The sequence below is a fragment of the Brassica napus genome, chromosome C4 (genome assembly GCF_020379485.1).
Source record: "Brassica napus cultivar Da-Ae chromosome C4, Da-Ae, whole genome shotgun sequence".
NCBI lineage: Eukaryota > Viridiplantae > Streptophyta > Magnoliopsida > Brassicales > Brassicaceae > Brassica > Brassica napus.
Genome location: NC_063447.1, coordinates 58,513,644 through 58,628,206, shown reverse-complemented (window position 1 = coordinate 58,628,206; position 114,563 = coordinate 58,513,644). Strand labels below are relative to the sequence as shown.

Below are 114,563 nucleotides of genomic sequence, written 5' to 3'. Positions count from 1 at the left end.
TAATCATACTATGTTAATCTTATTTAATCGTATTTTCAGGAAAAAATTGATGCAATAGGTTGAGTTGAAACAAGTCTCTATCTCTCCGCTTTAGGTAAGACGATGATTGTTTAAATGGTTTTTAGTTTTTGGTTTGGGATTTTGGTTTTTGGATTTTAGATATTGGCTTTTTAGTTTATGGTTTTTTATTTGCAGTAGATTTTAATTTTTTGAAAAACATGAATGGTTGTTTTAGATTTTGGTTTTTGTTTTTTTTATTGCTTTTAAAATTAATAGAATGAAAAATATTATTAACAGAACAAAACATTATTGTAGGTACTTATTATTAAAAAAAACTAAACAAATGCTTGGGAGAGTTGTAAATATATTTTAAATGTAAATATATTTTAACACTATGGTAAGTGTTTGAATTTACGTAATGTATATATTAATAGCTAAAATTTAAAATAAAAAGTAATATATAGTAAAATAAATATATATTACTTACAGATCTATAAAAAATTAAATTTTCTACAATTAAAGTCTATGGTAAACATTAGTTAAAAGCATTATTAACAAATGTGTTAATATTTTTTTATATTCAACAAGCTATTTTATTGTGTGTGGACAATTTTTTGTAGTGCATCTTTGTGATTAGGTTGACTGTGAACAAATGTTTGTTTTTATGTTTGTCTTGTTGCCTTTGGTTTGGTGGTAGATGGTAGTTAGTTTCAAATGGAGTCTCTTTGAGCTAATGTATTGGTTTAGTTTGTTAGGGCTGTGTGTTTTCTTTCCTGTATACTTTGCTTAAGCTTTGTACTTCAAAGATTATACCAAAAAGGGAAGTGAAGAAAACCAAAGGTGAAATGAGACGCTTTGCAATGAACGAGCTAAGCTGAGGATACTGGCGGTTGAAAATGAGTTACTAAACTTGAAAATCAAAGAAGCAGAAAAGAAGTAAACTTGGAAACAGCTTGAACCAAAGAGAGCCTGAGGTTACTGACGAACTCAAGAAGCTAGAATATGATCTGATGGAGCTGATACAGATGAAACTGATGATGATTTGTCTTCTTCACCAAAGAAGAAGAAGAAGAATGTGAGCATGCTAAAGAAGTTTGGTGTGTTACTCAAGAAAAGTCAAGAGTGATAACTGAAGCAAGACCAAACTGCTTTTGCTTCATTTCAGTAGACTAATCTGAAACTCTGATCAACATTTATGAAAGCTGAACTTTGTTGTTTCCGGTTCAAAAACATACTTAGAGAACAACAACATAATATAATTATAATAAAGCTATGTTTATGAACCAGAGACAGAAAGTGCAAATCAAAGCTATACACATGACACTGCACTTGTCGATCTGGTCTTTAACCTAATAGCCAGCCTTAGATGATAATATAATAAGGTTGCAGGTGACTTGGCTTTCATCACTGTGCTAGATTATCTTCCACCGCATCGCGGTTGAGTCGTTCCTCTGCACTGACCTTTGAATAGGTTTTGCTGGTAACCTTTGGTGAAGACGCAGAAGCTGACACAATCAGCCTGGAACTCCTTGAAACAGGCCTGGCCTTTGCTTTAGAATTTGTGGATTCTTGTACAAGACGAGACTTGGTCCTACTAGAAGCTGTTGGTTCATTCAGACTACGAGCTCCATGTTTTGCTGAGCCACCAGTACAGGATCCTGTGGGTGTTCTTGCTACGCTGCTCCTCCCCTGTTAGCAGCATCAATAAACAAAACAAGTTAAGGAGCCGAGTTCTTATGCAAAAGATATGCTTTGCAAATTTTGGGAACCTTACTCCATCAAAGTAGCCTAGTTTTGGTGATGGCACACGGAGTCCTGTTGGTTTCGTCATGGAACCATGTTGATCCGGCATAGGGTCATGTTGGACAGCAGATACAGTTTTCTTCTTACCTTTAGCCATTTTATTAGGTGTAGGAGCTCTCGGCGAGTTAAAAGACCAGTCGACAGAAGCACTAAGAAAAGCTGCATTATTAGAGGAAAGCCTGGACTTGAATGTGCTAGTAGCTGAGAGGGGTGAAACTCTAGACGCAGCTCTGGATGTGGATCCGTTCGCCATAGAATGGAAAGCTGTTCTTGAACTCTGAGATTTCTTCTGGTTTGCCGACTCTAGCGGAGATTTTTTACAGGCGCTTGAGGAAGCACTGATACAGCTCTCAAGTGAAGAGCAGGAAGATGTCAATTCATTCTTGGAGGACCTAAAAGCAGATTTGGAAGGCGGTCCAGGTTTCGATACAGTGGGTCGAATCCTCCTTGAAATTGCAACTCTGGGAGCCACAGACGATTCACCTTGTTTGGTTTTGTTGACATCTACCGAAGCTCTTACACTTCTGCTGAGTCCAGTGGATGGCCTAGAAATGGATGATGTATTGTGCTCTGTTGCCTGTAGAAAATGTATCATAAACCAACAAAATAGGCAATCTTTATAATGTGAAGTGATCATAGAAGACAAGACATTCAGTTTGTGCTTTAACATAATAGAGAGAGTCGTCAGTATACCTGCTTTGTCACCTTCCCTAGTCCTTGTGCCCTAATACTTGGCCTTTTACGAATACCATTGGGTTTCACCTGAGAAACAACATATGATGTTTCATGAGGGAGGGAGTGAAAGATCAAATCACAGCCTAAAGTTGTTATTGGGACACATACCTTTTCGTTAGAGTCACGGTCGTCTAGTGTACTTGGAGCTGCAAATTTCAAATGAGAAATGTATAAGTTGGTTAGAGTTTCACAGATGATAAAAAAAAAAGTATTAGTAGCCACAAAGACTAGAAATAAACATCTTTGTACACCAAAACAAGAGAAAATAACGATACCAATGTTGTAACCTTATATGTCTACTTCAAAATGCAAAGCTAGTTCATGTTAACTCAACCAATAGTAAATTAAAAAAAACCTTACTTGGGCTATGTACTGCATCATCATCTCTTTCTCCCAGTTCCTCACTCGTCTCCAAAGTGCAGTCACTCTTCAACGTGGATGTAGACTCCGTTGATCTCTTCACATCCTCTTGAATAGTCGCCAAAGCTTTCTTCTCACCCACATGATTGCTTTCAATCATATGACACAGTTCATCAGGCTCCAGAACACCTAAATTTCAACAACATCTCTCATCAAATCCACACAAGTAAAAAAAAAAAAAAAACTTGCCTGCATTGGTGAAAAAGGCTTTGTCCCAAGCAAGACTCTTCCTCAGGTTATACTTCATCACCTCACTCAATTCATCTTCCCCAAACCAATCAAGACCTTCCTTATCAGTACCTAAACACATCATCATCATCATCAATTCTACAAACCCACATCGAGAAATCACGACCCAGATCAAAAAGTTCCAAACTTTTGCAGATAATGGGTAAAAAAAAAAGAGAAGATGGAATCTCAAATTACCTGAGGTGGGATCGGGGAAGAGGAGGAGGAGGCTATCGTCCTCGTCCATCAGACTAAGCCCGGAGATGTCGAGGCCGTTTCTCCAGTCATCATCGTTGTTGATCTCTCCCATAATCGCTCTTGAGAGAGATTCTCACAACGAAGAAATGAGACGAAATTTGAAACGAAGCAAACCGGCGGTTTCTTATTTAATTAATTAACTTTTCTGTAATTAGTTTTAAAAACGGAAAGTAATAATAGTGGCGCGTTTGGTTTGTCTCGAGTTTTTAGAGAGCACGTTTGGTTTAAGGGTTAACCGAAGTGGGACTCTGAGATAACCGTAGTCCGTTGATTATTGGCCGTTAGATCATACATCGTGTAGTGGTGGAAATGTGTGAAGACAACGCAACAACTGTAACTGAAATAACAATAATCATCCTTTTTGGGATGTTTCCAAATAACAAAGCAATTTTAGAAAATTACGGTTTTTACTACTTTAAGCTTCAAACAGATTATTGAATTTTTCTACTTCCTTCTTTGATTTTCTTCGTAATTATTTATGGAAATTATGTCTCCTGTAAACTTTTACAGTATTAATATTTACTTTGTAGCGCACCTTGCTTGCTTTTACAATTTAGCAGTGTTTTTAAAACCGGACCGAGAGCCCAACCGGAAATTTTTTGGGTCACGGTCGAATCAAATCTGATTCAGTAATCTGGTTTAATATATTTTTAATATATAAATTTAAAAGTAATGTTAATAAATATGATACATAACTAAAATATAAATAACTTTTAAACATAAAACATTATAAATATAAACTAGTTTTATGTCTATATGGATGATTTATATATTTTTGATAGTTTTAGTAGTTTAATAACTTTAAGATCCAATCCGGCTACATGATTGGTTCATGGTTGAACCAATTATAAGTTCCAACCCGGTTATATATTCGGTTCATGGTTGAACCGGATCCAACTATCGGGTCGGTCCGGTTTAAAAAATACTGCAATTTAGTATTCACCACATTTGAGTAACAAGAAGAAAAAAAATTATCATATGAATATTTTTGAGTAGAAGGTTTTTTTTTTTACCAACTTAAAGAACAAAATCTATAATTAATTCATATAGAAAAATTATGATGTTAATAGATTTTTTAATATAATTTATGGCGTCAAACAGAAACTATAAGTTGCATCAATATTAAGGCTTGCATGATATAATCCACAAAACCAATAAACCAAATACAAATACGAATCTCTTGACTTCTTAAGAACAAATCAAAAGGAAAAAGAAAACATAATAATTTAGATGATTATTGTCACAGTTACCCTCATCCTTACAGCACAAAATAGTATACAGACACGGCCGGCCCTTTTGGAACACCATCGTACTATTCTGTGCCCGGCATTGGAACCATCATATGCTGAGCCTACATATATAAACAAAAGGCATACAGAAAATTAGCAAAACTGATGCTTTACGATTCTGTATTAGCCCTAATCACAACACATCACATAAGGGTCAAAGATGATATAATCAATCTTTAACTTTGAAGTCACTTGGCTGATGATATGATTTGTGTTGTTAAGTGTGTAGCTGAGACATATTCGCTATGCGTATGAAAGAGAAGGAGAGGAAAGGTTACTTGAGAGTTTCCATAAGGACCTTGTGGGTAAGAGCCTTGGTGAGCAAGCTGCGAGAACTGCCAGATGGTAAAAGAAAAACTCTGAGATGTCAGACTAAACCAAATCTAGCTAAAAGCGAAAGAGATTTGGAGACATGTGTACCTGGCCGTTTTGGCTTGATTGGCCATCTCTCTTTGCATTCGCGATATCGCCGCCTCTTGCTGATCCCTTTGAATCACCCTATCGGTTATCAAAAAACACGATGAGCACACAGAAACAATAATTGTCTAAAACCATAAACATCTTTACAAGTATATTATTAATAAATAAGAAAAAACAGAAGAGAGGAAGCACTAACCTCCATCTGTGTAATTATCCAAGTCCATGTAGTAGTAGACAAGGAGAAAACACAGAGTTAAAGTAAGTGAATACAAGCTGTCTGAATATTAAGAAAGAAAAACAGAACATACCTCTCTATATCTAGTAAGATACAACTTGAGTGGTTCGATGTATTCTTCAAATCCTAAAGTGGCCATAGCCCAAAGCAAATCATCTCCATTAATCGTCTTCCGTTTCTCTCTTTGGCACTTATCACTCGCTCTGCTCACCAACAAAATCAACGCATCAAACCAGACATTTCTCAATAAAAAATTAAAAACTACTCACCCGTTTCCCAAAAAAGATTTTCTAGACAATTAAACATATTATTTATTTTACTATACATTTTTCAATATATATCAACCAATAGTATTTAACCAATTTAAATATTTTCAATTAATGTTTTTTAAAAGTATACAATTTTTTAACATTAACTATTAAAGTACTTTAAATTTTTTTAGAAAATTTATCATTTTGAAACAAAAAAATAAATCTAGAAAATCGTAGTTTCAGAAAGAAAGTAGATCATAAACACAAAACAGAATCCAAACAAAGAAGAGGAAACAAGCAGAGTAAGGACCAAAAGGAGCTTTACTTTCAATCAAATCAACCAACCAAAATCTCAAAACAACTACACAAGTTGACTTAAACGACCATAAAGTTTAAGGCTTTAAAACATAAACTGAATCCTAACATGAAAGAAACAAGCAAGTGTAAGAACTAAAAAGGAGCTTAATTTTCAATCAAGTAAACAACACAAGTGAGCTTTAATTAAATGAGCATAAAGTTTTAAAGGCTTTACTCGCTGGTGACGAAGCTGATGAACTCGGAGACACACTCCTGGAGAATCTCCTTGGCGTCTTTAGCGATCTTACCATTAGCAGGGAGCCCTCTTTTCATTATACGGCTTATGTTCGCTATCGGGAGAAACCTGTCTTGCTCGCGCACGTGCGACGACGACCTCGGGCTCTGGTCTCCGCCGCTCACGTGGTCTCCGGGACTCTTGGTCTGCGACTCGGCCATGTGAACCCTAACAATAACACATGACAATTAGATTAAAAGAGAATAACGAAGAGAGATGAAATCAAAATTCGAAAAAGAGAGATGATTGGTTACAGAGGAAATTGAAAAAGGGCGGGACGGGAGTGAAGGTTGATGATTGGAGGATGAAGAGAGAGAGATCGGGAGAAGATCGGACGCTGGAGAAAGAAGATTAGATGAGAGCCTCTGCGATTTGAGAGAGCTCTGACTTTTTATCACCACCGTTCGTTTTTTTTCTTCTCTTAAAAAAAAAAAATAATTAATTCTCTCTTTATTATTCTCTCTTTCCTCTCATGTTTAATATTCTACCAAATCCAGTCACGCCACGTGTGTTTCTTATCTTTACCATTAGGGAAAATCATTATTTAATTTCTGTATTACTTACTTTGACTGATTTTGTTACTTTTTTAAAGATATTGTGTTAGTACCATGTAAGAATGTGATAACAAGAAAAATAACTAAGAAATTATTTTCATAATTTGTTTAGTTGTCTTAAAAATAGCATTGGATATTGTTCCGAACTAACCCATACGACTAACCAAAAATTAATAGTAATACAATTGGGCTAGTGGTTACAAACCCCCGAAAAAAGAAATAGCCCATGAATTTAAAAGCGAGTTCTAACTGAACTAAGCCCAATAGACCAATAAACCACAACTTTTTGCAAGCATGGCCATATAAATATTCACAAGGTTGCAACTCGCAAATATCATAGATTTCGTAGATGCTCAAAAGTAGCTATCATAGATTTCGTAGATGCTCAAAAGTCAAAAGCGTGACAGTTTGTGAAGCGGAGTAACACACCAAAACGAAGAAGACCTATGAACTATATGTTTTTAGTTCATTCCATTTGCAGTATTTGGAGTAGTAGTGTTTTATTTGTTTGAATCCTATAGTTATGAAATCATTTTTCTGGTCATATATATACAAGCCGTGTTGTGGATATAAGCTCTGGAGATAAATAGGAAAAGCTATCTCACCTTCTTTTTTTTTTTGCTTGAAAAAACCTATCTCACTTGTCAAATTGCTTTATCAATGAGATAATTTTTTCTTGTGTATGGCCCTGGTTGTGGTAGTTTTTTGTGCTGTTTTTGATAATCAGATTCCTCTGTAATTTGAGGCTTATGTCAGACCCAATATGTTGGTTTTGGTGTATCTTTAAAATCAGTTGAAAGAAAAATATAATGTCTTCTAAATTTATATTAAGTTAATTTGTTTGTTCTCATAAGTTATACGTACATATCATATCCCGTATATAAAAGATTAAAAGTTATGCATACGTTCTAACGTTACATTTTATCCACAACAATAATTAACAAATAAATATATCTAGGTGCCAGTGCTAATTTGATTAGAGACATGTCCTAATCTTAAATACTTATGACTAAAACACAAGGTCAGGCTTCTAATCAGTAATCTCACATTCTTAGGTCTCAAAGTTTCTGGACGATCTCATTTTGTGTCATCTGAAAAGCTGATTCAGAAAAATCTTAAATCATTTTGCTTCTTTTAGAAGATTCTCGACAAAACAAACACCGCTACTAAATTACCACACGTTGATGTAAATTTATCATGTCCAATGATTGAATCCATCTTCTTTATAAACTTCCTTAGGGTTTGATTGGTAATTGTAGAGTAAACTAGAGTAAATGAAAAAGATGAAAATGAATGGAATTAAATGGGTGGAAAACAAGAAAAATAAAAAGAGACACTTTTACTCTAACAAAATATGGAGTAAACATGGGTCTATGTTTAATATGTATCCCACTTGATTGGTAAATTTTGAGTGGGATTGGGAATAAAACCATTTTTAGAGTAAAAGTTTACTCTCAAAATAATTTTAAAAAAAAAAAAAAGTTTACTCTCAAAATACAATCCAATCACACCTTAATGAGTAATATACATTTATATATTATTTATGTATAATATAATGACCTAATTCGATTACGTGCATTGATTAGGTTTGTGTGTTTGATGTTGTGCGTCTGATTTGGACAGCAAGAGCAAAGGGTTTGTTGAACATGTAAAGTAGGACCCATTAGAGAGAAGAGAGGGTTTGGTGAGACGAGTGGTGTACGATGGATCCTCGCTACTGTGGTTGTTGCCCCCTTTTCTCCATTTCTCATTGTTTGTTTGGTGGCCTAATCTTATTCATTCCCTTTTATATCATTTCTCAAAGTTAAATGATGACACATCCATTACATCTAAAAGAAATCAGTAAAATAATATTATAACTCACCAAATAATTAGCTTAGCAACTTTTTAATTATATATATGGTTCACTAAAGATTTCGTTCCTCGATGATAATCTTTCAAATATTCTTTTTTTTTTGTTGTTTTCCATAGTTCCATCCTTAGATACCAATCAAACTTTCATTCGTTGAATGTTATAATATTCTTGTTAACAATGATAATAACCCGTTTTCATGGCAAAAACCATTAAAATAGCAATACCATTCGAAGGACAATCAAATAAATCAGGAATGAGATAAATAATTAATGTAATGCACTGACTTTTGCGTGGTTGGTGTCTCGATGAAATCCTTTCTGATTTGAGACTGCTTATAAACAGAAAAGTATTTAATTATAGAGGCCCGTCATGTTCTATAATAAATGTTTTTCTTATACACTTGCCACATTATTAAATGTTTAGACGTTAGTACTATAATGAAACCTATATAGCAAGCAATCTGATCAGTTAAAGACTCCAGCTTAATTCATTCAAGGTTTCAAACTTAGCATAAGATTAAAAAAAAAAACAAATCAATGTGAAAAGCTTGTGATAAAAGAACTAACGATTGGATTTATGTATAGGTGGTGAAGATTGTAAGTTTGTGATATTTCACTATTAGGTTAATTTAATTAGGATTTTTTTTCTTTTAACTAACTCTCAAGAAAATTGAAATAGTATGCGAGAGTTTTAGGAAGTGTGAGTCAGTGACTTTTTTTTTTTTAGGAAGTGTGAGTCAGTGACTTAAGTTTGTGAATCAATGTTAAACAAACAAACAAAATGGTTTCGGAATCCAAATTAATCGAATGATATTGGAAATCGATCCAACGTCCATGTGAACAAACTCAGTAGGTAAGTCAAAGAGTGCAAGCAGTCGATCATAAAGTAAATTGCCTTCCTGTGGCATTTTCTCAAAAATGTCTAAAAACACTAGGTGAGTTGTGATGGCAACAGCTCTCATCAAGTATTCAAGTGCATCCACGCTTTGTTATCCCTCCTACCCATCACTTTTGTTTTTACGCAAGGACGAGAGAACAAATTAACACGACTTTCATGCATCCAATTGCAAAGCAAACAGTAGTAATTAGATTGTCTTGGGATCTCCATATTTAGCTAAAAAATGACACCCTGCTTTAGGAAGTGATTTTTGAACTATATATATATATGCTAGATTCTCCAATCAAATTTTGGCAATATGCGAGGAAATGTATATATATTGAGTGGTAAAGCAACTACCAAATGAAGAGATGTAACTCCTGTAATATGCATATTTTTGATGTAGTACTAGAAGTGAGGAAAAAAACAAACCAAATTAATTGTAAGGTAGTATTTACACTATCCGTAGACATATTAATACACAACTATACCATTTTATCAATGTTAAACAACTACACCATTTTATCTACGGCTTTTTGAAATAGCCTTTTTGTCATTATAACGTACGTCTTACGTGGCAAATAATATCTTATTTTACAAATCTGAACAGTGTTGACCAAACTAAACCTATCGACCTAAACAAGATGCAATGCAGCTAAATCTTTAAAACGGTAGTACTTTTACAATGTATGTTTATTTAACAATAAAATAAAGTGTTTTTAGGTCTCATTTGAATATTCGGAATGAAGATTCATTTTTGGACCACACAATTCTTTTATGGATAGTTTGGATTTTTTCATGGGCTTGAGATCTGAATTTCGAGATTATGGAAATAATAAAGAGTAAAAACGATAAATTGACTAAACCAAAATCGAATATTGACCTAAGCTTGCTTTCACATTGACCGAAATCCACCTGAATTTCTCATGCTTAAATTTACATAATACAATATTTTTTTTCTGTCAGCATAATACAATAATTTATTCTGTCTATTTTCCCTGTCATCGTTTGGACCTTATCCTAATAAGTCAAAGGTGAGAAAAATATATACTACCAACATAATTAGTTTTTTTTTTGAAAAATAAAAGATAAATATTCAAATTGTCGCAGAAACCTATATTTTAAACAATGTCAAATTCAAATTGCACTCCCCAGTTATTTCTGGATGGTGAAACTAACAAAGTAAAATCTATAAACAAAACTAATCGTTGACAAAAAATAAGAAACTTAGTCAATTAATTTTGTAAAAAAAACAAGTCAATTAACCGAAAAAGTAAAGATAACTGAGGATTAATTAAATGAAGACTTTCGCATGCCACGCTCGAAGCAAAAATGCATGCACATGCATATGTTCCAATGAAGGCGCCTTGCCTGCCTTACCAATCCATTCTTCTTCCACGGTTTACCATTGGTACGTCTGCATGTACCATTTATTTAATTTGATTTATCGTTTTTAATTTGTTTTCTGTCTTCTATATACAATGTTCATTACTATTGCATTTTTAGCTTTCGCTTAATAGCGCGTAATTCAGATACAAATAAAAATGAGCTAGATGTTGAATTTATATTTTACTAGCAAATGGTAGTATTCAAGATGAGCTCTATCGACAGGTATTATTTACTCACAATGTATTTTTTGATTTGGCGAAAGTGCAATATAACCACGTGTATTAACGTGGATTGATAAGGTCATAAATATAATAATGATATTTAAAATTATGATCATCAGAAAAATTCTCATGATGATGTTACCACAAATTTTAATCGTTTCTAAACTAACATTTTTAATGTTTTGTAAGGATATACAATAAGTGAGGTTGTATTTACATAATGCCATTGCCTTTGTCATGCAAACGACGTGTTGCGGTGTCACTCGGCTCCTATAGGAAATCATATTCTCGCGTGAAGATTGTTGCAATATATATGTCCACATAGGAATTATCTTCTACACAAATTTAATACCTAATTGTAAAATCAATGAAATGTGTACATTTGTATCTCTTATTATTTGTGATTTTCATCTGTCAAATAGTAATGCATATATTTTATGTTCAAAATAGTTATTTTTTACAGTTCATATTTCAGTTTTTACCTAATGTTTGGTGTTGTATATGCATTTTAAACAAATATTTGTAAGTTTCATTTTTTGGTATGGAAAAATTAAAGTTGTAAGTTTCATTTTCTCGAGTTTTCTCGTTATTTTATTGTAAGTGCCTATGAACTGTTACTCAAAATAAACTAAACTAGGTTGAAAAGTCGCAGAACATTTTGGTGATTGGAAGCCCTTTATCAAAAAAACAAACATTTTGGTGATTGGTTTGTTGAAGTTTTAGTTATGATCGATGAAACAAAATACACATCTTTATAGTGAAACAAAACATTAAAAAAAACCATAAAAGACAACTGGATAACTGAAATGAAAAAAAAAAACCTTTGAAATGTCAGAGAAAACTGAATTGATATCAAAAATGACAAAATAACATAGAAAATACAAAATGAAATGAAAGAGTGTTGTGGTGGGGACGTAAATTGACTCAATTACGTTCATACATTACACACCTACTCCCATCACAATGAAACGCTTTACTCCAAAAACAAAAACAAAAACAAAAACAAAAAAAAAAACCACTCTTCAAACCAAAAATCTCAAAGTCTCACCAACCGCGAAATGCCAACTATCGTCAGCCACCAGCCACGACCACTTTTACCACTGTGATGCTGACGAGAACATAGATAAAAAATCACCAACGCGTTTAAAAACAACTCCTTTTGCGACTAAAACCAATCCACGAATTATAATCTCCACCACTAGAATCCCTCACACTCCATCCAACGGTCATAATTAATTCTCAACCAACTCCTTCTTTCTCACTAATGTCAATTTTGTCTTTTAAAATTATATCATTATAGAAAATGAAAAAAAAATAAAAATAAAATTAAAAACTAGCTCTCTTGTGCTTACCTACCATCAAACTCTACCACCTTATTTAAACCACCCTTCATTCATCTCTTCTCCCTCAGGAACAACTCAAATTCCTTAAAACAACAAAAATAATATAAAAGATCTCTCTAGCTATAATCTTCTCCTTTTAATTTTTAATTCATAATCCCGATATTGTAATGGAGGTTAACGGATTATCACACGGAGGAGAAGTCGACGCTATGTTATGCGGCGGAGAGATCAAGAAGAATGCCACGGTGGTTGGGGCTGATCCTCTCAACTGGGGAGCTGCAGCGGAGCAAATGAAAGGGAGCCATTTGGATGAGGTGAAGAGAATGGTGAAGGAGTTTAGGAGGCCAGTGGTGAATCTCGGAGGCGAGACTCTCACGATCGGACAAGTGGCAGCAATCTCGACCCTTGGAAACGGTGTGAAGGTGGAGTTGTCGGAGACGGCGAGAGCCGGTGTGAAAGCGAGTAGTGATTGGGTGATGGAGAGTATGGGCAAAGGAACCGATAGTTATGGTGTTACTACTGGTTTTGGTGCTACTTCTCACCGGAGAACCAAGAACGGTGTCGCTCTTCAGAAAGAGCTTATAAGGTAATTATATAATTATATTTATATTTACTCATATTTCTAAAATTACAAAGATATTAATACGTGGCAGCTTATATTTGGGCGTGGTATTACATCTATATTAAAAATATATATTAAATATATTAAAATAAACGGGAGACAAATTTCTATAAAGTTTAATAATGAATTTTAAAACAACGGGAGACAATTTCTATAAAGCCTTAAGGTTATGACATTGCATGGGAAATAAGCGGGTTGGGTCGGGTTAGGTTCTGTCTATATATGCATTTTATTTTCAATATTTAAATACATTGTTTGGGTAATTATTTGTTTTTTTTGGAACTTTTGTTTGGGTAATTTTTTTTTATTAAAATTTTAAAGAACTTAATTAATAACTAACTAACACAAAATTCGTTTGCAGATTTCTGAACGCCGGAATATTCGGCAGCACGAAGGAAACATCCCACACATTACCACACTCCGCCACAAGAGCCGCCATGCTCGTACGTATCAACACTCTCCTCCAAGGATACTCCGGCATACGTTTCGAGATCCTCGAGGCCATAACAAGTTTCCTCAACAACAACATCACTCCTTCCCTCCCTCTCCGCGGCACCATCACCGCCTCCGGAGACCTCGTCCCCCTCTCCTACATCGCCGGACTCTTAACCGGACGTCCCAACTCCAAAGCTACCGGTCCCAACGGCGAAGCCCTAAACGCAGAGGAAGCCTTCAAAATGGCTGGAGTCACCTCAGGCTTCTTTGACCTCCAGCCTAAGGAAGGCCTCGCCCTAGTCAACGGCACGGCCGTTGGCTCCGGCATGGCGTCGATGGTTCTCTTCGAAGCCAACGTCCTCTCGGTCCTGGCCGAGGTTTTATCAGCCGTCTTCGCCGAGGTGATGAGCGGGAAGCCGGAGTTCACCGATCATTTGACTCACCGGCTGAAGCACCACCCCGGGCAGATAGAAGCCGCGGCTATAATGGAACACATTCTCGACGGGAGCTCGTACATGAAGCTAGCTCAGAAGCTTCACGAGATGAATCCGTTACAAAAACCCAAACAAGACCGTTACGCTCTACGTACCTCTCCCCAATGGCTAGGTCCTCAGATAGAAGTGATCCGTTACGCGACCAAGTCCATCGAGCGTGAGATAAACTCCGTCAACGACAACCCTTTGATCGATGTCTCGAGAAACAAAGCCATTCACGGTGGTAACTTCCAGGGAACACCCATCGGTGTGTCTATGGACAACACACGTTTAGCTATCGCGGCCATAGGGAAGCTCATGTTCGCTCAGTTCTCCGAGCTGGTCAACGATTATTACAACAACGGTCTTCCTTCGAACCTAACCGCTTCGAGGAACCCTAGTTTGGACTACGGTTTCAAAGGAGCGGAGATCGCGATGGCTTCGTACTGTTCAGAGCTTCAGTACTTGGCCAACCCAGTGACTAGCCATGTTCAATCAGCTGAGCAACACAACCAAGACGTGAACTCTTTAGGACTAATCTCGTCTCGCAAGACATCAGAAGCTGTAGACATACTCAAACTCATGTCTACAACGTTCCTTGTCGGAATCTGCCAAGCCATCGATCTAAGACACTTGGAGGAGAATCTAAAACAAACGGTCAAGAACACAGTCTCTCAAGTCGCCAAGAAAGTTCTCACCACTGGAGTCAACGGTGAGCTTCACCCATCACGCTTCTGCGAGAAAGACTTACTCAAAGTCGTCGACCGTGAGCAAGTCTACACGTACGCGGACGACCCATGCAGCGCCACGTACCCGTTGATCCAGAAGCTGAGGCAAGTCATCGTTGACCATGCTTTGGTCAACGGTGAGAGCGAGAAGAATGCAATGACTTCGATCTTCCATAAGATTGGAGCCTTCGAGGAGGAGCTCAAGGCGGTGCTTCCGAAAGAAGTGGAGGCAGCTAGAGCGGCGTATGATAACGGAACAGCTGCGATACCGAACAGGATCAAGGAGTGTAGGTCGTATCCTTTGTATAGGTTTGTGAGGGAGGAGCTTGGAACAGAGCTTTTGACCGGAGAGAAAGCGACGTCGCCCGGAGAAGAGTTTGATAAGGTTTTCACGGCGATCTGTGAAGGGAAGATTATTGATCCGTTGATGGAGTGTCTCGATGAGTGGAACGGAGCTCCCATTCCTATATGTTAAGAGTGATTAAAGGTTCTGTTTTTTTTACTATTAAGTTTTTTTTTTTAAATGTCTGAATAATTTTACCAAATGATTGCCTGTGAAGTGGTTTCTGTCTTTGTCTAGTTTATAATTGTCTGTAAAACTCATTGTAAGTTCTCAAATGAACATTATTTTTCTTGTTACAAGTGTGAAATGATACATTTTGTCAAATTTCGGTATATGGAAGTCTCCATAACAAAGTGGACAACTATTAAGAAGATACAGATTATTCACTTCTAATGGAATCATCTTAACCAGTCTCAATCTAACGGAATCATTTAAAGATAATAAAAGTCTTACTAAGTCACACATTATATTGTTATAAACTTCCCAATGAAACATCGATACTAGAACTATTTTTATAATTGAAAATAAGTATCAACCGAAACTTTAAAAACTTTAATTTGTTAAAGTGTAATGATCAATATTCCGTTTTAAAGGTTACACACAGAATTTGCATTTCATTTTTATAAGACTGGAAAATATTCCACTAATAAGACTCCACTCTCAGAAGACTGTGGCTAATATGGAAGAATCAGTCCAGTAAGTGAGCTATTCCATCTGACTACTACAAACTAACTGATACGAAACGGAAGCAAACTCAAAAATTAAAAGAAATCCATACCATTTTAGGTCTGATCATCTGACATTGCATCAGAATAAGGTAAAACATAACTGAAACTTTTTGTTTGAATGTTAGGTCTAATGGTCCACCAATAGCAGTCTCTTGCAACTTTTTACAACCAAATTAAAGATAGTGCTGATCCATCATAGTTGACTTTTCTAGTAAGTTGAATAGAGTGAGTTTGTCTCCCATTTCACTTTTAATTTCTGGTACAAGTTTACGTTGAACAATAAGGTTGTTATTTGGAACTTGGAAGACAATCAATTACATTTTGATGATTAGTCCTCCAAGCTTTTCCAACAAAAAAATATGCATGGAGATGAAATATTAGGAGTGATTCGACATCAAACTTCTCAGTTGCTAAGGCCCAATTAAAAGCCCATATGGCCCATCAGAGTTGATTAGACATCGATACATTCAGACAAAAGTAGAATTAATCTGTCCGAAGACAAGGACTTTGAGAGTTTCAGGCCCTTTGTGAGGTTAAAGCTGATGCCTTTCGCTGTTATGCCACCGTGGAGTATTCGAGGGAGATTGTGAAGGAAGGTTTGGTACGTGGTGTCTCTTCTGTTGCATCAGGCTGTGCAGCTTAATAAGTGTCTAGAGGCGATTCTTTGTTCAGATGGGTTCTGATTCGAGTTGTGGGGGGAGAAGTTTTGCTACTGTGATCCAGTCTGCTTTGGAAGTTTACTTCATGGCGGCTTGGTTAGTGTTTTACTTAGCAGCTAGGTGTAAAGATGCGCAGGTAGAAGGTTTGGGAGAAGAGAAATGTAGAATTTGATCAATGGGTTGAGATGACAATGACTAGGTTCCTTTGGTTTTAGAGTCACAGTTGATTGATATGAATGCCACCCATTTGATGTATGCAAGCACATAGGATTACTTGTGAAGGAAGTACGATACAACTACTCATTTGAACAAGAATGTCCGTTGTGTATATCTTGCTTCTATCAAAACCATGAAGGTGGTCATTTTGGGAATGGTTAATAGATCCTAACCCTTTGGATGTAACGCTTGGGTTTAAGTGTACCTATCATCTAGTAGCCATTTTGATCTTCTTTTTGTCAATACTAACATGTTAATGCATTCTTTGGATTGGTGCAATGTGGAACATTGGTTGCTATGATTTGGATTTCATGGCCAATGCTAGAGTCTCCTTGTTCTATTCATTAGTCTAGCTTCGTATGAAAGACTAAACTCTTGGTCATAATATCTAATTTTGGTCTTGAGATGTGTGAGAAGCAAACTATTATGTTCTCTCTTTCTCTGCCCTCACCACAGATAACATTTGTTAAAGAGCTGTATATATGGTTTCAGTTACTTGGTTTGTATGTTTCTCTAGTAATTTTCATGGATTAATGCCTTCTATTCTTGCGTTAATGGCTTCATGTATATTTATGGAGCTGGAGAAGTAATGATACATAATTTTAATCGTGTTTACAGCTTGCCTAGCTGATAACATATCAATTCAAAAAGTTTTGCATTATTAGTGTACTGCAATAGCTTAGCATTAACCAACACTCTTTGGAAACATGGCCCCCTCTGGATAAATAAAAGAATGCCTTGAGTTCCTTGAAGAACCTTCCTAGATACACATACAACTGTTCTGATACTGTGGAGAACCAGCACAACGGACAACATCGAGGAAGGTGCTCACATCGCATGGAATCCATAGTCTGGCGTCTGCACTGAAACCATAAGCATCCTGTGCTTGATCCAGCAGTGCCTTGAAGAGTGGGTGTGCAAGTAAGCTGATCTTAATCACAAACCTCACGGACTCCTCACCTACATAGACAACCAAGTGTCCCTTAGGGACATCTTTTGGTATCACCTCAGCTTCCCTCTTGAACGCCAAGCAAATTCTTTCGCAAAACTTACAAGGTGTTGAGACTGTCATCTTCTTTAGTTTCTTTTCGCAGGACTTGATGAACTTGGTCTTCATTTTAGTAGGAGGAGATGATTGATGAACAAGATATAGATTTGATGGATGTAATGTTGTGATGAGAAAATGTGTATTGGGATGAGAGTACAAGGTGGAGAACGGGTTTATATATACATATATACATGCCGAAGTAGAAGTATATCAAAGCTCCTCATTAAATGTTTGAACATGTCAGTCGACTTTTAAATGGTACAGTACTTTATTCAATCATGCGGTTCTGTTATTTTTGATCATAAATGGTTCATCTTCAAATTTTAAAAGTATTACAAAAATGGTGTCAGAGTTCTTGAAGTTCATGGGAGACCCCACAAGACAATAAGTGCAGAAATATAGAGGAGATATGAAGGATAGGGTTCAGGAATGGGTCTAAATCTTCTTGGAGAAAGGGTGATCCTGGTCAATGATTCATGCATTGGATATTCTATAATATAGTTTCAGTATGATGTGCAGAAATGCTTGTATCCAGAATCAGATCGCTTGAGTTTTCCTAGAGATGTGTTGGATCTAAGCAGCTCAAGGCTCTACTAGCTTAAGTGACTTCTTGACTTGTCAACACATGGACGGCTAATATAGAACCATGCAATGGTGCTGCATAATTCTGATAATACTTAGAGCATTTGATGTACGTGGGACGTTTATGGTTCACAAGATAGAGAGTAGGGATGGTGAAAGGGGTATTGTCTCTTGAGAGGTTACATGGATGGAGAAATGTCAATGTTTGAGGGTCCGTAATAAGAGAGAAATAGAGTAACGGTGGTTAGAGTCCAACCCCCTAATAACTCACAAACATGTTTCCTTTCTATTGCGTAAGAGTTTCTAATTGTTACACTATTTCTCTTCCAAAACGTCTCTCTCGGATCTATCTATCTATGTGTAATGTTCGTGTTGTGTGCGTGTTTTGTGAAGTTAGTTTTGAGTCTGTCAAATTGAGTAACAGTGACTGCCGAACGAAGCAGGATTCTTCTGCCTTTAATTTTTGCGAGCTTGTGCGTACGAAACATATCTATCTGTAATGTATGTGTTGTGTGCGTGTTTAGAATTTAGATTTATTTATTTATTTTATTTTTTTTGAACAAAGAATTTAGATTTATAATTTTAGGAAAAGCATACCTATCTGTAATTTTATATCAACAAAACATATCCTTTTTCGACCAAACAGAAGAAGAAAAAACATATCCTTTTAAAAACATTTAAGTTAGACAATTTTCGTAATCCTCCCGTCATTTTATTAGAATGAGATTATATATAAAACATCATAAGAGATATATAATTTTAATCTATTAAATTTATTAGTTTATATTTAAGGATAACAAATTTGATTAAATGATGGGTTAGTAATACTGAACTCAAAACCATGAAAGTGTCACGTGTAAGATACGTTAATCTTTTTTTCTTTTCTAATTTTGAAGAAAAATTATGCTTTTGTATTTATTTGAATGTCAGAAAATGTTGTTATTATCTATATTTCATTTTATTATTTTCTTACAATAGTTAAAATGTTTGGGTTTGCGAAAATTTGAAAATGATGAAGACAAGAATGTAAATAAACATGTGATAATTTACATCTACTAGTTTTATTTTGGCCTTTCAAATAAAAATGGACAAGAAGTTACATTCATATGAACTGGATGCATAATCGGGGTTAAGAAAAACATTTTTTTTTAATTATACAAGGATATCATGGCCACAAAAAAAAATGGTACAGACTAGTTACGTGTTACCATGATATCTAAATGTTAATTTTTCAGTTGCCGGAATTCGAACCCTGGTGGTTTCACCGTGTTGGACTTTTGTCATCAAGTTAATCACCGTATTAACATTTTAACAACTATAATTCTTAAAAACACTATAAAATGAAGCTCAGATAATTATAACATTACACTTTTTTTTTTAGATGAATGGCTACTTTGTCAATGTATCTACATGTTTATGGTTGAATCCGAAACTATTATTTTATTGAAAATGATCACAAGTCTCAGAACTCTTCATGCATGGTAGTTTTGAGCACACGTGCAATGCCGGTGGTCTTTGGTTTGAACATGCAAACAGCAGACACTGTTATTGTATTCGATAGCGACTGGACTTCACACAAATGGACCAGCATGCCCCATCGAATTGGGATGAACAAGGAAGTGAGAGTGTTTTAATATTATGACCAGTGTTAAAAGCGCGTTTGATTTGTGAATGGTATGTACATAGGTTCATGTAAAGCCGTGTTTACTAATTTAGTTGTATTTATCTACCATCTCCATCACCTAAGGTTGTGCTTTTGCGCTTTTCATCGTCAATTTAAGAACAATTAGTTAATAAAATTATTTAATTTGATAAAATTTAACTTTTCATTATCAAAGGGATCCTTCAAAATAAATTTCACTTTAAATTTTTAAAAAGAGAATTCACAACTTCAAGACATCTCCACTTTTTTTGGATAAAACTAAAAAAAAAAAAGTAAAAGTTGAACAAGAATTGAAGGTTCCAGTAGTTCATTATGTAAATGTTTTGTATTTAGGTTTCTAAAAACTACTGTATATAAATAGTACTTTACGTTAAGGATGCTTATTCAATTAATGATGTACAGTATTCTTCTGCCAAATAATGAAATTCTTTTTGTAGCTTAACATTCTAGCTTAACATTTTACCAAAAAATAATGATAATTCTTTTTGTAGGGCGGGGACAGCAAATACAAAAACACAAATAAAAATTCCAAACTAAATCGAACATAATTAAATTCTACCACATATCCAGATTTAAAATATAATTTTAAAATTGGAGCACAAATATTTTTCATTCTGGTGGGCCTATATTATACCCAATAAGAGGCCCAACATGATTTTGAGAAGAGAAGAAAAATCTGGCCTAGGTGGGTCAGGAACCACACTTCCATGGCAGCGCGAGAGCTGATTGCCTTATCTGCTCGTCATTGAGTAGCCTCATGTTATGATTCGTCGTTCGTTAGCTATTCACAAAAGCACAGGACCTTCTGATTTTCTTGAACTCATTAAGATTAAGAAATCACGTGACAAAACCATCTAGCGACTTTCTAGCGACGTAAGATCTCATTAATCTTGATACTTATTATGACCTGTCGTTGCGTAGCATCAAGGAAAGACAGAGAGGGTGAGAGAGGGAAGGTTCCATTGATCATGTGCGTCTTTGAACCCGGACCCCTTCAAGTATATTTATATAGATGGGTGAAATTAATCAACTCCAATGCATATCGAAAACAAAAGATAATGGTGTCTACACTCTATAGTCTTTACTTTTCTTGCTCTTATTCTCATCCTTTGTCTCTTCAGTCTAGGCGTTTAAGTGTTCCTCTTTCCATGAAAAGTCCATGTGTTCCTCTTTACTTCAAAAATACCCACAGATTTATCAAAAGCGCAATATCTGATCAGTACCATGAAAAAGATGAGAGGAACGAGATAAGGTAGTGTGCTTCTCTGTTACTTATAGTTTTTACGTGAAATTTCTTAATCCTTTTGGTAACTGAATTGTTTCTCTCAGGCAAACATCAATTACCTAATTTCAGAACCTACAAACTAACAGTAGTTTGATCTGTTCAATTCAAAAGAAAAAAACAGTAAATGCCACCAATTTAACAACACTATTAGCCTATATATGGTCATTTTATTTATTCGATGTATTTAGATTTTTCAACATATTTGCGTTTTCATATTGCCTGCTAACTCTATAATCAATATGGACACATTTTACACATAACTGTATAATCTATATGCTAGGTCTCATTGACCGATACGTGATAACTATATTAGACCATCCTTAGAAGAAAAATCTACGAATTGTGATGGGTCTAATTTAACGTGCAATCTTTCATGACCCCGCAACGGCATAGGTATACACACTCATGTATATATATAATATTTTGTTTGGTTAATTGTATGCCAAGAGAAAAAGGCATTGCTCAAGTGATTAATTCTAACTTTCTACTAGATGATACATGAAAGTTTCAAGCTTATTTGTTCTTATTGATTTGTAGTGGTACACTTGGAGAGAAAGAGAACCAAGGGACAATGCCAAAACATGTGGCAATCATATTGGATGGAAATAGACGTTGGGCGAAGCAAAACGGACTCACGATATCGGAAGGTCAAGAAGCTGGATGCAGAAGAGCCTTGGATATGACTGAGGACTTTTTCATTGAGGGGATAAACACTGTTTCACTCTTTGCTTTCTCTACTGAAAATTGGAGAAGACCCCAGGTGTGATTCCAAAAAATATGAAAGACTGATCATTTCTAGAAAATTTCAAGATATATTTTATATCCGTTTCGATTCAGTGATTTTTTTTTCTTTCATCAGGATGAAGTTGACTACTGGATGGTCATTTTTGAATTTTTTGCCAAGATGATGATACCTCAAGCCCACAGGTATCCCAACATGTTATTGTTGATCCTTTTTTTTATTTTTATTTTTAAATTTATCCATATCAAAAGATCACTTTTGTACAATGGATGTAAACGTTTATTTTTTATCCTTTTATGAAGCGTTATACAATGTTAATATTTCCTTTCTTCTTAATTTAGACAAAAAATCAAGGTTACGGTTATCGGAAAGCGGGAAAACATCCCCGCGTCGCTTCGAGATGCGATACTAGAGGTAGAAGAAGCTACAAAGAGCTACGAAGGGAAGCACCTCATCATGGCGCTAGACTACAGCGGAAGGTTAGATATCTTACAAGCATGTAAAAGTCTTGCTGAAAAGGCGAAAAACGGCTTGATCCAAGTGGAGGACATCGACGAAAAGTTGATGGAAAACGAACTGATGACAAAGTGTAGTGAGTTCCCTATCCCTGATCTGTTGATCAGAACCGGTGGAGAACAAAGGATCAGTAACTTTTTCCTATGGCAATCAGCTTACACCGAGCTCTACTTTCCTACTGTTCTGTGGCCTGAGTTCGGCAAGGCTGAGTATCTCGAGGCCTTGACTTGGTACCAGCAGAGGGAGAGGCGATTTGGTCTAAGAGTTTAAACTTTGAATTTCATATCTCACGAATAAATTGTTCAACTAACGAACATGTGTATTTGTTTTTACGTTTACTAGTTTAAAATGTTACTTTTAATTTTTATTGCTTTTTCTGAATTTCTAGTTTGCAATTGTTAATTATTGTTTTAAGCAATCACAATAATTTTAGTAACATATTAAACCTTGAAACTAACTTAGACCTTGATTCACACATTTGTAAAAGCATCATCAAGAAAAACACCATGTCAGAACTTATCGAGTTTTGTTCTACTGCCACAGTAATGGAACCAAACAAAGCTTTTGTATAATCCAACAGAGAAATTCAGACAGAGAATCTAGGGTTAAAGTGGTCACCACTCTTACTTTCTGACGTTGACCACTTCCCTCTGGAATTGGAAATAATTAACATTTAAATATTTGGGCTTTTTCATTATAGTGGGCCTATTCTAAACCCAGTAACGGGCCCAATATGATTTTTAAGTAGAGAAGAAAAAAATCTGGCCTAGGTGGGTCTGAGACCACACTTCCATGGCAGCGCTGAGGATATCGCGAGCTGATTGCCTTATCTGCTCGTCATGAGTAGCCTCCGTCTTCCTTAGCCATTCACAAAAAAAAAAAAAAAGCAGTACTTGTGATTTTTCTTGCAATGGAAGCTACGACGAAGAACTTGGTTTCTTCATCTCCTTCGTTTCCGACAAAGACACATCTCAAGAACGGCTTCTCTTCTCCTTCCTCTGGTTCTTTCTCTTACCTGTGCTTTTGCTTCTTCGCATTCTTCTTCTTCTTCTTCTTTGGAACTCTGATATTATTCAGACAAGACATAACTACTGTTCACAATGTTTCTGTGTTTTCCTTCCGACAAGAGTTTCTTTTGTGTTATAGTCTGTTCTGATTTGTTTTTTTTTTTTAATTTTAAAAATTGTTATATTCTCTTCTTTTTTTTGTTGTTGTTGCAGTGGTGATGCTTCATGAGCAAACAACAACACCTGTTATAAACTCACGTCATCTCGCTTCTCTATCTCGACATTTCCCTGCGTCTGTTCTCTCACAGGAGCCACGGGAAGAGTCTAGACCTCCTCCTCTCTCACACTCCTTAAGAGAAGACAGGACATCTCAGCAGGTTCGATATCATTTATTGTCATCTCTAGTGATAAAAAAAAAACTCATCTTTGGCTCCTTTTGCTCTTTTAAGTTGACTCTGGAGAGAAGACAGTTTGATGGGTTAGTCTCATCTCGAGAAGATGAGAAATTCGAACAGCAACTGCTTCAATCTGCTGGTTTATGGAACTTGTAATCTCTCTCTTCCTTTCATTCAATCTTTTGAGCTTGAGTTGTGAGTTTGCTTAATGATGTTACCTCTCCTGTTTGCAGGTTGATATCTCCTGTAACAGCTGAGAAGCATTTGCCAACAGTTGTATCTCCCTTACCAGATGCGGAGCTTTGTGATGTGGTTGCACTAGCTCACAAGGCTTTATCAGCTTCTAAACAAGCTGCATTGTTAGCTGAAGACTCTGAAACAGCAGCTCCACCCACTAGGTTTGCTTCTTTACCCTTGTTTTTGTCTATCTCATCAAATCATGTCAATAACATTTAATGTTTTCTTTTGTTGTAGCTCTTCCATGTCCTTAGAAGAGGGAACAATCGTTAGATCGAAGAAGCTACTAGAGAGACGAGGGAGAAACAGAAGAGCTCCGAAACCAAACGGTTTAGACAATGAGAGTAGTTACATTCCTCAGAAAGTCAATGCCAAGAAGAAGATGAGACAAGGGTTTGATAACGATGATGCGCTCCAGCTCTTCTTGTGGGGACCTGAGACGAAACAGCTACTTACTGCTAAAGAGGAAGCTGAGCTCATAACACATATACAGGTGTGCTTCTTTGAGCTTCCCCTTGGAGACTTACTTTCCCTGATGCTAACTAACTTCTTGATGATAATCAGAATTTGATTAAGTTGGAGAAGGTGAAGACTAAGCTTGAATCTCAAAATGGATGTGAACCAACAATAGCTGAATGGGCTGAAGCTTTGGGGATAAGTGGACCTGTCTTGAAATCTGAAATCCACCGCGGTAGAAGCAGCAGGGAGAAGCTGATTACTGCAAACTTGCGTCTGGTGGTCCATATTGCTAAACAGTATCAGAACCGTGGACTCAACTTTCAGGACTTATTGCAGGTTAGCTTTCAAACTAACACATTGTTTTGAACTCTAACTATGTCTTATCTAGTAGGCATATGTGGGTTCGGATAGTTCGGTTCAACATAAATCTTACTGAATTTATCTGAAATAAAGTTCGGTTCGGTATTCGATTAGTTCGGTTTTTGAAAATCCTACGGAAGTTTTTGATTTCGGTTATATTTTGGTTGAATTTGTTAAAATTTTGGATAAGTTCGGTTTGAAATTTAGTTAGTTCGTTTTGCAATTTGGTTCGGGTTTTGGGTATGGTTTAGTTATAATTTTTCTTTTTTAAAGAAAACCGAAGTAACCGGTTGCGAAACTGAACCAAAAAACCTACCGAACCGAACTTACCAAAATTTTGTTTCGGTTTAGTTCAAAATCATAGCCCTAGTCTGATCAGTATGCAACAGAGTGATGTAACTTGAAGTCTATTTTCTTATGGTGGTTCTTAGGAAGGAAGCATGGGGCTAATGAAGAGTGTAGAGAAGTTCAAACCCCAGTCAGGTTGCAGATTCGCTACCTACGCATACTGGTGGATTCGTCAATCCATAAGAAAGTCTATATTTCAAAACTCTAGGACAATACGTTTGCCGGTAACATTTATCTAAACTCGCTAATGAGATCTCCAACATTATCTACTAGAAAGAAACTTACTCATGTTGTTACAGGAGAACGTGTACATGCTACTGGGAAAAGTATCCGAAGCAAGAAAGACGTGCGTGCAAGAAGGGAACTACCTGCCAAGCAAAGAAGAACTCGCAGGACACGTTGGTGTTTCAACAGAGAAGCTTGATAAGCTTCTTTACAATACTAGAACACCTCTTTCAATGCAACAGCCCATTTGGTCTGATCAAGACATCACCTTTCAGGTAACCCCTTTACATGAAGTAACACTAGACAGTGGGATTGTACCGGTTTAAATTCTAGTTCGGTTCAGGTTCGGTTCGGTTTGTTGGGTCTAAGAAAATTTTAACTAAAGTCAAACGAACCAAACCGAACTCTTTGGATTGATAAAATCTTTAACAGAATGGTTGACATATATTTTGGTTTGGTTTGGGTCGGTTTGGGTTTGGCTAGTTCGGTTTGTTTTTTTCTTCCCACCCCTAGCAAAACATGGTAATAACCTTTAATAATCCATCTACAGGAAGTGACACCAGACAGTGGGATTGAGACACCGGACATGAGCGTAGGGAAGCAGATGATGAGGAACCATGTAAGGAATCTACTCAATGTACTGAGTCCCAAGGAGAGGAAGATCATCAAGCTGAGGTTTGGGATTGATGGTGGGAAACAGAGATCGTTGTCTGAGATTGGAGAGATTTATGGACTGTCCAAGGAGAGGGTAAGGCAGCTAGAGAGCAGAGCGCTGTATAGGCTTAAGCAGAACATGAACAGTCATGGACTCAATGCTTATGCTGATTTGCTTGTCTAGCTCATATGGTGATACTGGCTTTCTTCTATTGTGTATACAAAAATATACTTTTGTTATAAAAGGGGTTTGTTGATATTATGAGGAATAGTGTTTTCAATTTTGTTTCTGGTGCCTTCGTATAAGAATTCCAACTGTCCCATAAGATCAGATCGATGGTTACATTCTGATAATGTTTTATTAATGTTATGTAAACCAAACAGAACGAGTATATTTTCTTGTAGACCGTTATAAAACATCGTTAAAGGTGTATCGTATTTTAGGATATTTCTCAATACATTATACATGTTCCTGTATTATATGACTAACACTATCTATTTATTGATTGGCAGTTTGATTCATAGTTTATTTTTATATATATATATTCAACCATTTGAGATAAGTATGCCAATATATGTTTATATTTTTTTTTTTTTTTCCGTCAATGTTTTTAATATTGATGAAGAAGGGCGAAGCCCAAATACAAGGCCGAAGCCCAAAAACTACTAATCCGAAAGTGAACAATAAAAGCCTACAGGCCAACCAAGAACAAATAATGGGCCTGCGACCCAAACCCGAACCAGGAGAAAACCCGACGACTTCGGCCGGTACACTCGTCGAGGAGACCGGATACGTGTAGAGATCAGAGCCGTCAGAGCGACACGTATCGCTTCCGTCTCAACTCGACCGTCACCGCTTGGATACATCGCCGGGTCCGCCTCGCCGCAAAACTCGTAACGACGGAGCTCAGAAGACAACAGAGCCTCCGTCAAAACCATCACCTTTCTTCAACGCTAAATCTTAAATCCGGAGAGATGCATCGATCCCATCGAGATCTCGTCCGATTAAAGAAAGCAGACAACCACTTGAACCGCACAAGCCACCAGAGAGCATCAATCGTCCTCCGACGAGAGCTCCTCCATCAGAACAAACCCCGACAACACACAAACAAAAATAAAACCCTAAATCGAACCTAGGATACCAAGAGCCAGCGAAAGCCGACAGCACTGGAGCTGTATTAGCCTCCACGCTCCGGGAACTTGAACGGCGCCACAGAGCTAAAGAAGCCTCCACAACCCGTGAACTTTATCGGCGATGTAAGAGCTGTGTAAGCCTCTACAACCCGGAACAAAAACCGCTGAAATGACGATCTGACTGTCTTCTCTCCTCGCCGCGAATCCAGAGGAAGAAGAGTTGCAGAGAACCGAAGACTTCCGGAAGCAAAACCCTAACCCAGATCCGCGCGCATGTCGGAGGGAATCGTCAGATCGGACTACACTCTCGAAGACTTGGACGGAACAACAAAGAAGAGGGCCATCGGCGCCGGTACGCGCTCGGACGCGCCACCGGACGCCATGGCGGACTTCAACTCTTACTCGCTCTCTTTTTCTCGCTCTCTTTTTCTCTCTCTAGATCTCTCTGCCAATATATGTTTATATTCTGTAGCAAGTTCTTTGAGTGATTTTATATTTACAAAAAAACTTTGGAGTGAAGAACATTTGAGTTGTTTTGTAGCACGTTTTCACATGTTCATCCTATAGTAGTATATATATACACTTGGCGCAGGTTCCATACTAGCAACTGTTCAACATAACATCCGCCGCTTTCATTCTAATACAAACAAATAGAGATGAGTGGATTTAAATTTGATACGTAGCTTTTTTTCAGATAAGCGTGTAAATTAAAGGTAAATATATAGTACGAACCCAATAAATTGCAAAGAATACGACAGTTCTTACGTACAGGGATGGTAGGGCGCGGCTTACACGGACGACCACTCAGGTTCAGGTGCATGCCAATGCGGTACTGCCTCAACCACTACGTAGCTCATATATTGATCTTACATTAGAGTTCGACCAAAATAGAAAATAAATTTTTAATTTTGATTTCACTGTGCAACACTCTGTTTTGTTTCTTTCCTAGCGACATAACATAACAGTGTAACTCTTTTTCTTCAACAGTGTCAGTGTTTTGTTTTGTTTTGTTTTTCTTCATAGTCCTACATGGTTTACTTTGCATAGTAAATCTATTTCATGAGTTTTTTTTTGTGCAACACTTCATGAGTATTTAAAGAGATATCTCAATGGGTTATTATGGTAAAAATGTTTTTAAGAAAATTTGTAAAAAACAAAAAATTAAAATATTGTTTAGTTAACGCTCACATCAAAACTTAAAATTCTCCAATATTTTGGTGTCAGAGAGGCCTTTGTTTTAAATATATAAATTCAAATAGTTTTTTAATATTATGCAAACACAAACAAAGTAAATATTCACGGCGTATGGTCGGCTTGGACAATTACTAGGATATTTTTTGCGTCTTTTATAATGCTTGTCTCCTCCACTTGAGGACTATATTAACTAAACCCCATCTTTGCCTCTCTTCTACAAATTCAAAGCCTATAAGCAAACTCTTCCATTTCTTGCACTTTTTCTTGGTTTGTACACAGTATCGGACTCACTAAGAGAGGAAACCAATCAATGGAACCAGAGGAGAATAGCACGTGCCAGACTTGCAAAACTTTTGGGCAAAAGTGCAGCCATGTCGTGAAGAAACAAAGAACCAAGTTTTATATCATTCGCCGTTGTATCGCTATGTTAATCTGCTGGCGCGACAACAACAGCGACCGCAACGCCTCTTGATTGCTCTAAACGTATAGTTATTATGTTACCATCTTAATTCCAAGTCGCATAATGCATGGTAAACTGTTTTTTTATTTGTTATCCTGTATTCTCATCTTGATATTTTTAAAATAATATATATGCATATCAATGTGCTACATAAAATGCAAAGGTTAAAATTGTGTGTTTGTTTTATTGATTTCAGTGTGTAGCTTTTGAATATTGGTTGTAAATTTTTGTTTGGTTGCTTTGAATTCGTGATTACAAGTGTAACTTCAGTTTACGTTCTATTAATCTGAGATGAATTAAATAAATATGGCTAACACATCTAGTTTTAAGCAGTTGTATATGATGATCAGATCTGAGTTACGTTTAAGCAAGACACTCTATCTTATAGAGAAAACAATACTTTTTTTTGAAAGCTGAGAAAACAATACTTGCAAGGTATAAACTGGAACTGTTGTACTTGTATGTATTGGTAACGGTTGATCTTGAATCGGGAATTTCCAAAACAAATCTTTAGTCACGTATTGCAAGGATAACCTTTGAATCATGAAAACATACAATCCTACTCTCCATGTCTTAACATTTGTTACAAAGTAACTCTGCATATGTAGAAATATATGATACCGTAATAGAAAGCGAAGTTTGTTTTGAGTATAATTTTTTCAAAAATATAATGTTATGAGAAGGCAAAATAGAATCCATGAATACACATTAGATCATGAAATAAATCACCAAATGCCCCAATTCATAAATTTAAATTCCAAACAAAAAATCACATTAAAATGATTAGTAAAAATTCTCTTCTAGTATTTTACATCCTTACCACCATCACTGCAGTTGTCACCAACAACCATTGTCATAGCCTTTGTATAGTCGTCGCGGTGATTGTGGCCATCATAACATAATATGGTTGCAGATTACCACAACCACCATGATCGTACAATGCCTAATATTTGATGTGGTTGCAGTGCTTTTTCTATATAATATTTCGGTTAACAATTATAATGTGTTGCAATATTTTAATAAAGTGAGGGTTGTTTTGCATTACTCTCGTAAATCAAGATTCTTTTTAACCACATGATGGTTGTATACTTGCAGACGAAATTTAGATTGCTAAGCAATGTAGGATTTGAAAGCTCCTTAATACACTTTATTGTGTGACTATGCAGATATAGCTCAGATTGTTTACAGACATTTGAAAATCCGAAAAAATGGTCAGTGGAATGTATTTTTATTTGAAAATTAATGCAAACTCTTTCATACAACCAGGATACTCCAGATTAATTAAAAATGTAGTCTTGGAAAATTGAATAATTGGTCAACAAAACCCAAGGGAAACCAATGCTATTTTCTTCTAAAATAACATACCTGCCTGAAGCCCTGAAATACTTGAAATAGATGAAACGTGGAAAATTTCTGGCCTTTTGTATTTTAAAAAACTAATTTCGTTGTTTTAAAGTTGAGGATTTATATTATATAAATGTTTCTATGTTAAATATATCACTGAATGAAAACAAAAATAGACACTGTCTTGTATCCTAAAGATAGATATTTCTCTGCTTCATAATGTAACACATCATCAAATTTGGAGTCGCAGACTGCGTCTCTTCTGCTAGGTGATGTAACACATCTTTTTTTTTAACTAGGTGATATTCTTTGACTATATTCTTGTCCTTTTCTTTATGAAAACTTGTACAGAACTTCCTTTACCCAGTAGCTAGATATGAATTTTCCTTCTATAAATAGTTTTAAATGAAAACAATGTATAGACTCGTAGATGTTCTTTTGCTTAAATTTCTTCTTACTGATTTAGTAAACCGTTATTGTCACTTGTCGATAAAATACTTGTCAGTAATACACTAAATCGGGTTGATACTGACTACCCATTTGGATTATGACATGTGAAAAGTATCAAATTTTACCTTGGATTTTTAATAATCAGAATATCACATGAAGGTTTGAATTTGGATTATGCACAACAATATTACTATAACCCACTAGACTAATCATCTTGAACTTAAAGCATAAATATATATAATAAAATACATGAAAGAAATCCAAAAGTCATATGAACATGCACTCATAAGAGCAGACCCATAGCTGAGAAACTCAATTACAGTTTCTCAAATGTAATGTATTATTATTAGACTTATATGAAATAATTAAAGTTTAATTGAAAAAAAAATACTCAAAATGAGAAATGTGGCTAAAGGAAGTTCTGGATAAGTTTTCATAGTTTCTCACTGAGATACTTGTTTTTTTTTTTCTTTCTTTCTTCTACTTTATATTTTGATTATTGGTTTTTTTTTTTTGTTAGATACTGGGTAAAACCACACTAATGAGCATATTTTAAGGGTTGAAAATATGCAATTTTGTTCATATATCTGCATCTACAACATCCATGCATATACATATTAATGACTTCAATAACAATACGATATACCTTGAATCTGATCTGATAGCATCAACTATGTTTATTTGGCCTAAGACCTCAAGTCCATTAATGATATGGTTTTATAACGTACAATACTCTTATATATATTGTGATTTTTTAATTATCTGATATCACTTGCAATAATATTTTTTGGTCTGTGGATATAGCCTTCAGTGAACCATATTAATTTTCTGTATCGTTTTTATCAAGCGGATCACCACATTTCGAGATTAATTGAGGTTAAGAAGTTATTCTCAATCACTGTTTTTTTACACGCATTCACCTTATATAAAAGTCAGTCTTAAGTGATGTCGACCAAAAAGCAAAGTAAGTGATAACATCACTCTATTAATCGAGGTTAGGATTAAGGAAATCAAATCACACTCAATGACTGTTTTTTATAAGACAACCGAAGTGATGCTGACATGGATAAAAGCAGCTAAGCGATAATATTACTCTCTGCTAATGGACGTTAAGAAAGTACTCTGCAGAACTGTTTTTATCACACGCTTACACATCATTTAGTGCGGCTGCAAGTTCAGAGTATACTGAAATTTTCCAGCCATAGAAAAGGAAATGATAGTGGAGTAACATAGACTGACGCAGCGTAGGAAGTTCAGTACGACCTATAAAAGCCCGACCCACGTGATCTTAGTCAAGATCAGTCTAAGATTTTTGACTAGTAGGTGAAAGAGAGATGTAGACATTCGTTGTTTTGATTGCATTACGATGCCTGTTTGAAAAAATATATATTTTCAAATGTACTTATGATTTAGGGGTAATCATGCATGGTTATCTCATATCTCTATGAGATTATTTACTTTTGTAGATATGTTTCTTTTCTTTGCCAGATCTTGTAGACCTTTAGCACTAAAAGGAAGATTTTTGATTTTTCACTTAATATCTAGAATCACTAATGGTCTTATCTTATGAAGCAAGTTCTCCAGGATTCAGAAAGTCAACATAACTCGATTTCTGATTACAAGAATAGATGAAAACTTGACCTAAGAAAATGAACTAGTGTCCTAGTAGCAACTAAAAGATTTTGAACATGAAGTAACACGAGAACTCATTTGCTTATTACTAATACAAAAGTGGATGTGTGTAAACGGTTTTTGTTTCCGGTTCATTTTTCTCATTGTCTGTAATAACACTAAACCATCAATGTCCAAACGTTTTTGGGTTTCTATTTTCATGTTAGTTTGCTCTTCCATTACTTCTATTTACAAAGGAAACATAAGAAATGAAAACGGCATAACCAACTAATCATGTCATGTAAATAACACATAGAAACATGTATCAACACAGAATTGAATGTGTGGGAAAAGAAAAGAGTTGAAAGTTTACATCAGATTTTTGTATTAGTTATGATTAAGTTTCTTGTATTTAAAGGCAAGAGACACTTTCTTTCTCAATTATCAACATTTTGACCCCATGTTTTTTCTACTTTGGCTCCATTTCAGACCATGTTAGACGTATCCTTCTTGCTGTCAAACCCAAAAAGCGAACAGTTTCGAAACGCATCAAGGCTCGTCGCTATCAGACGCCTCAAACCATCGAGGCTCTTATTGAGGTTTAAATCTTCAGTATGCTTTGAAGATCTAATGTCTAGATCCATTGGTCCTAATGAGTCCAGCTGCAAAGAGTAGAACAACCGTCTTTGAATATATATATATATATTCTTTTTCATTTTGATACAATAAGAAGCTGAGTCATATAGATATTTACCCAATTTTATACATCTGCAAACCCACAAAGGGTCTTTCCATTGGATCTCTCTGTTGATCAGGAAGGTTACAAGGCCCCTAATCGCCAGATGTAGCCTAATAAGAGAAAGTTACAAAAGTATTGACTCATAAACCACTGTAAAATCATCATATAAGTACTTTGTGATTAACATAGTTTACCTCCACTAAATGAGAAGGCTCTTGATGGAGAGAGATATTTGGATATATCCAAATATCTTAATTATCTAGATTATTATTTATTCTGGTGTTTATCTTAATTAGTTATAATTATCTTAAGTATTTTTAATAGTTTTAAAGTTATTTGGTTTTCATATAAATAGGCGTCTATGCCTAGAGTTGTATGCAGATTAATTGATATTGATATTTTATAAAAGAGAGGTTTGAAACCCTTTATTTCCTTGTTACGGCTAGAACTCGAAAGTTCTCAACGAATCAAGAAGACTTTGATCCTAGGTATTCTCAGACTAAATAGGATTCATTGTGTTATCGTAGCTTCCGCTACATCAGTTGGTATCAGAGCCGCTGTTTTGGTTTCTTAATCAAAACTCGATTCTGGAATCATGGAAAATTTGTTCGTGGAAAGTGAAGAAATCAGTTACATAGTTATTGTTGGTGATCCAGTTTATGATATCTACAAGGAAGATAAAATAAACTTCATCAATGATCAATTGTCAAGGGACGTGATCGTGGATCAGAGTCAAAACGTGATATTAAGACACGACGTCCAAGTGTGCAGCCAATTCAACCAAATTAAAGGAGAGTTCGTGAGAAGCATGGAGATAGTGGAGGTTTTGTCTTCTTATACTAATGAGCACGTGAAGACAAAATTTCAATTTCTTGTGATGTGTCATACTACGGTTGATTTGAAGATTAAGATGATGGTGGCAATAAATTATGTTCTTTTATTTGAAGCATATTATGTGTGGAAGAGTCGCAAAAGAATAGGATTTTATGTGAAGTTCTTAAGCCTTGAAGATTTTGGAGTTGAAGACCACGGTTAAGATTCGAGGACGAATCTTTCCAACCCGGAGAGAATGATGGAGAGAGATATTTGGATATATCCAAATATCTTAATTATCTAGATTATTATTTATTCTGGTGTTTATCTTAATTAGTTATAATTATCTTAAGTATTTTTAATAGTTTTAAAGTTATTTGGTTTTCATATAAATAGGCGTCTATGCCTAGAGTTGTATGCAGATTAATTGATATTGATATTTTATAAAAGAGAGGTTTGAAACCCTTTATTTCCTTGTTACGGCTAGAACTCGAAAGTTCTCAACGAATCAAGAAGACTTTGATCCTAGGTATTCTCAGACTAAATAGGATTCATTGTGTTATCGTAGCTTCCGCTACATCAGCTCTCCACCTCCTGGAGAAGCAACATTAGCCAACTTGGAGGAGCCTGCAAGACGATTCTTTTGGAAGGAGAAGGCATCACGTGTATCTTCATCATCCCCAAATAGATGAAGAGCCAGAGGGAACCTGTAGCAGAACACTTGGCGGCTTGTTCTGGTGTCTTAGTATATGAGCAGCAATTGCAGCATCAAAAGAGTCAGAGGCAAACGAGACATCTCGAAGGAGGCAATGTGAACCCTCAGTGGCGGGTGGATCCACACATTCACTATCTATAACACCTAAGCTATCACCATGTTTGGTAGATGATCTTCCCGGCCCTAGCTTTTTAACATTTTGGCTGTCGCAAAGAATCATTTTCAACGGGCGGTTATCCAACCCTCTTTCCCTGCTATGACTTGAGATGTTTTCAAGGGAGACGGAAGAGAAAGTTTCTCCATGGCAAGCTCGTTTACTTATGCTCTTTCTACTGTCTTTCAGCAATTGGTGTTCCTTAACGCAAAAGGGTCTGTCAGAAAAGAAAGTTTGAACACATAGGATTTGACTTAAGCAAAGTTTTCATTTGCCAACTAACCAAGGCCTCTAAGAATAGCTTGAATCTCCGGGGTTTGAGATGAAGTTTTGAAGCTTTGCAGCTATGCTTTTCCAGTAACGACCACCTGCAAGGCACATGATGAAGCATGTCTACTTTAGACAGAAGAGCCTAATGATAAATTTAAGATCAAGACACATGATAATGCATTCTCATACTACACAAGATTTTTTAAGGCAAAGAGAACCCTTAAACGACTGTGACCTTACCTACTTAAGTACTCATAGCTTGATACAGCTTGTTATATGTAGATAAACTTCACAGAGAGTAATGTTCATCATTTATTAATGATAATCCATAGAAGAAAAGAAATGTACCATCGTAGCATTGCAGCATTAGTGTCCTTTGGGTTCAAGACTCAGTTCCGGACCCAAAAGCTTGTTCATACGCCTGACTAGACGATAATAGTAATGCCTAACCTGCAAATCACAAGAAGTAATCTTCTGAAAGCAAACACTAGTGCAAAGGAAACAAACCCCCAAAGTTGTATCAACCAACCTGGTCCTTGTTTTTGCTTAGGACACGAGAAGTAATCTTAAGAAAATTCTGCAAAATTCAACACAAAGAGAATGTAACTCACACAAAACCAAAAAAGAAAGAGGCTAAAACTCATTCAACATCAAAGAGGTGATACCTTTCCAACATGACGAAGCGCAGTGAAGAAACATTCCTCCTCTTGATGCGTCCAAGCAGCCCATTTCCTTGTTGGCTTCTTGGCTGCATAAACACAACCACAAAACAGGGCAGTTTCCAAATAAGAAAATCGACTCAGACAAAACAAAGCTTCTAAATAAACATACCAGGGAACTGAGCAACGCTGATAGAAGCAGAACCTTGAGCGTTCAACAACACCTCCTTCTCTGCTTGCATTGCCACTATAACGTGATATCCACCAAGTGAATGCATGTTCATGGCGATCAAAAGAATGTTTGTTTTTTTTTGGAAAATTAAGTATGTTTTTTTCCTTTTCAAAAGAATTTGTGAATTCATGAAAAATAAAGGAAAAAACTTAAATGTAAAAGCATTATAATTGATTTAGTCTGTTTTTAATCATACAAAATTTACTGCAGTTGACTTCATTACTTTAAGTTTTTTACTTAAATGGATAGATTATGAAAATTAATATAATGGTGGTATTTTCACCAATTCAATGAATTGAAAGAAAAAAAATAGAATAATTATTTTTGTGATTCTGTAACCATTTCTTATCTGATAATAAAAGAGGGAAAATAAATTGGTTGAATCGCACGTGGCTTTATATGCATGGGTAGATGGACTCTTGGATAGTCTCACAGTAACTAGTCCATTTTTGATATTATTGTGAAAACCTAACATAGGCAAATACAGATGGTACATATTTCTAAATTATAAGAAACTTGATAAACATTTGGCCCCTTGGATATGCGGTTTTATTAGAGTTTGCAAAGCACATATAGCAATTAGTTAAAGATCTTCATTATTCTCATGGACATGTTATTGCCATTGGTAACTTATTTCATATTTTGAGTCAGTATAATAACATCGAATATGATATATTATTATATTAGGAGATTAACGATATGGAATCGACATGTCTAATGTAAGTACGATAATTTCTGATAGGTTGTATTTTGGGTATACAGATTTTATCTCCTGAGTAAACCATTTTACAAAATAGCATTGATGGATTGACTTGTAGTCTTTTTTTGGTTAAACCTGAGTTATCGTTTTGAAACAAAAGCTGAGTTCAACGAATTGAGAAAGTCGGAAGGCATGAGTTACCATGCGATACAGCACATGATTTTGGGCTTTTCATGCTCAAATTGTTTGACAAGTTCAATCACGGGCGGACGGACGCCTACGGTAACGGGTCACGTGCCCTCTACTATTTTTTATTTTCCTTTGAATGTTTTATGTTAATTTGATTAAAATGCTTTTAGTTTAGTGAATAAACAACAAAAGTGCTCCGAATTCAGTTTTGTCTATGTTTTTTTTAGTATTGTGCCATCAACTGAGTTCAATATGTTACACCTAGCGTAGAGATTTGACCCCAAAAATATTGCTTGTTACTAATACACATGTAGAAATATGTTTTTCTTTCTAGTTTTGTATAATGGTTTACTCACAGATATGGAAATCTAAATATGAAATTTTGTATTTACATAAAATCTGTAATTGTATGAAATTTGAACTTTTATATAACGGTTTACTAACGGGCAGCGGCTATAAAAAACTAAACATAAAATTGTGTATTTTAGATGACCATGTAATTTCCTGTAAGAATAACAGAATATGCAAGTAAATAAATATGCGGATCCGAGTCAAATCGGTTCAAACTAAAGTGCGTGTGTCTCTCCTTATTGGCCAGTAGGCATGATGACCAAATATTATGAATAAAACTATTTTGTTTAGTAATGCTTTAGACTTTCAAAACGTCAGGATCGGCCTGTCCCCAACAACGATGATTGACGAAAGATGAATCATCTCTCACGCAGACGTATAAGTCAAAACCACGAGATTCCAAATCCAAACCCTTTTCAAATTCGGGACATAAACCCAACTTTCCGCGGACGCCATTTAACATATATCATACGTGTTACCGTACGTACATATTGTCTAGTATTATTGTAGTTTTTTCTAAAAACTTGAATAGTTTTATAACCAAGAAAAAGGATACAACATACTTATAAGAGTTCATCCTCTGCTGATATTTATATAACTGACAAGCGTTATACATATTATCAACAACCATTTGGCAAAACATGATATTTACAGCCTATGGATTGTAGATATTTCAAATAATTTTACTAAATAACAAAAACAAAAGTGTATTCCCTCATACCATTGTCATAATTTAAAATCATATGAATTAAGTCTAACTGTACTTGTTTTTATGTAATATTGTTTCATTTGATACATACCTTCCCTTATTTTTAACAAGTGAGAGTTATAGACTCGTGGTACATCGTCTACGTGGCAATATCGTAATGCAACCACGATAAAACAGAGAGATAGAAAAAAGAAAAAAAAAACAGAGAGATAGATAGATATCCACTAGTTTGCAACCACAAAATAGATATCCACTAAAAAAAAATTGCATTTATTTAATTGCCGAGTTTCTTGTATTTTTCTGCTGCCAGATCCACTTCCATGAAGGAGACATGGATGGGTGGCCTTTGATTGGATTTTGCAATGCAACCGGTCACCTAATTCATATTATCACCATTATTATTAGTTATTAATCTAATATTTGTCGATTTATATTCGTAGTGAGCAATGACATACCATCTTAGTTGGATTCCCATTTTGATTAAGTAGACTAATTGATCATTCAAATGTATGACACTACTTTAAATTGATATATATATATATATATATATATATATATATATATATATAATACCCTTTCTCTAATATTAATTAGACTCAGAAAATTCCAAATACATTTCTAGGTAAAGAAAAACCTTTTTGAAAATTGAGGCTAAAACAAAGTTTTATAATCCAAATAACCAAAGGAAAAACGTTTTATAATCCAACTATCCAAGAGGTCGAAGATATTTGAATGATTGGTCACCAATGGCCTTTGGTAGACTTAACTCGTAAAATTTTGGATTGGTTTTCAAGTGACGTTTTCCTTTGTATTGCTACTCAGGATTTTAAGGGAAAACAATTTTTACGTGGTCTAATAGAGCTTTTATTATTTATTTGACTATAGTATTTATGAGCTTATGGCATAGTCATGAAAAATGATGGGTGATCTATGTTCTAGTAAAGGTCAGTTAAGCAAAATTTATTATCTTATATGAGTAAGTAAATACTGGTTATCAAACCATGCATGATAGATCATAGAATACAATTTACGTAAATGAAGTATATATATATATTTTCCTTGGTAGCTATAGAAATCAATAAATACAATTTTATGACCTTATATGGTAAATACTGGTTATCAAACCATGCATGGTAGATCTTTCAACTTTTTTCAACTAGAGAACTGACACGATATACGTACTGTATCCACGGTTATAGGATTTTAATTCTTTAATCCGTAAGCCAAAACAAACGATAAGAGATGAAAAAAGACGTTTGGCTTATTCCATATTCTGAAGCCCCAGACGAAAAACTTCTTTACTTTATTTGTATTGTCACTTTCTCATTATATCTCCACTAGCTTACATCGTTACGTCAGACCACATATTTGGGTCTTATGAAAAAAAAAGTTGACGGGAGCATTTTATAATTCTCTCTATTGCGACAAGAAGTGATCAATTTGGCAACACGTACATGTACACATGCAATTATTTGCCTTGGAGGAGAGTTCCACGCTATCCGCAACGTATGATCTTATTATATCTTTGTGAATAAAGTATTTATGTACATGATAAAATCCGATATGTTTCTAAAGACAAAAGTTTGTAATAAGTGGATTATAGGGTCTAGAGGAGATATATTATATTATATATTTCCATAAATAAACCTAAAAATAGGGTGTGCCTGTTTGGTTTATTCACAGCACCCAATGATTGGTTTATTTATTTCATGGTATTGAGAGATAATAAACATAAAATACTCTTACAGAATTTGGTACAGGTGTGTTTACAATTACATAGGTACAATACAAAGAAGAGAATATTAGAGAGACGAAATAAGCAAGTGACGGAATCATTATCAACATGACTTTGTTTAATCGGTTTGTCTTTGTGCAGCACTCTAGAAGAAATATACGTAAAGATTAAGTCACTATTTGTTTTCCTTGTCGAGATTAAGTCACCATTAACCATGCTAGATCATGTACTTATTATATAAATAATGTCTATACATAACAATAATGCACATATACACGTAGAGAATGGAAACAAATGCTATGTGTCAAAAACTCTTGCGTAACCGATCAGCAACTAAGCAAATTCATTACCGCATCCGCATATATATGTCTTTACAATTTATATATAACAATGACAATGCAAGAAGAATCAAAGATGGCCACTCTCTGTTTTATTTTCTTGGTAAACTCATGTACTCTCTGTTTAAAGCTAATAAAGAAGTTAACATATGTAATTCCGTCTTATATATATAAGTTAATTTAACTAAAGAGGTTTTTGATACGCATCAGTAGGAAACAAGGGTTGGGGTCTTGGTATATCATGATTCATGTGTGTTGTCCGTCTCTACGTTTTCAGTTGGTATATAGAGTACGTCTAGCTCAAGAACATGTTCAAATCTTACATAAGGAGATTTAGACTTTTGAGAACTGCTTACAGTCTAGAAATTACTTGAACTGAACACGACCAGCTATGAATACTAACATGATGATGACAATCAATGTAGACAGACCCCTATAAAGTTTGATGAGATGCGTATCAACTCAATTATTCATATTTAGTTTCATGCAAATTACTATATATACTCAACAATGTGGTTCAAATAATGAAATGATTCGGTCTCACCAGAAAAGGTGCTTTCACGATATCTATTAATGGATTTCTCAAGTCAAAATATTCGAATTACATCACTTCAGTTATCTTTTCAACTATAGATTGATAGTCATCTTATACAATTAGAAAATTTAGATGCATACAACATCTACCATTATCTTCTTCCTTTTTTTTTTAACTTGAACGTTATTCGTATTTCTTCCTCAAAAGAGACATCATTTTTTTTACCAAAGGTTAAAAGAGGGATCATTTTGAGTTTACAATTCGAGCATACAGATGATAAGATGACAAAAGTGATGCAGATATATAGTAGAAGGATCTTCTATCATCTAGATTTTAATCCGGTTTGCTAAATACGACAACTGGTTTGTTATCATACTTGTATTTTTTTTAAGATATTATCAAAAGTGTGTGTAAATTTATATACAGGCTTGTTTAGTTACTAACTGAACTATACAATTCTGTAATTCACAGAATTCATTAGTGAATAATTGCAGGGAAGACTAATGATTCATTCAATGCCATAAAGATAACACTTTATTTATATAAAGGATAACAATAATTACCATGGAGATAATAATATCATGGTTGATCGAAAAATAGCTTTAATTAGCTTTCCAGCAAAATATCATCCATTGTTGTTCTTTTTTTTTCAAGATTTCGTACAAATATAATCATTTGAATATGAATCATTTTTCTACATAAGTCAATCAACCAAAATGATTTCCTAATGGAAAACAAAAAGATTCGTAATCAAACGAGAAGAACAATGATAAATCTACCAAAATAATCCATTATTGAAAGTTTATCTATGTTAATTTTCATCATTTTACATTTTTTTGTTTATTGTTTGCTGACACTACAATTAAAGTAAGTGAAACATCTAATTATTTAAATATTTGAAAGAAACTAAACTAACAAAGGAACAATACCGGCTACACGTAAGAACCTGTTGGCTCCATATCAGTTTCTAAACTTTATCCAAAGTTACCATTTCTGAATGTTTCACATTTTAATTTCCGACCCTTAAAGTTTTATATATTTACAATTTAATCCCATGGTTACATGACGGAGCAACCGTTGGGGTTCTCGTCGCTGAACATTCCAGGAGCCGCGTTCATGTTTGGATGCGAGTAAGGCACGTAGCTTCCGCTTGCGTAGTTATATCCTGAACCTGGATAACTCTGACCCCCTATCGGATAAGTCTGACCCTCTGTCGAATAACTCTGACCGTACACGTGTCCTTCTTGCCAATACATTGGAACCGTAGGATACGAGTATCCATAATAATCCATCTTATTCACCGTAGCCACCGGCGCACCTCCTCCGCCGCCGGCACCTTCCTTCTTCTCGCCGTCTCCGGCCTCTTTTTTCTTCTCTCCGCCGTCTCCACCTTCTTTCTTTTTCTCTCCGGCTTCACTTCCTTCTTTCTTTGCCTCAGTAACACCACCAGCCGGATCTTCTTTCTTTGCGGCGGGAGGAGCGGCTTCCGACTTATTTTTCTCGGCGGCTCCGTCGTCTTTTTTTGCCGGAAGAATAGGCTCGACGGTTCTTTTGAGTTTTTTAGTGAGGAGAGGCACTAGTTCTTTAACGTCCATCGTTCCCTTCACTGTTACCATGTCTTTGGCTGCATCTATAGCCACTGTCTCGACCCCTATTTCATATTAATAAACATTAACTAATTAGCATAATTAAAATGGCTTTTGGGTTTTAACCTTAGGGAAAGAAAAAGTTAATTTCTAACTTCGTTTGTTTTTTTAACCTCCATACCTTTGATTTTCAATATTATTTTCTTGATTTTCTGAATACATCCCTCACAATGTAGTCTGATCTTTAAAGCCACTGAGCTCTGAACAAAAACAATTTAAAGCCAAATCAGTTATTCATACTCCTACTTTGTTAGACAACTAAACCTGGCTATAATTTTTTTTTTTGCTGCCTAATCTTATTTTTTGTAATAGCTACTGTAATTAAATAACCATTTTAAGTTAGCAAAACCATATAGTTTTTTTTTATTTTTAACTTATAGTTTTTTTATTTGGTAAAATACAAAAGCATAGTTGTCTCTTGTCCTTATTGAATTTAAGTCTATACCTCTTTGGGAGCGGCCGGAGTAGGAGGACTAGGAGCCGCCGCCTTATCAACACCGTCGGATTTCTTCTCTCCAGCGGCGGCGGGGGCTGCAGGTGCGTCTACTTTGGACGGTAGTGGTGGTGGGTTAGTGAGTACCACCTTTCTCTTCATTCTCTCTTCTAACTTCTCCCGGAGTTTCACCGGATCGATCTTCCCGACCACCGTGAGCTTGTTCCCACCCATATCCGCCGTCACATCTTTGACTCCCTCAAAGTGCTTCACCATTCGCTTGATTTTCTTGGCGCAGCCTTCGCAGTGCATATCCACTTTGTAAACAAAGGGGGAGGGAGCCGCTGCAACCGGGGCTGCAGCTGAATCTCCTCCGCCGCCACTCTTTGGCTTGTTGTCGGTCGTCTCAGTAGAGGCTACTACGGCGGCTGCCTTCTTCTCTTGTTCAACTTTGGCACCTTCTTGTTTCTCTCCCATTCTTGGTTGAAGATAATAAGGATAATTTTTATTTTTTATAATATTGTAATTCAAGGCTGAAGAAATGTTTGAACGAGAGGAAGTAGAAGCAAATATGTGTATTTATAGAGAAGAGAGGAGTCGGTTTGGGCGTGGAGGTTATTGTTATTATATTTGATACATAATTTTATTGAATATTGTATGGTTTGATGTTACATGATTATTCATGTGCTCACGCATATATGATATATACTATGGTGTATTTGTTATGGGTTGAGGTCAGGGACAGTGGGCGTTTGACGCCGGCTTGACACAAGTGATGGTACGAGACACGAAGGCACCTAGTTTCTGAATAAAACATATTTTTACAGATAACATTTAATTAATTCATCATGTACTATGTTGCTTTTGAAAACAAAAGGATGTCATTTCTCAGCTTTGACTACTTGATGACTAGTCTAGATTAGCCGAATCTTATTCAGTTTAAGGTAAAAAAAAAGAGCCATTAACTGCTGATGCGATAATGATTGAGAGATTCGAAATTAACCAGATGGTTAGACAAGAAAGCACGTAAATGAAGAGAAATGATTTAACCAAATATAATATAAAACTATACACTAGATCGTTACACAATTCACACACTAACTAATAACTAAAATAATAGACGTTGATGCAGCAATTTGAATTCGTCTTATTTTTTCGTAATTCGCGTATATAAAACATGGTATGAAAGTATGTATTAACTAATTTATTTAAAACAAAAAAAACATAGAAGTAAAATTGAACTTACAACTCTTTCCTTTTCAAATAAATGTGAACTTTATGTTTGGGACATCTTTCACACGAAAATTTAAAGGGTTGAGGCAATAAATCTCAAACTCTTTCGGTAAACTGAAACCTTTCAGCGATATTTCATGAAGCCCACAATTAAAAACTCGAATTTGTTGAATTGTGCCATGATAATACTGTCAACTATGATCTATCTCTAGACGTATTGATTGAACCAAACTTTTTGATCACATCATTTTTGAGTATTCTATTTTCGGTAGAAGTTCTAAAGAAAATAAAGAGAAAGATGGTCTATTATATTATGATAAATGGTATTGGATAAAGTTATTGATTCTTCACATTGCATTGTCTTGTCTTATTCTACCTGAAGCCACCACTGAAGCTGATGGATCATCCTCTGCTCTTCTCTTTTATGTTTTCTATTATTTAGAAATTTTAAACAGCCATATATTATTTTTGAGGTATTTTAATATTGTCAAACGAACCAAATTTTCCAAAAATATTTTTAGAGTTGTTTAAGAATAAACTATATGGTTTTAGGGATATATATTTCTTGAGATTCATATCTTTATAAACTCTGTAAAAAAATAAATAGTTTTATATAAATTATATGGGGTATTCAGTGTAAATTTGTTCACTATCTTTAAATTATATGCCTGGTATTTTGGATGCTAGTTCATTTTAATAACAAGACGATCAGATCTATATTTCAAAGTACAAGAAATATAGCTTTTCTTGTACTTTCTCCAGAGAGAGAATTGTCAGCATTTCTCCACAACGACACCCTGTGGAGTCATATCTTTCTACATGGTTTGACAGATTCCAAGCTTGAGATGGCTTAATTAAGTTCTGCTTCACATAAGTTACAATTTATTTAAAATCTTTCTGATCTTCCTGTCTATTTAGTAAGCTTTGTGGTAAACTCTCACCCTTTTGGGTTTTATTTAGAAATGATATCTACTTTTGGAGGAAAAAAAAAAAAAAAAAAAAAAAAGTACAAGAAGAAACAATCGCACATGGTTGTAAACCTGTAATTTGTCAAGTAGTTTGATCTATTTATATATTTGGTACTATAGTACATAAAATAATTTTAGATGTGTGTGTAACGTGGTGCCATATATTAGTAAATTACCCAAAAGAATGTGCATAATCTATTTATGTGCATAATAATTGTAGATGTGTGTGTAACGTGGTGCCATATATTAGTAATTACCCAAAAGAATGTGCATAATCAATTTATATGTTAAGTTCAAAAAAAAATCTATTTATGTGCACATTTCAAAGAAAATGTATATATTTTCCATTAAGAATGTAATCTCCATGTTCTATTTTATTATACTATTCGTTTCACCTAACAAATGCGTATATATTACTTCACTCAATTCGTACAGCACTAATATAACATATATAGTTCATGTTTCAATTTCTACATATTTTTTTAGGAAAACAAAATAAGTTTGGTTCTTCGCAGAGCAATTATTGATTTAGATTAAACCATTTGGATTTGTAACTCACCTCCATGGAATGATGGAAGTAACTGCCTATCTAATAAAAAACATGGGCTGCGTGATAGAGGCAGAAACATGCGGAAGTGTCACATTGATTTATTCAGTTCCGTGAGTAAAAGTAAGTTAATATGGTTTTCTTTCAACTGAATAACAGTAAAAGACTTTTTTTTTCAATTGAATCAACAGTAAAAAGATAAGAACGGGAAAAATGTCTCAAAGAGTTGCGTAATTGCGATCCGTTCCTCCGTTACCGGTCCATTTTGTCAACATCATGTTTTACTATTTTGTTGATTTTTTTCATGTGATACCATAAATGACGTAATGTCTGAGGTGGACACATATTATTTTAACATGAGATATAAAATTTGATTTGTAACATTCTTCTCTAGTATCTAAACTTGTCTACTTCATAATTTTTTACAAATTTTTTTTCACAAAGTTAACTATTAACAATACAACAAAAGTCAGACTGAATTAATTTGTGTTTGTATTCTGTAATTTGGAGTTCAAGGTTAAAAATATATAAATGTGATGACATACTAGTCGTAGTTTAAAAAAAATATTATTTATATCTTGATACGATTCCAGCAATTTTAATTTTTTTTTGATTTGGTCATTAATAGATTAGTAATTATTCCTTTTTCTTGCATAATACATTTTATAGTATCGGGATTGGTAGTAAGAGACTCAGCAGACAGCAGGTACTCGTATTATAGTGCCAGGATTGGCAAAGCTAAAAATCGTATCTCTCATTTTCAGGCAGAAGCAAACTGATCAGTCTTTTTTTTATAGCTACAGTTGATTTGGGCTAAAGGCGCGACGCGTTAAAAAGAAAATAATATGTGTTGTAACATGCGATGAGGCCAAGTTGATAAAGGATGGGCCTATGTAAGCCCTTGCTTTTAAGATGGGCCTCGCTTCAGTCATCGAAACCGCCAAAGTAGGTTAATTATACTGAGTGAGTTATCTTTAAAGTTTCTCTTCCTCTTTGTCGTCGTTGTCTTTTTTTTTTTTTTTTTTTCTTTGAAAATCAAGTTTGTCGTCGTTGTCTCTACCTCCTCCTCTTCCTCCTAATCGTGGTGAGGATACATTTGTGTTTTATGTATCTCTCCCAAGCCATTCCCATTGTGTTTTGTTCTTCCAATATTTTGGGAGGGAATCAAAGTGTTGCTATGGAGGCCATAGAGAGAATAGTGCTTTGTGAATTCTAGTAGAGCTGATCTTGAAGCTTTGGCGAAACAACGGGTCTAAAATTTTGCAACGATCATACAAAATTGATTCTTATCCGTTATTATATCCAAAATGCACATGCATAATATTATACTAAGTTATGTTGAACAAGATTGTGGGTATAGCACTGGCACATGTCTAAAATTATTATGGCCTTCTTTGAATTTCTTAATGAATGAATGACATATGCCCAAAAGAGCTACGTGCTTCTTACCCTCCACTATAATTGCCAAGTTTGTTCGTAAACAAAAATTTATTGCATTCAACAAAAAAAAAGAAGTCATCATGGCGTGTGTTCCATATGCACACGCGTGTGCTCTACAAAGAAACGAAATTAAGAATTGTTTCATAAAATGTTCATATAGACACAAAACAAAAATGTTGTATTTTTCTTTTCTTTTTGTTCTTTGCTCTGTGTCTCTCATCATTTCATATCTAATGCCCTTTTTGGACCTATCTTATTTTCTCATTTTCTGTTTTCTCATCTTCATGATTCTGTTTCCCACGTATGTTCGTGTGCCTATACATTAAAACACATCTCTTTTTGATAATGTTATCAAAATTCTTATAGTTATTATTTATATTGTTAATCATGATCTGATACCATATGAGTAAAATAAATTCATTCTCATTCATTAACTTTCAATGTACAAGTGTTGGTACTATGTACAGACTCTCGTATCAACTGCTATAAAAGGACTCTTTCTATGCAAATGAATCATAAGACTAGTATAGATAATATCTACTTCAAAAACCATGATTTAGATAGTGTCGTAGACCCACAACACTCAAAACCCATATAACCAATACAATTAGGTCGCATTTCATCATACAACGGGTCCGACCGGTGACCTTTCTGGAAACAAGAAGAACGAATATGAGATGAACGTAGAAAAATAAAATGGTAGGAATGATTGTTTCAACGAAAGGAATTGTTGTTCTATCCCATAAATGAACTTTTTTGCGTGTCTTGAACGGATTTCACTATTATAAAGTTAGGCTTATCCTGAAATCTAGAACAACCAAACGAATATGTATATTGTAAAACTTAAAGAGGTATACAATTTAACATGATTATCAAAAAAGAAAAGAATATGTATATTTATTTATAGTAGTGAGTGCACTCAGTGACATTAATGATCTCAATAAAGGTATACTAAAGCAAACTTGAAATATCTACCACCTTTTTCGTAAGAGCTATGCATTGGCGAAATTATCTCCATCTTCACTTCACTAGAAAAGCTTGTTATTTGATAAGAGGTAAATGGATATTAAAAAGGTGAAAATTAGATTCATCATAATAATACTATACCATCAAATCTGAAATGTTGTTCCAAAAATAGGTAAACCCCAAAATTACTTATTACAAAGAAAAAATGAGCACGTGGAGTTTTCTTTCAGAACATAGCCTAGTGTTTGTTGTCTTTTTTACTCTCTTCTTTCTTCTTCTATACGACCATAGTATTAAGCATCACCTTCCTTAACCCTAGAACTCGCCCCTGACGTCATACCAATGACCTGACCATGCGTAAACCTCTGCAACTGAATCATCCTCGCGTAGATTCCATCAGGATAGTTCTTAAGCAGCTGAGAATGCGACCCTTGCTCCGCTACTTTCCCATCATCAATCACCGCGATCGTGTGAGCATTCCTTATCGTAGACAACCTATGAGCCACAACGATCGACGTTCTACCAGAACAAGCCTGGTCCAACGCCTCTTGCACCGACCTCTCTGACTCCGCATCAAGAGCACTAGTAGCCTCATCAAGCAGCATGATCTCTGCCTTCCTCACCAAGGCACGCGCGATAGCAATCCTCTGCTTCTGCCCTCCCGAGAGCTGAACGCCTCTCTCGCCTACATACGTCTTGTATCCATCGGGCAACGCGGATATGAACTTGTGCGCGCTGGCTAACGTTGCGGCTTGTATGATCTCTGCCTCCGTGGCGCATTCGTGTCCGTACGCTATGTTTTCTTGAATGGTTGTTCCGAATAGGCACGGCTCTTGAGGGACTATGGCTATGTGTTTCCTTAGGGCTTTGAGATTGTACTTTCTTATGTCTTTGCCGTCGATCATGACCCGCCCTGAGGACGGCTCGTAGAATCTTTGTACAAGGGAGATCACTGAGCTTTTACCGCACCCGCTAGGGCCGACAAGAGCTAGAGTCTTGCCGGCTCTAGCACGGAGGGTTAGGTCACGGAAGACTTGAATGTCTGGTCTCGAAGGGTAAGAGAAGTCAATGTGTTTGAGCTCCACCTCGCCGCGTAACCGGTCTGGAACCGGGGTGGTATCGGGATCATCCGGTTCGATTTCGGTTTTTCGGTCAAGAAGCTCGAAAACCGACCGCATAGCCTGACCACCTTTGATGAAATCAGGAGCTAAAGTGAGTGTCTCTGCTGCACCGTTGGCTGAGACCATAAGGACCATGAAGACTCTAATGGTTTTGGAGAAGTCGGAGATGCCGTGTTTCACAAGCCACGACGCGTACCATAGCCCTAGAGCGTAAGATGCGTAGAGACAGAACTGTGCAATACCGTAGCCAATTCCAGCGATCTGTCCTTTCCAGAAGCAGCGTTTCAAAGGTGGCTCGAGGTTTGCGGTGTAGAGACGAACAATCTTTGCCTCTGAGTTGAAGGCAGCGACTGTCCTGACGTTAGCTATGGCTTCACCAGCGAGCTGTGTCCCCTTGGCATGCGCTGCTTCTAGGTCTCCAGAGAAGCCAGTCATGAACATTTTCTATTCAAAAGACAAAACAAATGTTAATTTTTAATATTAAAACTAATATTTATTTAAAATTTTAATAAATTGTTCCTTCTAAAAATAATATTATAAATATTTTTTTACAAAATTAATGTTGAAAATAAAAACATATTTATATTAAATATTTTTAGATGGCTGCCAAAAAAAATATTTTTAGATCCTTTTTATTAATTTCTTTGTACAAAAAATACATATATTTAAAAGGAAAATTGGGTCATTAACTATTAGGAAATGGGGACACGGGATTAGACCCGGGACGGTCGCAGCATTTATCTCCAGGCATGGTTAATATCTCTAAGAAGAACAATAAGAGTTGCAAGAACACAAACCTGTAAGACAGTTGCAGCAACAACAACAGGGAAGACAGCGACCAAGACCAATGCGAGTCTCCATTGCAGAACAAAACCAGCAGTACAAGCAACAAGCATCAAAGCTGTGTTTTGCACAATCACCGAGATTCTATCTCCTATAGCTGACCTCACGTTATTAGCATCAAGAGCCAACCTCGCTGAGATTCTTGCACTCTCATTCTCCTCTTGATCAAACCAAGCCATCTCGTTCTTAAGCACCGCCGTAAACATCTTCTCACGGACCCTCTTGGTCAGGTTCTCACCGACAATGTCCCAGAAAGAATGCTGGAGCGTGTTGAAGATAAGCGCTGTTGAGGATAGACCGATCAAGAGGTAACAGTACTTACCAATCTGCTTGATCATGTACTCGTGGTTCGGGTTGTAGTAGATGCTAAGGACCGCGCTTAGGACGTATGCGAAAAACGCGCTGAGCGAGCCGCAGACGACAGAGCCTATAGAGCCTAGGAGAGCGTATTTCCACTCTGGTGAGTTCATTTTAGCTAGGCGCAAGAAGGAGTTGGCTTGGTCCTTGAAGGGTAGCTTATCGTGTCGATAGTTAGGGTATGAAGAGGCGTCAATGGAGAGGGTGAAGTCAGTAGTTGAGAAGTCTGAGAGTCTCCGCGAGTACGGTGATCTTCCATATGAAGAGTTCCGGGTCATTATTGGTGAGCTCACAGAGTTTCTTGCACTCGACTGTCTGCAACATGTAGAATAAACATTACTAACCACTAGGCTTGTCATTAATACCCGAACCGAATCAATATTTAATATTTTCAGTTCAGATTCGGTTATTAGTTCGGTTCAGTTCGGCAAACTTTTTAAAAAGTTTCAGTTATCGGTTTGGTAGTCAGATAGCTCGGGTTTTTCAAAATTTTAACCAAATCCCGAACTAAACTAACCGGATTGACCAAAAGACAAACCGACCTAACAAAAATAAACGAAAATAACCAAGGTTTAAAAAAAAATTTAAACTGAAATCTAGCCGAAGCTATAAATATTGGTTTAATTTGGCAGAATTTTCAAAACCAAACCAACCGAGAATCGAAACAGCAAGATTTTGAACAAACCGAATTAACCAAAAACCAAATTAATGAACCGATATAACCGAATTAACCGAAACCGCATGCCTAACCACAAAGAAAGAAAGCATCACCATTCAACAATCAATATCAAAGCAAGAAAAATGGAGTCTGAATATACCTTGCACTACTCTTTCTTGCATTGTTCATAGCGGTCTCGTGAGCTGCCTCTTGCATTTTGATAAGCTTAGAGTAGACACCATTCTCCCCCTTGGCAAAAAGCTCGTCGTGCGTTCCAATCTCAGAGACACTTCCTTGCTGAAGGACAGCAACAAGGTCGGCTTTGCGTATGGTGGAAAGACGATGAGCAATGATGAGAGTCGTTCTCCCGATCATGAAACGATCCAAAGCTTCTTGCACAAGCTTCTCTGACTCAGAATCTAACGCACTCGTCGCCTCATCTAGTAGAAGTATCGCAGGGTTCTTTAACATGGCTCTTGCTATGGCTATTCTTTGTTTCTGCCCACCTGATAGCTGTAGTCCTCTCTCCCCTACCTGACACATTATTTTAAATTACCAAATAAAATGTTAGGATAAACGGACAATATCGTACTAATAAAAGAGTTGGACATCTACTTTATGACGGACATCTGGTTCTAGTTGAGCGCCTGGTCCTAGTCCGGCATAACACAAAACATTTACACACATGTTAAAGAACATACAGACCTGTGTGTCGAAGCCATCAGGTAGTTTGATGATAAAGGAATGAGCGTTGGCGACACGAGCTGCCTCCTCTATCTCCACTTGATCAGCGTCAGGACGCCCTAAGAGTATGTTCTCTCTGATAGAAGTGGCAAACAGTGCTGGCTCTTGGCTCACAAGCCCTATCTGTTGCCTTAACCATTTAAGTTTAAGCGTCTTTAAGTCATGCCCATCTAGTAAAACTTGCCCTGCAAGGAAGATAAAAACAGTGTTAACACAAACAATCCTCCAGCAAAACAGAACACAAGGCCTTGGACGTTCTGTTTTCACCTGATGCCGGGTCGTAAAACCTCTCGATAAGCGAAACGACCGTGCTTTTGCCCGAACCGCTGCTCCCAACCAAAGCTATAGTCTTCCCGGCGGGGACAGAGAGGGTAAAGTCGTTAAGGATCTTAACATCTGGCCTCGACGGGTACGAAAAGTCAACGTTTCTAAGCTCGACTAGGCCCGTGACAGAGTCTAGCTCCACGCCGGACTCGCTGTTCCGCTCTATCGTAGGCCTGTGATCAATGATTCTAAAGATCTTCGCAGCAGCAACTTTAGCTTTCGCAAACGCAGCCATGCTCGGAGCTGATTGTCCCAATGCCCTTTTAAACAACAGTCAAGAACTCAATAAACAAATGATGAATGAACAGAGAGAGAGAGAAGGGTGCTTACAAGCCACCGATCATGACGGCGAACATGGTGGATATAGCGAGACCACCGTTGGTCAAACGATGGCGAACGAGATAGCCACCGTACCATAGCAAGAGAGCGTAGCAACAGAAGACGACGAAGTAAGTAGCACCAAGTCCCATTCCTTTGGCTAAACCTGTTTTGTAACCGAGTCTCTGAGCTGTCTTCAAAGCTGATGAGTAAGCTTGAGAGGCTCTCGTCTCTCCGACAAACGCCATAACTACTCTGATTTGCACCACTGTCTGAAATTTCAAATCGAATCAGACAGAGATGAAAGAAATGATTTTTGATTCTTGATTTGTGTGCTTACTTGTTCGACGATGTTACCAGCTTGAGAAAGAGACTCTTGGCTCTTGTTAGAGAGCTTAGAGAGAGTTGTGGTGTGGATTCCTCCGATCACAGCTATCAACGGAACCACCGCGAGTGTCACTAAAGCTAGCTGCCACACCGCCGTGAATCCCACGATGAATCCGGACGCAAAAGTCGCCATGTAATGGATGAAGTTCCCTAACTGGGATCGGAAGATCAGATCAGATGAGTAAAAAACAGAGTAAAAACAGAGTAAAACAGAGTAAAAACAGTGTAAAACAGAGTAAAAACAGAGTAAATAGACTAGACTCTGTTTTTTCTTTGTTTACCTTCTCGCTAATGGCGTCTTGGACCATAACTGCGTCGGTGTTGATGGCGGAGACAACATCGGAAGTTCGAACCTCAGTGTCGAAGAACTGAATGTCTTGGTTTAAAGCTGCTTCTAAGTACTTAATCCTCATCTTCGTGGTTTGTCTCTCTCCAGTCCACATCCAGCACGAAATCTCTGTTTCAAAAACAGAGGATTTAAAAACCATAAATCAAGAAACATAAAGTTTAGGTCTTTCACCTGCCCAGGAGGAAGCCCAGATCGCAGCACCAACGACGAGGAAGTAAAGAGCGTACTGAAGGAAGAAAGCGAAGTTTTTGAATTAGTGTTTTCAGAGATTGAAGAAACAGAGGAGGTTTTTTAAAGTTAGTACCTTTAGGACTTCTTGCATCATCTTGTCGACGTTGTTAGCGTTAGAGCCAAAGGAGTTAACGAGATCGGCGAAGAATCTGAGGAACAGAGGCAAAGAGCAGCCGTGGACGAAAGCGCCAACGGAGCCAATTGCCATCAGCGCGTAATCTAACCCGTCTGCGAATCTGAAAAGCTCTTTGAATGCAACTCCACGAATCTCAGGTTTCTTGGGCTCCGGAGGAGGAGGAGGAGGAGGAGGAGCACCGTTATTTTCCATTTCCGGTGGATGTTCCCGGAGCTCTGTTTCTGGGTTTTTTGAGTTGTTGGTGTTGGAGGAAGCTTCAGGGAGAAGGTCAAGTCCTTGCATTTCGGACAAACGCCATTGTTCCTCCACTGACTTTATTTCTTCTTCTTCTTGTGTCTGAACAGATTCTTGGGACATTTTGAGTAGATGTTTTCTTACTTTACTTTATAGAGAACCTCAAAATCCACACCTGCTCTGAGAAAAGAATTAAAAAAAAAAACTATAATCTTTTTATTTTGTTATAAAACTACAGTAAAACACCATAGCTTTCCCTTTCTTCCTCACATTTTTTTTTTTTTTGTCACTGAGCTTTCTTCCTCACAATACTTATTTTTATAATAATCCCACTTCCGTTTAGTTATTTATTTCTCTATTTATTACCTTTTTTACCGTTTAATATTTTTTAAAATAGTACTATCTGATTGGTCAGTCAATATGTGTCTTTATTATGATTTCACCTTGTAATGTTTTAATACTATTTGATTGGTCAAGAAGTTTGTGTATCTATGCTCTTTTCACGGTTTAAGTTTCTTAAAATACATATACATAAAACTATATGATTGGTCAGTCAGTTTGTGTATTTATTATCTTTTAGACCAATTTTGTAAAGTAAATGTTATAGATTGCCAAAATTTGGTTCTCGTGTGGTGATTTTCAGCCCACGCATGATGTTTTTATTTCCTTTTTCACATTTGTTTCCATGTTCTTGGATCCATTTACTAAGTGGGATTTTATTATTTTGTCGCACAATGAAAATTCAACTGAGGTTTTAGTTAATTGTTTTTTTATGGTTTCTTGTTGCGTAGAAAACATGGAAAGTGACAGATGATGGAAGAGAGATGGAGAGTGACGGAATCCGACAAGAACACTGTTCTAAATATGGAGAAAGTTTTGATTCACTCCAGTTTCTGCTTATAATTTTTGAAGTGTAAAAGGAGACTTTTTCAGTTAAGGAAAAATGTACTGAAATTCGTAAAGAAAATATTAACTTGTTATTATAGTGACCAAAGAGGGTAGGTGCAATTATTATCGATCATGATTGTTGTTAGATCTTGAAAATATTGATGCGCACAGTAGTAGCCACTAGCCATAATCCATATCACCAACTAAATAGAAAAAAAAAAACCAGATGAGCCTATAAGAGATGTGTGATTATTTAGTACTGACTACTGAGAATGTTATTTTTTTTTGTAACTAACTACTGAGAATGTTATTCCAGAATATATTTCTTTTACATTCAAAAAGCTGAACTGTTCACTTTTAAAAGCTGCGGAGGGATTTACATAATACAATCATTTTTATTATCTTTTTTTTTTGTTGTTTCATTAGATGAGTCAAACTCATATACTGATGCATGCATCGACAAGAGAACTAACACTAGCACAAACTGTTATACTGTATGTTATTTTAAAGATTGATGGTGCAACTTTTTGTTGCAATTAGTAGAGAAATCTACAATGCATACATTAAAGTCACAGCGATAATCTTAGAGGCTCGGAAACTAATTTCAAAAGAAGTATTTTCGTAATAAAATCAAATATAGCACCAAATTTTAGCAAAAAAAAAAAAAATAAAATCAAATATATTCAAATATTGTAAGACGGTCTTTTTGGGATTATAAGAACTTTTGGTGATCGAGTTTAGTAAACCCATTTTTATTTGATAATAAAATAGAAAATAGAGTATTATTGAAACTATTTTAAATTCTATTTTAAAATGGAAAATAGAAATTTTTATTTGATAATAAAATAGAAAATAGAGTATTATTGGAACTATTTTAAATTCTATTTTAAAGTAGAAAATATAAAAAGATGTTAGAAATGCTCTTGGAAAAAGATTGGGAATGCCTAAGAAAATGTATATATTCACACATCCTCCATTTTTCTTGTGTTTTTCCCTGAATTATGGCTTTCGATTTTAAATAATATTATATATTTGTTCTAATAGTTAAATCACAATTATTAGCATTAACTAAATAAGAAGATAATGGGAATGCCAAGGAATACCATGTTCGAACCCAACCTATCACACTTTTATACAAAGAAAAAGATAATGGGGTTCACATTAACATACACCTGGTGACCAAACGAATCTACCGGTTTAGAGCATCTCCAACAATGTCACCAAATTTAGCGTTGAAATTATACTAAATTTGATATTTTAATATCATATTTTTTTTTCATCTCCAACAATAACACCAAATTTTAAACCAAAAGTAATATTATATATTATTTGATGTTTTCTGTTTAAAAATTTTCAAACTTTTATTATTTGTAAATGATTAATGATTATTTTATCACATATAGATTATTATTTATATTTTTATTATTTGTAAGCAATAAATGATAGTAGTCATTTAGTGATTTATTTTGGAAAAAAAAAATTAATTATATGAAAATAAATTTAAAATGCAAATAATAAAATATACTTATGATTAATTACAAATTTGATAATAATTGAACTATATTACTAAATGAAACATAATAAAGTATATATTTTTAAGAATATATTTTTAAGATTTAGTGTGATGAACAATGTTACACCAAATTTGGTGGGATATTGTCAATTTTGGTGTTTTGTTGGAGATGAAATTACACCAAATTTAATATTTTCGTGTTTTGTTGGAAATGATTTTAGTTCAATGTATATGGAGAAAAGAAAGTCGTGATAGTAAATTACTTTGAGATTTATTATTTAATAAAAAGAATTAGAAGAAGAAAATCAGAGTCAGAATAAGACACTGTGGTAACTGGTATGAAAAAATAATAAGGTAAATGAAAACCAAATTTTATAGGAAAGAAGTATGATCAACAATTCCCTTTTTATATTTGTTTCAAATTTTATATCTTGCTTACTATAAAGTGTAAATAAGTATTGATTTAAACTATTTTAGTTTTGATTGTAATCTAGTGCTTTCTGTTTCTCCGGTGTGCCGGAATCACTGTACTCCTCTGATGCTCTTGATAAGAGAGATTTTTAATATAAATATAATATTAATTAAAAAAACTATTTTATTTATAATATATTGAAGAGGTTTGATACCTTCAGTCTCAAACCCTGTTTTATCATTTCACTATCACACAAAATACACATTTACAATTAAAAAGCTTGTTTTTGCCAGAAAAAGACATATTTTATCTTTACGTAATTCGAAAATAAAAACCTATGGAAACAGTTTCCCATTCTTCAACTTCTTTCCAGTGACAATGAAGGTGGACTCACAGCCCCCTCTCATTTCCTGACTCTGACATGTTGCATAGACTTTTCTTTCATAACCTGTAAAATTATACTTTAGAAAATGATTTCCAGCTAACTAGTTACTTTCATCGAATCTGTTGTTAACTGAAAGTCACGTCGGTGATTCCTCATTTGTTGAAAGTTGAAACAAAACCTACCCTACTGTTCTCCTAGATAATGTTTTTTTTTACCGAACCTAATTAATTATATATGCACTAATGCACAAATAACCGATATGGATTTGTTTGTATTAATGAAAGTACTTTGTTTAAAAAACTTACTACAGTCATCGACCCATTTGATTTTCTTCCTTAACAGCGAATGGAGACAATATGTGCAGACTGCATGAAGTTACTGTAATCCTGACATTTGGCTAACTTTGTCCGCTTTACAAGAAAAACACATTTGACTTTGAAAATGGAGTAGAAAATATTTGTGTACAGTATTAAATGATACTCTGATTTGAAAGAAAGAGTTCTACTTCAGTGGTTTTATCCACGAGATCAAAACATGCCTTCTGATGCATGGCTTTGTCTCAGCTTATACACCAAAATTAACCTCATGGAGACTCAAATTGGTACATAGGACACTCACGTAAATAGAAAGTGGTAATAAATTGTAAAACCAAACAGTTTCTTAAAAAAATTACTATAGAAAGTAATTTCTTAGTATTTAACATCAGAAACACTGAACGAATATATTTATTTCTCAAAAAAATCGAGATCGTGTTCTTGTGACTATTATGGACACACTGGCATGCAAGCATTGACTTATCTTACCTGTTCAGATTGATTTCACCACATGTACTTGATCATTATTTAATGCAACAACCACTCATTTCAAAACCCTAAATTTTCAAAAGACCTATATGGAGACACGGCAGTTTTTATGTGGATGCTCATGCAAATGAAAAGGTTATATGCTGAACTTTTTCCATAGGCTCTATATAATATATCTCAAATGGACCAGTTGATACATAATAATTAATTAATATAACTAATTATATATACTAGAACTTTAATGCATACTCTTTATGTTTTACGAAGATAAAAGTTTTGACATTTTTATTGTTTTCACCCATAATAATTATTATTGAACTTTTTTTATAAAAAAATAGAGTATTACAAATATTATTTTTGATGTTGTAAATTTATTTTTAAAGAGTGTTAAAATTTAAATTTTGTTATCTTCATATAATGGATGGAGTATGAGTTTTACTGATTGAAAAAGCAAAAATTTATATATCGATAAAATAATTAAAATTTTGGCTGGGCTATAAAAGAACAAAATTGAAATGTATAAAAATGTGACTGAATAGTATTCTTAAAGTAAATATTTACTTATAATGTTAATTTACTCTACATTCCACTATAAATCCTATGAAAACGAGGATATGAAATCCTAACATTTTAATATTTACTTAAAATGTTAATTTACTCTAACATGTTAATTTACTCTAACATATTTACTCCCTATGACATCCTAAAATATTAATCCCTAAAATGTTAATCCCTAAAATGTTAATCTACTCTAACATGTTAATTTACTCTAACATTTTAATTTACTCTAACATATTTACTCCCTATGACATCCTAAAATTAATATTTACTCTAACATATTAACTCTAACATCCTAAAATGTTAATCCCTATGAGTATTTTTAAAGTAAATATTTACTTAAAATGTTGATTTACTCTACATAGGATATGAAATCCTATGAAAATTAAAATAATGAATATGAATACGGAGCAAACGAGGCGATGACCGTTTATGAAAATGTCAAAGAACATAGAATATGAAATCCTATGAAAATTTGACACCTACGTTCTATTGTAAGCAAGAATAGTCTTCTTTTTTTTACTACTAGATTGAAGATCCATTTTTTCAACACACATAATTTAGCCATAATTATCTCGCTCTTTCGAAATATAAAATGTTTTAGTCAAAAACACAAAGATCGATGAAGTTATTTTATCTAAAATATCATTACAAATACAAATTTAAAGTAAATCAACTAATTATAAATAATTTGTAAATTTTAACTGATTGCACAACTTTCAATAAAATTAAAATACATTTAAAATGAAACATCATGCATTACTTAAAATATTTTATATTTTGAAACGGAGAGATTTTATTTTGAGAATATATCATATCACTTCTACTAGTGAAAGACTAAAAGGTCATTCGCCATTTTTCTTTTAATTCTGCATAAGTAACTGAAGATCATGTGCTCTTGCTTAGTTCGTAAACAATAGTTAAAGTAAAAATCTATATGATAACATAATGTTATGTGGTCCAGTACGCTCCCCAAACAAAGGGATTATAAATTTCTAGTTTCGTATCTTTGTTGTATTTTTTAAGGAAAACGCACAGCGTGACTAAAAGAAAATAGTGGCGGCACATCATCACACACTCTTGATTGAATATAAAACGCATTCATTGCATCTGGTATTATATAGTGGAATTGAATAAGAGACAAACAAAAATACTCGGATGCTCGAGTACATTCACTAAAAGTGGTGGACATGGTGACACTAATTAAATGTTTGATCACGCAATTGTTTATCTTCCATAATTTGTTAGGATGATTAAAACACCAGTATTCGAGGGAAAAACCTTAAATTCATGAAGTCAACATATTCTTCATTCGTCAAATGATTCCAAGTAGTATTATTCATCAATATTTAAAAGTCAATAATGTTTAGGCAAAATGAATATAATAATTTAGAGAGGTAATGAATGCGTTTGGTAATATATTCGAGAGTGTGTAAGAAATTCTCAAAATTCAAATTTAACAAACACTCAGATCCCATTTAATTTGTAAAAATGTGGAGAAAGCGCAAAAAGTACTTAACCTAAAAGTTTGATAAACTGGAAGTACTGTATTTGAAAACATATTTAATATCGCAGAAATTTTCTAAAAGTTAGCTACTTTGAATATAAATAGCTAAATCGAGCAAGTAAGACCTTAGAAAAAGTAAAAAAATTATTTTGACAATTAGCTAAATCTAAATAATGAGATGAGAGATCTCACATTGCATTGTCGAACCAATAACGAAGACAGCTGCGGAAAAGTAATGATTCGCTAAGACATCTTTCACTTTTAGTAATTAGGTCAGTTTCATCTGTGTTAGGAAGATCATACTGATCTTTTACTAATTAGGCAAGGTTCATCTATGTTTCCAGATATGTTGGTTCATTATCAAATGCGGGTACTTCAACTTTGACAGGTATCATGTGAAAAGATATAAGATAAAAAAAATTTTTAACGTGTCTTTAATTATGTAGTAAGATAATCTTTTATAAAAACCTAAATGTCTCTACTTTTTTAACTGTATTTTTCCTAACAAACGGAAAACTACTTTCTGCATGTAGTTAAATGATCGTGTATTTTTTTTTTTGATAAACTCTATCGGCTAATTCGGTCGGCCTCGGGAGAAAGATAATTAGTGCTACAGATTCACAACTTCGCACGTGCCTTTTTAAACTTCAATAATACGTTTTTACTTTAATTCAATAATATGCATTTGCCCTTAATATTTGGCTCACTATTTTTATAGTTTAATTTGCTTTTATCCTTAATTCGTTATCTGCTAAGTGGGCTGGAACTTTCGTAAGTGCCTGCACGATTGTTTCGATTATTGTAAAGGTTAAGGAATCTTGGTTTTGCGAATCTCCAACTTCATTGTCAGGTTTGTACATGTTTTAAAAAAATTATGAAGTTCTTTTACTAGCTGTATTACGACCTTCTTTGTAAGTAAAGTTTCAATATAAAAAAATATTATAATAATAAAATAAAAACTTGGTGACAAGAAAAACTTAATATCAGTTTTTAAAATACTACACGGAAATAACGTTTTAGGCTTTTAGCCATTCTCTTTCTTTTTTTTTGAGCAACGCTTTTAGCCATTCTCTTAAATTGCTTCACGGTCGGTTAATACTAAATTTCTGACCAGAGTGGATTATTTGGCACATTTTCATCCAATAAAAAGACTAACTACTAAATTAAAAACACAGTGTATATACTTAGGCGTTAAACTTGTGCAAATGATTTCAAGTAAAATAATATAATTCATTTCCATTGAAACTAATAGTAGAATACATTTTTCATTAAATATAAAGAACTTACATACTCGGGTGGGGATGCATGTGTGAGCATGTTACTTCTAATTTATTTGTGTTTTGTTTGATCATATATGTGTCACCCACTTGCTTTTATGGTCAATACCTTTTCTTTTCATTTGTTTCTATTTTTTTTATGCAAAATAATTTGTTCCTATTTCTCCACTTTCTATCCTAGGTTCAAATTAGTTTAGTATGTGATATACTTTGAAAATCTATCTTATTAAAACTGAAGTACAAAATGAGATTGTTTGGAAACATGTATATGAGTTTAAAAAATAAGAGTGTTTGGTAACATGGATTGTAGTCTTTTAAAAAAATATTACATTTGTTTGGAAATAAAGATAGTAGTATTTAGTAAAAAAAGTAATGGACTTATGTTATTAAGAAAAATTGAAAGTCCATCATATTATAAGAAATTATCTATTTGGGTCAGTTTTAAAATGAGTCAAATCATTTAAACTTTTTTTTCAAAACTAACCATAAAACAAAATTTAAACTTTATATACATATTTCAAATCAAAATAATAATTCAAAATTGATTTACATCATAAATTAATTGAAAAATATACATATATTCAAAAATGAATTTTTACTAAACTCTTTTTCAATAACCATTACTTTTGTTTGAAAACAAGGATAGTATTATTAAGCAAAAAAGTAATGGGCTTATGTTATTAAGAAAAATTGAAAGTACATCATATTATAAAAAACTATCTATTTGAGCCAGTTTTAAAATGAGTCAATCTAATTGCCTAAAACTTTTTTTCTAAACTAACCATAAAACAAAATTTAAACTTTATATACATATTTCAAATCAAAATAATAATTCAAAATTGATTTATATCATAAATTGATTGAAAAATATACATATATTCAAAAATGGATTTTTACTAAACTATTTTTCAATAACCATTATAAAAAATGTTGTCAACATATATATAAGAAAAATACAATACGAAGCCCAATTTGAAATACCAACTCAAATTATAGTTTTTATATTTCATATTAAGTTTTAAAAATATAATATATGTAATTATTTATATGATGGTACATATAAAATACGATTAATTATATGATGACAATATACGATACATAATAATGACTAGGGATGGACTTTCGGTTACCCATACGAGTTTGGTTCTGATCGATTTGCATTTCAGATTTCCGGGGTCAAAGATTTCAGCCCTATTAGGATGTTTCTAAATTTTGGTTTGAGTGTGATTCAGACCTTTGGGGGTTTGGTTCGAGTTTGGATCCATTTAAATTATTTTTAAAGGTTTAAATCATTATATATTTTAAATTTCTCAAAATCTATAAATAAAATAATATATTTCCTATAAATTTAAATAAGATATGTCAGAATACCTAAGCTTAACATATCAATTGGCATTTAAAATTTTTGGATACAAAATCAATAAATATTTTAAGTATTTTTGGTGATTTGAGTATACCTTAACTATTTCAGATATTTACTTTTGACTATCTATATATATTTTCAAGTATTTAAACCAATTTAAAAGTATAATTCTTGATGTTTTATATACGTTAAATCTAAATATAATTAAATATATAAGTATCCGAATACTTCGGTTCGGATCAGATTTGGATCTCTAAATAACAAAACTTTGAATAATTTGAATATTTAATCAATTTATGTTCGGGTTTGGTACTATATTTTCGGATCGGTATCGGGTCTGTTCCTCGGATTCATTTTGCCAAACCCTAATAATTACATGAAAAACAAATATCAACATATTTTTCAAAATATACATCCGCGCAGGCGCGCAGATTAAATATTAACATATTTTTCAAAATATTTTGCTATCAATTTTGGTTCGGGTTTGGTATTACACTTTCAGATCAAGATCGGTTTCGTTCTTCAGATTTTGATTTTTTTCAAGCACTAATATTAACATAAAAAACAAGTAGCAAAATATTTTTGAAAAATACACCCGCGCGGGTGCGCGGGTTAAAATCTAGTATGGCATTATATTTTAAACCACAGATAAAAAATGCTAAAAATGTAACAGTTGCATATGTCATTTGTTAATCTGTTATGATATTTTATTACAATCAACTACCTCTTCAATTAAACGAGCCGTTAATTACCTAATCATGATAATGTATCTGTAAACAAACCTGGAATACTTTTTTTGGTAAAAAAATCTGGAATCTTTTTCTTATGAAAAATGTATGGGAGTATATATATTGTAAATGTAAAGAAGTTATCATCCAAATGTAAATATGAAAATTATCAAGCAATGATATAGTATGATACAATCATGTGGTTCTTCAATTGAAAAGATCCTCTAATCAACATTACACATATAATTTATTTTGTAGTTAATTCTTTTTGTTAATCTTTTGTTTTCTACGGTTAGCTTGCTTGATGAATGTTTTCATTTCTTCTATATGTATAATGATACTTTATTTGAGTGAATTGTATTTCCAGTCAATGATTATATCTTTTTCCTCTTTCGTGAAAGTTTCTATGTGCATGATAAATCCCTAATTGTATGTATGATTGTACGGTCATTAGATGGCATTTTTTTGTTTGCTTGCTGATGGGTTTTATCAATTTATTAGACCACTCAACTAATTTACGGAAAAGTATCTATTACACCCAACACTTTAATATACACTTGATATGAGATTTACTTAATGTCATTAATTATCCTCATGAGTCATGATGACTCATTCACAATTTTATTAATGTTAGAGGTAGTTCGGATTTGTTGGATTCATTATTCATCCTCCCATATTAGTGACAAGTACTAATAATCCCCGCAATGAAGAGTTTTGAATTAATGCTAATAAACCAACATAAAATTTAAACAGGTGAAAAGCTATCTGATTTAATAGCTATGCATTTATAACTCACACGATTGATATACGAAATCACCACTTAAGTATTACTATCATTTATTCCAAAGTAGAGGGTTTAACAAATTAGTATGGATGTATGAGACCGTGCATCCGAGGAAAGGTAGGGTAACAATTGTGATTGACGGTATCTGTATGTGGGATATCGACCCGCACATGCATGTGAACATGACTTTTGTGATTGTGAAATGTGGTAGGGCTGGGAGTTTTGTGATATAAGTCATAGGAAAGGTAACAATGAACAAAAAATCAAAGACAGCCTAGGTTTCAATTTAAGTATACAGCCTATAAAAGAAATTATTTCACTTTTATTCATTTTGAAGCTGTTGTAACTTTGCTGAAAAAAAACAATTAGTTGGACATCGAAATGATTGATTGTTGAAAACACAATTAATCAGACCTCGAGATGTTTATGGCCTAAAATGATCTAATCGCAACCTTTTACCAAAGTTACATATTACACTATTTTTTTCGTTTTATAATATATGATATTTAAAAATGTAAAATATTTTAAAATTTATTTGTTAATTTTAGTTTTTGAAAATTATTCAACTATATACTTACATTTTATAATCTTTATATATTTGGTTAAATCTTTTTTTTAAGTTATATACTTAATTATGCTTATTCAAGTATATTTTATTTATTAATAAACGTTTTGTAAACATTTGGAAGAGCGGTTTATTGCATTTGATTATTGGAAATGTAAATATGAAATAATGTGGAAACTCCTTTGAAAAAACATTATATTTTCTTTGGCGATAATTTCATTACTTCATTTTCAGATAAGAACAAAGTAACGGAGAAGTCCACTCAATAACATGAAACATAATCGGACCTCTAAATTTCCATCTCACTATTCTTGTGAAACAACTTTGTACCCAACTTGTAAATATTGAGCTTCCTTGATCACACAAACAGAATCATTGAAACTTCAAAAAGTTCATCGTTTCTCTTTCATGTAAACAAGTGTATATTAATCATTGAAATATTTAAAAGGATGTACAGTTAAATATCTAATAATTTGAGTTGAGATAATTTTTGGTAAAAGTATTAGTCTATCTAAAAATGATTCATGAGCAGCTTATAGAATAGTTCTTCCACTTTGTCCCCTCTTCGGTACACATTTTTATAGGATTCTACACCTTCCACTAAGTAAAACATATATCTTGACAACAAAACGAAAAGTTTTAAGTGAAAAATAGAAAATTGTGGTGTGGATTCCACTTCCATCATCACCACTTAAATATCATATCGACTTCCTTTTATAATATGCTTTGGATTTGAAATTAAACTAACTTTCATCATCATTTTGGTGGGCTTATCTTTAGAATTCAGCAACAAAAAGTTAGTTACAGGCCCAATAAACACTAGATGGGCCTAACAAAGCATATTTTGAGAGTAATGTTTTCGATTACTTTCGGCGCGGAGAAGATCTGCGGTTTACCTGAAACAATGTCATTAACATGGTCTTTTTGGAATTCATAGAGGGCACAGCGTAAGGCTTTGGATGTTCTGAACACCGTGGGGCTCTCAAACTCTGTACTCAGGCTTATTGAGAGGCGTAATCGCGTTGACACATGGATTAAATACGTCGGTATGATCGCAACGATTGTTATATTGTATCTGTGCATAAAATGGACACGTTAAAACATTTGCAAGGACAATCGCAACGAGTTAGTTACAAAGATTGTATGTAGAAAGATAGGTGTATGAATTGATTAATGACTCTTACAAGACATTTCCAGCATCTGATATAGTTTAACAAGTTGTGAGTTTGTCGTAAATGACTACAAATACGTTTATTTGCAAATTGCAATCTTATAAAAGAAGAAAAAACTGTCAAGACAAATAATCTCATGAGTTGAATGGGTAATTCTAGAATTTTTTGTAAGTCAAGGGTAAATTTACAAATAACTAAAAGTAGGAGGGTTTATATGAAACTTTTCCGAAGAAGATTCAGACATGGACACGTGACAGCATTGTCGTAAGAAAAAAAAAAACATGTGGCGTAGACATGTTCGGTCTTCCTTTTCTATTCTACTGTTTCACCACGCATCTGCTCTGTTTCTGTGGATTGATTCTTCTATCTGGTTATGGCGGAGACATCTGCGCTTCTCTTCTCCCACCTCACCATCTCTCGCGTCTTTGACACCACCGCGTCTTCATCTAGATTATCTCTTCTTTCTCGCGCTCCGCCGTCTCGTTCTGCTAGATTCACCGCTAAGGCATCGCATTACGGTAGCTTCTCCGATGACGATGCTTTCTTCCCATGGTCCGATGGTAATAACGGTACTGCTGATCCATTGTTTCTTATTTGATTATTCTTGATCTTGTTGTAATCAAAACCACTGTAGATTCAAAACGGTTGCGTTTTTTATATTTTTACAGCCATTGAATGGGTTCATGAAGAAAGGATCACACTTTTCACCTCTGATGGGCTAATTCAGATCGGTGGCAACATGGTTCCTCGTCGCATCAAATCCTCTAATGTATGCATTTTTCATTTCTATGGTTAACTTTTGGCTTCTTTGATAATCAAAAGGTAGAGACTATGACTGATTGATGAAGTAGTTACAGTGCTGCACTTTTTCTTAAATGTTCTTTTTCTCTGATAATGTAATCCTCTCTGGTGGAAATTGAGAAATATGCTTTGTGTCAGAAGAAACATGGGAGGTCCAAGAAACATCCAAAGTTTCAGGAAAGTTCCTACATGGATCCTGCTCAAGAACTATGCCTTGGAGCTCTTTTCGACATCGCAGCTACAAACGTATGCAATACATTCTTTCTTCTTTAGTTAAACACTATAGACACTTGCATTTATTTATCCTCCTGTTTTTTAAATGTCAGGGACTTGATATGGGAAGAAGACTCTGCATCTATGGATTCTGTCGCTCCGTTGAGATGCTTAGTGATGTTGTTGAAGACACCGTCTTAGAATATGGTGGAGAGGTTTGTGTGTTGAAACCTCTCTCTTTCTCTTAACATTTTCTTTCTCACTCAAGTGTTAAGTAACTCTTTTACTTTTGCGTTGAAGGTTGTTGCTGCAGAGAAAGAGAGCAAAGGGGGTTTACAAGAGAAGTTAAAAATGTCAGTGGCGGTTCCATATCTCTGGGGAGTTCCTCCCACTGCAGAGAGGCTTCACCTTGCTGTTAAAACAGGTGGAGGCATCGTTGACAAAGTTTATTGGCAATGGGATTTCTTGTGAATTATGAAATTTCTGGAATAATGGTGCTCTAACTTCACAAGTCTCAAGTGTTTATAAGTCATTCAATGTACAGAACCCTTTACATTTGGTATAAATTCCCTAATTGTATTCAGCTACAGATTTGATGGGGATAATCTGGTTTAGATCTTTATTTTCATCAATTGAATAAAAGGTAGCTTATACTATAAATGATTATAAAATAGACACCAACTAGAGACTAGATAATGCTTTAAAAACAGGTTGTGTTTTTCCAAACATGATTTTGAACTTTGAACGCCAAATATATCCATTAGAACATCTCCAACTCATTAATTTTCACCTCTATAATAGCATTTTGAGGTGAAATTGCTCCAACCCACCTCTATTTCTTCTTCTATAATAGAGATCTCTATTTTTTCCTCTATATTGCTATTTTCACCTCTATAATAGCATTTAGAGGTGAAATTGCTCCAACTCACCTCTATTTCTTCTTCTATAATAGATATCTCTATTTTTTCCTCTATTTATAGAGGAAGAAATAGCATTCTTCTATTTTTTACTCTATATTTTAGAGATTGCTATTTTATGAGAATACATTGGACCATATCTCACCTCTATTATAGAGTTCCTCTATTTTAGAGGTGAAAATAGCAAAATACATTGGAGATGGTCTAATGAATATCAGATAATTTGCCCAAACCTTTGAACATATTGAACAAGATTAAGCTGTAGAAAAAAAGTGTTATTGCATTTCTGTTTAAATTGTCAAAATGATCATTCTTCCTGAACTCTCTTATTATACATTCTAAAATACACATGATCACTGCAAAAAATCACAGGTTAAAAATATCCGTAACAAAGCTAGTTCTTGCATTTACTAGGATTTTTACTTTAACTTGCAGAAATAGTCTTATGCAACTAGTTCAGTTAAGCTAGCTGTTTGTCAGCAAATTCCCCAAAATTTGGCCATATTAGACGTTCATGGCAATAGTCATATATAGCTAGCACTTGTTCAAAAACTGATCTTAGTAATTTAATTGTAGCTCCAACCATTCTCTGGTCAATTAGTATGCTAAAGAAAATTGGAAATTATTAGACAGGTTTATATTTGTAGGGTCTTAATATTTGATTTGTTGTGGATATTTATTTGTAAAGGGCAGCAGCCTTATTTGCTACAATGTTTGAAAAAGTGATTTTAATAAATTTGTTTTATTGATTCTGTAAAGGTAGCTATTTGGTAAGCAAACAATTTGACTTATGTAGAGTTACTGTTAATTCATCTTTCTGGAACCAACCTTGAGTCTGACACTGACATCCCTTGAGTTAACGATGATGATAATAGTACTTTGGTGGTGATGAACCAAGTACGACTGACAAAGAATCCTATTTTCCCAATTGTTGTTCATTCTTGTTTCTGTCAAACTTCTGTTTTAAATCAATTTTTAATTTGGCTCATTAGGAGTTCAGTTTTATAAGAAAATTTAAAGCTGCTATACTTTAAATATTTTTGAAGAATAAGTAGTACAACGAGAAAAATATTTAACATGAAACATTTAGAAATTGATGTGATCAACAGAAAATATGTTACATTGAGATAATGAATAAAATGTTTAAACTCCTCTTAAAAAGTAAGTTGGTAATAACTATTTTGTAGTGGAGAAAAAAGAGAGGATAAGAAGACTGAAACAAAGTTGGTGAGAGATATCAATAGTACATCATGAACTTATCCTCTGTCTTGTTTTCATCAAACCACAAGCTATTGCTACTACTACTCGTACAATTACTACTTATCAATTGCTTGATCTCATCCATTCCATAATCTTCCATTGATCTGACCTCCTCTTCATGATGATAATCATGATGTTTACTCTTTACTCTTGCTACTGTACTTGTTGTACTTGATGACCCACTTCTTACATCACTCAACAACATTATTCCCTTGCTTGCACTTTGCTTCGGGCTGTCTTCTTGATGGCTCATTATGAGTTTGTTGCTACTTGGAGAGTTCCCCAAATTGCCCATGTCTTCTTGATATAATAGGTGTTGTTGTTGGTCCATCATTGTCATCATCCCCTGATTAGGTGTGATCAGCTCGTTTGTACATGCTGAAGGGTTATAATAAGGAAAACTATTGATCATGTTGTATTGTGACGAAGATGATGGTGATGATGATGATGAAGCAATGGCTAGGAGGTGATGAGGTGGTGGAAGAGCCATAGTGGCAATGATCTTCTTCTTGAGCTTAGTGTTCCAATAGTTCTTGATGTCATTATCAGTTCTACCATGCAAGTGAGCTGCTATCACTGACCACCTGCATTTTCAAAATGATTTACTCTATTTAACCGCAATAGTAAAATAAATAAATAAAACTTTTAAGCTTAATTCTTCAGTAGTTGTCAAAGTAAATTTGCTCCATTTATTTTCCTAAACTATGAGCTAAAGAATATACCCTCAAAAGAAGGCAATTATACTGCACAAAAGGTGGATATGCAAAAGCTAAAATCAATAACTTTTTATTAAAAAAAAGAGGAGAGATCGAAACGTCCTTGAAACATGCAAAGTCTCTTATTTTTTTATACCCACTTTCTACATTTTTTCCACGATTTAAACAAGAGTTAACTTTTAACATCTCTAAAATCAGGTATATACACCAAGAAAAAAAAATAGATATCGGAATAATATCAGTTTTAGTATTAGAATTGAAGCTAGACTCTTAACCTGCTTCCAATGGAGGCAAAGAGGCTGCAGATGATCTTGTCTTCTTCCTCAGTGAAATCTCCATGTCTTAAGTTGGGTCTCAAATAGTTCAACCATCTCAGTCTGCAACTCTTCCCACATCTCCTTAAACCTTTATTCATCAATAAATTAAGAAAATGAACCAAGTCCCATCAAAAACGTAAATAAAATATCCAAAGAAACACACCAAAAAAGAATAGAAAAAACAAGAAATTAACCCTTTCGAATCATGAGATATGAAAATACCTGCTTTCTGAGGGAGAGCAATCCAATTGCCACCAGTGCCTTGTTTCTCTATGTAATCTTTAAGCGTTGCATCTTCATCAGGAGACCATGGACCTCTCTTCACATTTGCTTTGTCACAACATGGAGCCCTCCCCATCTCTCCCTGATCTCTCAACTGGTCCTTAGCTAATCTATGTGTTATTCTTGAGGGATCTTTGTTTTGTATTTTGACGAGGGAAGAAGAGAAAGAAAAGTGTTTTCTGGTTCTATAATTATCAAAGAGTGAGACATATATTTATTGCTAAAAGTATTGGAAACGCCCAAGTCAATGAAAAACCTAATTTCTATTTTCTTCCCATTATGCCTTTTCCTCCTCTTCCCATGTGGAGTACCTTCATTACTATAATATATACATAGGCAGAGAAATAAACAATGTACTTATATGCATGCATTTTGATCACCAAAGCAAAACAATAACAGCTGGTCTAAGTTGTGAAAGTGGAGAAATAAAGAACGATTATTGAAAACGAAATTAATAATTCTGTATTTATTTTAAGAAGTTGGAAAAATGGTTCGTAGAAGAAAACAAATTGGACAATGGTTTAAAGTTTCCTTTGACGTCCCCATTTCGATTGAATGTACGTGTTTGTCTTTGGAAGATACCAATCAACCTTTTAAAATTGGCCAGCATTGAATTAAACCGAACCAAACCAACCAGAAACAACATGATTTTCAGCTTTGCTTTTGCAAATTTAAGATTAGTAATAATTAATGGATATATGAACTAAATAACTAACAGATACAGGATGGCTTTGTTTGATATAAAGTATTACATATATTCAAACAGTAATCAAATATATATATGGTATCCGAAAGTCTGGTAAGATATACTATTATATATGAAAATGGTGCGTGTATGCAGATTTTATAGTCAACCATTTTCATGCATGGTATTAATTTTCTTGGCACACTGTACCCCAATAAGAAGGAAATAATTGTTCAAAGACTAGTGATAAGAAAAAAACAAAATAAAATAAAAGAGAAGTTGACATTAAACCAAAAAGTAGAGAAAGCATGACTGTGACCCTGTACTTAATTTCCAAAAGACAAGTGAAATGTTTGACTAAGTCATTTCCCATAAGACTTTGTCAAAGTGATTGATCGCGAGGCACCACAATGACATACTATTATTCTTATGGGAGGAATATATGTATAATACATTAAGCATTTATTAATTTCACATAAAGACTTGTGTATTTCTGTTAGTAGCATGCTTGTGTGTTCTGTAATTACACAGATTCAGTGGCGACATTTTTTTCTTAATTTTGATGGGCCAGCGGTTTAAGTTGTTAAGTTGGTGTGCCACTTTAATTTTCAAAACAATATTAAGGGTTTTAGATTAGTTAATTACAAGTGGATCAGTCTACACTCATTTCTTATTTTACATAGCTACACACTCACTTTACTTCTCAAGTCAGTAAACTCGCTTAGGACTGATCACAACCACTAACTTAATAGTAACACACTTCATATACCTAATAGCAGTTGTTTGCTGTCTACTTAGCTAGCCTTCATTATTGCTAGCCACGAAATGGATGTGTGATATTAGTTTTCAACTTGTGAATTGTATGTTTTTTAGCTCTATAACACGGTTATAACTTATATGAATATATTATAACAGTAGACTGATCCAGTTGTAATTAACTAATCTATATATAATAGCAAACCAAATTTTGTTCTCATGTGACATCATCTTTTTTATAGGAAAAAAAAAGACAGATCCAATGGTCAGATTTTCCTTTTTTTAATGATCTAATGGACATAAATCACTTTTGCTGATGTCATCAAAAAATTATATTGGCAACCTTTTATTGATCAGTTATCTTTTAAACAAGACAACCTTTAAAAACCATACCTTTTCATTATCTAAACAACACATCTTTTGACAATTGTATCTTTAATATTTTTTAAAAAAATTATATTTCTAAACAACACATCCCTTGATAAACATACCTTTTCATTATTTATACCTCTAGAGTAGGATTCTATGTACCATTTCATGATCTATATATTGAAGTTTTACAGCAGAATTATTTTTACATCGTGTTACTCATTTTTTTCAAAATTTTAATTTCTGTTAAGGTATGTTTTTGGTATCTTCTTCTAGACTTATTGATTTATGTTGACGACAGAATAATGATGATTGGATTTTTAGTGGATATGTATATATAGAATATAGGTCACATGTTACATGTAAGATGGTATTTTTGAAAAATGATGCATTGTCGAAGAAGGACACATCCTTTGGTATCATAACCAATTTAGATTTGTTTAATTCACTGAAGTAAGTTATGAACATATACGGTATTATCCTTTTTGAAGAGTGTTCATAATTTGTTTTCATGATACGGTAACTGAAAGAAATTATTAGATTGAAGTGCCCTAATGATCTGCCATTTCTTAAGGAAATAAAAAGATTATTGTTGCATGCATAAGGGTGTGTTCATGATCTATGCACATATATATGGCATTGATAAACGTAGAATACAGTAATTATTGATGTTGAATTAGATTACATAACAAACATTGTTTACGTAAGATATTTGCTGGAACAATTAGTTAAAACAATTCTAGACTCTCTTTTTTTGTCGAACAACTCTAGACTGTTGTTTGTTCGTTGTTGTTTCTTTTCGACAAGATGAAAAATTAATATTGTTCATGTGATGAAAAGTCACCAATGAATTTAACATTTTTTTACCAAACAAAAAAAAGTCACCAATGAGTGGTTTGCATGAAAACAATTTTCTGAAAAACTTTTGTAACGGCTATCAGTATATTGGTGAAAAGTCACAATTAATATTATGAAAAGTTCATGTCCATATTTTCTTTTATGGAAAGTCACCATTCGAAATATTCAAAGGTGACAGCATATAACAAATTTGGAAATAAATCTTATTCGAAGTGTAACGGTTATCGACGATTCATTGAGCGATTGTCACCACCACCAGATTCTCGTGTGATCTCCGGCCGGTGTCGGCTCCTACGTCGGCTTTACTTTTCATCTCTTTTGTTTGTTTGTATATAGTCTTTGTTTTCTAATAAATCTGAGCAATGAATTTGAGATTTCTTTCACAATTTCTCGTTCTTTGTCTCTCTCTTTATGAGAGTCTCTCTCCGACCTTATTTCGGCAAGGTTCCATGATATATTGCGTCGGTTTCACTCCGCTGATATGCTATGAACGCGGCCGCGGTTGTTTCAATTTTGAAACTTTACAATCTCAACACCCACAGTTATGTCGGGATTGTGATTTACATCTCCCAAATTTGAGATCTGGTTTTCATCCATGGGTTTGGATCCGGGAATATTTGGTTTTGATGTTAGAGATCGTGAAGTAGAATGGATGAAAGAGGTGCGTTGTTTCGTTGGAATCCATGGAAGAGTACAAGTCTATTTCGGAGTACCTCGGATAAAGGACATGCATATTGCAACATGGATGACAATACCAAAAATCATGAGCCTTGGCCCTGTTTTATGTTTTCACGTGGACGACAAGATTATGCAACTGCAAGCCGCTTTTGAAAGGATTAGTTCATTGGAAATGTTCTATGATACTGAAGATACAGCAAGTCAGTCTACGGCAACTTTGAATCAAATTGTCAATCCACTAAAAATGGTGAGGCTATTGAAGAGTAAGTGGAAGTCATCAAAGATCGAAAGAAGAAGGATGATGTTGCCAAAGGTATTCACAATTTATATTTTGATACAATATATTTGGTATCAAAATATTTAGCGGAACTCTTGTAGAAGAAGATAACACATAGAAGAAGATGTACTCTCTTTGTTGTATGGCGATATCCATACAATCGTTGACAATTGGCCTTGTGAAGTTTTATTTCTTACGGTTGAATCAATAAATTAGATTATAAACCGAAGAATATATATATCTAAATTGTAGCAAGACCAGTGTAATACAACAAAGAGAAATGGTGTTCATAATGCATCAAAGAATCAGAGATCGCAAATGTAGTTGGATGTTCTCAGCATTTTACTTTTGTAGTTTGTTGTTTTTCATAAATATGTATGTATTTGTGAATATGTTTATTATCTGATTAATAGATTTATGTTGTTAAAAAAATAAAAAATAAAAAAAAGAATGAACATATAATATTAGTTTTAAATTATTTGATAAACTGTCATGGTTTATGAAAAGATTTAAATGATTAAATAATAATTAATTATAAGGTTAAAGTGTTCGATAAAGTTTCATGAACACATAATTGTATAATATTTTATTTATTAAAATATTATTAATAAATACGAATTTAATTTTAAAGAATGCCCTTTTTCAAAAAAAAAAAATTAATTTAAAATATATTGTAAACAACAAATATTTAGTCAATCAATCTTTTTCAGTACTTTCGACAAACCATACTAAATCATTATAATCACCACATCTCATTAGATGTGTGTTTTGCTTATTATTTATCTGATTATTGTCTCATTATTAAGTATAAAAATTTAATGTCATCATTTTCTATATAAAATTTTTAAAGAACAATTCTCTCAAATAGCATTTTAAAGTTTTCGTCATCAAAACAGTCCTAAAAAATATTAAAAATCATCAAAATAATCTTATTTACAACCCTATGTTTTTTTTTGAAGCACTTTTTTTTGAAACACACAACCCTATATTTTTAATCTTTATAACTATTAACTAAATTATGATTTATACCTTTGTTTGGTTTGGAAAATTTATAATATCTTTGTCTTCTTGAATCTACCCCAACAATAATGACTAAATATTAGAACTTTTCTGCTTTATTTTAATTTTCTTGTAACGAATACCAAAAACATAAAGAAAAATAATATGAAAACCCTTTGTAAAACAATATTATAACAATTACACTTTGCTGAAATAATTAACTGAAAAAGGTAAAAACAACAAAGTTTAACAAACTTTATTATGTCCGGATTTGGAACGATTCATTTAAGATTCAGATCAGTTCGAGCCTATAGTAAAATACCAGTAAAATATCTATATTTATATGTATCATGTCAAGGTATTTAAGACCAGACAAAGATTCAAAGTACCCAAATTTCATCAAAATTTAGCCAAAACTTATCATATATATTTAAAAATTTTCAAAATGACAAAAAACAATTTATTAAAAATTGAAACTTTTCTAACTCTAAATTTTACACTTAAAATTTTATATTACTTGAAAATGTTATTAAAATAATAATAAATATGATGAAAAAAGATTCTAAATTAGAAAATAATTATTTTAATTTCAGTGACCAAATTTATAACAAATCAATAGTTTATTTTAGACACTGCATTAAGAAAAAGTATTTCATCGTATTTCATGTATTGAAAATTTGCATTTTTATGTATATCATTCTATTTTTAAATACTTTTTATATATAATTATTAGTTTAAATTATATTTAAAATTTAATATTGTTTTCCCCCGCAAACTGCGGGGGTCCAAACCCTAGTTTAAATTAAAAGCATTGCAACGAGTTCTTTTATATATAATATACACATTAAAATTACTAACCTAATTGTTGCGATGGAGTCTCTACCCGAAGACATTTCTCAGTGACTTCATGGTTATACCGAAAGGTCGAAATCTATCTATATTAAGATTTTATTAAATGGATCAATAATTGATAAAGAGGCCTTTTAGTAACATATAATAGGCCTCTATCATAATGTTCCACTCAAATAAGTGCCTACCAATCTTGTGAATGCAGACTTGTAATGGAAAATCTCTTTAAGATGTTAAGTGTTAACCCTTACAATTATGAATTATTTACATGTAATGTAACTATCTGGTAAATACTAGCTTTCAATCCGTATATTATACATAGAGGATAAACAATGTACTTAAAATACTAGTCCTATTACTTTTTATTGACTAAAGAACCATACAAAGGTATATTATAAAAGCAACTTTATATACATTACTAGAATGTTATCAGTCTCTGCCTCTCCTCCACATTGCTTCTCTCCCTAGAGGTAACACAATTACAACTTCTCAGGTCCAACGTATGAGCTTAAGTAGCCATTAGTGAAAGTTTTTGCGATTGTGGCTTTATGATAAATGTATATGTCACATTCCAAATCGTTAGTCTCCGATATTTACCTAGTTAACACTTGGACCACAAGAAACATGGTTATGCTAATATTCATCTCTGTTGTGGCAGCTGCAACTGTAAGATCTGTTATTGAACCCTTTGTGGAGATTGTAAAGTCCTTGAATTACCTGATTAGCCTGTTCATTGGGCCCATCTAGGGAACATGGTACCTTCGTCATCCATACCAATGTTCATGCTTTTTAAAAATTGGTTGCCTCATGTGCAAACAATGTGTTCCTTTAGACATATATATATGTCCTGTACTCCTGGTGCTGCGGATAGTCTTATATTCTTGTTTTGCTTATGAACATTCATCTATACATTGTATGTGATGGTCGTCGACTTGCCACTTGTTTTCTCTCAGGCAAGGCAGTGGTTCTTTTTGCTATGGGTTGCTATGGAACATACTAAGGCTTCCGGATACGTTATTCAGATGACATTGTTAGACATTTTTTAAACTTATTAGTCCGTCTGGCTATAATAACCATTGTTTTTTTTGTTATTCAAAGAGCGTTTAGTTTCATTTGTTTCGAATTGTATATTTCCCGTACATTCTAAACTCTCACTGTTTAATGAATTTTTTTTGTCTGTGCAATGTAGACCGCACGCTGTCACAGGATCCAATCGGTCTCTTGCCCTCTTGACGATTCAAACAATCTTACCAATTTTGTTCGAGGTAAAAAGCACTTATGCAGATCTTAAAACAATAAATATTTGTATATAGTTTCAGGAACAAGAAACTCATATTGTTTCAAACATGTCCCGTTTTCCTCGTTCATGATCTTCTTGGACTTCAGCTTGGTCTCAATTTATAGATCTCTTCTCATATCTATTCATCAGCTGCTAGCACAATCATTTTTCTTTCGTTTTCATTTTACTTCTTTTCATAAAAAAAGTTAAAAACCCAAAATATTTTAATATATAGAGAGGCAAAGCTTGGAAAGAACGTGAAACATGCATGTGTATAGGCCTACATGTGTAGTAAGCTTTTTATTTATTTTTTTGAATAAGCACCATCACCAACTAACACGTTTTAAAAAAAACATCACCAACTTTGATCAAAAAAAAAACATCACCAACATGTTATTTGTTGACAAAAAAAAAACATGTTATTTAAAAAAAAATCTAAAGGATCCGGGTTTGCAGTTACACTGCATATACTGTATGGTCCAATTGCGATGTCGATGTCGATGTCGATATCGAGTAGCTCATCTTACCAACCACACCCATACCACCAACGACGACGGGGTTGGTGAGAGATTATAGTTACCTTCATCTCACCGTCCATTTCACTTAACACAAGATCAACGTCCCTAAATCATTTCACTACTGTACACCAATAAACACGTGATCGCAGCTTCGCCAACAATATAAACCGAAGGGGAGGGTAGCACGATAAGAGCGGGCAAAACACATACAGAGCGAGTCGAACTCCTCCTCACGCGGCGAGTTTATCTCCTCCTCTCACTCACTCTTTATTATCTCAATAAATAAATCTCATATCTTTCTCTCATTACTCTCTCTCGTTTCTCTTTGTTCTTCTCTAAATCTCGAATCCCTCTACTTCTTCGTTTAACAGGTTTGTTTTCTTCCACTCAGTTCTGTAATCTATTGTGGCTCTTTGCTCTATTAGATCTGTTCACTGTGTTGGTAGCTTTGCATGTTCTGTGATAATCACTCGTTCACGATTTGGAATCATTGGGTTTTGTATTGATAAATCTGATTAGGCAGGAGCGTTCTGTTCGAGTTTGGATTGGATGTTTCGGATTTTTAATACACTGATCATAGTTTCATTAGTTTTCGGATCGAGTTCAGTTTAGTTCTTTTTCCAGTTTTGTTCGTATCTAGTTATATCTAATATCTAAAATCATCCAAAAATCTAAAATTATATGTCGAAAATTAAACTATATAAATTATTTAAAAAGTTGATAAAAGAATTAACCAAATTATCCAGAAAAAAAATCTGGTGTAAAAACCATTAGCATCTCTAAAAAGGCTCTAATATATATAAATTATTTAATTAATTCAGATATTTTTGGATTCCAGTTTGAATTTCGATTTAGATAGGATAATGCCTGATATCCAAAATATATAGTCCTTAAACCTCACTTAAAACAGTTAACAACAATATTCTAGAAATTGGTTTAGCCTAAATGATTTTAAAAAAATCTGATTTATCAATTCAAATTAGTTTAATATTGTTCTTAATCGAGTAAAATTGGTACAAATCTGTTTAACAAACAATAATGTTAGTGCAAATTTATCAATTTATCTTCTTTTTTTTTGTCACGATAATTTATCAATTTATCTAATTTATTATTTTTGTATATTTAATTTTTGTAATTCATCAAAATAGTTTTATAATGGGACACAAAAAATTATAATATCTAATATAAGTATAAAGTATATAAATATTATTGAACATTAGTTACAAAAACATCAGAAACTTTAAAATCTCGATTTGTTTAAAAAAAATTATGCGTCCTCTTCGTTTACATTTGGAACCAATAAATATATTTTCTGTTTTCCAATCTACAGAAATGGAAACGTTCCTATTCACCTCCGAATCAGTCAACGAGGGACACCCCGACAAGCTCTGCGACCAAGTCTCCGACGCCATCCTCGACGCATGCCTCGAACAAGACCCCGAAAGCAAAGTAGCATGCGAGACGTGCACCAAGACCAACATGGTCATGGTCTTCGGCGAGATCACGACCTCCGCTAAAGTAGACTACGAGAAAATCGTCAGAGCCACCTGCAGGGAGATCGGTTTCGTCTCGGCCGACGTCGGCCTGGACGCAGACAAATGCAACGTCCTGGTCAACATCGAGCAGCAGAGCCCCGACATCGCTCAGGGAGTTCACGGTCATTTGACCAAGAAGCCTGAGGACATCGGGGCCGGTGACCAGGGGCACATGTTCGGTTACGCTACAGATGAGACTCCTGAGCTTATGCCGTTGACTCATGTGCTTGCCACCAAGCTCGGCGCGAAGCTTACCGAAGTGAGGAAGAACAAGACTTGTCCCTGGTTAAGGCCTGACGGTAAGACGCAGGTCACTGTCGAGTACAAAAACGATGGTGGTGCCATGATTCCTATTCGTGTCCACACGGTTCTCATCTCGACTCAGCATGATGAGACCGTGACCAACGATGAGATCGCTAAGGACTTGAAGCAGCATGTGATCAAGCCGGTGATTCCCGCTAAGTACCTTGACGACAAGACCATCTTCCATCTCAACCCGTCTGGTCGGTTTGTCATCGGTGGGCCTCACGGTGACGCTGGACTCACCGGGAGGAAGATCATCATCGACACGTACGGTGGTTGGGGTGCTCACGGTGGTGGTGCTTTCTCGGGGAAAGATCCCACCAAGGTTGATAGAAGCGGTGCTTACATCGTTAGGCAGGCTGCGAAGAGCGTGGTTGCAGCGGGGCTAGCGCGCCGCTGCATTGTCCAGGTGTCGTACGCTATCGGTGTGCCTGAGCCGCTCTCGGTGTTTGTTGACACGTACAAGACTGGGACTATCCCGGATAAGGATATCCTTGTGTTGATTAAGGAGGCCTTTGACTTTAGGCCCGGGATGATGGCTATTAACCTTGATTTGAAGAGAGGAGGTAACTTCAGGTTCCAGAAAACGGCGGCGTATGGTCATTTTGGGCGTGAAGATCCTGACTTCACTTGGGAGGTGGTGAAGCCACTCAAGCCAAAGGCCTAAGACAAAACAAAAGAGTTGGCAGTTGCAAGAACTGAGGTGGTGGGAGACTCTCTCTCTCCCACTACTACTACTGGGAACTTATCATTAAACTATTATTATTGCAAAAGATTTGAATAATCCCATACTTTCACATTTTGTTTTTGCTGCCACTGGAGTTTCATGTTTTTATTTTCTGGCTTTTTTTCTTCTTCTTAACCTCTTGTATTGTAATTTTGATTGTCAAGAAACACATCGTTGTGGTGTTAAATATTATCGTTATATTCAAACTGAACAATCTTTAAACTTAAAAAAAAAAAACAGAGAACTGAAAATGAAGAGAAGCCCAATGAAGAGTTTGGTATAGTTAGTGACTTTTTTTTTTTTGATCAAAACTCTTGGACCACCTAGTAAAAGTGTAAGAGGTCGCATCACATGTTCGATTCCAGTTGGGAGGGATCTGCTCTTCTAAAGAGAGTTAATTTAACATGGTTTGAACTTCACCACATGAAGATGTATGGGGCCTTCCTAATCATTAAAAAAAAGAAAGAATATAGTATCAGAACGTCTCTTCTCCAGCTTCATACATGTCATCTACTTTGCTCCAGATAGTGCGTGTATCATCTAATAAGCAGAGCATTAACTTACAATGCTAACTCTCTTTATTTGTGATATATTCTTGCTCCAAGGCTTGCAATATGTAGGAAATAAGGGTGTATGCATTGATAAATGAAGTTAAGGTGCTTTAGATTTATGTGTTTAAAGGACATAGCAGAGAATTTAGACAAGTGGACTGCTTTTGTAGCCCAAAATGCAGTTACTTCAAGTGATGCTGAGAACTTGATGTTGAGGATAACAAGAAACTGCAACTCATGAGTCACCTTCTTGATCATCTTCATGAGTCACCGTTAATCTAAAAGCCAAATGAAGATCTTTTGAGATTTACTTCCCGTCCTTCATTCCTTCATCATAACGACATTAGTATAATCAAATTATGCGCATTATAATGAAGTTATTTTTGTTCACAAAAATTAAAATGGCTAACTAATTAATGAAAATTTTGTCGGTTATATGGGTCCTGCAACGGTCGATTATAAAGACTCATATCACCGTTACCGACAAAATAGTGAAAATTTATTTCCCTTTTTTGGTTAAATCATTTTACATGTTTTTCATACTAATTTCCAAAGAGAATTACGGTCGACATGAATTATTTTTTGAATATTTAAATGATGATATTATATCCGCATAGACACGTATATTTATTGTTTTGAGTTTGCTCTGAACTCGGATAATTTAATTTTTCAAACCCTCTAATCACTATACCACTACCACTAGACCACCCTTGTGCAGTTAGTTTTCAAATATTTATGATTAGTAAACAAATGAAAAGAGACATAAATAAATATAAATATATTTATAACTTTGAACAAAAAATATATTTATAACAAATTCAAAAAACTCTAAAAAGTTTCACGACATTCAAAAACAAAATAGTTATTTACCAACAGTCCCCGTACATTTTGTGTCGACAATAGATTCAACTTTATAGAGTAAAAAACCCATTGAGGCAAAGTAAGTGGAAAGAATAGAGAAATGAAGAATACTGACACTCTAGAGGGTAAATTTAACTCCCTTGATTGGTATAGTTTTTTTCTCTTTCATACCACTAATTTTACCACTGCTTTTCCTTGTATATCCATCTTTTACAGTGATTTTGTGCCGTTAACAAATTTGTACCGTTTTTTATTACCAGTAGGATCCTTATTTATATTTTTGGCAAGTACAATAATGTAACTTTGCTTATAGAGCATATCCAATGAATGCACTTAATTATACACATGCACGCATCTACGTTTTCCGTGGCTCTATCATAACAATTGTTTTTTTCAATTACTATCGCACTATGCCCACAACTTGTTCCACAAATCCTTTCTATTTACGAATATTGGGGATTCAATCAACTTTTCTTCTCCTTAGGCATTAACCCTAAGTCCTAATAGCTTTCCGCAACATCACTTCATCCTCTTTAACAAAATAAAAACATCACTTTATCTTGTAATATATATTGCTATCATATCCAAAGAGTAATAGAAAAAGAAACAAAAAGAGATGAAGTTAATGGTCGATTTTGAAGATTATGAGACGGAGAGGTATCTACGCATGTTTGTAGTAAGCCATCTCAGTCGGTGTTGAAACCACTTGTCCTCGCATCGGTCATTTTTTTGTGAATGTTATCTTAACCTACGATTTTCCCTAAATTTATAGCATGTAAGTGTATCTCACGAGAGCAACGTTATAATGGATGCTAGACTGCTAGTGATGTTATATATTTTAGACCGTGTAAGAGTTTTTGGTGAGTGGACCACCCATTTTCATTATGTATTTTTGTGAATGGGTCCAAATAGTGAGGACCCATTCCATTTCCATTTCCCCTCATAAACGCTTATAAAATTTGAAAAATCATGTCCATCCCCCCCCCCCCCCCCCCCCCCCCCCCCCCCCCCCACAGCATCTTTCTCTCGTTCACTCTGCATTTATATACTCCACTCTTCTTCTCTCCACTTCACACAAAAGAAGAGAAACCGAAAAAATGGGTAACTCTCTGATCTCTCTTCTCCCAGTCTTCCAATTTTTGGTGTTATTAGGATCCTCAGTAAATGCCTATTGGCCACCATCACCTGGTTACTGGCCAAGCTCCAAGGTTGGCTCCTTGAGCTTCTACAAAGGTTTTAAGAATCTTTGGGGTCCTCAGCATCAGAGAACGGACCAAAATGGCCTCACCATCTGGCTCGATAGAACCTCAGGTACTTATTCAACACTCTGCTTCTCATTTTCTCAAGTGCGTATCTGAAAATTGATTTGCACCTTATATGTTTTTTATCTATTAAAACTGGATTTGGGGGTTGTAACTATAGGAAGTGGATTTAAGTCAGTGAAGCCATTCAGATCAGGCTATTTTGGAGCTTCCATAAAGCTCCAACCTGGCTACACTGCTGGAGTCATCACATCTCTCTATGTGAGAGCTAGAAACTCTCTTAGCTAAGTACTTTTAGTAACATTTAGTGAGCTTAATTAAATTACATATTGCAGCTGTCAAATCAAGAGGCACATCCAGGATTCCATGATGAAGTGGACATTGAATTTTTGGGGACAACATTTGGGAAACCATACACACTTCAGACAAATGTGTACATTAGAGGAAGTGGTGATGGCAAAATCATTGGTCGTGAGATGAAGTTTCGCTTGTGGTTTGATCCAACTTCGGGGTTTCACCACTATGCTATTCTTTGGAACCCTAGAGAAATCATGTAAGCTTTCTTCTGCTTTATTGTCTTATACACAATTAGATTTAAGATTGTTTTGTTCAATCTAAATCTTAACAACTAGCGTCGTTATGAATAGGCTTCGTGGTCTATAATTATTTTCTGTCCGGCGGATCTAGGTGGATATCTATAGCTATATAGTAAACAAAAAAGGGAATTTTAAAAAGATCTTCCGTAGGGTTGCATTATTCGTGCAATGAGAGATATAATTAGAGACAAACAAGAAAAGACAACGACACTTCGACGGTGGACAATTAAACTTGATTTTCTTTTTGTTGTGTATAAATAATTAATGATTTCACATGTTATTCATTTCTAGGCATAAGCATAACCAAAGTGTCAGCCATACAAACTTTTTAGTTTCTCTAACCAAGTATGAGTCCTTTACGCGGTTTCGCCTATGAGGTGCGACCACATCAATGGGACATACATAATCTACCAACCATTTTAAGCATTTTACATATTTTATAAATAGATCTCACATTTTTTACATCAGTGGAAGATTCCAACGAATGTTGAATATTCAAACTAAAGCTGTTATTTTCTTCATTTGCAATTTCAGATTTTTGGTGGATGATATTCCCATAAGAAGATACCCAAAAAAGAGTGCAGCTACATTTCCTTTGAGACCAATGTGGCTTTATGGTTCCATATGGGATGCTTCTTCTTGGGCAACTGAAGATGGTAAATACAAAGCTGACTATAAATACCAACCTTTTACTGCCAAATACACTAATTTCAAAGCCATCGGTTGCACCGCTTACTCACCAGCACGATGCCATCCAGTGTCCGCTTCGCCATACCGTTCTGGCGGCTTAACCCGAAACCAATACCAAGCAATGAGATGGGTGCAAACACATAATATGATATACAATTATTGCAAAGATTATAAGCGTGACCATTCTCTAACGCCTGAATGTTTGCGTTAGGAAAAAAATTCTGAAAGTCCAACGTTTGAAAATTTTAATTTCATCAAGAAAACACCACAACAATCTTGGGAAATTTTTGGGAGTTTTAAATTATATATGATAATGTGGTTTTCTTTTTCACGAAAAATAAATTTTCCTTTCTTTTTTGCTTATCATCTTGTCTTATATGCGTATATGTTTACAATACCGTACGGTTGGCCAACTATGTCTCATAAACACAATAACAATGGAAACAAACGACATAGTTATAAATGCATTTCAAAGAAGTAAATGTCAGGACCATAATGACAAGTATGATTGCAACTGATCAAGATGAAAAAATATACTTTATCAATTCAATTTTTTGGATAATAGATTCTTTCCATTAAAAATATTTTTCTCCCCTCTGTTCATTTCCTCGTCAAGCTTCTTTTTGTGATTCCAACCACCTACGTCCGTGGGTTTTCTCAGTCACGACATCGGTCGGTCTCTTGCTTTTTGCTTTCTAGTTATTCTATATTTTGCATGTATAGTCATTTGTTCGGTTAGCTTTGGTTTTCAATCTTCAGATCTAGATATTGATCTTAAGTCCTTTCGTTAGTGTTTTTGACGAGTACTTATCATGTTCTCTTCTGGTATCTAAGGCCCTAAGTTCTCTTCAGTCAATCTTTTGAATTGCCTCCTCTTCATGTTTGAATATATTGTATTGCAGATAAGTCGTTCGAATCCGGCAGGTAGGACTTTCTAAACGTTTTTAGTTTCTATTTTTAGTTTTTGTTAATATCTTGGGCCTTTATCAACCTTATAAATCATGGGAACTCAATGTATATCCCTGCCTGAGATAAATCTAAGGAATCCTACTAGACTTGGGCCTTTGTTAATCGTATAAATCGCGGGAATTCATTGTATAGCCCTGCCTGTATATATTGCAGATAAATCTAAGGCTCTCAAGTTTCAAAAAAAAAAAAAAAAAAAAAAAAAAAAAAACTTTCAACCAAGAGTAGCTTTTAAGTGCATCTGAACTCTGAACTCCAATTCGATAGTTATAAACAATATTTTTAAGCTTAGAAAAAAGATTATAAATAGATAAAATCCAAGTATTTTTGTTTAGTATGGATTTTTTTCACGCAAACATGAATAAGAACTAGAATAGTCCTATCCCATAGTAGTTAAAAGTAAATAATATAGTAAGCTGTATATGCATCACCCATCTGAAGACTAGACTTGTAGAGGCAAGTCTTTCCTTTTTTTTTGGGCTTTTGGTATCTTCAAGTCCATGGGTAATGCATATAGCTTAGAATATTTAATTTTAGCTACTCTTTTTCCAAGCTTAAAAATATTGCTTAAAACTATCAAACTAGAGTTCAGATTTCCTGTTTTTTTAACTATCAAACTGGAATTATATATATATATATATAGTTGCCAGTGATGTATAATGCTTGTGATGTACTTTCTTCATTTGTGCCAATGGATTTGTTTTACTTGGCCTAAGGATTATGTAATCTACCATTAACCAAAACCAGGTATATTATAATTTTCTAGGTAACAGTCTTCACTGATATTTTCACAGGGAAAGATCCAATCGCTTCTAAGACGTACACAAAAATGACAGATAAACATCATTGTCTCATTAAAATTATAATTTCATGTAGAATTCAGTGCTGTGTGGATTGGACAAAGTAATTTTCGCCTATTGGTAGTGGCATTAGACTTATAAATTATGCATACACATGATTTGAAAGTGTGCATAGTTTTCTTAACTGTTTCCGTCAAATTTTAGGTTTAGGCTTTTGGTGTGGATTTATCATAATTGATTTATTTTTATTTCAATGAACATTCCATTTCATTCATTTCATTTTCATCAAAACTTTTTTTTCTCTCTAGCTCTGGCGATTTCCGATTAACCGGGCAATCTCTTATCTTTCCTTTTTTAAATATTCTCTTTCCCTCGCCAGTGAGTGGATTTTAATTACCGGCCATTGGGCAACGGTACCGTTTCCCGAAAGTTTCCTTTTTTTACCTACCGGTAATATTCTCAGTGTGAGATAATTTCTCTACTTTCCTTTTGCCTCGTGGGACTTTCCCATATTATTCCAAAGTCCAGCGCAAGTTTTCCTTCTACGATGATTTCTCAAAAAATCATAGTTGAATTTAGCTTGATTCACGGTAAATTTGCTTCGACTACAGTTGACCTTCTCCCTCAAGTGATTATTCTGCACCCTTGCGCCGCCGTAGCAAAATCTCAGCTTTCAACTTCCATGGCCGATATGCTGCACCGTGCGATTGGATCGATGTCCCTTGACGATGAAGAACCATTGGTGCTGCCTGACAGCCCTCAATATACGGTGATTGACTCTAACGAAACAAGCTTGTTAGGTCGCTTGCTGAACCCTGACTGTCAATCAATGTCTCGCATGATTGAATATATGCCGACGGCATGGCGTGTGGTTGGGAGAGTCAGGGGCATTGCTCTTTCCCGTGACCGGTTCCAGTTTATTTTTCAACGGGAGGAAGACCTTCTTACGGTGCTTAAAGACAGACCCTGGTCTTATAACCACTGGACTATGGTCTTGGAAAGGTGGAACTCTTCTCCTCCTGATGATTTTCTCTCGACTATGGAAATTTGGATCCGCATCAGGAACATTCCAGTCAACAACTTCACTACTCAAACGATGCACACGCTGGCGTCGGAGATTGGCCACGTCGAAGAGATTGCGTATGATCCTAAGGTTTCTCATACCAAGGAATACATACGAGCCAAGGTTACTTTCAAGGTGGACAGTCCAGCAAAGGCGACAAGGAAACTGTCCATCAAGAATGGGGGTACAGTTACGATTGTGTATGACTATGAGAAAATCCATAAAAGATGTTTTCATTGTCTCCGGCTTACTCACGAAAAGGTCAGATGCCCACTTCTTAGGAACCCATCCAAAGGACAACAGGCGTCTGATCTAGGCAGAGCTCAGAAGCAAAGTACTCAAAGTCTGGTGTTGGCTAAGACTAAGGGTCGACCGGATCTCCTGGATGGTCCGCCTGGCTTCCCTCCACTTTTTCCGGAGCTTTCAAAACAGGACCAGAAGATGGCGATGCTCTACATCTCTCATGCTGATGATACTGAACGTCAAGCTCGAATATTACGTGTCAAACAAGGCATTGCTGAGAATGAAATGGAATCATCGTTACGAATAACAAAGATCACCAATCAATTAGACAAGGGCAAGGGGCATGTCTTTCAGTACTCTGATATGATGAAGCCTACGCAAGGGGAGAGCTCGCTCCCTCTCATTCCGGTCTCTATCGCCAATAAGGATCTTAGCAAGGCGGATTCTTCAGGGTCTTCCTCCTATGGTTCAGAATCTCTCTCTGCTCCGATAGATGGTTCGACGGGTTTTCAGCTTGGCCCCTCTTCGGGGGGGCGGGTTTCCGGAAACCACCTAAAGAGCAAGTCACAGAGGAAGAGACCTTCTTCGTGGAAGAGAAAACTAAGTCCCAGACCATGTACCTCTCTTGCAGCCCCTGGTCCGCAAGAAGGCTCTCAGGCAACGCAAGGCAGCATGAAACGAAAATCTTCACTCGACTCTCCTGCTTCAGATACCAAAACCCCAAAACACACAGAATCTTCGGTGGCTTCCGTATTGAAGCCGCTGCTTCCCCAATGAGCATATTCTGCTGGAACTGTCAAGGGGCTGGGAGTCCTGAGACAGTTCAACAACTCCGGATGTTTCGAAGGAAATTTTATCCGGATTTTCTGTTTTTGAGTGAAACAAAGCAAAAGGTTGGTTACATGAAAGGTTTACATCAAAGTTTGGGGTATGATCATATGATTACTGTGGAGCCGCTTGGTCTGAGTGGTGGCTTGGCGGTGATGTGGAAAGATTCTTATTCTGTTTCGGTACTTTCAAGTGATAAGCGTATTATTGACTTGGAAGTTAAGTTTGGTTCGATAAGGTTTTTCTTGACATGTGTCTACGGTGATCCCGTCGCAGCAAAGAGACAGGATGTGTGGGATCGCTTGGTGGCTATAGGCTTAGTGAGAGATGAGGCATGGGTTCTTGCAGGAGATTTCAATGAGCTTATGTCCAATGAAGAGAAATCTGGAGGCACGGTTCGTAGTGACTCTAGCTTTTGGGACTTCAGAAATATGGCACAGAATTGCAAGATTAAAGAGATTCGGTTCACTGGTAACTGCCTTTCGTGGGGCGGTTGGAGGGAGAAAGTATGGGTTCAGTGTAGATTGGACCGAAGCTTTGGCAATGATGAATGGTTCTCGCTATTTCCTAGATCAAACATGGAATATTTGGAGATGTGGGCTTCAGATCATCGACCTATCAGGATATGTTTTGCTCTGGAGAGGGATGATCCCAAGCGGAGCAGGTTTTTCTTTGATAAAAGATTGATCTATAAGTCTGGTTTTGAAGAGTTGGTGAAACAAAGCTGGGGAGAAGAGTTGTCAGATTCGAGTAATACGATGGAAAGGATAGCGAGGTGCAGGCAGAATATCCTAAAGTGGAAAAAGAATTCGGATACGAACTCTAGAAGTAGGATCATTCGCTTATCTGCTGCCCTTGAGAAGGAAGTAACAAAAGTGAATCCTTCGAGTCACCGTATGAAAAAACTGAAGCAGGATCTAGCGGTTGCGATTCGGGAAGAAGAAAGATATTGGAGGCAAAAATGTCGTGAAGAGTGGCTCAAGTCGGGTGATCTCAATACTAAGTTCTTTCATAATAGCGTGAAGGGTAAACGTCTCCATAACCGTATCTTGATGTTACTTGACGAGTTGGGACAGGAACACTTTTCTGAAGGTTCAAAGGGAAATGTGGCAGTGGAATATTTCAGAGAGTTGTTCAGGAGCTCAAACCCTTTTGACCTGGAATCTCTTTTCACGGGCTTCAGAGGACGAGTCTCTGCAGTCATGAATTCGAAACTTACAGCTCCAGTCTCAGCTGAGGAGGTTAGAAAAGCGGCTTTCACGGTGAAAGGGAGCAGTGCGCCAGGAGAAGATGGTCTTACAGGAATATTCTACCAGAAGTTTTGGCATGTGGTGGGGCCTAAACTAACAGAAGAGGTTCTGCAATTCTTTCAGTCATCGGTAATGCCACAAGGTTGGAATCATACTCAACTTAGTCTTCTTCCCAAGATCACAAAGCCGACGAAGATGCAAGATATGAGACCCATAAGCCTCTGCTCAGTACAATATAAGATCATTTCTAAGATCTTATGTAACCGCTTAAAGCTTATTCTCCCACAGATCATCTCCGAGACGCAAGGTGCGTTTGTTGCGGGCAGATTGATTTCAGACAACATCATCATCGCGCATGAAATGGTGCATGGTTTGAGAACGAATCCGCAAGTCACAGAGGAGTTTATGGCAGTGAAAACGGATATGTCTAAAGCATACGATCGTGTGGAGTGGAACTTCTTGGAAGTCCTTTTGGAGAAGATGGGTTTTGATAGGATCTGGATTAGATGGATTATGGCATGTGTTTCATCTGTATCCTTTTCAGTTTTGCTGAATGGCAATTCACATGGTTTTATAAGGCCTGAACGTGGGTTGCGACAAGGAGATCCTCTCTCTCCTTTTCTGTTTATTTTATGTGCTGAAGCCTTAGTCTCCTGTTTAAACTCAGCAGAGGAAACTGGTCGGCTACATGGCATCAAACTATCTCCCTCCTGCCCATCAGTACATCACCTACTGTTTGCGGACGATAGCCTTCTCCTGTGCAAAGCCAATGCCGAGGAAGCTGGAGCTCTGGCCGCGTGTTTGAGAGAGTACAAAGAAGCTTCAGGCCAGGTTATTAACCTCCAGAAATCATCTATTATCTTTGGGGCTAAAGTCCCTGAGTACAGAAAGGATGAGGTCAAAGCAGTGTTAGGCATCCATACAGAAGGTGGAGAAGGTTCTTATCTCGGACTTCCTGAATGTTTTAGTGGCTCTAAGGTTAAAATGCTGAGTTTCATTAAGGAAAAGCTCCAGGGTAGATTAAGAGGCTGGTTTGCGAAGGCTCTATCGCAAGGAGGCAAGGAGATTTTGCTTAAATCAGTCTGTCTAGCCTTACCTATTTATGCGATGTCGTGCTTTAAACTCCCTAAAGACGTGTGTTCTAAGCTAACTAGTGCAATGGTTGAGTTCTGGTGGAGCTCAGGAACAAACAAGAAAAAAATCTCTTGGGTGGCTTGGACAAAGCTTTGTCAAGATAAAGAGGTGGGTGGCTTGGGTTTCAAAGATATTGAAAAATTCAATCAAGCTTTGCTAGCTAAACAAGCTTGGAGAGTGTGGTCTAATCCTGATTCTTTGGTCGCACGTATCCTTCATAACCGGTATTTCCGTCGCTCTTCCTTCTTAGAGAGTGGTCTGGGGTCTCGTCCATCTTACGCGTGGCGGAGTATTTGTCATGGCAAGGAGCTGTTGAGTCAGGGCTTGATACAGAAGATTGGTAATGGGGTTGACACGAGGGTTTGGTTGGATAACTGGATCATTGATGATATCCCACGTGCTCCACGTTACAAGCTCGGTACAGTGGTTGACCTTACTATTACTGTGAATGATCTTATCGATCCAATTACTGGAGTCTGGAATGAGGGCTTCATAAGAGAAATCATCGAGGAAGACGATGTTAATATCATTCTTCGAATGAAGGTTGATCCCTCCGTTAATGACGCAAAAGTATGGGCTTTCTCGAAGAATGGCGCCTACAACTCCAAAAGTGGATATAAACTTGCAGAGACTATTCAGAAACTTCAGTCTCCTCCTACTCCATGCCTCCCTCCGATAGAGAAGAAACTCTGGCGGGATTTGTGGAAAACGGAAACGCAGCCAAAGATCAAGCACTTTCTTTGGAGAGCCTTGTCAGGAGCGCTCGCAGTGAAACAGAGGTTATGTGCTCGGGGTATTCCGGTTGATAGCACTTGTCCAAGGTGTAGAAGTTGCCCTGAAACTATCTGCCATGTCCTCTTTCAATGTGACCTAGCGAAAGAGGTCTGGTCCTTGTCGAAGTTCCCTCTCCCTCCAGCTGGTTTCTTTTCTTCTTCAGTATGGCTGAACATGTATCACTTAATGTCAACTAGCAAAAGATTACCAGTTGATGCTTCTTCTCGTCGTTCCTTCCCTTGGATTTTATGGCAAATTTGGAAGGCGCGGAATGCTCTCTGTTTTGAACGTATGCAACTTAGTGCTGAGTTTATTCTCTCCAAAGCTACGGAGGAGGCGGGTAATTGGCTTAACTTGCAGGTTTTGGATCAGGTGGAACATTACGATCAGGTTCCAGCTTCAATGCTCTCTACTACCTGGCAAAAACCTCCGGTTGGATTTGTTAAGTGTAATGTTGGGTCCTCATGGGACGTATCATCGCTAAAGTGTGGTGCAGCGTGGATTGTTCGGGATCATCAGGGTCTTCCTTTGTTCCACAGTCGAAGAGCCTTCTCGAGTGTGTTCTCTTCCTTCGAAGCGGATCTTTTCTCGATAATGTGGTCTCTGGAAGCATTGCGTGATTTGCATATCACTAAAGTGATCCTTGAAGTATCCTCGGCTGAAGCTTGGCAGGCACTCATCTCTCCAGAAAAGTTTCCTAATGTTTCTGATGCTCTCTCTCGCCTTCGCAGAATTGCTAATGATTTCGAGCATTTTCAAGTGGTGAGGTCCCTGCCAGGCATCAACTCGGTGGCCTTATCCATAGCTCGTAGTGTTACTAAGGATCGTCGATATCAATCTTATCTAGCTCGTGGAGGTCCTAGTTGGTTAGCCAGCTATTTGCATTCTGAAGCCTTGGGTGGAGCGGCTGCTTCCTAGGACGTGATGTAGTTGCAATGATCTCTTGCCTCGAATGGTTCAGGCATAGGTTGTACTTCCCCTGATTGGGAGTCTATTTATTTCTACGGCATCTACTGATGTCTTTTGTTGCGTTTTTCGCCCTTTGTTCCTTTGTTTCTTTTAGCCTTTCTTGTTTCAGATACCTCATAAGTCGATTGACTTAAGTTTTAATGGAATTTTTCCAAGACAAAAAAAAAAGATTTATTTTTATTTTTAAAGTTTATAAGAAGTTCCAAACTTTAGTTATGTCGGTTTCAGTATCATAAGAGGTTTCGTGCGGGTTCAGTGATTGTTGTTTTGCATATTTACGTTATACTTCTTTCTTCTTTTCTGAATCTTCATGCCACTTTGTTTCTTCAAATAAACTGACTTGAACCAACATAATTGTAATCAAGTGATAGGTACTCTTTACTCTTTTGGCTCAAATATCCCACTGATATTAAATAGTTGAACAAAGACAATTCAAAAGAGAACATTGAAAAAGAAAGTCTAAGGAACGAGTTATTTTTAAAAGTAACATGCTAGTAGCAACAGCATGATGCTACTATTAGAGTTTAATATTGCAAGTTTTACCTTTACAAGTTGCATTTTGGACGATTTGGATAGGCAGGCAAGACTTTTTACTCCTCCTAGTCCTACTTGCTCATTTCTATAAATATCTTCCTATTATTTCATATTAACTTGTAGAAATCAAGAAAGAAATCAAATGTAGTGTTAAGCCGTTCACTAAAAACAACACCAACTTTATACATGATTTGTCATATCAAACTTTATTTAGCAACTATTAATACTACAAAGTTACATTCATATGGAATTTTTACTTATGCATGAATAGAAAGGCTACGAACTAAGAACAATAAAAAATGTTTTTAAGAAATATCAAAATACTAGTTATAAAAGAACAATAAATAAAAAGGGTCATGGCAAGGCTTGAATGCTGGTATGGAGGGTTAATTAATCAAGTTTTACAAAAATCATCAGTATCTTTCTATATATTCTAAACACATTCGAATTTTCTTATAAAAATTTCAAGGGTGTCATGTGACACCCCATCTTATGTAGTGGGTCGTCTGTCACTGGGTTTGAGTGTTGCTAATGATGTTCTCGTCTCTTTACTGGAAAGAGACAGAATTTGTAAATATTCTTGTTGAATTGTAAAGAATTTGTTAATAATTGTATCAAGTCTCTAGACTTAGAATGAATACTTAGCGTGTTGTCTTGTTCAACGTTTTGGTCTTTCGTAAGGATCACTGTGACTGTAAAGTGTTATGAAGTTCCTCTTACCACGCATAAACTGAGAGATTAAGATTATGAGCATCTAATTCATTTCATTCCTCAGCACCATTTTAGTTTTGTGGATATTATTCTTTGGCTGAGCATGGCATTTTCATGCAACCGGTTAATCTCCAGCGCCTAAGTCCGTCCTCACAAACCTGGTTCAAAAAATTGTCAGCCTCCCCCACTCATCAAGTTCTAAATACTATATCCTCCCATAATTTCCTTCCCTTTTGCTTTTAATCATTCTCTAATAATGTAACCAGATTTAAGAAAAAAACATTCCTCTAAGGTTTTATTAATAATACATGATGCATGCAACATATTATTAGCCTGTCAACAACAAAAACTTTTGCTGCTAGACTTGATGTCTCAAGTCTCTTGTAACTATTTCGTGGATTTAGAAAATAACTGAAACTGTGACAAAAAAAATAAATAACTGAAACAATAAAATAATTTTACCAAAAAGAACTGAAAAAGAAATTGTAAAATAAGAAACACCTCACAGGTCAGCACACAGCTCAGATCGCTCTGGTAACTAAACAGTGTGCCCACGTATATGCAATTCCGTATGACTTGCTTATTTAATTATTAAGCCCTTAAAGTCCTCACTTCTAGGAGTAGACTTTTTCCATCTATATTATTAAAAGGCAAAAGCCCAAACAAACTATACAACATGGCCCAAACCAAAAGTCAAACGGGCCAAACAAAACAAAACCCTATAGCAACATGGCCTCCGGCCCAAACTACCAGTCGGATAGAACACGCCATAAGACGCGTTTAATTAACCGAAAATAGAAGACACGTGTCATCATCGTCTCAACCAGGACATACACGCGTCGCCGGAACATCCACCCGTCACCGATCTTGACCCAAACAGCGAGATTACCGCCGGCAAAGACGGAAAGAACCGCGGAATTCGCCGGACCACGCCGGAATCATCACCCCAACACCAGAATTAACCGGGACCTATAACAGAACCACCGAAGCCACCTCCAACAACTGTATTGGAAGTTACATGGATTCAGTTTCTTCAATCGCAGACGATGGAGAGAATCAATCGAAAAAATCGAGATCTCATCCAAGCTTAGGCTCCCATCACCATAACGAACTCTTAACAGACCTCGGCCACTTCCGAGGAAACCAAACGAACCACCCCATCTCAGATTTTTCGGCGATCTCCGTTGAAGACGATCGCAACACCATCAAAATCTCTTCACAAGATCCAGACGCCGGATAGTTCCGCTGAAGGAGACGCGAACCACCAGAAACAAGGCCGGCTACACACCGTCGAGAAGACCGTCTTGTACCGGAAGCGATAATCAAACACGGTGAGGGAACCACCACAACTTTCATCTCTCAAAAATCTCAGAGAGAGAGAAGAGAGAGAAAGTTTACCATTCCCAAGAGAGGATAGGAGTAGACAATTCTAACTAAATACACATAAAATAATAAATTGCAGAAAATAACAACGTGAAATCTAACACTTTGAATAGTCAATATTTTTAAATTAATATCATAAATATAATTAGGATTTAGTGGGGTTAATTTCTAAAACGAGAAGATTCACAACAAAACATGGCTAACGACGAAGTTAAAGCTCCTTTGACTCTCTCTCAATAAAAGCCAAAGCCCAAACCTTAAGAAAAAAAAAAATTGAAAACTCTTTGAAGAAGAAGAAGAAGACAGACAGAGAGAGAGATGGGTATCTTGTCTGATGACGTTGTGATAATCAGACAGTCTGAGAAAGAAGGCGACCCGAGTGTTATTACAATCAACTGTCCCGACAAAACTGGTCTGGGTTGCGATCTCTGTCGTATCCTCCTCTTCTTCGGTCTCAACATTGTCAGAGGAGGTAAAAAAGGAACCAACTTTATGTAATCTATTGGTTATTATTCTTTATTTTTTGTGAACTGAATGTGTTCGATGAAATGCAAAGATGTATCCACCGACGGAAGATGGTGTTACTTGGTGTTCTGGGTGATCGGGAAACCGAACACGAGATGGAATCTGTTGAAGACGAGGCTTGTGGAAGCGAGTCCTGCTTTTGCTTGGGCCTTTGGTATCTCAAGATGTTACCTTTCTGACTCTGAGTCTCAGCCTCCTGATCTTTTCTTGTTGAAGCTAGCGTGTTCTGACCGCACAGGGCTTCTATATGGTTAGCTTCTCTTATCTGTTTTAGGTTCTTGATTGATTCTTGTGGATTCAAGATTTGATATGAGACTGTGTGTTGTTTTGTGTTGGTAGATGTCACAGAGGTTCTTTACAAGCTTGAGATTAACATTGAGAAAGTGAAGATATCAACTACTCCTGATGGCAAAGTTATGGACTTGTTCTTTGTCACAGACACTAGGTATGAGCCTATACTCCCTCCCTCACAAAATGATGTATGTTTTAGAGTTAGTACATATTAAAAAAAAAAACATATTGAATTTTAGCGGTAAATAATTTTTTTTGTGATTATCTATTTTCCATAATTTTTTAAACCAATAACAATTTAATAAATACAATTAATTTTTTGAAGTTTACAAGTAATCACTACTAATTCATAAATAATGCATTGAAAATACAAAAAAAAATATCTTTTTGAAACAATTTTTTTTTTTAAAACATGTATCTTTTTAGTATTATTTAAAACGTAACTCTGAAATGGATTGCTTATGTTCTGTTCTTGTTTTTGTCAGAGAGCTTTTAGGTACGGAGAAGAGGAGGCACGAAGTCTATGAGTACCTGAGAGATGCCATTGGAGATGCAATGATGAGCTATGACATTGAACTTGTTAGCTCAGAAGTTACAGCTCGCTCCCCGGCTTCTTCCTCCTTTGCGGAAACATTGTTCTCCTCGTTGGAAGAGCATCCAAATGGGCTACAGACTTCAAGCAGTGTGTCAATTGCAGTTGACAACTCGTTAAGCCGAGCTCACACGCTCATTCAAATCACTTGTCAAGATCACAAAGGCCTTCTCTATGATATCATGAGGACCTTCAAGGACTTCAACATTCAGGTTTGTTGCAGAGTCAATAATCCTCAGGGTCTATGATATAACCATGTGACTCATTTTCTTGAATCTTGGTTTGTGAGTAGATCTCATATGGGCGTTTTACAATTAAACGAGGAAAGAACTGTGAGATAGACTTGTTCATCGTTCAATCTGATGGTAGGAAGATTCTTGACTCAAGCAAGCAAGACGCATTGGTTTCTCGTTTGAGAGCAGAGCTGCAGCAACCTCTGAGAGTGGTGATGATGAATAGAGGTCCTGATACTGAACTTTTGGTGACAAACCCTGTTGAGTTATCAGGAAAAGGACGGCCACAAGTCTTCTACGACATTGCACTTGCCCTAAAGAAGATCAACACCTGCATCTTCTCGGTATATAATCACTATCTCATACCAACAACAGACCTAATAAATCATCTAATTTCCATGAATAAATGTGTTTTAATAGGCTGAGATTGGAAGGCACTTGACGGGAGACAGAGAATGGGAGGTGTACAAAGTGTTGATCAACGAAGAAGACAGCTTACCGGTCTCGAGAAGCAAGATAGAGGAACAAGTGTGGAGTACTTTGATGGGTTGGGAGTGAGGTTTCAAGAAACTCAGGACCATTAGCTGACCTCAGACACATAGCAAAAGAGTATATGACTGTAAGATTGTGACTTTATGATGGCAATGAGTGAGTCTATGTAGATTAAAGCTGCTACGAGGTAATTAATCTGATAAAACCGGATTTTGTATAACGTTTGCAATGTGTAAATATGGTTGGAAGTGTGCCTTTTATATGTTAATGAGAGATAGATCTGTGTAAGTTTTGTAAATGAGAGTGTGGTTCTGTAGAATGAAGCTAAGCTAAGTCTTTGCACTTGTATTGTGCTGAGATCTTTGTCATATATATAAAGGAAAATGGTCTTTGAGGAAACTTTTTGTTACTGTTAAATGGGCTGTGTCTAAGCCCAATAGTGAGAGTGGCAATTCTTCCGTAGTTAAAACGCATGATGAGGGAAAGAGTTTAAGCCCAATAGTGAGAGTGGCAATGGTTATGACAGGCTTCTAAGAATTTAGAGTACGATTCCACTTGTGCATATTATTATGTTAAACGACCACTATAACTGCGGAGTGCGGACACTAGCATTTGAATGTTTTGATGTTTTTAACCATGTAGATGGCCTATAATGTAAAGAAAGATGATCTACCTAATAAACATGGTTTATGATATGTAAAAAACATTGGTATGGTAACAAAAAAATATTCTTGAGAAGTGACGTCGTGGGAGAAAGGCTCCGAAGACTTGAGATAATGAGGGAGAGAATGTTAGGCACCGGCCCATATGAGTTCGATTAGTAAACAATTTCTCTCCACAAACCCAATGACGTCTATACGCAATATTACGCTTGTTTACTAGTCGGCGTAAATGATAGTCGCAGTTCAATCCACTTTTTTCAAAGTGTGTTCTCTTTTCGTTGTATAAAAAGGAAAGAAGATAGTGGTTTAATAATCACCGGATTTTAGGAAATTAATCGATCCGAATCCGAAGTAACCCTACGATATTCAACATGTGTTGTCATACGGATATGAGGTCACATTTTAAATTTCTTTTGAATATCTAAAAAAGTTCATCTGTGGATTGCACCTCTATAAGAAATTAATTAAAATTTTCCACAGGTTTGGAATAATTAAAAATGTTTGTTTTTTTTGCTACAACTTAATTTATATATTAGATGTAACTATTCGAAGTTTCACTTATAATCATAGTTCAACAAAATTAATTTATAGATGTAAAAATCCATATTCTGTATAATTGGAAGAAATAACAAAAACAAAAACAGAAGCAGAACCAAACACTAATAGCATGATTATTGGGAGTTTTTACGGTGGGGTTCTTAGCAGAATATGAGAATCTGTCTCTTAACTTTTAACTAAAAAAATTAAAAACCGGCTGTTAAATAAAATATTTAAGAACTGATTCTTAATTTTTTAGTTAAAAGTTAAGAGACGAATTTTTATATTCCGCTAATAACCTCACTCAAAAAATTCCCAATAATCATGTTGTAGCAATTTCATGAAAGGTCACTTCTCGGCCAATTTACATTTTAGCAGATAGCCAGAGCTGTCCTTTTCTACGGTCCATTTTTCCATCACTTTTGATAGTTTTTTTGGAATTGTCCCTCGTGCGAATCTTTTTACCATATTGTTTAGCTATGAAAAATTTAGCGATTGTGACATCGTGTGTCCTTAGTTAATCAATGCCTTGATGGTCGTATTTATTCTGTATCTGTAAAATATTTGAAGTATCAGTAACTGCTAGAACATTATGACACGTAATACTCAAAATTCCAAGAAAATGAACTACTAGACAGAAAACTATCACTTGTGTGATCATCTTCTTTTAATCAATCTATTTCCGGTTAACTCAATTATATATATCACCTAGTAATGTCTATTGTTAGAACGATGGTAAAAATTAGAAGCTTGTTCGATTCGGTTGAACTTTCAGTTTAGATAGAATTCTATATTTTGATTTTGCGTGTAAGCAAAGTTTGTGTTTAGTTCATGTGGCCGACCTCTTCTACCTAATAAAATCTGACATGTAAGAGCCGTATGATTGACAAAATATGCCATGACTCGTGAGTATACTCTATTCAGACAGAAAAAATGATGATGAGAGTTCTAGGGAAAAAAGGGAAAGAGAAAGATACATAATGTTAGAGCATCTCCAATGTATATCTCTATATTTTTCTCTAAAATAGAGATCTCTATTATAAAAGTGAATTTGCTCCAATGTATGACTCTATAATAGAGTTCCTCTATTTTAGAGGAAAATATAGAGGAATCCTACTTTTTACCTCTATATTTAGAGATGAAAATAGCAAATTTCTATATTTTCTCCTATAAATAGAGGAACTCTATTATAGAGTCATACATTGGAGCAAATCCACTTTTATAATAGAATTTTTCTATTTTAGAGGAAAATATAAAGATAAAAATAGAAGTGGGTTGGAGATGGTGTTAGGTAAGAATCCCATATGACTGCACATGGAAATCGAGTACTTTTTACATTATAATTGACAAGAAAATGTACGTGTATAGTGTAGTAGACAGTAGAGTCATCGACCACTATTCTAACTTCAATTATTGCATGCTTTCTTTTGAGAAGATGATTATATGCTTATTACAAAAGTAGATGAGAAAATGAATCTACATGGCGAATATAATCTTCAGGATATCCTTTAACCTAATTGTAGAAAGTATTGATCACACTGGAAGGACACAGTCTCCGCAGACCACAGTCCACAATATATATGAAAACAATAAGACTTGCGATGTTTCGAATCATCAATCTATAATTTCGAACACAGAAACATTTATGGAACTAAATTTCAAAATTTCATGATTAATAATACATGAACGAACGAATGCTAAGGAAGAGGCTAGAAACGGTGCTTGGTGTTCACGTGCTTCTGCCCATCCTTGTCCATCTAGCCAAAAATTTTGAATATACAATGCGAAACCGAAAAAGATTCTGGTTTTAGAACTTAGCATGTGAAACACAAAGAACAAATATGCCACAGTTTCGGAACATAACGAAAACATTAGCCAATGAGGGATAAAACAGTGTACATCCGGACGATAACCTCTTCACCGAAAATGTTTACAAGATGTACGTATTATCATAATATTGGTCGTTGTCGACTGATATTACCAAACGATCATGCAACATGCTTACAAGAAATTTCATGTAAAACCTATATATCATTACGCTGGGTTGTATTTCTCTAACAATTAATAAATATATTATGTATTTGTAACTAGTTACACTTTTTTATAAGTATATAAAGCTCGTATGGATTATTATTGAAATGAGGTGTCCTGAGATTATATCATTATGGTTAGTAATATAGCGTCACCAAAGTCTTAGTCACTATTGAGTATTGACTACTACACTCAGTAAAGGGAATCAGTGACCCTACAATTTGATTTTCTTGCTACCTCACTGCAAAATGCCAAGAACTATACATGTTTCAAATTACTACATACATGATACAATTTTCTATATTATGCACATGTTTCTAAGAAAATACGGCAAATTCAGCTAACCCCGTATAGATATGACAGCCACGAAGGACTTGATAAAGTGTGAAAATATGGGATAAAATGAGCTTGAAGTGATGAAGATCAACTATACGGCTATACCAGAAAATATACTGATTGTGAAAACATAGTTTATACATGGTTCAGATTCATTCAACGTTAATCTTTCACCTAGTTTTATCATTTAAGTCTCTAGTAGTTATAGCTTAAAATGATGCCCATTTAAGGGAAGATGATGAATGAAGTCTTTCCTTTATAACATAAAAAATGTTTATGAAAGGAAAGAAACAATAGTTGCAAGTAGCAACTATAGCTGTTACCGTATGTATTAGACGTTAATTAATATACTGAAACGTGTATCAAAGTTTCTAAGGCATTTAATTTGTATCATAGTTTGTTTTCTTATTTTCTGAAAAAAACCGTCATAATCAAATAATAAATGTCTAGTACATCTATTTTAGAATACTATACACCTTATTTGCATAAGTCTTGGATTTAAGTTAATGTCTAATAAAGTGACGAGGACATTCAAAATAGAGGAAATGACACAAGCTTAAGATGATATGGATACATAATTCACAATATTTGCAATTATCACTCTGGAAATCAACAGAAAAGGATTCATTTGAAAGATCCAACAGTCATAAACACATGATGATGCCAAATTACACAAACGCAAAAGACAAAAAAAGCATTAAAATTCAAAGACGACAAATCAAATTACACATGAGAGAAACAGAGAGATTGATTCAGTAGTCGGTGGTGGGGAGCTGTTCGTGAGTGGTGTTGATGAAGAAAACCTCGTAGATGAGTCCAGCGAGTCCACCGCCAACAAGAGGTCCGGCCCAGTAAACCCAGTGGTTGTTCCACGACCAGCTTACCACAGCTGGTCCGAAAGCCACGGCGGGGTTCATTGAGGCTCCGCTAAAGGCTCCTCCTGCTAAGATGTTGGCACCAACAATGAAACCAATTGCTATGGGAGCTATTGTTCCAAGACTTCCGTTCTTGGGATCAACGGCGGTGGCGTAGACTGTGTAAACAAGCCCGAAGGTCATCACGATCTCGAAAACCAAAGCGTTCGACACTCCAACTCCGGCGGAGAGGCCAAAAGCCGGCACAACCTAGAAAGAAAGTTCAATAGTTACTTGGCCGAGAAGTTAGGCCAAAAAGAGGTGAAAATACAATATTTATTACAAAACCTAGAGAATTCAGACCAAAACCAATGGGAACATTAGTTAATATAGTATGATTTATTTCTAATGCGAAACATTTAGCGAGTGAAATTTCAAAAAAAGAAAGATCATTAGTTACTTGGCAGATAAGTTAGGGCAAAAATAGGTAAAAGTACAATTTTAATTACAAAACCTAGAGAGTTCAAACCAAAACCAATGGGAACATTACATTAGTTAATGTCTCTAGTGTCTAAAGCGAAACATTCTAGCGACATAAAGAAACTAGAAGGGATAAAGGGTAATTATTCATACCAAACCGCCGGTGGCGAACTTGAGCAGGAGACAAGCAACGACTGAGCCGAGTAGCTGAGCAATCCAGTAGAGTATACCACGGAGGAGAGTGATGTTTCCACCAACGAAAGCGCCGAAAGTGACGGCGGGGTTAACGTGTCCGCCGGAGATGTTGGCGCCAACTGAGACAGCAACAAAGAGTCCAAAAGCGTGTGCCAGTGAGGCAGCTACGAGACCGGCGGGAGTGGTGGCTCCATTTTCAGTGAGCTTGTTGAAAGCCATTCCTGAGCCTGAGCCGGCGAAGACAAAGATCATAGTTGAAATAAACTCAGCCAACGCCGCCTTTAAGGCGTCGGGACGGGTGGCCTCATTGGGACTTCCAACGGCGATGTTTCTGATCGGCATGGTCGGAGAAAGATCGAACGGCTGAGATTAAATGTTGTGAATGTTAGAAGAGTGAGATGGTTTTTCTGGTCTACTCTCTGCTCATACTTATATCTGAGGTGGCGCCATTTTTGTGACTGGTTACCGGTTGATAAAATTATTTTAAAAACAACATATATATAATAAATTTGGTTGGAGGTTATTTGATTGGAGCTGGTGAGATTTAAAATTTGTTTTAAATAAATTTAGTAACAGGCTAAACAAGTGATATCGCTGTATATCCAGCGAAGCGTAGCCGACCATCTACGTGGAGGATAATGACTTGTCATGTTTCTACATATATGGAGGCTTTTGTCTTTTTATATTCTCTATCTCGAATGATCGAGAGGTCGAAAAGAGTATACAAATTTTCTTTTTGTTCGTGGTAGCAAAAAATTTTCTTTCTAATTACTTTTTCAAGATTTTCATAATTGAATTCATAGTTGTTTTCTTCTACATGAAAAAGAAGAAACTTATAAATATACAAAGTTTCTTAAAGTTTTTATTTTATTTTCCAAAAGTTCATTTTGAGTGAACTTTTTTTTTATTTCCTTCTTTGTAATGAAACCTTACGCCATTATGAGTCGATAAGTCACGGCTGGTTTCATGAATTTAATATCCATAGTGATATTACGTGCTAACCTTCTATTATGGACAAAAACTATATGTTATTGTTAATTATGATTAGATAACATTAATAATGGCTGTGCCAAATCATCCGTTTTATTCTAATCAAAGTTATTCGCCCCCACTACACGAGAATTATAAGATGTTATCTTGTCTACGATCATTGTCCTAAAAAATAAACAGTGATAAGGAAAACTTTGTATTATAAGTTAGGACATAATTCAAACTGTTTAAAAAACTGTTGACATGCAGATGATTGAATTTTGTATATGCTAATAGCCAATTTCATTGATTATTTGAATAAGATAAGTCAGACAGATAATTATTGAACTATTTCTAACATTTCAGATCATTTCACGATTTTCACTTACACTATACAGGTAGATAAACTCCATATATATAGTTTTAAATAGCGGTTTGGTTTGTGAACTAATAATATTCTGGGCAAAATGTATTGCATGACGGTCCTCCACTAAGTAGAAAAGGTCATTTATGAATGAATGTCCTACCACTACACTGCAATCTGTCCCTTTTGACTGGTTTTGGCTTTTGTTACTATTTTGCTGAGCTAAACAAGCTAAAAACGAGGGAAATTCATGAAATTTCGAATGCAGTAGAAATAGAAAATAAAGTAAGAATCTACTGAGGTAAAGTGATAAATAAAATAAATTAATACAAGAACATCTAAAATGCAAGATATAATAATTTGTGGTTTTGAATGTTGCCTACAAAACTACAATTTTTAATTACTATATGCTGTTGTGTTTCAAAATTTAGTAATATGTATTTGCTTACAAAATTGTAAAGGAAACTAAGAAATTGCTTTGAACATTTCTTAAGTTTTATGAATGGTTGAAACAATTAACGAATATTTTATATACACAAGAGCCCCAGTTTATACAAACTGAAAGGGTTTAAAGCGATTGCCTTATTGTTAACACACATGGAACCTGAGTCGGGTGTGTTTGGAGAAACTTCTAATACCATAATTAAACTAGCTATAGAAAAGTTGGACGTGTCATATCATATAACATTTATTTATATCGTCGCTTTCAAACGAATAACTATAGTGTATATGTGATAAAACATGTGAAACTTTTTCTTTGATAATTTTTTTTTTTTAAAAATTTCTTTGAATAAAGTTTTGCATCTAGAACTAAAAAAAAAAGAAGTTCTACTGTATATTTAGAATAGCCTAGATCGCGGTGGATTGTTAGGTACTTTTTTAGGTGGATCCATTGTTTTTGGGATGATCGAATTAATGAACATTGATGGCTCACGTATTATACTAAACAGCTTGCATTGTGTATTCTTACTCGATCGTTCTATCACGAGTGTTCCAGTTCTTTTTATCAACGTCACACAAAATTTCCAAGACATACTACTAACTAGCCAGCCAAAACACTGACCCTCGTAAAATAAATTAATAATAAAATTGATTAATATTTTACTTCTTTTTGTATAAATTTAAGTGATTTTGCAATTTGTATGTATCAAAATTTAATATTTTTAAAAATTATTTATATTATTATCTTAATAGGTCTATAAATCTGTAATTTTCCATTTTGTCCTGTTAAATTCATAAAAATATATCAGAACTTAACAAAAGCATCATATATGTTCATCATCTTTACCTAAACTATTTTCTACTTAATTAATTATGAAAATGATTAGGTTTGGTGAGCTTGAGAATAATACTCTCTCTCTGTTTTGAATTGTGAGGGTTGTGGTCGGTGTAGTTACTAGTATTGTATTCCAGTGCTCTGAAGTAAAGCATAAAGAGGATGTCAAAAATATTTTAAACGTTAAGGAAAAGCAGTTTCTCCGTGGGAAAGGTCATCAAAATTTCAGATTATATACGCATAATTATTTGTTGAAAAAAATATGCATAACTATTTATACATTGTATATGAACCACTAAATTCATTTTTATTTTCCTTTTCTTTTCAACGACTCCTCAATTGAAAAGCCAACATTTCTTAACTGGTTACAAGGTGATTACTAATTTTTATATCAAGACAAAAGCTTCAATTTATCGCATATGAACCCTTTCGTCAGGGACCCTTGTCATCTTCTAAATAACAAAAGAAGAAAAAATTGGATGTATAGTATTTTTGTTGTAGTGTTTTCTGCTCTAGGTTAAACTTGGTACACAACCTATATATAAATACAACCAAATCACAAATTCGTAGATAGAAAATATAAAGAAAAACTGTTTATTAGGAAAAAACAAATAAATAAAAATGATATGATTGCTACGTCGGCGAACTACAGTCCACACCGGCTAACCTATCCACCCAGCCGGCCAAAGAAAACACTTTAACACTATAGTAAGAAAAGTACTTCGACATTACTATTGTTGACTAAATAATAAGTTTCAGTGACATTATTTTGACATGCTAATTAAATTGTTTAAAAGAGGACAAAATTTAATTGACGTTATAAAATCAAGGTATTATAACATAAAAAGTGGAATCTTTCGTAAAATATAATTTATTAACTACGCAATTACAATTTTTTGGTTTTTTAGTTACCAAATTCTGCTTATGATACTTATATTTTCCTTATATTTATAATAAAACTATATAAAATATATTCAGGTGTTATATATGTAATGACCACCAAGAGTAAACAAACATATCATGTCTTCCACTGTTCTATATTTGCTTTTGTATAAAGCCCACTGATATTACGTGTATACGCACACCAAATAACCTAATGTGCACACTACCACAATCGAATGGTATGTCGATGTAGCACTTTAGGATCGAATCCACAGAGACCAAATCTTACACTTTATCTTTATGGGATCAGAATCAAGCTAAAACAATATGGGGGTTTTAAAGTTTGTGGTAACGTAAAAAGAAAGTAACAGATTGGTTTTAAGTTTCAGATTAATGAGAAACTAACCTAGGGTTTAACGGGCACTTACAATCATGAGCCAAACAATTATTCAAGTTTGATTAATGGACTAGTCTAGAACTAGGAACACAATACTAGATCAACCCACTGTCGTGGTGTTTCACCTTTCAACGATCAGCCTCAATACCTAAGCTCTCGCTTGGATCAAGGCGTGATGATGAACATTAAAATCAAGTCCAATCGGTTCACAAAACACCCTAATATCTACTTTCGCTGATTAGGGATGCTATGCTCATTCATAACAGATCTAGCAACCTATTACACGGTTAATGAATAGGTTAAACCTAGGATCTAACAATAACTGGCCAGTTTAATGCAAGCAATAAGAGCAGTTATGAATGAAGACAATCAATGGATACTTATCTATGTTTAGCTCACGATCTAACATCCTAACACCCTAGGCTAGCTAGATCGACTACTCAGTCATAACAAGAGAGAACACAGAAATCAATTCTGAATAATACTTCATGTAAATAAAAGAGATAGAAAGAGGGTTCAGGATAATCTTCTCTATGGTGAGAGAGATGGAGCCTTCTCCCTTTACAATCCAAAAGCACAAAAGTCTCCAATGGTTTTCTTCTCTCTAGAATAGCGTAGAATGTAAAAAGAAAGAGAAAAATATGATATATCAAAGCCACAGGCGGCTGGGAGAGAAAATATGGATAATTAGGGCAAATCCCGTAATGATTGTAGTTTCCTTAAAAATCTCTGCCGCTGGAACACTCACTCGGAACAATCACTCGGGTTGCTCCGCTATCCGGAACAGTCATCAAGACTGTTCTGCGTGAAAACCACCAAATTGCATTGTTTTCTGCCTCTTTTGTTCCAGCTGATCCATCTCCCATCCAATGCAACTCCAGACCTGTAATGACTCCAAAAGGACTAGGAAGACTCGATAAAGACATGAAAACCAATTTAAAAGCATATATACAAGATGTATAAAACACCATATATCAATTCCCCCAGACTTAGATCCTTGTTTGTCCTCAAACAATGTCAAGTATCAAGAACAGGGAGAAAGGTTTGAAAGTGTGGGAACTCTCCTATTCTCAGCAACCATACTTTAACCACGAATCTCTGAACCATACAAGCAGTAAAACTAGGACAACACACCCTTACCGGAACCCCACTGACTGCTGTTCAAAAATCGGCTCCATACTCTTCATCTCAAACCTGAAAAAGCAACACTATCGAGACAGAACTCCCTACATTCATTTAAGAGTAGCGTGAGCTTCTCATCACAGGCATCATTCAGGGTAGACGGTCTAGGTGTGGAACAGGCTATTTAATGGTGGAGTTAAAAGTGTTTAGGGGCTACCATTTCATTGAAGAGGATGCAGGATATCACACAAAATGGCAAGAGAGGATAGATCCATTGATGTCCACAGCCTCTACTCGTTTTTGCTCTATCTGGTGCGACTGTTCTGATGACGGAACAGGCAACTGATTGTTCTGCTTTCCACTTTCCTCTACACACTCTTCAATACTTGGTACCAACTTCTTGCTCGACCTTTCCAGTGGCTCCATGTTTTTTTTCTTTCTTCTCCTTCTCCATCACATTAATCTCGTTATTTTTTTTTTTTTTTTTTTTTTTTTTTTTGAAGACTGATATGGTGATGTGACGAAGAAGGAGGTAATACATGATCGTTCTGAGTGCCACTGGTGGTTCTGATTTCGCGACCATTCTGGTTCTCCACCCCTGCTCTTGCGCAGTTCATTGGTTATGGAGCGGTTGCTCCCTTAATCTGCTTGTTCTCCTTTCTGACATAATTTCTGCAGCAGTAACGAGTAGGAGGCTGCGTTGATCCTTTCCTCTCCGACCTTTTTGCACATATCTGCACATATGACACTGAAAAACAAATGCATGAAGGTGGAATAAAGGCTAAGGTGCAGGGTGGGAACTAGCTAAAGATGAGCTAGCCACTCAGGATCAGCAAGATGGATAAAAAGGATAAGAAGTCCTGAGTGTGTTCTCGTTTCCCTGATCTAATGCCCATAACAAGAAGAATTTCAGTCAAGATTAGGTTCAAGTAAGGTGGAGTTAAGTCTACCCAGTGTAACCTGATCGGCTGAGAACCTTCTGGAGAATCAAGTGAGATATGTCAGGGTGTTCCAGGTCCACATGTGTGTCTTTCGCCACTGCTAAGGTCACTGAATAAGATAACTAAAGCACGAGGTGGTTAGTGATCAACACGGAATAAGGTCCTAATTCCCACAAAATTTTGACTGACTCAATAAAAACTGGCTCAAATTGACCCAAAAGAAAAACAAAAGAAAGAAACGAGTTAGTAAACGACGAAAACCCTCCCCCAGACTTACTTCACAACGTCCCTGGTGTGAAAATAAATCAGAGAGAAGGTGAAATCAAGAATAAACATTTTTTTTTGTTCGAGATACTTACCTGGCGCGGAGCAGCCTGACAGAGCAAGACGCGGTTGCTCCAGCAAAGGATGCTCTGGAATGAGAGCAGCCAGCTGCTTGCTCCAGTCAAGGGTCTCGGATTTTCTGATTTATGTCCTGAGACTCAACAAACTAAAAACAAAAATAAGTAAAAAGAAATTCCTAATGTTAATGACACTTACCAGTGGGTTGCCTCCCACCAAGCGCTTGGTTTAAGTCTCTAGCTTGACTTGGTGACTGGGATCAGTCGGGTTGAGCAAGAGGGCTTGTTCCAAAACAAGCTCCACAGTCAGACATGTTCATCTTCAGAACTCTGCTCAACAACCCTTTCACAGCATCTTCTCCTTTCTCCTTCAGCTCATGTGTGAGAATGGCTCTGACTTTAGAGAAAGGTTTAGAGGTACCCTTGCACTTTACCTCATACTCAATGGAGTTCTCATCACACTTGAGAGGTATCAAAGTCATTGTAGGATCTCCCTTGATCCTTTTCTTCTGGACTTTCTGTTTCACCCTTGAATTCCCTCTGAATTTAGTAGGATCAGTGCTAGGATCTTCATCAGATAACAGCCTGCTCTCACCCTTATCACCATGCTTCTTCTCTGGAACAACCTTCAGCTTTTCTACATCAAACACTGAGATGCGAGAGGCGTGTGATGAGGAAGATCTGGTGGGTACAGCCTTGTAGAAAACTTTCTTGTTGATGTTGGAGAAGCAGACTCTCTTGTTGGGCATATCGATGGTTGCTCCAACAGTAGCCATGAATGTCCTTCCAAATATTAAAGGCATCTCATGATCCTTGTTCATCTCAACAACTTGAAACTCAGCAGGAACAATGCATTCCCCTACTTGAACATGAAGGCTGCGGATGGTTCCATATGGGACTGCTCTGGAAGAGTTTGCAAAGGTCAGGGTCAGCTGAGAACGCTCAACATCAGCAATACCCAAATCGTCTACAATAGCCTTTGAGACGAGATTCACACAAGAACCAGAGTCACAAAGAGCATCCTTGAAGGTTGTTCCTGCGATGGAACATGGGAAAACAAACTTTCCAGGATCATCAACCTTAGGCAATACCTTCAGTGCTGGTGTTGACAGTGCTTTGGTATAGAGGACCTTGATCTCCTCTTGAGTCTCTCTACAGTATTTAAAATATTGGAGCAGTGGACGAATCTGCAGAGCATCTTCGAATGCAAGTTCTTTAGGAAGCCTTCTCACCATCTTGTTAAAACCAATCAACTGCTCTTCACTAATGGGATCCATCAGATGTCTAGGTGGAATTGGATAGGGAACCTTGGGAACATAGACTCGAGATGGTGGAGTCTCAGCAGGTTCGCTAGGAGCAGTCACTCCAGAGCTAGCAGACTGCTCTGCTCTCTCTTCTGCGCCTGAAGCAGTCTCAGCAAACGGCTGCTCTATTGCATTACAGTGCTCAGTCCTAGGATTTTTATCAGTTCTTCCAGGAAGCGTCTCTTGTTGCCTCTTGACACTCTCAACTGTTTGAGCAAGCTGAACATCGATCTTTCTTATATGGATCGCAAGATTGTCATACTTGTTATTCAGCTCAGTGAACATGTTGCCCATCCTGGTGTCAATTTCTGTGGTTACCCGATTCAACACCTTGGCCTGAACCTGCTGACCCTGCAACAGCTGTTGCATCATCATACCCAGACCCTTCAGCTCATCTGGTTGACTGTTCTCGTTAGCTGAACAGCTTGCTGATTGCTCTGCGGTTGTCGCTGGTTCTGAATATGCCCGGCCGTAGGTTGTTCCATGCTGAAAACGTGCCCTTGGTTGTTTTTCAGTAGCTGATCAACCTTGGCAGTCAGCTCATCTATTTTCTGGGCGTCAGAACTGTTTCCTTTCTTGGAGCAATCACTCTCCTCTTTCTTATTAGCTGAGCTAGCAGCCATGTTCTCAATCAGCTTAAACGCTCCAGCTATGGTTTGAGTCATGAAGTCTCCATTGCTCGCAGAGTTTAGAGCACCTTGGTATTTCCAGTCCACTCCATCATAGAAAATGTCCAGGATATAATCATCATCAAATCCATGGTGAGGACATTCTCTGCGATAGTCATTGAAGCGCTCCCATGCGTCGCAGAAAAGCTCATCAGTGAGCTGTCTGAAGGAGGTGATCTTGTTCCTCAATGCAGCTGTTCTCGCCTTAGAGTAGAAATGGCTGAGGAACGCTGATCGGACCTGTTCCCATGAAGTGAGAGAGCCGGTAGGGAGAGAGTTCAACCACCGTGCAGCTTTTCCATCAAGAGAGAATGGGAATAGCATGCACGTGATGTAGTCTGGTGGAACACCATTCACGCGAGTGAAACTGCAGACTTTTTCGAAGCTCTCAATATGCTCCATTGGAATTTCTGTAGAGAGACCAGAGAACACCTTTCTCTGTACTAGACCGATCAAAGCAGGCTTGATCTCGAAGTCCTGCCTGGTGCAGAGTGGAGGAACAATGGCAGAGCGCGTAGTAGGGATGTTACGCGGAAGGTTTCTCTGCCCGATTGGAACAGTCTGCGCCTGTTGTTCTTGCTGCGCGAGAGCAGCCTGTTCAGCAGCATCCTGCTGAGCTTGGATGGTCTGCTGCATTTGTAGCATCTGCTGCTGCATGAGTGCCATAGCCGCAGCGAGATCATCCTGATTGGCGTGATCACCCATAGTGGTGTCAGTTTGCCTTGGCTGTTGACGATTTGTTCTTTCTAACCTTGATAGCTCCTGGTTGGTAAATGTAACTAACTCTCCTTGTGCGTTTCTCCGAGTATGTCTACTGGTCATGCACCTGGAAGATTAGCTGCAACAAAAAGGATAAGGCAAGTTAGAGGTCTTAGACTAAATAAATAACCGAAAAATAAAGGTAAAAAGATGGTCCCCGGCAACGGCGCCAATTTGATATTACGTGTATACGCACACCAAATAACCTAATGTGCACACTACCACAATCGAATGGTATGTCGATGTAGCACTTTAGGATCGAATCCACAGAGACCAAATCTTACACTTTATCTTTATGGGATCAGAATCAAGCTAAAACAATATGGGGGTTTTAAAGTTTGTGGTAACGTAAAAAGAAAGTAACAGATTGGTTTTAAGTTTCAGATTAATGAGAAACTAACCTAGGGTTTAACGGGCACTTACAATCATGAGCCAAACAATTATTCAAGTTTGATTAATGGACTAGTCTAGAACTAGGAACACAATACTAGATCAACCCACTGTCGTGGTGTTTCACCTTTCAACGATCAGCCTCAATACCTAAGCTCTCGCTTGGATCAAAGCGTGATGATGAACATTAAAATCAAGTCCAATCGGTTCACAAAACACCCTAATATCTACTTTCGCTGATTAGGGATGCTATGCTCATTCATAACAGATCTAGCAACCTATTACACGGTTAATGAATAGGTTAAACCTAGGATCTAACAATAACTGGCCAGTTTAATGCAAGCAATAAGAGCAGTTATGAATGAAGACAATCAATGGATACTTATCTATGTTTAGCTCACGATCTAACATCCTAACACCCTAGGCTAGCTAGATCGACTACTCAGTCATAACAAGAGAGAACACAGAAATCAATTCTGAATAATACTTCATGTAAATAAAAGAGATAGAAAGAGGGTTCAGGATAATCTTCTCTATGGTGAGAGAGATGGAGCCTTCTCCCTTTACAATCCAAAAGCACAAAAGTCTCCAATGGTTTTCTTCTCTCTAGAATAGCGTAGAATGTAAAAAGAAAGAGAAAAATATGATATATCAAAGCCACAGGCGGCTGGGAGAGAAAATAGGGATAATTAGGGCAAATCCCGTAATGATTGTAGTTTCCTTAAAAATCTCTGCCGCTGGAACACTCACTCGGAACAATCACTCGGGTTGCTCCGCTATCCGGAACAGTCATCAAGACTGTTATGCGTGAAAACCACCAAATTGCATTGTTTTCTGCCTCTTTTGTTCCAGCTGATCCATCTCCCATCCAATGCAACTCCAGACCTGTAATGACTCCAAAAGGACTAGGAAGACTCGATAAAGACATGAAAACCAATTTAAAAGCATATATACAAGATGTATAAAACACCATATATCACCCACCGGCAAATTTTAGCCAATTTTGTAAGCCATGACAAAGCCCAAACCTTTTATTTCAATTTAGATTATTTAGTTTGTCTTAAGTTAAAAACATGTTTAATTTGATTTTTGCTTTAGATTTAATCGGGTTCATGCTGTTTTATTCAATTTCAAGCCATATATAAGCGATCGAAATCACCAAAAAAAAGAACCAAAAATGAATCGCAATGGAAAATGAAATAAATTATAACTTTTGCAAAACAAAATTGTTTAGCTGAACATTCAAATCATTCTTAAAATTAATTTGTTGAACAAATATCAACAAATATTTTCAAGTTTCACGAAGAAATCACTCAAGAATACACCATGCTGAAAAGTTAACGTGTCTTCAATATATTCAAAACTTATACAACATTATTTGGAACAACTATACCTTAGACTAATGATCAGTTACATTTAGATTATTTACATTTTTAATATTTTTGTTTCACAAAATACTTTGCTTCTTGTTAACTTTAGGTATTTATTATGAGTTTCAATGTTCATCATATCATTGAACAATCCTGATGTTAATGAAATAAATATGTGGTTCACTCCTTGTATAGTTTTCGTCCATTGTAAAATACATTATACTATCAATATTTGAATCTTGGTTTCTATTTTATATCCTTAGCTGAATATTGGTAAATCTAATTCTTGATTTTCTCTTATATTCTTGTTGCATGTATCATAAATTCCTAATTTTATACTGTCCAGTGTTCACTTTTTAAATAAAGTATCCATAATCTTAAAGTATTTAAAGAAGATCCTAGTGATCCCACAGACCTTGTTGAAGATGAAATGAAAGTAAGACAAGTAGAAGTAGACGAAGTGGAAATATAACAAGAAGAAGCAGATAAATAGATAGAAATTGAAGATAAAGCAGAAGACATAGTATTGAATCAGAATAGAAAAAGACAGAAGAAATAAAACAAGAAGATTTAGAAGAACTGGATACCATACCATATATCTCCTACTCTTCGAACATGAACAATTTTTTCTGAATAGTAACATAACAACTTGCTCCCATTTTTAACATCTCTATCATCAACCGCTGTTTGATTTATGATGAGATAGTTCAAAGTTTAAAAGATGAAATCTCCAAAATAGACAATTCACAAGATGAGCTTACAATATGTCTATTCTACATCAGCTTTGAAAAAATACGTTGATAACAACATATGAAACGATGTTTATCAACTTACACTCTAGACATTTTTTTCTTTCTTAAAACACTCTAAAAATATTGATAAGATTTTAGTTGAATTATTTCTATTGGTGTTAAACACATACGTGTTGATACCACTTATTTATGTATTAAATATATTTAACTTGTAAAAAATATAAAGCTACTTACTATTGGCTATGATAGTTTTTTTCTTTTCTTCTTTTTGTTGCATATATTTTCTTTTGTAAGGACCAGTTAAGCATATATTCACAAATTATATATGTAGTTACCGCGCAAGTGTAATTGATGCAATAAGTGAGGATTTTTTTTAATTATATACTAGATTATGATCCGCGTTAAAACGCGGGATTATGTTATAAAATAGTGTTACAAGTGTTTACCACTTTATTAAATTTGAGCCCGATTTAGAATGCGTTGCTTGTAGTTTGGTTATTTATTTGTTTCTTCTTATTGGTAAATCTTTTTGTTTCTTAGATAAGTATTAGGATGAATTTGTTTTAGTAAATTTGTGTCAAAATCAAAATTTAAACATTCTTACTCGAAATCTTGAATTTGAAATGGTTTCTAGCTTTATATGCTACTGCTAGATTGATTTATTAGCATTTTTATTTGATTAGTTTTATTTGTATTAGTCATTAATATGAAAAAAACAAAGAGAACCACACCATATAAATATTATCCATATTTTGCTGAGATTATTATTTTTAGTTACAATATATTGATTATATTGGATTAGAAATAACATATGATGAAAAATTTATTAATTACATGCATGATAGACTATAATATTATTGATTACAATATATGAAATTCATAATTAACTGATTTGGTCTAGTTTCTCTAATTATTTGACAATTTAGCTTTACCAAAAATTATGACATATATATAAATATGTTGTACAAAAAATATATATACGCAAAGATAGAATAGATATCAGAGTGCACAGATCAGGTGTGATAAAAAAAAATTTGTACTTCAAAATTTGAAGCCCTTTAAAAAAAAAACGATTACATATTTTGTAGCCTTAGCGGCCCTCCTCATGCTCACTCTCTTTTCATGATTAATTTAAATATTTTGGAAGGTTGATTTAATTTATGTAAAAAGGTTTAATATGGTACATCAGTTTGGTTTAAGTATAAAAGATACAAATATATGTCCCATAAGAAGCGTGTATTATTTAAATGTAACATAATCAATAAGTCCAAAAAAAAAAGAATGCCACGGTAAATCTAAAAAAGACTCTATTTTAATAGAGTAGATATGAACTTGAAATTTTGATTTTTAAAATTTCAGTAGAACTTAATTTATAAAATTTTAAATATATTTGATTTTTTAAATAGACAAAAAATACCAGTTATCCTTAT

General features: G+C 35.3%; 16 protein-coding genes and 1 non-coding gene across 20 annotated transcripts; 10 read left to right on the top strand and 7 right to left on the bottom strand.

Annotated features, from left to right (window-relative positions):
• Nucleotides 1-1,157: 1,157 nt before the first annotated feature.
• Nucleotides 1,158-3,552, bottom strand: LOC106394798. The gene is made up of 7 exons (XM_013835351.3): nucleotides 3,385-3,552; nucleotides 3,148-3,258; nucleotides 2,899-3,087; nucleotides 2,647-2,684; nucleotides 2,497-2,565; nucleotides 1,775-2,380; nucleotides 1,158-1,689 (listed from the first exon to the last, which is right to left on the bottom strand). The coding sequence occupies exons 1-7, from the start codon at nucleotides 3,494-3,496 to the stop codon at nucleotides 1,405-1,407; spliced, it is 1,410 nt and encodes a 469-aa protein (XP_013690805.2). The 5' UTR covers nucleotides 3,497-3,552; the 3' UTR covers nucleotides 1,158-1,404.
• A 994-nt stretch (nucleotides 3,553-4,546) lies between these two features.
• Nucleotides 4,547-6,664, bottom strand: LOC106395029 (nuclear transcription factor Y subunit B-8-like). Its single transcript, XM_013835559.3, has 7 exons — nucleotides 6,486-6,664; nucleotides 6,172-6,399; nucleotides 5,462-5,591; nucleotides 5,350-5,355; nucleotides 5,154-5,231; nucleotides 5,012-5,068; nucleotides 4,547-4,795 (listed from the first exon to the last, which is right to left on the bottom strand). The coding sequence occupies exons 2-7, from the start codon at nucleotides 6,390-6,392 to the stop codon at nucleotides 4,757-4,759; spliced, it is 531 nt and encodes a 176-aa protein (XP_013691013.2). The 5' UTR covers nucleotides 6,393-6,399; nucleotides 6,486-6,664; the 3' UTR covers nucleotides 4,547-4,756.
• Nucleotides 6,665-12,424: 5,760 nt separating this feature from the next.
• LOC125585654 (phenylalanine ammonia-lyase 1-like) lies at nucleotides 12,425-15,402 on the top strand. Its single transcript, XM_048755090.1, has 2 exons — nucleotides 12,425-13,055; nucleotides 13,453-15,402. Exons 1-2 carry the CDS (start codon nucleotides 12,637-12,639, stop codon nucleotides 15,200-15,202), a joined length of 2,169 nt encoding a protein of 722 aa, XP_048611047.1. The 5' UTR covers nucleotides 12,425-12,636; the 3' UTR covers nucleotides 15,203-15,402.
• Nucleotides 15,403-16,317: 915 nt separating this feature from the next.
• LOC106395247 (auxin-responsive protein SAUR50) lies at nucleotides 16,318-19,141 on the bottom strand. Its single transcript, XM_048755089.1, has one exon. It carries the CDS (start codon nucleotides 17,788-17,790, stop codon nucleotides 17,434-17,436), a length of 357 nt encoding a protein of 118 aa, XP_048611046.1. The 5' UTR covers nucleotides 17,791-19,141; the 3' UTR covers nucleotides 16,318-17,433.
• Nucleotides 19,142-21,040: 1,899 nt separating this feature from the next.
• Nucleotides 21,041-22,927, top strand: LOC106395047 (dehydrodolichyl diphosphate synthase 5; the record flags this gene model as incomplete). Its single annotated transcript, XM_013835578.3, is given in 5 exon segments — nucleotides 21,041-21,083; nucleotides 21,086-21,218; nucleotides 21,789-22,011; nucleotides 22,111-22,178; nucleotides 22,335-22,927. Coding segments are annotated over 5 exon segments (912 nt in total), but the record flags the coding sequence as incomplete, so codon positions are not given.
• A 340-nt stretch (nucleotides 22,928-23,267) lies between these two features.
• On the top strand, nucleotides 23,268-26,475 carry LOC125585653 (RNA polymerase sigma factor sigF, chloroplastic-like). Its single transcript, XM_048755088.1, has 9 exons — nucleotides 23,268-23,510; nucleotides 23,730-23,893; nucleotides 23,966-24,063; nucleotides 24,145-24,309; nucleotides 24,386-24,641; nucleotides 24,713-24,943; nucleotides 25,399-25,539; nucleotides 25,615-25,815; nucleotides 26,091-26,475. Exons 1-9 carry the CDS (start codon nucleotides 23,420-23,422, stop codon nucleotides 26,376-26,378), a joined length of 1,635 nt encoding a protein of 544 aa, XP_048611045.1. The 5' UTR covers nucleotides 23,268-23,419; the 3' UTR covers nucleotides 26,379-26,475.
• Nucleotides 26,476-28,649: 2,174 nt separating this feature from the next.
• LOC106394083 (small polypeptide DEVIL 16-like) lies at nucleotides 28,650-32,640 on the top strand. The gene has a single exon (XM_048755087.1). It carries the CDS (start codon nucleotides 28,833-28,835, stop codon nucleotides 28,992-28,994), a length of 162 nt encoding a protein of 53 aa, XP_048611044.1. The 5' UTR covers nucleotides 28,650-28,832; the 3' UTR covers nucleotides 28,995-32,640.
• An 8,850-nt stretch (nucleotides 32,641-41,490) lies between these two features.
• On the bottom strand, nucleotides 41,491-43,410 carry LOC125585651 (heavy metal-associated isoprenylated plant protein 5-like). The gene is made up of 3 exons (XM_048755086.1): nucleotides 42,618-43,410; nucleotides 42,294-42,372; nucleotides 41,491-42,177 (listed from the first exon to the last, which is right to left on the bottom strand). Exons 1-3 carry the CDS (start codon nucleotides 43,080-43,082, stop codon nucleotides 41,585-41,587), a joined length of 1,137 nt encoding a protein of 378 aa, XP_048611043.1. The 5' UTR covers nucleotides 43,083-43,410; the 3' UTR covers nucleotides 41,491-41,584.
• Nucleotides 43,411-47,874: 4,464 nt separating this feature from the next.
• LOC106391495 (ABC transporter B family member 1) lies at nucleotides 47,875-53,705 on the bottom strand. The gene is made up of 10 exons (XM_048755085.1): nucleotides 53,165-53,705; nucleotides 53,032-53,086; nucleotides 52,793-52,968; nucleotides 52,465-52,665; nucleotides 52,137-52,396; nucleotides 51,750-52,066; nucleotides 51,444-51,667; nucleotides 50,899-51,272; nucleotides 49,678-50,395; nucleotides 47,875-49,324 (listed from the first exon to the last, which is right to left on the bottom strand). The coding sequence occupies exons 1-10, from the start codon at nucleotides 53,582-53,584 to the stop codon at nucleotides 48,053-48,055; spliced, it is 4,017 nt and encodes a 1,338-aa protein (XP_048611042.1). The 5' UTR covers nucleotides 53,585-53,705; the 3' UTR covers nucleotides 47,875-48,052.
• Nucleotides 53,706-65,701: 11,996 nt separating this feature from the next.
• On the top strand, nucleotides 65,702-67,058 carry BNAA04G21120D. Of its 4 annotated transcripts, none has more exons than XM_013832160.3 (5): nucleotides 65,702-65,976; nucleotides 66,085-66,185; nucleotides 66,356-66,463; nucleotides 66,544-66,645; nucleotides 66,731-67,058. In XM_013832160.3, the coding sequence occupies exons 1-5, from the start codon at nucleotides 65,790-65,792 to the stop codon at nucleotides 66,899-66,901; spliced, it is 669 nt and encodes a 222-aa protein (XP_013687614.1). In that variant the 5' UTR covers nucleotides 65,702-65,789; the 3' UTR covers nucleotides 66,902-67,058. The 4 variants fall into 4 exon arrangements, with proteins under 4 accessions (XP_013687614.1, XP_013687613.1, XP_013687612.1 ...); XM_013832159.3 differs by having other exon boundaries at nucleotides 65,714-65,985; nucleotides 66,359-66,463; XM_013832158.3 differs by having other exon boundaries at nucleotides 65,716-65,985.
• A 1,360-nt stretch (nucleotides 67,059-68,418) lies between these two features.
• LOC125585650 (transcription factor RAX2-like) lies at nucleotides 68,419-71,468 on the bottom strand. The gene is made up of 3 exons (XM_048755084.1): nucleotides 69,863-71,468; nucleotides 69,599-69,728; nucleotides 68,419-69,191 (listed from the first exon to the last, which is right to left on the bottom strand). The coding sequence occupies exons 1-3, from the start codon at nucleotides 69,996-69,998 to the stop codon at nucleotides 68,585-68,587; spliced, it is 873 nt and encodes a 290-aa protein (XP_048611041.1). The 5' UTR covers nucleotides 69,999-71,468; the 3' UTR covers nucleotides 68,419-68,584.
• A 5,842-nt stretch (nucleotides 71,469-77,310) lies between these two features.
• LOC106391493 (S-adenosylmethionine synthase 3) lies at nucleotides 77,311-79,961 on the top strand. The gene is made up of 2 exons (XM_013832157.3): nucleotides 77,311-77,561; nucleotides 78,521-79,961. The coding sequence occupies exon 2, from the start codon at nucleotides 78,523-78,525 to the stop codon at nucleotides 79,693-79,695; it is 1,173 nt and encodes a 390-aa protein (XP_013687611.1). The 5' UTR covers nucleotides 77,311-77,561; nucleotides 78,521-78,522; the 3' UTR covers nucleotides 79,696-79,961.
• Nucleotides 79,962-82,198: 2,237 nt separating this feature from the next.
• Nucleotides 82,199-84,078, top strand: LOC106391859 (probable xyloglucan endotransglucosylase/hydrolase protein 32). The gene is made up of 4 exons (XM_013832585.3): nucleotides 82,199-82,478; nucleotides 82,590-82,690; nucleotides 82,765-82,982; nucleotides 83,560-84,078. The coding sequence occupies exons 1-4, from the start codon at nucleotides 82,265-82,267 to the stop codon at nucleotides 83,924-83,926; spliced, it is 900 nt and encodes a 299-aa protein (XP_013688039.1). The 5' UTR covers nucleotides 82,199-82,264; the 3' UTR covers nucleotides 83,927-84,078.
• A 1,950-nt stretch (nucleotides 84,079-86,028) lies between these two features.
• Nucleotides 86,029-87,564, top strand: LOC106394080. The gene has a single exon (XM_013834686.1). It carries the CDS (start codon nucleotides 86,029-86,031, stop codon nucleotides 87,562-87,564), a length of 1,536 nt encoding a protein of 511 aa, XP_013690140.1.
• A 6,981-nt stretch (nucleotides 87,565-94,545) lies between these two features.
• On the top strand, nucleotides 94,546-96,902 carry LOC125585649 (ACT domain-containing protein ACR10-like). The gene is made up of 6 exons (XM_048755083.1): nucleotides 94,546-94,842; nucleotides 94,927-95,145; nucleotides 95,235-95,340; nucleotides 95,672-95,990; nucleotides 96,071-96,355; nucleotides 96,432-96,902. The coding sequence occupies exons 1-6, from the start codon at nucleotides 94,689-94,691 to the stop codon at nucleotides 96,567-96,569; spliced, it is 1,221 nt and encodes a 406-aa protein (XP_048611040.1). The 5' UTR covers nucleotides 94,546-94,688; the 3' UTR covers nucleotides 96,570-96,902.
• A 3,776-nt stretch (nucleotides 96,903-100,678) lies between these two features.
• Nucleotides 100,679-102,123, bottom strand: LOC125585648 (aquaporin TIP1-1). The gene is made up of 2 exons (XM_048755082.1): nucleotides 101,557-102,123; nucleotides 100,679-101,193 (listed from the first exon to the last, which is right to left on the bottom strand). The coding sequence occupies exons 1-2, from the start codon at nucleotides 101,938-101,940 to the stop codon at nucleotides 100,822-100,824; spliced, it is 756 nt and encodes a 251-aa protein (XP_048611039.1). The 5' UTR covers nucleotides 101,941-102,123; the 3' UTR covers nucleotides 100,679-100,821.
• A 7,824-nt stretch (nucleotides 102,124-109,947) lies between these two features.
• On the top strand, nucleotides 109,948-110,054 carry LOC125586709. Its single transcript, XR_007323245.1, has one exon. It is a non-coding gene; the product is annotated as a small nucleolar RNA R71 (small nucleolar RNA).
• Nucleotides 110,055-114,563: the final 4,509 nt, after the last annotated feature.

Excerpts from the sequence above, each read along its gene's own strand:
- BNAA04G21120D (XM_013832158.3), top strand. The coding sequence starts at position 65,790 with ATGGCGGAGACATCTGCGCTTCTCTTCTCCCACCTCACCATCTCTCGC. Across the intron at positions 65,986-66,084 it reads ATGGTCCGATGGTAATAACG|CCATTGAATGGGTTCATGAA; the intron begins GTACTGCTGATC and ends ATATTTTTACAG. Across the intron at positions 66,464-66,543 it reads TCGACATCGCAGCTACAAAC|GGACTTGATATGGGAAGAAG; the intron begins GTATGCAATACA and ends TTTAAATGTCAG.
- LOC106395247 (XM_048755089.1), bottom strand. The coding sequence starts at position 17,790 with ATGAAGACCAAGTTCATCAAGTCCTGCGAAAAGAAACTAAAGAAGATG.
- LOC125585649 (XM_048755083.1), top strand. The coding sequence starts at position 94,689 with ATGGGTATCTTGTCTGATGACGTTGTGATAATCAGACAGTCTGAGAAA. Across the intron at positions 95,341-95,671 it reads TTCTTTGTCACAGACACTAG|AGAGCTTTTAGGTACGGAGA; the intron begins GTATGAGCCTAT and ends TGTTTTTGTCAG. Across the intron at positions 95,991-96,070 it reads TCAAGGACTTCAACATTCAG|ATCTCATATGGGCGTTTTAC; the intron begins GTTTGTTGCAGA and ends GTTTGTGAGTAG.
- LOC106391495 (XM_048755085.1), bottom strand. The coding sequence starts at position 53,584 with ATGTCCCAAGAATCTGTTCAGACACAAGAAGAAGAAGAAATAAAGTCA. Across the intron at positions 52,969-53,031 it reads CTGGGCTTCCTCCTGGGCAG|AGATTTCGTGCTGGATGTGG; the intron begins GTGAAAGACCTA and ends TTTTTGAAACAG. Across the intron at positions 52,397-52,464 it reads CTGGTAACATCGTCGAACAA|ACAGTGGTGCAAATCAGAGT; the intron begins GTAAGCACACAA and ends TTGAAATTTCAG.
- LOC106394080 (XM_013834686.1), top strand. The coding sequence starts at position 86,029 with ATGATTTCTCAAAAAATCATAGTTGAATTTAGCTTGATTCACGGTAAA.
- LOC125585654 (XM_048755090.1), top strand. The coding sequence starts at position 12,637 with ATGGAGGTTAACGGATTATCACACGGAGGAGAAGTCGACGCTATGTTA. Across the intron at positions 13,056-13,452 it reads CTTCAGAAAGAGCTTATAAG|ATTTCTGAACGCCGGAATAT; the intron begins GTAATTATATAA and ends ATTCGTTTGCAG.
- LOC106391493 (XM_013832157.3), top strand. The coding sequence starts at position 78,523 with ATGGAAACGTTCCTATTCACCTCCGAATCAGTCAACGAGGGACACCCC.
- LOC106395029 (XM_013835559.3), bottom strand. The coding sequence starts at position 6,392 with ATGGCCGAGTCGCAGACCAAGAGTCCCGGAGACCACGTGAGCGGCGGA. Across the intron at positions 5,592-6,171 it reads ATCAGCTTCGTCACCAGCGA|AGCGAGTGATAAGTGCCAAA; the intron begins GTAAAGCCTTTA and ends GTTGGTGAGCAG. Across the intron at positions 4,796-5,011 it reads GTCCTTATGGAAACTCTCAA|GCTCAGCATATGATGGTTCC; the intron begins GTAACCTTTCCT and ends TTATATATGTAG.
- LOC106394083 (XM_048755087.1), top strand. The coding sequence starts at position 28,833 with ATGGAACCAGAGGAGAATAGCACGTGCCAGACTTGCAAAACTTTTGGG.
- LOC106391859 (XM_013832585.3), top strand. The coding sequence starts at position 82,265 with ATGGGTAACTCTCTGATCTCTCTTCTCCCAGTCTTCCAATTTTTGGTG. Across the intron at positions 82,479-82,589 it reads CTGGCTCGATAGAACCTCAG|GAAGTGGATTTAAGTCAGTG; the intron begins GTACTTATTCAA and ends TTGTAACTATAG. Across the intron at positions 82,691-82,764 it reads GAGTCATCACATCTCTCTAT|CTGTCAAATCAAGAGGCACA; the intron begins GTGAGAGCTAGA and ends TACATATTGCAG.
- LOC125585648 (XM_048755082.1), bottom strand. The coding sequence starts at position 101,940 with ATGCCGATCAGAAACATCGCCGTTGGAAGTCCCAATGAGGCCACCCGT. Across the intron at positions 101,194-101,556 it reads AGTTCGCCACCGGCGGTTTG|GTTGTGCCGGCTTTTGGCCT; the intron begins GTATGAATAATT and ends CTTTCTTTCTAG.
- LOC106394798 (XM_013835351.3), bottom strand. The coding sequence starts at position 3,496 with ATGGGAGAGATCAACAACGATGATGACTGGAGAAACGGCCTCGACATC. Across the intron at positions 2,685-2,898 it reads TGATGCAGTACATAGCCCAA|CTCCAAGTACACTAGACGAC; the intron begins GTAAGGTTTTTT and ends TGAAATTTGCAG. Across the intron at positions 1,690-1,774 it reads AACTAGGCTACTTTGATGGA|GGGAGGAGCAGCGTAGCAAG; the intron begins GTAAGGTTCCCA and ends TGCTGCTAACAG.
- LOC125585651 (XM_048755086.1), bottom strand. The coding sequence starts at position 43,082 with ATGGGAGAGAAACAAGAAGGTGCCAAAGTTGAACAAGAGAAGAAGGCA. Across the intron at positions 42,373-42,617 it reads CTCCGGCCGCTCCCAAAGAG|AGCTCAGTGGCTTTAAAGAT; the intron begins GTATAGACTTAA and ends GTTTTTGTTCAG. Across the intron at positions 42,178-42,293 it reads AATAATATTGAAAATCAAAG|GGGTCGAGACAGTGGCTATA; the intron begins GTATGGAGGTTA and ends AATATGAAATAG.
- LOC125585650 (XM_048755084.1), bottom strand. The coding sequence starts at position 69,998 with ATGGGGAGGGCTCCATGTTGTGACAAAGCAAATGTGAAGAGAGGTCCA. Across the intron at positions 69,729-69,862 it reads TGCTCTCCCTCAGAAAGCAG|GTTTAAGGAGATGTGGGAAG; the intron begins GTATTTTCATAT and ends TGATGAATAAAG. Across the intron at positions 69,192-69,598 it reads TTTGCCTCCATTGGAAGCAG|GTGGTCAGTGATAGCAGCTC; the intron begins GTTAAGAGTCTA and ends TTGAAAATGCAG.
- LOC125585653 (XM_048755088.1), top strand. The coding sequence starts at position 23,420 with ATGGAAGCTACGACGAAGAACTTGGTTTCTTCATCTCCTTCGTTTCCG. Across the intron at positions 24,064-24,144 it reads TCTGCTGGTTTATGGAACTT|GTTGATATCTCCTGTAACAG; the intron begins GTAATCTCTCTC and ends TCCTGTTTGCAG. Across the intron at positions 24,310-24,385 it reads ACAGCAGCTCCACCCACTAG|CTCTTCCATGTCCTTAGAAG; the intron begins GTTTGCTTCTTT and ends CTTTTGTTGTAG.